Genomic DNA, 143,375 nt, shown 5'->3' on the forward strand with positions numbered 1-143,375 from the left:
GCCGCTTCCCAACCCGTACTCTCTGCCGGCTGCCAAGAGGCATGACAGTTAAACCGTTTCAGACCCTTCCGGCTCTCCGAGATATTTCTCTTCAGAAATCATAAATATGGAAACTTCCTAAAGTTTCTTAGCAGCGTGCTGACTTTAGAATTGAGTTCTCATCTAAAGAGAAACTGAGAAGCACCCCACGATGGTGATTTTTGATCATCATACCAAAATTAGAATAACCAGCCCAGTCCAAAATGAGGTCTATGAAAAATGAAACAGACACACTTTTTTCAGCCATCTAAATGGTTTAAGTTGTATTTTAAGAACAGCGGTGAAACCAGGTGTGAGTTAGGATGTGTCTAGTTGTAACCACACCTTTTGTATCTTAACTTCATGACACATTGTGTCGACTCACGTCTTGCCTTGGAAGTCTGATTTTTATCTCCGAGTCAACTTGGTCAAAGAAACACTCATGCTGTGGTCATTCATTACTCATCTTAGCCATAAGTCACATGACTAGAATTTAAGTGTGAATATATAAACTGTAACCATGAAATAGAACAGCCCAGGGTAGTTTAAAACAACTTTAAAAAAAAACAGTTCTTCAACTATTGATCACTACTTTTTAAAAAATGGCGTGTGTGTGTGTGTGTGTGTGTGTGTGTGTGTGTGTGTGTGTGTACTCATGTTTGGGTATCTGTGGAGGACAAAAGAGGACATTGGATCCCCTGGAACTGGGTTACAAGTGATTATGGACTGGGGGTGTTTTTGGTTTATGAGACAGGCTTTCTCTGTGTAACAGCCCTGGCTGTCCTGGAGCTCATACTGTAGACCAGGCTGGCCTTGAACTCATAGAGATCTGCCTGCTTCTGCTGGAATTAAAGGCATGCACCACCACCACCAGGCCAGCAGCAAGAGATCTCAACAGCTGTGTCCTCTCTTAGCCCCTGATCTTTACTTAAGTCTTACTCTCACTGAGGATGGAGCTCTGTGTAGTGTGTTTGCTATCATCTACATAGCCCTGGGTTTAATCCCTAACACCACAAAACCAATATACTAAAAGGAAGAGACACTTCCAATTTTGATTCCTTTTCAATAAGTGTTCAAGGTCAAAGCTTGCTGTGATGGTCTGTGTTCAGATTTCAAAGCAAAGCCTGCTGTCCTACACAGATAAAGACTTTTATGGTCCTAGGAACTCAACCTAAGCTCTAGTACCGGCCAAGCAGCTGTTCCACCCCTCGGCTATACCCTCAGCCTCTTTTGCACTTTTGATTTTGAGACAGAGTCTCACTTAAGTTGCCCCTGCTGGCTTTGAACTCATTCTGTATACAGGCCTTGAACTCTCCAGCCTCAACTGCCAAATAGCTAGGATGATGGGCTTGGTACAATTCTGTCTGTCTGTCTGTCTTCCTTCCTTCCTTCCTTTCTTTTACAAACAGCTGTTGGTTTGTTACTATGTCTTAGCAGAGCCTGCACCCTTAGTCAGGGACCACATGCACACTGAGATGCACACAAGACATTGTGAGCTGGTGTCAGCTCTTATGTTCGAAACACCTGTCAAAGTCAACTCAAGGAAGGGGGCGCGTTTGGACTCATGGTTTAGGGTCCAGCCCACCGTAACCACACCCCTTTTCTACTTGACACTCAAACATGTCATAGCACCCCACTCATGCCCCCAGAACTCTCACTTTCTTCTCATAAGTCAAAGTGCGTTTAGTCCGTCTCTAACAGTCCCCACAGTCTTTAACATTTCCACCACTATTCCAATGTCTCTTCTGAAACACAAGCCAGAAATCTCTTAACTGTGAGCCTCTAACAAAAAAAACCAAGGTACATCCTCACAATGTACAATGGCACAGAGTGAACGTTCCCATTCCAAGAGAGGGAGCCGAGCAAGGAAAGCTCAGACAAACAAGACCCAAAGCATCATGGGAAACACCAAATCCTGCAACTCCATGTCCAGTGTCAGGGACTCATGACAGAATCATCTAGGCTCCAGAGGGCTTCAGTGACCTGGACATCTGTTATTTGCAGCACTCATACAGCCCCACCCCCTACCCCACCCACCCGATCCCAGGCAGCTCCATTCAGTACCTACAGCTTTCCTAGACGGACATCTGATGGCCTTGACATCCCCAACATCCTGGGGTCTCCACTGCAATATAGCTTCACTCATTGGCCTCTCAGGTCCTGATGGGGAACCTGACCCTGCCACACACTGCTTCTCTTCAGTTGCTCTCTGAAACCTTGGCACAAGCTTCCATTGCTCCTGCATCTCTCGTGCCAAGGTCTGCTGCCAGCTGGAGATGCGGCATGGGACCCCTTGGACCACAGCTACAGTGACTTCTGTGTGCTGACCCTAGGGAAAGGTTGCAATTCCTTGGGTGGTTATTTCTGGGCCAGGAACCCCTTTATCCCCATTCATAATTCAGTCTCTTTCCTTTCAGATAAACTTGCATTTTCATAAGTTGCGGCTTTCGGTGAGCGGTCTCTGGCCCTGTTGTCCCAGTACAAGGTACCAGGTTTCTTTTTCATAGTGCTAATCTCTTTAACAATTACAGCCGTCTGCAAACCTGCCTTGTCTACAACCTCAAACAGCTTTCTTAGGCAAACAGCACATTTTCATACCTTCCTGTCCCATATGTTTCCCTGTCTCACCACAGAAGGGTAGTGAACAGAAACAGGTAGACAGACTGGCGCTATCCTGTCCTGAGATCCCGCACTAAGCAAATTACTTTTTAGTTCTCAGAACACAGGCAGAAGCAGCCTGGGACCACCAGGGTTTCCCTTAGCATCCTGGTTTTGCAAACTCTCCCCAAAACAGCCCACAAAGTGCTGCCTCCAGTATTCGAGGGCTTTTCTAGGTCGAAGTTCCAAACTCTTCCATATTCTGCAAACCAGCTATGAAGACCTATGACCACATGGTTGGGTTTGTCTCAACAACAGTGTCCCTCTCACTACCGGCTTCCTGTATTTGTTATTTATGGCTGTGACGAAACACTCACCAAAGCAACCTAAGAAAGGGCACATTTGGCCTCACAATTTGAGAGTACGGTCTACCACGCTTGGGAAGAACTGCCCTCCGGAGCTTGAGGCCGGTGGGTACCCCATGTCCACAGCGAGGAAGCAGAGACAGCTCGACTAGCTTTCTCCTCTGAACGCAGCCCAAGACCCAATCCCGTGGGATAGTATTCCCCGGTTCAAAGCAGGTCTTCCCGCCTCAGTCAAGCCTTTCTAGAAACATTCTCCTAGGCACACCCAGAAGTGTATTTCCATGGTGATTTTTAAATCTAGTCGACTTGACGATGGAAAGTTTAGCCACACACTTGTCTCACCCTCTAGGTAGTACTGTCAGCTGTGGGCGGCAGCCACATTCCATTGTCAAGACGTACACAGAAGGCCCTGGAGGCACCAATAAGTTGCGTGAAGAGCCAAGACGTGGCCACGGCCCCTCCTCCAGTAAATCACCTCCTCTTTCACAACCTGCACCAACAGCCTTATCGTCAGATGACCAAGACAGAGAAGACTTAGAACAACTGGCTCTGTGTAATATGCTGGCCTTACCCAAACGTGGACAACAACAGCTTTGCAAATGTCTCTAAGACATTCCTGATGGTCACTTGTGATTGAAATGCCCCCCATGGACAGAATTACAGGCAAAGGACCTGCTGTTCATTTTGGTTTGGAAAAGAGTAATGACCAGAAATATCGAGCCACACTGATTCATGGGCTGTGGCCAAATACCTGACTGAATAGACTTAGAAGGGACATGAGTAGAAAAAAAATGGTGACAAAAAGTCCTGAGAAGGAGACAGATATGGAAGAAGAATGTGACGATGTTTTTGTCCCATGTGAATGCTCACTAAAAGGTGCCCTCAGAAGTATGTAAATAGCCAAGAAAGTAGGGCAACCCATTTGTGAGCCCAGACAGCTTCCTCGACTACCCATCTCTGGTGTTGACTGATGAGCTCCTAACCAAAGTAGCCAAAGTGTCAGGAGCTCAGAAGCATGGTCCTGTATGACTACCCTGGCCAGAGCCATTGCCGGGTACCCACTCAGCTTCAGCAAAAGCCAACACTCAGTCCCTAACGGACACCGTCCTGCAGGCTGCCCAGCCCATCACCTAAGGAAGACTAATTATGTCGAATCACTTCCATCACAGAAGAGGCAACAGCATCTTGTTCTTACTTGAATACATAGACTTACTCTGGATGTGGATTTGCCCTCTCTGCATGCAGTGCTCTGACCAAACTCCCATCCATCCTTGTCCTCTCTCATGGTGTCCCCACAGCACTGCTTCAAACCAAGGTGCTCACTTCACTGCCGTTGATGTGTGACGATGTGTGGCAGTGGGCTCATGGTCAGGAATTAATTCATCTTGTCATACTCCCTATAATCCTGAAGCAGCTGGCCTGACAGAAGAAAACAAATTCCTTTGAAAATTTGTTACTGTGCCAAGCAGAGGTAGTACCTTTCAGAACTGGGGTTGCGTCCTCCAGGAAACTATACATGCTCTGGATCCAGTGCCATTCCTCCAAAAGGTCTCACAGAACCACAAGTCAAAGATGAAAATGGAATAGGCACCACTATTACTCCTAGTGATTCATTATCAAAATGTTTACTTCCTGTCTAGGACCTCATGCTCTGCTCATCCAGAGGTCTTGATTCTAAAAGAAAGAGTGATTCCAACAGAACTAGGAGCATAGTCCAGTGACCCGCCACTTTCCTGGCATCTGTGAGGCCCTAGGTTCCATCCCCCAAAATGCAAGTAACAATAAAAAGAAAAAAAAAAAGCCGAAAAGGAAGAGGATGCTTCTACTAGGAGACAATGATCCCATTGAACTAGAAGTCAAGACAGCCGCCAGGCTTTTAGGGATCCTCAAACTTCTGCATCGAAATATGAATAAAGGACTAGTTCTAACCATCATCCTTGATCCTGATCACCAAGGAGAAATCAGGCTGCTACTGTACAGTGGAAGTTAAGGGGAAATAAGCTTGAAAAACACCTTTAAGCCATGCATGGTTGCACACACCTGTAATTGTACCACCTGGAAGGCTAGGGCGGGAAGAGTGCCATGAGTTCCCAGAGAGCCTGGGAAGTGAAACATTGTCTCAGAAAATGGAAGGGAGGGAGGAAAAGGGGGCGGGGAGAAAGGAGGGAGGGAGGCAGGAAGGGAGGGCGAGGGAGGGAGGGAGGGAGGGAGGAAGGAAGGGAGGGCGAGGGAGGGAGGGAGGGAGGGAGGAAGGAAGGGAGGGAGGGAGGAAGAGAGGGAGGGAGGGAGGAAGGAAGGGAGGGAGGGAGGAAGAGAGGGAGGGAGGGAAGATCTTAGGGCTTCTCTCTTAGTACTACCATGTCCTGTGATTAACGTCCTGTGATTAACGTCCATAGACACCCACAACAAACTTCAAGTGAAAGCTTGGGTCACTCCGCCAGTCTAAGAACCACAACTAGATGAAATGCTTCCTGGCGGAAAGGAAATACAGGATTGGTAAGGAAGACAGCAGCTATAAATACTAGCGGCAGCCATGTGACCCCTGGTCTACGTTCTCCCCTTGTGTCTTCAGTTGACTTGAGATTTACTAATAATTTGTAGTAACGACTAACCTAAGCTACAGGATATGAGAGTGAATACAAGCCAGGCATGGTGACACATCTGTAACTCTAGCACTCAAGAATCAGAGGCAGATGATCACGAGTTCAAGGCCAACCCAGGTTAATTAATGAGTTAAAGACCAGCCTGAGTCACATAGCAAGACCCTGTTGCAAAAAAAAAAAAAAAAACAAAGGAAATGTATGTGATGGCACCTAAATTCCATTCTAAGGCTCGGGAGATTGAGACAAGATCACCCTAAGTTTGAGGCTAGTTTAGGCTGTGTACAGAATGAGACAGTCTCCAAAACAAAAGCAAACACAGAAACGAAAGCAAGGTCAGAATTAATACAACCAAAACTGTGTATCTTCCTCTGGGAAGTTTCTGTTTGTGAGCAAACTACTTCTTTGTTAGGCAGAAAGGCTAGTCTTCATCTGCAGACAAAACACGCTTTGGCGATCTGTGACAAGATGGAGTACACCTCCTAAGAGTGGGAGTGGGGCTTTCTGACTCTTTCACCTGTGCTTGGGACCCTTTTCTTCCTACTGGGTTGCCTTCCCCAACCCTGACAGAAGGGTGTGTGCTTAGTCTTATTCTATCTTATTATGCCATGTTGGCTGACATCCCTGGGAGGCCTGCTCTTTTCTGAAGGGAAACGGAGGAGGGGCTGAGGGAGAGAGGGAGGGGCTGGGGGGGGTGTGGAGGAGTGGGAAACTGCAGTTGGGATATATTGAAAAAAAGAGAAAAGAAAAAATAAGTGTTTTTTTTAAAATAGTTTTCAGTTACTCCAACACTAAGCTGGTATGCTTCGTGTTGCATGGAGCAATCTGTAGACACAATTGAAAATTGTCCCAGGTCATCTAAGTCTTAAAGGGCAGACCTGATGTTGCTCATGGAAGTTCATCTAAGGACAGCAGTGTCCAGCCTACCCTTTCTGGGCAGTCCCAGAATCACAGTCAAGGTGGTGGGAGTTCAGGAATGCATTTGATGTGTGGAAGCAGAGTCATCCGTAGACCCCAGGCAGATGAGGAAAAGCGGTGCTGACTCAGAATCTGCTCTTCATCCCATTAGATGTGCCCCCACAACCATCTGTCATTCAGACATCAGTTCCAGTGTTCAAGGCCATCGTGGTTTCTCAACCCATGGTCCCTGCCTGAGCCAGGGGTCTCAACCCACGGTCTGCTGATGTCCTCAGAGTGACAACACACAGCTTGCCGTCATCATTACACACCTTCTCACCTCAAAGGCATGCTCTCCAGCCATGCTCATCAGCGATGGGTACCTTGGCACACAGCTGGCACTCAAACAGTTGTTGATTAAGTAGGTGTGCCACATTAATTAAAGATGTCAACTTGGGGCCGGGCGATGGTGGCACATGCCTTTAATCCCAGCACTCAGAAGGCAGTCAGGTGGATCTTTGTGAGTTCGAGGCCAGCCTGGTCTACAGAGCGAGATCCAGGAAAGGTGCAAAGCTACACAGAGAAACTCTGTCTCTAAAAACAAAACAAAACAAAAAAAAAAAAAAAAAAAAAAAAAAAAGTCAACTTGGAGCCAGGTGTGGTGCACACACCTTTATTCTCTGCACTTGGGAGGTAGAGGCAGGTGGATTTCTGTGAGCTCAGGGCCTTGCAGGCCAAGGAGTGGGGCAGGAGTGAAGGGGGTAGGTAGATACACAGTGAGAACCTGTCTCTCAAAAATAAAAATTAAGTCAACTTTGGTATGAAATTCTGTGGCCAAACCTGCTGCTAGCTGAGCTTTCAAACATGTAATGTTCCAGTTAGAAGATAACATCAAGGGGTTGGGGATTTAGCTCAGTGGTAGAGCGTTTGCCTAGCAAGCAGAAGGCCCTGGATTCGATCCTCAGCTCAAAAAAAAAAAAAAAAAGAATAACATCAAAATAGATCCTCAATGGCTTATAACAGCCATGATCACCCATGATTATTGTACAAAAAAAAAAAACACTTAAAATTTCAACAGACACAGCCGGGCAGTAGTGGTGCACGACTTTAATCCCAGCACTCGGGAGGCAGAGCCAGGTGGATCTCTGTGAGTTTGAGGCCAGCCTGGTTAACAAATCGAGTTCCAGGACAGCCAGGACTGTTACACAGAAAAACCCTGTCTCAAAAAAACAAAACAGAAAAAAAAATCAACAGACTGCTCTTCCAGCCATTTGTTTCCTTTATTTACAGTTTGTGTTCAATGCAAATCAATTCCATAACATGAGAAGTTACTATGAATCAAAGCATAAATACACAAACACAATATACAGTCAAATGGATGTCCAGCATTCAGGTACGAGGCAAGAGGGAGTGTTCATTCACACACACAGTAGCTCCGGGTCTGTGAGGTCTCCTTGTTCCCAGGTAGGCTTCTAAAGGTGGAGAAAATGACTCTGGTTGTCAAGACTACTGTGGCCATATGAGATCCCAGAATGTGTAAGCATCAGTGTGTGACCATGCGAACAAAAGATTTTTTTTCAAGGAATGTCTATGTTTTAAAAGGTATGAGAGTGTATCAAGGCATTGGAAAAACTTACTGCAGAACCAAGCCCCCTTTCAGGCACAGGACCAATGTCAAACTATCTAAAAATATGAACTGATAACCAAAGTATTCCAAATGTGGCTATTCTGATCCATTGTCTTGTTTTTCTCTTTTAAAAAAAGTATTTACAGAAATTGTATAAAAGACTTTGTGAATTCGATGCAAGTCGTCTTCCGTCTTCACATCCCAACTGCTAGGTTTATGGTTTTGGCTCCTTTGCATATTTGCATATTTGCCTTTAGAATTTCAAGATTCATAATTTCGCCTTCCTAACAGACCACACCTTAAATTATGAAAACCTCTCAAATTTGCAGAAATAAAAAGCAGCATTTTGACATTGGCGGAGGTCAACGTAATTGTGCTCTCTGGAACCAGTTTACTTAAGGGGATCTGGCACTCTGGTTGAGTGAGAAAAGATGATGGGAAACACCTACTATTTGACTTTTGAAGTACAATTTATTTCAGTGATGGCTGGATTTGGGGGTGGGTTCCAATCCATCCTTGCCTGGCACATGTCAATTACTAATAAAGGTCAAATATTATGTCAAGCCTAAAGCCACAGGAGGGGGTATAATGCTCAGTTCCAAAGAGAACAGCTCGACAATGTGGAACTTAACTAGAGTTTAGCATATTAAATTAGTAGTAATGAAACAATACACTGAGGATTTAAAGTAACACCTGGTAGTTCCTTCCAACATATACATAAATAGCATCAGAGAAGCCTTTTAATATCACCTAACTGTGTTATGGCCTTATAGGTTGAATGAGCCAATGAAAACAATCTCTACCCTACATCCCATCCTTATCGCTACATAAAACCTATGCTTGATTTCAAGTTACAGTTTTAAGTGTCCACATTTCTTAAGTCACATTCAAGGAAATCACGCCACCTTCAGATGTTATCACTCTTCATCTTGAACATAAAACTCTAGCAGATTCAATATTGGCATTCACCGTCTGTCACATCCTTCACATGAATTCTCAAGGTTTTCTGTTGAGGGGTGGTAATAGCAGATTTGATGTGGACCTGTTTCTTCGGGGTCACACTGGACTTGTGGTTACCATTGGGGTGGCTCTAGAAGATGGGGAAGTAGAGACGTTTCTTGGCCCGAGTCTCTAACAGTAGAGATGTAGAAGAGAAAGTGAGACCACAAGGAGACCCGCCGTTGACTGCAGGGCACTGCCACCTGCTTTGGTGGTGGCATTAGTTGGATTTGGGGCAGTAGAGATAGTCTGGTTACTTGAAAACGGTGCAACAGATGTTTGGTTGCAATAGATCTAAAATACATGAAAAAAGAAAATCACAGATAAGTTTTCAGAATCATCTACCGCTAGGTCCATTTGCACTCTATAGCAGTCTCTGTGGCTACAGTAGAAGAAATCAAACACAGGGTCTTAGGGATGCTAAGCGCTAGCTCCATCACTGAACTGCACCTCCAGTCCCTCACCCACCCCAAGATTGCTTTTCCCATTGTTCTCTGAGCTACATCATTAAATTCTGAATTCACTTGGCCCCACCAAATGAGTCTCTTTAGTTCTAAAACTACCTATCTAGATTAGATACCTAGAGAATACAGAGAACCAGGAGACCAAGGCCAGCCTTGGCTGCAGGAGACCCTGTCTCAAAAAACAAAGAGTTCTCCAGACTACATCAGTGCCAAGAGCAGGACTCTTTCTAACTCTGCATAGTGTAATCAAGGATGGGCTTAACCTGGTTTCTGACATCATATGGATTTGCTAGCTTTGCAAGCAAGAGTCACTGTTCCCCTAGACAAGAAGACATTTTAAAGTTGAGCCAGATTGGTGGCTCAGACCTGTAACCTTAGCACCAGAGAATTTAAAACAGATCTAGAACTTAAGGTCAGCCTGGATTTTATGGCTAGACTCTGTCTCAAGAAAGCAAAACCTGTGTGTGGCCTAGAGTCACAGCACACACCTGGAACCCCAGCTCTCAGAAGGAGGCAGAGGCAGGGGGGTCTCTCTGAGTTCGAGGGCTGCCTGGCCTAAAAATCAAATTCCAGACCACTCAGGGCTACTCAGTGGGACTTGTCTCAAAAACAGACAAACAAAAAAACCTTGTATGTAATATGGGGGACCTGGGGAATGTGTGTGTGTGTGTGTGTGTGTGTGTGTGTGTGTGTGTACACTTGTGGGATGATTGAGATCTGTGGTACTAGAGATTGTTATGTCACAGTCCACCCTGGTGTGCCGGGTCTTTCTGGTTTCACATAGCCTGGGAAACATTACCTTAAGGAAGTATCTTAACATTTGAAACTTAAAAGCACATTGGGTATCCTATCTGCTCCTTTGAAATCTTGAAATTATAACCCTTCTCAAAACTGGCCACAATATTTATCTTAAATTGAAAAATGGGAGCTAACCACCTAGGGACGTATAGCATTAGTAGAACATGATAGCATGTGCAGGCCCTTGGGTTTGACCACAAGCACCTGAGGTTAGTAATAGCCACGATTGCTTTCATCTAAATCTCAAAAATACTGAAGAATCCTTGCTCTAAGGCAAAAGGACCTCAGTTAAAACATCCTACCTTCACAAAAGGCAGGGGAGTGTGGAGTTAAATTTCACTAGCTCACTGCCTGGTCACTGGCTTGGCGCTGTGGCCAAGAACCAAGGCTTCCCCTACTGTCCCGGCATCCCAGTGGCATAGTCACCGCTGGTTTTGCGAGCCACGAAATGCACAGTCCAGCGAGGCACGTGATACTCTCCTTTGTCATGGAACAAAGGCTGATCCGAGTTTTCAGCCCTCACTGAAAGGGAGGGTTTGCCAGGGCTTGCGAGAGCTTCCGATTACAGGCGGGAGGGAGGCCGACGTGGCACCAAGTAACGAGCCTAGCCACATGTACATTCGGCCCCTTGATCCGGAGATAAACCCTCCTACATCAGCACAGGCTCCTTTTGTTCTGCACTCCTAAGGCCATTAAGCAAATATTGACTAAAGAAATGTACAAATTGTATCCAAAGTAGATTGCCCACAACAAAATCCTCATCCAGTCAATTATACTTACTGGGCGCCTACTGTGTGTAAGACAGAGCCTGTCCTGTCAGGAAGTGGCTTTCCCACGAAAAGGAAAACATTAATATGCTAAATTGTTTACAACAGGGAGCCGGTCTGGGGCACCCGAAAGTAACTGTTCTTTATTTATACAAAGAGCTTTTAGCACAGCAGGTGAAAAAAAACCACAAAGAAAAAAGAGCCTAGTGCACCAATCTGAAAGTCTACGGGTCCTCTCCAACACTATCAGACATTCTTAGATGCTAATTATTAAATTGGCATTAAACAATTTTCTCCAACAAGCTCCCTTGATTTGCTTAACCAAAACCTCCCTGTTAACATTTCGATAGGGAGGCGGACTGGGGAGAAGGGAATCTGGGTGAGTGAGACCAGCGGGTTTCTTGAGGCCGAATCCCTCCTCCATGGGGGCGAGGGGGGGGGGGGCGAGAAAGGCCCACGGGCACAGCCAACCCACAACAAGAAGACAATGGGGTACAGTTACCCTGCCCACCGTGGGGAAGACGAAGCGCGCTCCAAGCTCTTGGGCTGCTCTCCCAGGTGAGCCCGGAGCCTGGATGTCTAGGGACCAATGACCCGCGCGCCCAACTTTTCAGGGGCGAAGCCCAAGAGACACTCCTGAGCGCACCGAAGGCAGTGGAAAGCCACCGGCTGCGTCTCCGAGTCCCGCGCCGGTCTCCCAGGCTCAGCTCCAGGTCTTGTTCTGGGCGCGGCGCCTTCACCCTCTCGCCGACGCAGCCAGAGCAGCGCCACCCTCGGTGTTGGGGGTGAGATCTGTACCGGGACAGATCTAAAAGGAAGCAGCGGTGGACTAGGACAAAGCCTGACGGAGACTCGGGACACTAAAGTACTGCCGCTCCGCCTCCCTGGTGGATCTAGGCTGAGAGGGGACCCCTAAGGTGGCCAGGGATAAAGGTGTGAGGTCTCACTGCGGGAGTTCGTGGCGTTGGGAGGTCCCTAACTAAGCTTCAGGACTGAGGACTACGGTGGGAGGTAGAGCCACAGCCGGGGCTTCCTGGGCGATCCCCAAACCAGTTTGGACGGTGGAGGATGGGCGTGCGCCACGCTCCCCGAAAGGGACCGTCCCCTCTCTCCTCTCTTTGTGTGGTTCGCTGGGAGAGCGAAGACCCTCCGTGGGAGGGGAAGGGGGGCGCTCTCTCGAGGGAGTCCACATCGTAGGTTCCCTCAAGTCAGTTACACAAAATTCTCTCCCTACCCCAGTGCGTGGCGAGAGGTAGGGACTTCATCCCTCCTACACACGCACACGCCCCCAGGGCGCGGCCCCAGTGCCACACCAAGCGCAGGGCCTCACCTGCGTGGGTAGGAGCAGTGCCAGAAGCAGCAACCCCAGCCCCAGTCTGGCCACCATCGCTCTGCCCATGTCCGCTCCGTCGGCGCGCGGCGCGACTCTCTGGATGCTCGGTGCGTGGAGATCTGCTCGGCTCGCGCGGGCGCAGGCAAAGGTGGGGAGCGCGGCGGGCCGGCGGGACCTTATATACCAGGACAGCCACAATAGCCGTGACGTGCGGCGCCCGCCCACCCGCGCTCTCCTCCTCCCCTGCCGCCTCCCCGCCCTCCCACCCCCTGCGCAGCTCTGGCGCCCCCTCCCCCGCCGGCTGCACCCCGCCCCGGGCGACTTGGGATGTCCCGGGGCGGCCAGCGCGGCAGGTGGGCGGGCGCCGCGGGTTCTGGCTGAGCTAGGGTTCCCCGAGGCGGGCTGCGAGCAAGGGCGCGGACGACTCCCACACGGGACCCGGGGCAAGCACGCGAGCCACACACGCCGCCCGGGCCAAGTTTCCTTTGTTTCCCGGGCTCTGCCATCTTACCCCCTAACACGAAAAGTCGGAGCCGCGGGCGCCGCGCGGGCTGCGCGGAGCTCCGGGCTGGGTGTTTCTCAAGTGCCCGTTGCAAAGGGGAACTGGGCAGATTGGCAGGTCCCCCTGGGCCGTGGCGCACCGGGTTGGCGAGGAGACCCGGCGCCGCCTCGCGCTGGCCCTAGGCGGCTGCACGGCAGGGATCGCAGGGACCCCGGGCCCCAGCCGTGAGTATGCTCCGCTGGGCGGCCGCCCCTCGCCCGGCTGCTTGCTTTGTGTTTTGAGCTCCTCTAGCCCTGCATCCAGCGGAGCGCACCCGGGCCACCCCGGCGGCATCCACCCCCCGACCTGGGGAGCAGCCGGCTGCGCACGGCCACGGGGCGGGACACCGTGAGGGACTGGGTTTTGGTCCCAATGCTCTCCAACCTGCCCCGGCTTAGGGGCCAGGACTGGACGCGACCTTCCACCCTGAGTCCACCCCTCCCCCAACCGCCGCGGCAGCGCGGTCCCACCAGAACTCGGAATTCCTGGGGACGGGCTTGTCGGGCTCTGTAGGTCAGCACTTGTTTGGGATTTGTTTAAAGAGCAAACGCTTTCAGGATCAAGCCATTTCTTTTCCATACTTGCCATTTAGTAATAAGATAAACCGGTGGAAAATACTTATTCATCCGTCTGCACATTTTAATGGAATCTTTCTTTCAGCCCTTCTATTGTGAAAACTTCAAAGCAAATTTTGAAATAATTTAGTGGTAGAATATTTTTAATTTTTAATCACAAGGCTTAGACCTTTCTATTTAAAGTTTAGCCCACGTGTTTTACAGCCCTTAAAGCAAAACAGACCAAACCTAGCAACGATGGAAATTTGTTTAAATTTCAATTTTTGCAGAACAGCCTCATAAAAACAAGGTTAGTTTTATGGGAGCAAACTAAACAATGGAATCCACAGTCGTTGGTTTGTGACTGCGTTTGCCTGAGCCTTCCCGGCCAGCCACAGCCGCTCAGTAACTTTCCACGTGTGAGATGTGCTTGGGAACACAGGAATTTTTGTCTAGCACCAGTGAACTTTCCTGTTTAACAGTTACCACACTGCAGAAATGTCGCTCCGTGCACGGCCTCGGCACTCCTCTTCCAGGGTGTCAAAGGACAACTGACTCAGTAGCACCTAATCCCAAGGGCCCTCCCTGTCTTCGGAGGTTCCCGGGACAGGCCTGTGGAAGGGCTGGTGCTACCCATGGCGTCCATTTATTTTATTTATTATTTATTTTCTGCTACTCTCCTCACCTCTCCTTTCTTCCCCTCCCTCCTCTTCCTCTTCCTCCTTCCTTGGTATTAACTTAAGGAAATGTGCTGGGGCCGTGGTTAACAAAACAACCTCTGGAGCCAGGCTATCTGAGCTGGAACGCTGCGAGACATTTGTACTTGGGGCTAAAAGCTGCAGCTTCTGCCTCTGTAAAACGGAGACGATAATAGTATAATTGATGAATTACTAAGCAGTTATTGTGCACCAAGTATGGAAGAGCATGCCTGGATCTGAGCTCTCAGAAGACAGAGGCAGGAAGATCACCGCAAGGCCAGCCTGGTCTACATAAGTTCCAGGCTACCTGGGGCTGCATAGCAAGACCCCTGTCTCATAAACAAACAAGAAAGGACGGTTGTGAGTCTGTTAGAAAGTGCTCACCTTGCTGGGCGGTGGTGGCGCATGCCTTTAATCCCAGCACTCGGGAGGCAGAGCCAGGCGGATCTCTGTGAGTTCGAGGCTAGCCTGGACTACCAAGTGAGTTCCAGGAAAGGCGCAAAGCTACACAGAGAAACCCTGTCTCGGAAAATTTAAAAAAAAAAAAAAAAAAAAAAAAAAAAGTGCTCACCTCCTAGCTCTCTCACTTGATGTTTGCTCCCTGCCTGGAGGCAGCAGGAAACAGAATGTGTTTATCTTCCCTGTATCTCTGATTCAAAAGAAGCATGAAGCTGAGCCAATGCCCACGCTTGTGAGGTGCACAGGACCTCCACCCGGACCCCTCTCCTTCACGGCTGAAGACATGCAGAATTCTGAGCAGGCCCCTTTGCCCATCCCCCCAGAAGCTCTCCTGGAACTTTACTGTGCCCAGAAGCTTAGCCCAGAAGGGAAGTCCATTTTGCCCCTCCTGACCTACCACCCCTAAAGCTAGCAGCGTAAGACACCGTCTAGAAGCTCTGCTCTGAGCTTCTTGTCTGTGAGTCTGAACTGCTCTTCCGGTGTTCCACAGTTTGATTTTCTTAGCCAACAGCAGTCATGCCACTGCACTAAAGAGAATCTGACCGTTATTTCAGAGTTTTCTTAAGACACGTGTCCAATTTATAGAGAAAATATTGCATGGAGTGATTTTAAAACTGATTAATGTATGTATTGATATGTGTGTGGAAATATCACATAACTAAGGTCAGTTTTCATGAAATTGTCTATGACCTACTTTCTTGTTGCTGTTTGCCAGTCGCTGTGTAGCTCAGGCTGGCCTCAAACTCTGAATCCTTCTGCCTCAGCCTCCGGAAGGCTGGGGACCTCGGCTCTGTAACCTGACATTCTGAGGAAAATTGTAAAGGCGAGACATACAATTCCTCCACGCCCCACTGGAAGGAACGCTGTCGAGCTAGACAGCTGTAGCCCTTAGGAGAGTCCAGCCGGATTTAAATCCTGCTCCACCAGTTCCTAGGAGCCTGCCTGCCTGCCTGCCTTCCACCGCCTCCCAGTACAGCCCGGTGAAGTGTGCCTCTGTGTAAGGGATGCAGCTCTAATTCAGCTAAATCTGACCTTTAGCGGGGTGCTTGCTCACCCAAGAGCACACCAAGCTGCCTCTGTTTCTGCATTGGGCATTAGTCTGTAGCTTTTTGAGTCTCCCGCTGCTTTCCTCCAAAGTATCTTTGTATACAGTGTTTCTTTTCTTTTTTCTCCCTGCCCTGTTTATTTTGTGTTGGGGAGGGGGGCGGGGGCTACACGTGCCACAGCACGGGTGTGGAGGTCGGAGGAGAACTTGCAGAAGTCAGTTCGTTTCAGGATTCGAACTCAAGCACCTTTTCCCACCAAGCCATCTGGCCAGCCCTCGTGTGGCGTTTCATCTGTGTATCAGTGAGGTCAGTAGCACAGATGGCAGCGCTATCATTTTTATTCTGAGGCACGGAGATGTTAAGATGTGACGTCACACAGGCACCCAGCCAGTTGTGACGTCATCTCTAAAGTTACAAAGTTTCCTGACCCAGCTTCCAAATCACTTCTGCTTTGCTGAAAGGAACAGGGACCCGGGCAGATGATACCCCTCAGTGGTACTACTCGCCCAGAATGTACAAGGCCCTGGGTTCGACCCCCAGTATTGTCAATTAAAGAAAGAGAGAGAGAGAGAGAGAGAGAGAGAGAGAGAGAGAGAGAGAGAGAGAAGAAAGAAAGAAAGAAAGAAAGAAAGAAAGAAAGAAAGAAAGAAAGAAAGAAAGAGGAGGGGGAGGGTTATGGCAGGGGGACTGTGAGGGCAACGCTAGCCTGGAAGCTTGGCAAGACCCTGTCTCAGAACAGGAATGCAAGGGCTGGGGATAGAGCTCAGTGCAGACCATTAGTTGAGCATGGACCTGGGAGTGGGGGTGGGTACAGAGACTTATGTTGTGTCCACCCCATGTCCTCTACATCTAGCTAGCATTCAATACTGGATAAATGGACTAATAGATTTTTGATTTAAAACAATAACTTTTATTTTTTAGGGAAATACAAGATTAAATATAGGGCTAATATTTGATGTTTTGTCAGTTTTTAGCAAAATGGGTGTGAAATAAAGTATTGATCAATAAGCTATGTTTTCTGTGCTTTATTGTACAAACAGTACCTGGAATTTAATTAAAATCCCCTTCCATTTAATGATGTTTGCGTTCATAATACTCTTTTTTTTTTTTTTCTTAATTCTATGCTGCCCTGCACTTAGCTGGCATGCGATTCTTCATTTATCTTGGTTTTTCAGGCAAGCTTTGTGCCTCGCTCCCACCTGTCCTAAGGCCAGACAGGGGAAGTGGGTTAGCATTCTGGCTAATGTGGTCCCTGCTGAAGCATATTCAATCAGCTGCTGGCGTCTCCCAGACACTCCGTGGGGGTGTGCTGCCCTCTGCTGGCCACAGGGGTTGTCAGCGCTCATTGTCAGTAAGTAAATAAATGAAAAATCTCCCTTTGTGCTGCTAACAAGCGCTGAATTTTTGATGCTCAGGAAACGAACAACCGCAGTGAGTGTCTTTTGCAGCTAGGTCATTCTTTTTTTCTTCTACAGATTTTTTTCAAATTCTCCAAGATCTTCAGCTTCACCCAACAAAAGAACTGTAAAAAGAAACAGTCCCGGCTTTTACATGCAAATTAAGTAAAATGACCCATGCTGAAGCACCCTAGTGTATTATTATTGCTATTGTTTAAGGGAATTAAATAAAAAGAAGGAACTCTTAATGTCTTTGGCTAAAATTTAAGGTCAAAGTTTTATGAATTATTGTGTTGGCAAGGATGTGAGAGAAATTCGTAGGTCTGGTAGGAAAGTATACATCTGTTGGTGTTAATATTACATGTTCCCCTCTGGCAATTTAGTCTACAATGTAATAATAATGTTAAATTTAATCTAAAGATAAACTTGTACAGCCAGGTGGTGGTGGCGCACATCTTTAATCCCAGCAATCAGGAGGCAGAAGCAGGTGGATCTCTGTGAGTTCAAGGCCAGCCTGGTCTACAGAGAGAGTTCCAGGACATCCAGGGCTACACAGAGAAATCCTGTCTCGGGGGGAAAAGAACTTGTACAAAGATGAATTTTTAATGTGCAATAATTAGTTGCCACATGGTAACAGACTGAAAAATCACTTAATTATCCAGAAATTGAGGCCTGGCTAAAGGAATTATAACTTATTTATACTATACAATATTATGAAGTCATTAAAGAGTGCAAAAGAACATTATTTTCTTTTATATAGTATATGTACATATGATAGATATATGTATGTATATGTATTACATGAAGAAATCCCTATGGTAAATTCTTTTTGTTTTATTTTTTATTTTTTTATTTGTTTGTTTTTGTTTTTCGAGACAGGGTTTCTCTGTGTAGCTTTGGAGCCTACTCACTGTGTAGCCCAGGCTGGCCTCGAACTCAAAGAGATTCGCCTGCCTCTGCCTCCCGAGTGCTGGGATTAAAGGTGTAAGCCACCACCGCCCGGCTTGTTTTTCGTTTTTTTAAGACAGGGTTTCTAGCTGTCCCAGAACTTGATTTGTAAACCAGGATGGCCTTGAACTCACAGAGATCCACCTGCCTCTACCTCCTGAATGTTGGGACTAAAGGTGTGCACCACCACCACCCTGCAATGGTAAATTCTTAACCTATTGTTTTTACATTTATGTTTTATTGGGAGAGGGAACATGGGAGGTCAAAGAACAATTCACAGGAATTGCACCAGATGTAACACGAATTCAAAACAGTCTCATAAAAAAAAAAAAAGAAAAAAAAAAGAAAAAGAAAAACACGGAGCCTGATATTGGGGTGAATGCTGAAAGATCAGAGAGACAAAGGAACAAGCCACAGCCACGTCTCACCTTTAGGACTCCTCAGCTTGAAAAGCCTCAGTTCCTGCCTCCTCACAGCTTATATACCTTTCTCCACTCAGCCATCACTTCCTGTCTCAACCTTCCTAATGCTGGGATTAAAGGCGTGTGACTCCAAAGTACTGGGAGCAAAGGTGTGAGCCACCACTGCCTGGCTCTGTTTCCCTCCTAAACTGAATCAATCTCATGTAGTCAAGCGTGGCTTTGAACTCACAGACATCCAGACGGATCTGTGTTAGGATTAAAGGTGTATGCCACCACTGCCTGGCCTCTATGTTTAATCTAGTGGCTTGTTCTGTCCTCTGATCTTCAGGCAAATTTTATTAGGGTGCACAATACATCACCACAGTTCTCTCTCTCTCTCTCCCCCCCCCCCGCCTCTTTTTTGTTGTTGTTGTTGTTGTTGGAGCTGAGGATCGAACCCAGGGCCTTGCACTTGCTAGGCAAGCGCTCTACCACTGAGCTAAATCCCCAGCTCCCACAGTTCTCTTTTCCCGGGGATCAAACTCAGGTCATGAGGTCTAGCAGCAGGCACCCTAACCTGATGAACTCTCAATGACCCTCCATAATTTTTGTTTTCCTGTGGAGTTTGTCTTTGTGTTGGCCAATTATTCCTGGGCATGGGGCCTGCCGTGGAGTGTGGATTTTATTATTTTATGTATGGGTGTTTTATGTGCATGATGTCTGTGCCTACGCGGGTGTACTGTACAAGGAGTCCAGAGGAGGGTATCTGATTCCCTGGAAGTGGAGATGGATATGAGCTACCATGTGGGAACCAGACCTGGGTCCTGTAGAAGAGCAGCCAGTGCTCTTAACCGCTTATCTCTCCAGCCCCAAACAGCATTGTTTTGTTTTGTTTTTTCTTTCTCCTTCTTGTTCTTTTTTTTTACAGGGTCTTATGCATCCTAGCTGGCTTTGACATATAGCTCAGACTGACCTTAGATGGTTTTGTTTGTTTGTTTGTTGAGAGAGGGTCTCTCTATGTAGCCCTGACTGTCCTTGAACTCAATATGTGGACCAGGCTGGCCTTGAACTCACACAAATCCACTTGTCTCAGCCTTCCAAGTACTAGGATTAAAGGCATGCCCCACCATGCTCAGATTATGATAAATTATTAAGTTAAAAAAAGTAAGATCTGGGGTTGGAGAGATGGCTCAGTGGTTAAGCGCACTGACTACTCTTCCAGAGGACCCAGGTCCAATTCCTAGCACCTATATGGTAGCTCAGACCTTCTGTTACTCCAGGTCCTGGGGCTCTGACACCCTCTTCCCATCTCCGTGAGCACCAGGCACACATGGTGTGCAGACATACAGGCAGATGTAACATCCATACACATTAAAAAATAGTTTTTAGATATTAAAGTAAAATACAAACTGGATGTGATGATATACCTGTTACTCAAGCACTTGCAAGACAGAGGAGAACCATGAGGTGAAGGCCAGAATGGGGTACACAGTGAGACTCTACCTCAAAACAAAGAAAAAGTGCTGGGCATGGCCAACAGACACTCTAAGCCCAGTGTCTGGGTGGGTCAGGCAGAGTCCGGGACTCACTAGCCAGCCAACCAAGCTGAAATGGCAAGATTGGGGGTCAGCGAGAGACCCCATCTCAAAGGAAATAAGATAAAGATCAATACAGGAAAATACCTGGCATCCTGAACTGGAATTTTGTTGTTTTTAAATAGAAAACACGCTGGCGATGTAGTTCCATTGGTAGAGTGCTTGCCTGGCACACACGAAGCCCTAGGTTCAGTTCCCCTTGTCACTTAGACCAGATGTGGTAGTGAATGCCTGTAATCCCAGCATTCTAGGGGTGGAAATAGGAGGATCAGAAGTTCAAGGCCACCCTCAGCTGCATAATGAGTTTGACACTAACCTGACCTACATGAAATTTTGTCTGGAGGGAAAATAATGATGAGCCACAGAAAGAGATCTATTAGGTTGGTTGCAAACCTTTAATCCCAGCAGGGAGGCAGAGGCAGGAGGATCTCTGAGTTCAAGGCCAGCATGGTCTACATAGCAGGTTCCAGGCCAGCCAGGGTGACATAGTGAGACTCTGTTAAAAGGAGGGTGAGGTGGGGCTGATGAGATGCCTCAGAGGTTCTTCCAGAGGTCCTAAGTTCAATTCCCAGCACCCACATGGTGGCTTACAACCATCTACAATGAGATCTGATTGGTGCCCTTTTCTGAACTGCAGGTATACAAACAGGCAGAATGCTGTATACATAATAACTAAATCCTTAAAAAAAAAAAAGGAGGGGCCATAAATACCAAGACTCAATACAATGAGTATACTACAGTGTGTTGTTTTGTTTTGTTCTACAGTTAAAGAAAAACTCTTTCCAAAGAGACATCCATGACACTGGTAATCCTTGCCACTGAGGAGGAGAGTTGGCGGCCAGGGCAAAGGAGTGACATTTCATTGTAAACCAGCTGGACCATTACTTATTCACAAAACACAAAATAATTTCAACAAATTAGCAAGCAGAGCATTCTGTGGCCTTGGCCTCCCCAGCTCACACATAGCACATCTACAGGAAGCCGACTTTCTCTACCCTGGCCTCAGAATTTCTTTCCCAGCCTGCCTTGGGAGCTCTCGGTCCATCACTCATGGGTTCTGGGACAGAAATTCTAGCTTTTCCTCATTCCGTCCACCTGTCCTGTAACAACTATGAGACTACATTCTTTCAAGTCCAGATGCGCGCGCGCGCGCGCGCACACACACACACACACACACACACACAAACACACACACACACACTCGAGGTTTATAGCAAAAATGAAGAAAAACCAGGGAACTGAGCTGCAGAGAAAGAGCTCGCCCGGCAAAGGTCAGTTACCTGTTATCCTCCCCCGGTTCCTGGAATTATGGAGACTGTGGAGGGAAAGGAGCATCAGGGAACAGGCTCAGCCTCCAGGGAAGGCCTGAGCTGGGTGGGCTCATTCTGATAAAAAGGCTCCCGCCCACCCGGGGGTAGGAGGCAGAGCCCAGGCCCAATGAGGATAACTAAGTTCTAGAAGAACTGAAATTCCACTCTGCCCTCACAAATAAGTCCGCGGACCACTAGGGTGTGCACCATGTGCCACTGGCAGGCTGAGTCCCGTGATCCTCTACTCAGGAACAGTGAAATTGGAAGAGTTCGACATTCTATGTCCCTCTGTTTTCTTGAGATTGGAGGCTTTTGTTTCACGGGTAGGTGCTGGGCGCACTTAACCTATGTGCCTTGCGACTGAGCTATACCCCAAGCTCTTTCTCAGATTTAATATTCTGTTAAGACTAAAGCTACAGGGACTCTTACGCTGTGAGAGATTAGTGAGGTTTTAAGTAGGCTGGAAAGTTGAATTAAAATATTTTTATAGCCGGGCAGTGGTGGCGCACGCCTTTAATCCCAGCACTCGGGAAGCAGAGGCAGGCGGATCTTTGTAAGTTTGAGGCCAACCTGGTCTACAGAGCGAGATCTAGGAAAGGCACAAAGCTACACAGACAAACCCTGTCTTGAAAAACCAGTATATATATTTATAACCCAAAAGAACAATGGCATGTTGAGGGAAATGTTACATGACCCCAAAACAGGAGCACACTGCCCGCCTTTGTAAAATCCTCTCCAAATCTGTTAACAGGGCTGTTCCAGGATCACACTCAGCAGATGGAAAGCAGATGTGGACTTACATCTTGTTCAATACAATGTTAAGATGTCGCTCTAAGGAAAAAGCATTTTGTTCTTCTCATCCATTAAAATAGGACCAGAGGGTTTAACTGTCTCTGCCGAAGAAGGGTGCCTGGGTTAAGGGTACCTGGGTTAAAGTCATCTAGAGCTCTGGTTTAAAAACAAAGACTCTTCTCAGCATTCATTTAAACATTGCTTTGCAAGTAAAAGTAATGCAGACACTGGAGAGATGGCTCAGTGGTTAGCAGCACTGGCTGCTCTCCCAGAGGACCTGGGTTCAATTCCCAGTGGCTCACAACCTTCTATACCTCCAGTTCTGAGGATTCAATGCCCTCTTCTGGCTGGCTTCCTCCTGCACCAGGCATGCAAGTGGAGCACAGATATTCAGGCAGGCAAAACATCCATTCACATAATCCTTTTAATTAAAAAAAAATTAAAGAGTAATTCATGTTAAATATAGAACAATTTGGAAACTATACAAAGCTATAAGAATACTATGGAGGCCAAGCATGGTGACTCATGCCTTTAATCTCATCACTCAGGAGGCAGAGGCAGGTAGATATTGAGTTCAAGGTCAGCCTGGTCTACATAGTGAGTACCAGGCCAGCCAAGGCTACACAGTGAGACTCTTTTTCAAAACAAGCAGACAGACAGACAGACAAAAGAGATTATTATGGGCTGGGATACAGCTCACAGTAGAAGCAGAACACTTGCTTGGCATGCACATGGGCCTAGGTTTAACTCCCAGCATTGCCCGCTGCCCTCCCCACCCCCACTTAGCTAGCCCATTACTAGAGGTAACCAGTAATTTTCTTTTTAGACAGGGTCTTCCTGTGTAACCCAGGCTGGCCTTGAGCTTAATATTTTTGTTCCTCAGCCTCCTGAATGCTGGGATTAATCACACCTGTCCTATGATTTTTTTTAATTTATTGCTTTTATTTATTTGTATATGTGGAGGAGGGACATGTTGGGGATGCCTTTCTGTACACTGTGAATGTGTTGCTCTGATTGATTAATAAATAAAATGCTGGCTGGCCAGTAGCCAGGCAGGAAATATAGTACAGGCGGGATAAGCAGAGAGGAGAATTCTGAGGAGTGAAAGGCTGAGTCAGGAGACGCTGCCACCAATGCCATGAGAAGCAAGATGTAAAGTGCCAGTAAGCCACAAGCCATGTGGCAACTTATAGATTAATAGAAATGGGTTAATTTAAGATATAAGAACTAGATAGCAAGAAGCCTGCCACAGCCATACAGTTTATAAGTAATATAAGTCTCTGTGTGTTTACTTGGGTCCAAGTGGCTGTGGACCTGAGCAGGACTGGAGAAAACTCCAGCTACAAGGGCATGCATATGCCATGCCACACAGGTGGAGGCCAAAGGGCAACTTTTGGTGGTCAGCTCTCTTCTTCCACTAGTTGGGTTCCAGAGACTGAACTAAGGTCATCAAGCTTAGTGACAAATGCCCTTACCCACTGAGCTATCTACTGGCCTCTATCTCTATATTTTTTTTCAAAATATTTCCTGCAGCAAGGGTTGGAGAGATGGCTCAGCAGTTAAGCTCACTTGTTGCTCTTGAAGAAGATCTGAGTTTGAGTCCCAGCACCCACATGACCCTCACAACCGTCTGTAACTCCAGTCCCAGAGGATTCAATACCCTCTTCTGACATCCTTGGGCACTAGACACACAAGTGGTATACAAACAGACATGCAGACAAACCAATTATATACATAAAATAAAATAAAATAAAAATAAATGCCAGGCATATATATTTAGGGGCCAGTGAGATGGCTCAATGTTAAAGGGGCTTGCTGCCCAGCCTCATGACCTGAGTTCATTGCCAATGCATGCCACCATGCCTGGCTTCCAGTGCATATCATTGTCCTCCACCTGTACAGTGTGGCACAAGGTTGTGCGTGTCCCCCACACATAAATAAATAAATGTGATAAAGAACACTGAAATCCTGTGTGTGTGTGTGGAAAGAGCCTAAGAATTGAGAGTGAGGTTACATGTTTCAGGCTTGGGAGCCAATGTGCACAGGACTTCTGCCTGACTGCTTTTCAAACAATTTGAAAACAATCAAAAAGTTCTAGTCACAAACGTGTAGTCATACTTCTGGGAGGTTAAGGAAATAACTAGGGTAACCTGTGCAGTTGACCAGCCACAAATACCTCACAATCCAAACACAACCAGGCCCTTTCTCCAGCTGGGTACCAGGCCACTGGCATCAGTGAGGCTGATCCTAGGCTGAGAACAGCATGACCTCAGGGCAGCAGCAGCAATTCCTGGAATCTCCCGGAGTCAAAGAACATGAAGCAAACTCTTTGTTCCCTTCTTCCAAGAAAAGATATCTGTTTTTCCTTCCATGTCTTGTTCTTTCTACATGTCCCCACCCAGAAGATATGCACTGGAAGCCAGGCATGGTGGCATGCATTGGCAATACCGGCACTTGAGAGGCTGAGGCAGGAGAATCATATGTTTGATTGAGACCAGGCTGGGCTACATAGTAAGACCTCGTCTCAAGGAAAAACAAAGGAAACACGTGAGGACTCCGGCACACCTGAGGAGTGAGGACAGTGTTACCCTTGGGTTTGCTTTCAGGAGGAGCTCTTCTCACAATTTACTGTATTGTTGTCATTGAGCATTGATTTGAAAAACATTGTAATGACTATACAGTAATCTTTCCAGTTGAGCATTTGCTCATAGTATAAATACCCTCATCTTTTTTTTTTTTTTTTTTTTTTTTTTTTTTTGGTTTTTCGAGACAGGGTTTCTCTGTGTAGCTTTTTTTTTTTTTTTTTTTTTTTGGTTTTTCGAGACAGGGTTTCTCTGTGTAGCTTTGCGCCTCCCTGGAACTCACTTGGTAGCCCAGGCTGGCCTCGAACTCACAGAGATCCGCCTGGCTCTGCCTCCCGAGTGCTGGGATTAAAGGCGTGCGCCACCACCGCCCGGCCAAATACCCTCATCTTTAAAACCCTTCTAAAACACCAGGTGTGGCGGCACAGGCCTCTTATCCCTGTCTTCGGTAGCTGAAGCGTGAGGAGTGTAGTGGGTTCAGAACCAACCTGGGCTACATTGAGACATTGTCTCAGAAACAAAACAAAAACAGAGCTGATGAGGTGGCTCAACCAGCCACGGCGCTGGCTGCCGGGCCTGACACCCTGAGTTCACTCCCAGGGACCCAAGATGGAGGACTGCTTATGTGAACGTGGTCGGGGTTATTTATGAGGAATGTGGGCATCTTTTTTCTTTCTTTCTTTTTTTGGTTTTTTGAGACAGAGTTTCTCTTTGTAACAGCTCTGGCTGTCCTGAAACTCTGTAGACCAGGCTGGCCTCGAACTCACAGAGATCTGCCTGCCTCTGCCTCCTGAGTGCTGGGATTAAAGGAGTGTGCCATCATGCCCAGTGAACATGGGCATTTTACCAGTGGTTGAACCACTAAAGAAAATCTCTCCCCTCCCCCAACAACCATCAACCGTCAATAGCTCCTCCCCCATCCATGACGTAATGTTGATTGGCACTCTCATGTGCATCAGATCTTGTGCGGGTAATCACAACCGCAGTGAGCTCCAGAGTGCAGCGGCCACTCCACAACACTCCACCCCTCCCCCTGCTCTTATAGTCTCCCCTCCCCCACCCTCTGCGTGTTCCCTGAGCCTCGGTCCACTTAAAACTGAGCGCTCACAAGTCACTGATTTTCAGCGCTTTGACCAGCTAGCTGTGAGGCTCTGCAGCAACCACTACTATCCTCTGTAAAAAGAATCTTCTCTGGCCAAAGATGAGAGCCGCTAGCCAGTGTGCATCAACATAAACATTTAGGAGGCAGCTGGGGTACAACGCGTCTATTTAGTAAAACATGTTCTACTTCTGCACTGGGCCTGAACTCCCTCCTGTAAAGCAGACATCGAATCCAACCAGGGAGCAATTGGCTGGTGGCTCCTCATAATAGTCACGCCACTCCTGCACCTGTGGGCATATCTTGCCAGTGATTCAGTAGTATAGCGCTCAGGGTCCACAGCAGAGCAAGACTCTCCATGCTGCCCCAACCCCCACTGGCTAGCACAGCACCTTCCAGCACTGTGAGAGCATCACCAGGGAGAAAGCGTGCCCTCACTCCCACCTAGTTTCCCCGGGGCCTGCAATGAAAGCATGTGGTGTTGTACTGGTTGGTTTTTGTCAGTCGGACCCAAACCCAGATGTATCTAGGAAGAGACACTCTTTTTTTGTCTTTTTTATTTTATTTTATTTTATTTTTTGCTGAAATCCGTTTATTGAAGGAGGGAGGAGGTCTTAAATACAGGCTTACAGCACAATGGGAGAACCCCAGAGGGCAGAAGTTCGCTACCAATGTTTTACAATCTTGCATCTAAACTGTTAACGCCCATTTTGCAGGATACACAAACAAGGAACTTCCCTTAAGCATTCTGGAGGGTGGAACCTGGGAGGGAATTAGCATAGGGAGGATATCAAGGTCAAGGTCAGCAAGCAAGGCAACAGTTACCCAAAACAGGGGCCAGGTCCCCCTTTTACTAGAAAATGAGCTTCTGACTTAGGTTGCGTGGGTTGTCAGCAGGTCACCTTACCCGGGAGAGACACTCTTAACTGAGGAATTACCTCTATCAGATGGGCCTGGAGGCAAGTCGGTGGGGCGGTTTCTTAATTAGTGAGCGATGTGGGAGGGCTCAGCTCACCGTGTGTGGAGCTGCCCCTGGGCTGGTGGTCCTGGGTTCTATGAAAAAGTAGACTGAGGCTGGCCAGTGGTGGTGCATGCCTTTAGCCCAGCACTCCGGAGACAGAGGCAGGCAGATCTCTATAAATTCAAGGCCAGCCAGGTCTACAGAGCATGTTCCAGGACAGCCAGAGCTGTTATACAGAGAAACCCTGTCTTTGGGGGAAAAAAGACAAGAAAACAGACTGAGCAAGCCATGCTGAGGAAGCCAGTAAGCAGCTCCTCTCCATGGCCTCTGCATCAGCTCCTGCCTCCAGGATCCCACCCTCTAGGAGTTCCTGTCCTGACTTCTTTCAGTAACGAATTACAATGTGAAAGTGTAATCAAAACGAACCCTCTCCTCCCTAAGCCACTTTTGGCCATGGTCTTTATCAAAGCAGAAAGCAAACTAGCTGGGTTAAGTGCCATCAGCAGCCCCCTTACTGTTTGGTTCTGACAGAGCAGCAGAAGAGTTGGAATTGCTTTGGAGGCCTCAGGGCTCCTCAATGAACAGCTAGCTCATAGGGAGGTAGCCCACGCCTGACACTGGGATTTCTTGTTTGTTTGTTTGTTTGTTTGTTTGTTTGTTTGTTTGTTTTTCGAGACAGGGTTTCTCTGTGTAGTTTTTGTGCCTGTCCTGGATCTCGCTCTGTAGACCAGGCTGGCCTCGAACTCACAGAGATCCACCTGCCTCTGCCTCCCGAGTGCTGGGATTAAAGGCGTGTGCCACCACCGTCCGGCTCTTTTTCTTTTTAAAAATGATTATACTTATTTTTAATTGTGTCTATGTTTGTATGTCTGTGTGTGGGTATGTGCACTTGAGTGCAGGGTCTGTGGAGGCGAGAAGAGGGTGCTGGATCCCCTGAAGCTAGAGTTACAGGTGGTTGTGAACTACCTAACATGTGTGTTAGGAACAAAACTCAGATCCTATGCAGTGAATGCTCTGAATTGCTGAGTCATTTCTCCAGCCCCATGGATGTAAAGTCCTCAGCTCCACCGCCATGTCCCACCATGATGATAACGGACTCACCCTCTGAAACTGTAAGCCAGCCCCCAATTAAATGCTTTCTTCTATGACTTGCCTTAGTCTTGGTGTCTTTTCACAGCAATAGAACAGTGATTAAGACAAGCACCATCTATTTCCCTATGATTTCATTTTTCATTACAACTGAATAAGATTTTGTTGTGCATATGCACCACATTTTCACTGTCCATTCATTAGTTTATGGATATCTGGGTGTTTAGCTTGTTAACTTTCCTAACATTTGTGAATAGTGGTACTAAACCTGGGTGTGCAAACATCTCTGGGGCAGGATGCCCAGGAGTGTATAGCTGGGTCTTATGTGAGGGAAAGCACCCAGAAAGAAGACACACCTTCAAACTGGAAGCTCTGCAAGGCTGATTAGCTGGATAGAGCAGCAGCAATTGTCCAGAGTCTGGACCATGGCAGCTCTGGAGCCATTTTATCTTAGGCTGTCTTTAGCTCCTTAGTAGCTGCTCCTTGCCCAGCTCTGTGTCAGACCTAAAACCCTGTGATGAAACAGATAAAAACCTTTTGAAAAGTACTAATCCAGAAAAACAACAAGAACAACAAACAAAGGAATCATCAGAGCGCACCTGAGGCTGCCTACTTAATGTTTCCGCAAGTGTTCTCAACAAGTGCCTTGATTTATGGCTTTCTTTGTTCTGTCTATACAAAGGTCATGCCTGGTGTGGTGGCTCGCACCTTTAGTCCCAGCACTTGGAAGGCGGAGGCAGGTGGACCTCTGTGAGTTTAAGGCCAACCTGGTCTACATAACAAATTCCAGGACAGCCAGAGCTGACATAATAAAGAAACCCTGTCTCAGACAAACAAAAAACAAAAAACTTCATAAAATTGCATCCATGGTGGATCATGGTATTGGGAGTAACCTAAACCTGTGTTCCCTAGCCATGGCCACTTATATTTGGCTCCAGAATAAGCTGTCTCTTCTCCCCTTTGTGGTGACAGCTGTCTGTGAATGGGCATATGGAAGTTCTATTTAGATTCTTCAAGAATCCCAACACCTATTTCCACAGTGGCTGCACCAGTTCATTCTCCTTCCAGCTGTGAATAAGGGTTTGTTCCGTTCTCCACATCCTCATAACATCTGTTGTCATTTATTTCTTGATGATAGCCGTTCTGACTAGGGAGAGATAGAATCTCAAGGTAGTTTTAATTTCCATTTTCTGCTGGCTAAGGGTGTTGAGCACTTTTAAAACACTTATTGACCATGCACGTGACTTCTGAGACCTCTGTTCAGTCCTTATCCATTATTTCAATTGGTTTATCTGCTTTCTTGTTTACCTTTTTTATTCTCTGTATATGTTGGATGTTAATTCTCTGCCAGATATACAGTAAGCAAAGATTTTCTCCCATTCTAGAAACTGTGTCTTCACTCAGTCGCCTGTTTCCTTTGCAGAAGCTTTCCACTTTCATGGGTCCCATTTGTCAATTGTTGGCCTCATTTCTCAACCAACTGGAGTCCTATTCAGGAAGTATTTTTTTTTCTTTTCTTTCCTTTTCTTTTTTCATTTTTTAAGACATGGTTTCTCCGTGTAACCTAGGCTGGCCTCGAACTCACAGAACTTCTCCTGCCTCTGCCTCCCAAATGCTAGCCTTGATTTTAGGAATTTTTTATTCTTTTTTCTAATTTCTTCAATGAAGTATTTATCATCCAATAGTGTATATGGGTTTTTGTTTGGTTGTTTTTTACTTTCTTAGATTTATTTATTTATTTATTATTTTAGGTATGTGGTTTGCTTGCATGATGTCTGTGCACGATGTGCATGCAGTACTCACAGAGGCCAGAAGAGGGCAAAGGATCCCCAGGACTGAACAACATAGGCGTCCCAACAATCCAACCAGCTCCTTTGGAGGAGCAACCAGTGCTCTCTCTCTCTTTTTTTTTTTTTTTTTTTTTTTTTTTTTTTTTTTTTTGTCAGAGCTGAGGACACTACCCAGGGCCTTGTGATTGCTAGGCAAGTGCTCTACCACTGAGCTAAATCCGCAACCCTGCAACCAGTGCTCTTAACCACTGAGCCATCCATCTTTCCAGCCCCAAGGACGATTACCTTAATCTGTAGGAGACCTTTATCTTTTCTTTAATCCTAGCACTCATAATCTCTGTGAGTTCAAGGCCAGTCTGGTCTACAGAGAGAGTTCCAGGACAAAACCAAAAGGAAAAAAAAAGACAGGGTCTCATAGATCCCAAGCTGGCCATGTACTCCCTCTGTTACTAAGGATGACCTTGAACTCTCAATCCTCCTGCTTCTGCATCCCAAGGGCTGAGATTACAGGAGTATAACCACCATGCCTGGTTTATGCAGAGCTGGGGTTCAGAGCTAGGACTTCACGCACCATAGGCACACGCTCTGCCAACCTCTTGAGCCCCATCTCCAGCCACTGACTATGTTTTATAAAGCAGAAGACTATCTACAGCACATAAACATCTTTGAGTATTCGGACAGTTCTCTGGATACTGTTTTGTCCTTTTTTGCTTGGTTGGTTTTGTTTTTGTTGTGGATCTTTCTTATTTTATTGTTAAAAACAACAACAAGCTGGGCGGTGGTGGCACACGCCTTTAATCCCAGCACTGGGGAGGCAGAGCCAGGTAGATCTCTGAGTTCAAGGCCATCCTGGGCTACCAAGTGAGTTCCAGGAAAGGCGCAAAGCTACACAGAGAAACTCTGTCTCAACATGAAAGACCCTAGCCTTTCAGGCTTACACCCCCAAGCCTCAGAAAGAGAAACTTCAAGCAGTAAGAAATGAGAAACTAAAAATCTAGTTCCAAGGGCCACCTGACTCAGCCACTACTCACTCAATCACCCCTGAAACAATATAACAATGTAAAAAGATTTCTGTTAAGAGATGTGCTCAACTGTGACTGGGATAGTTGCAGGTGTTCCAAGAAGGACCACTGTGACCTTTGTGTAAACTCCACTCCCGCCCTGATACCCCCCTTGAGGTTTCAGGAAGAATGTACATGCGGATGTGACTGTACCCACTCTGTGATCAGATCATGATCTTGTGAAACGAAATTGTATGGGAATTGTAATCTTACGGCTTTTGTGGGTTTTTCCTTTAAAAGCACCTATGTGACTACAGTAAGATGCGACTCTTGCTCTTGGGAGCAGAGGAGCCCTTCTATATAGAAGCTTAATAAATTCCTCGTGCTGTTGCATCAACTGGACTGGAGTCTGGGTTCTTGGGGCGCCCACTTGAGACCCTAAACTTTGGGGTCCAGCATAAAAACGAAACAAAACAAAAAAACTCTACATTAAAAAACTAGCCGGGCGGTGGTGGCGCACACCTTTAATCCCAGCACTCGGGAGGCAGAGCCGGGCGGATCTCTGTGAGTTCAAGGCCAGCCTGGGCTACCAAGTGAGTTCCAGGAAAGGCGCAAAGCTACACAGAGAAACCCTGTCTCGAAAAACCAAAAAAAAAAAAAAAAAAAACTGACTCATTAGAGACTGATGGAACAAGGTTCTCTCTTGCACATGTGACTGGCCAGTATCAAGTTAACAGTGAGCGTCGCCAGACATTGCCCAGTATACTAACCTGCAAGGGACCCTAGAGCATCACTAGAAATATTATAGGACGAAGTAAATGTTGTCTTTAAATCCCATCTGTCCATGTATGGACAATCTACAAAGTGGTGGGAAAAAAAAACATTTGCCAGAATATGTAATATACTAAAAAGCATAACAACAACAACAACAATCATCTCATTTAAAAATGGGCAACTGCTGGAGAGACGATGATTCGGCAGTTCCCAGCACTGGCTGCTCCTCCGGAGGACCCAGGATCAAGTTCCAGCACCTACATGGCAGCTCACAACTGTCAGTAACTCCAGTCCCAGAGAATCTGATGCCTTTTTCTGGCCTTCAAGGGCACTAGGCATGAATGTGATGATGTACAGCAGACATGCATGCAAAGTATTCTTACACATATTTTTAAAATAAATAAAAACAAGAATGGGCAAACTGACTTGAAGAGACATTCCTCAAATAAATAAATAAATAAATAAATAAATAAATAAATAAATAAATAAATAAGTGGGGCTGGGGGAGACATTAACATGGCTCTGGGCACTCTACCACCCTCTTCTGGCCTTCATGGGCATGCAAACACATGTGGCTTACACACACAAATATATAAATAAAAATAAATCCTTCTAAATTGTTAAAATAAATAATTAAATGTTAAAAAATTAAAGAAAGAAAAGAAGGTTTAAAGGTTTTTGTTGTTTTTTTTAAGATTTTTTATACCAGTGCTCTATCTGCATGCATATCTTTATGCCAGAAAACAGCATCAGGTCTCACTACTGATGGTTGCGAGCCACCATGTGGCTGCTGGGAATTGAACTCAGGACCTCTGGAAAAGCAGCCATCTCTCCAGCCCTAGAGGTTCCAAGTCTGCTGCTGCTACTACTGGCTGTTATGCCCAGATCTCGGGACCCTTAGTAGACCACCAGAGACTGAATCCTGCAATAAAATAAAAGCAAAGAGCCTTTATTTCCAGCTCTGAGCTTGGTCCCTCTGTCTGTCCCACACAGCGGTGAGAGCAGAGAGCCCTGAGCTCAGGTGGGGTAGGGTTTTTATCATAGCAGAGGTTGGGGTGAGGGAATTTTCAGGGTCCAGGACCCTGGTTGGCTGACAATTGTCTAGGGGTATCTGTAAAACAAAACAGGTGTGTGCTAGACTCAGGGACATCTGGCCACCTTATCTAATGGTTGGAATGTTTGGGATGTCAGGTACTTCCTCATCCCTGGGTGGTATCAGCTTATGGCTTTTCCTGGATCTGGGTGTTGCCTGCCAGTAAGCTGACAGAAGCTGTGTCTGGGCCTGTCATGGCAGCTGTGTGGTCAAGCTGCTTTGGGGACCCCTCCACACTGGCAATGGTGTCATTTGTTTGTTGTTGTTGTTGAGCAGGGTCTTATTTGACCCAGGCCAGCCTAGAAATTGCTATGTGCCCGAGGACAACCTTTGAACTCCTCACCCAGCCTCCATATCCCAAGCACTGAGATCATAGGGTTATATCCTGAGTTGTCGTTGGGGTGTTGTTGCTGTAGTTCTTGAGATGGTATATCGCTATGTAACCAAGGCTAGCCCCAAACTCTTGATCCTCCTGCCTCAGTCTCACAGGTATGGTTCACTATACCCAGCACAATTTTGCTCTGTGGCTCTGTTGGGCCTGGAACTTGCTATATAAATCAAGCTGGCCTTGAACTTATAGTGATTCTCCTCTTTCTCTCTTCTGAGTGCTATAATTGCAAGTATGCACCACCATGGCTGCTAAATTTTTGCTTCCATGGCTGCTAAATTTTTGCTTCTCGTACAGACACATGCATGCCTGTTTGCACTTAGGCTGGGGGTTGAACCAGAGCCTCATACATGCCAAGCATGCAGTCTACCAGTGACATATCTATCATCTATCTGTCTATCTATCTATCTATTTATTTTTGTTTTGTTTTGTTTTTTGAGACAGGGTTTCTCTACGTAGCTTTGTGCCTTTCCTGGATCTCGCTCTGTAGACCAGGCTGGCCTCAAACTCACAAAGATACACCTGCCTTTGCCTCCCAAGTGCTGGGATTAAAGGCGTGCACCACCACCGCCCAGCCTCTATTTATTTTTTATTGGAGAAAGGTAGATAGGCTTACTACGTATCCCTGGCTAGCTTGGAGCTAGCATTTTACATTTTCAGCTTTGGGACATTGGGAGGTTTCTGGTCTCTCCTCAGCTGGCTTTAACAGGTGTCTCTCCTTCATTTGACACTGGCCCCAGATCAGAACCACACCTGCCTCATTAGCCGGCATTGGGGCTGGCATTTCTGATAGCAACTTTCCTTGGGGCTTGTGCTTGCCTTAGCCAGTCAGTGAAAAACATTTACAACAGAGCTTTTCCATAGCTCCTTCAGAGATTTTCTCCCATTGATCTCATTTTGCTTGTTCCTTCCCCCACAGATGCAGAGCTTCAGGTATCTGTCTGCAGCTCTGTACCTCTGCTAGCTGCCTTTGGAGGTAAGGGTTTTTTTTCTCCCCCCACCAATCTGCCTCAAATTCTAGCAGCTTTTTCAGGTCATATATTTTCTGGGGAGGATTATGTCCTTTCTCTGTTTCTTCAGAGTCTTTTTCCCAGACAGTTCCCAGTTTGGTCACAATTTATCCCCTCTACCCCAGAAAGAGTTTCCCACACTACAGTGGCGGCTTTTCCTGCTACTGAAGGTAGGGCTTTTTGTCCGTTTGTTTTCGGGTTCTATGTGGTTTGCATACAGACTGAAAAATCTAACAAGAGATTTTTGCCATTTCTAAACTCCCATTAGGACAGGTTTTTTGCCTCATCAGACCTTCACCTGACCCAGTCCCCCTGTGGGTTGCATTTGTTTGTCTGGGTGCTCAAGGACAGAGCTTATGCCAGAGGCAATTACCCCTCAGGGCTACACTCCAGTAATCTCAGGGAGTCAGTTGAAACAAAGCTTTTCTCAAAGAGGTGCTTTCTCTGACAGAAAAGAAAGCTTTACTCCTGGATAGTTCTATTCTGCCCTGGCTGGGCTCTTTCCCCAGACAGAGTTCTGACTCAGGAGCACAACTGCTTCAGACACAGTTCAGCTTTACTGTTTTCCCAGAAAGGTCCTTTCTCTGATAGGAAAGCTTTTTCTCAGATTTCTTTTTGCAGCTGTGGACCTATCAACCCGGGACTTGTAGGAAAGTGGACAACTGTGCCCTTCCCACTGGCTTTAGTTTTGTTTGTTCATTAGAAATTTTCCCCTGGGTCCTGCACCTTCCTGCCTCAGCTCTGTGCTCCAGGAAGTTTGCAACTGCAGGAACCCTAGAATCCCCAAAATGCACCCCAACTCAGAGACGCTGACCAGTCACCTCTGGATTTTTGGTCAGAAGCGAGGATACAATGCTAACAGTTTGCATTGCTTCAGGGGATCTTTGCAGTAGGATGATTAGGAGCACCTTTTCATTCTGAAATGCTCACTCAAACAAAACCCTTGATGCCTCAGCTCAGCTGTAACTGAAAAGCTTGGCTTTTTTGTTTTTCCCAGTAAAGTTTCCCACCCTTTTTGGCTCTCTGTAGCTCTTTACCCACACTCTCCCAAGCGTTTTCCTCAGGGTACTCTGACCCACTGTCTTTTACTAGTTTGAAGAGATAGAGCTTAGAAGAGGTTTTTAGGAACTTGTCCCTGCCTCCTGCATTGCAGGGATGATTTTTAAAGCTTGAAAGACAGAACTTAGGTTTTGCTGTCTTAAGAGGTTCGTTGTTTTCCTTTAGAGCTAATCACAGGTGGTCCCCATACTAATATCTTCAGGTGATTCTAATTTTTGTCCTGCGAGAGTGAGTTCTGAAAGGCTTTAGTTTTTAAGTTTGAGAGCTTTTGAGAAAGATTAAAGCTTTTTAGAGAGATTTTCCCCCCAAATTTTCTAAGAAAAGCTTTTAGTTGAAGAGAAAGATTTTTTTCCCCAAGAGAGAAAGACCAACTTTTCCCAAAACTTCCCAACTTTAAACTTTGACTTCTTACACCCCCATTTTTGCCTTAGGGAGAAATTATTTTCTCCTGCCGCTTGCACTTAGCATTTCAGCTGTCCCCAGGTCAAAAGCTTCCACAGGAAACTTTCTTCCCCATAAGCTCAAAGAAGAGCTTTTTCACTACCTGTAAAGCCCAAAGAAAAATTTTTTTCCCCAGTTTGCGTTCATAGCCCCCAAAGTTAGAAAATTGGAGAGTTTTTCTGTCTAGTTGCCTTACTTATTTTTTCCTACACAATCTTACACTTCTAAGTTTTTCCTACACTATATTACTACCCTATGCCTTATACTTATTTTTCACAGATAGAAATTGAGAAAGGGATAGAAGATAGAAAATTTTGACAGAAGAGAATTTCGCTGCAGCATCGGACATCCTTCCAGTCCGCTTTCCTTTTCTCTCGAGGATAAAACCCCTGCCTCTCAAATATATATATATATATATATATATATATATATATATATATATATATATATATATATATATATTTTTTTTTTTTTTTCCATAACACTGGCATGCCTTTCCACTGGCAGGGCTGACTCACACTTTCGCCAAAAACTCTGTAATAAAACTATTATTTTCCTTCATCTTTAGTCCCTATTACTTTGTCTTTAGTCTCCTCTTTTTTTCTTTAGTCCCTTTTTTCTTTTTTCTTTAGTCCCTGTTCATGGCGCCATTCTGTGGGACGTTTACCCACCACCCCCACAGTTCCCCAGAGTTTTCTTGAGTGCAAGCACCAGAAAATATTAGAAGGATTTCTCTCGGAGAATCTTGCGGAGATAAACAGATAGAAAATAAAGGATAGCCTCAAGAGGGCCTGGAAACTTTTCCAACGGGCCCCGACTGTCTCTGCCCCAGGGTTTTTATAGAGATGCCAAGTGGTGGAGCAAAAGACCTCCTCCCAGCACAGCCAAGTGCAGACCATCTCAGACACCTGCACTCAGGCCCGTGGTCCTAATCATCCTGTATGCGGACCTGCTGGGTAAAGCCACGAGGAACCAGAGAACAGGCTCCCACAGTCACTGATCATGGAGCCATGCCTTTATTAATTAGCACAAAGAATGTAGTCTATTAATCAGTGAAAGGCAAACAGACACAGCATATAAGCAAGATGTAGTGGTTTGAATAAGATTGGCCCTCTTAGGCTCATATATTTGAATGTTTAGTGAGTGGCCTTATTGGAGGAAGTGTGTCATTGGGGGTGGGCTTTGGGGTTTCAGAAACTCAAGCCAGGCCCAATGGCTCTCTCTATATATATATTCCTGCTACCTGTCAATCCAAATGTAGAACTTTTGGCTCCTTCTCCAGCACCATGTCTTCCTGCTTCCTGCCATGATGACAATGGACTAAACCTCTGAACTGTAAGCCAACCCCAATTAAATGCTGTCATTTATAAGAGTTGCTGTGGTTGTGGTGTCCCTTCACAGCAATAGAACCATAACGAAGACACAAGAAATTCAAATTCACTAAATTTATTCCCAGGAATGTGTAGCCACCATGGCAAAGAAGGTCAAAATACCCGCTAAATTCATGGTTGGTTTTTCCTTTTTCCGTGCATCTGCCACCTGCTGATAATCTGAAGACTTGAAGGCAGCAGCCAAAAGTAAAAACCAACAGCAGATTTTGTCTTCTGGCAAAAATCATGTAGCAGTTTCAGCTTGAAACGGGTAAAACACCTCTGTGGTAATTTGAATGAGAACGGCCCCCACAGACTTATATATTTGAATGCTTAGTCACCAGGGAGTGAAACTGTTGGAAGGCTTATAAGGATTAGGAGGTGTGGACTTAATGGAGAAGGTGTGTCATTGGGATTGGGCTTTGAGGTTTCAAAAGTCCATGTCAGACCCAGTCTCCCAGTCTCCCAGTCTCTCTGTCTCCCTCTGTCTCTGTCTCTCTGTCTCTGTCTCTCTCTGTCTCTCTGTCTCTCTGTCTCTGTCTCTGTCTCTGTCTCTCTCTCTCTCTCTCCCTCCCTCCCTCCCTCTGCCTGCTGCATATAGAGCAGGGTGTAAAGCTCTCAGCTACTGCTCCAGGCCATGTGTGCCACCATACTCCCCGCCATGATGATCATGGACTAAGCCTCTGAAGCTGTAAGCCAAGCCCTGATTAAATGCTTTCTTTTATAAGAATTGCCTTGGTCCTTGGTCCTGGTGTCTCTTCACAGCAATAGAACCCTGACTAAGACAATCCCTTTTCAGAAATGACAGACTATCTTCTCTGTTAGTAACAAGCCTCAGCAAACACCCCTCAAGGAATGAGCTCTGTGTTTGGGCTCATGTTTGAGGATGTGATCCATCATGATGGGCAAGGTGTAGCAAGAACAGCTGAACTGTGGTTGCTGGAGCAGCAGGAGTCTGAGGTAGCTGTCACGTGGCAGTCCAGAGCCTCAGCCTATCAGTGGCCTCACATTTAGGATGGATTGTAGGTGGAGTTTTCCTGACCCAACTGCCTGCTCCCTAATAATCACTCAGAGGCTTACTGTGAATTATAAATGCTTGGCCAATAGCTCAGGCTTGTTACTAACTAGCTCTTCCATTTTAAGTTAACCCATATTTCTTATTTATGTTCTACCATGTGGCAGTACCATTATTAGCATGGCATGTTCGTCTCCTGCTCTCTCTGCGTCTGGCTGGTGACTCTTCTGACTCCACCCTTTCTCATCCCATCACTCTCAGTTTGGTTCTCCTGCCTAACTTTATCCTGTTCAGCTATTGGCCAGTCAGCTTCTTTATTAAACCCATCATGATGACATATATTCACATAGCGTACAGAAGGATTATTCCACAGCAATGTATCTTCCCTCCCTGGTCACACCTCTCTGGAAACACTCTAGAAGACTGGCCTGAGGTGCAACTGCTAGAGGGTTCTAAATCCTGTCAAACTAACAATGAAACCTCAGTGAGAGATGGTTCATCTGGTAAAAGCACTTGCCTAGAATCCTCCCACCTGACTTAATCCCCAGCACCCATGTAAAAAGCAGGCTAACCTGGAGTATGTAGCATGAATAAAGCAAGAAAGACCCTGCCAGGGGTGGAGGAGAAAATGTTAGAACCAACTCCTGAACACTGTCTTCTGACTTCAGAACAGATACTGTGGAATGTGTGCATACATACACTCATACACTCTCCAGCACACAGGCTAATTCTTTTAAGTCAATGATCTCAGCAGTAAGTGTGGCACTAAGGGTACGGTGTCCAGCTGTGTACACTGGACAACATAAGCTACATGAAATGCTTAGAGATGAGTGCTGCCTAACAGCAATATAACGTAAACCATTAGTTTTTTATTTAAAATTTTCTATTAGGCACATAGGTAAAAATAATTGTGATAGCTGTCTGATTTTAACCTAGTGACATGGTTTGGATACAGTTTGTCCCTCAAAGATTCACATGCTGGGAATGTGGTTCCAGTGTAGTGTCACTGAAGTGGTAAAATTTTTAAAAGATGGGGCCTCATAGAGAGTGACTAAGTCTCACTGAATGGGTTAAGATTTTTTTTTTCTGTTTGAGACAAGTCCCATGTAACCCAGGCTGGCCTCAAACTCGTTATGTAGCCAGGAGTGGCTGGAACTCTTGATCCTCCTGCCTTCGGTCTCAAGTGCTGGAATTACAAGTGTGTGGTGTCATGCACACTTTTATATGGTGCTTCGGATCAAACCTGGGGCTTCCTGTATGCCGGACAAGCACTGCACCAAATGAGCTGTATCCCCAGCTCCCGCGCATCCGAAAGTCCTCCTACGTGGCCTAGATTGTCTTCAAACTCAAGGTCCTCCTGCACCTGTCTCCTGAGGGATTACAAACGTGGACCGCCACCACAAATAGCAAATGGGGTGTTAGGGTTAAGCTCAGTAGCATCCTTGAGGCCCTGGCTTCAATCTCTAGCACCACAACACAGAGGGGAAACCAACTGTTTAGCTTTCTCAGCCTAATCTCTTGCCTCCTTTCTCACCATATAAACCTCTCATTATCTACCTTTCGTGAGGTTTCTCAAAGCGCTGAATAAAAGCTGGCCAGAACTGTGAGTTATACAAACCCTCTTCTGCTAGTAAAGTACCCAACCACAAACATTTGTTGTAGCGACAGAAAATAACTGATGTAGCCAAAATATTATTATTTGATCATGTTATCAGTATTCAAGCATTACTTATGAGACATCTGACATTCTTCTTTGGTATTCGCTATGGTTATCATATTAGTGTGTTCCCTACATGTCATTTGTTGAAATAATTATCTCTTCATGAGGTTTTAAGAGGGTAGAATCCTAATCTGACTGAGGTGTTTAGAGTTGGGGGCCTAGACTCAACAGTTATGAGCATACTGCTCTTGCAGAGGACCCAAGTTCTGTTCCCAGCACCCATATCAGGCAGCCCACAACTGCCTATAATTCTAGCTTTGGGATCCAATGTCTTCTTCTGCACTCTGAGGGCACTTGCATAAGCATTTGCACATACCATTACACAGATACACACATAATTTAAAAATGGCAAATTAGAGGCTGGAGAGATGGCTCAGTGGTTGAGTACTTGCTCTAGTAGATGACAGGGATTCAGTTCCCAGCACCCACATGGTGGCTGACAAGCATCTGAAACTCCAGTTCCAGGGGATCTGATGCCCTCTTCCAGCCTCTGAGGGCACCAGGCATACACATGGTGCACAGACATGCATGCAGGCACAACACTCATACACGGAAAACTTAAAAAATAATCAATCACCTTACTAGTTTGTAGTAATTTATGGCAGTTCAATTAATGACTAAGGAGGTCCCATACTGCTCTCATTTCCTGCTTGACAAGGGAGGAATTTGCTCCTAAGTTCAGATGGTTGTGGCAGGATTCATCTTTGTGGACCAGCAGACCGTAGGCTTTTCCTCACTGCTGGTGTCATCTGGAAGCCTCTCTGAAGTCCTTGGTCATGTGGGCTTTCCAGATGTTGGGGTAGCCCATGAAAGCAAGCAAGAGGGTCAATATAAAATCAAGTGGCAGCTTTATGTGATGCAATCATGGAAGGGACGATTTTGTTATAGTCTCTGCCCAGAAGCAAGACAGAGGCCCCACCCACTCTCAAAGGGGAGGAGAGTGCCACAGGCGGGAACTGTTGGGAGGCATCTTTGAGTCTGTCAACCGCATATCTGTTTGTGAGATCTATTGTGTGTTTTCCACTCACAGCTATCTCCTCAGACCAGCCACATTCAAGTATTCAACGGCTTCTAGCTAGTAGCTATAATATAGGGCTACACGATCCCATAACACCAAGCCTAGAGCTCTGGGAATGACAAGATACCCAAACACTGGTATAAACAAGCCTGTGTTTGGATAGAGAATTCAATCTCAAGAGAATTTCAAGTATGAAGACATAAAAGGTTAAAAGCATGTTGTTGGCCAGGTGTGCTGGCACATGCCTGTGGAGGAAGAGGTCGGAGGACCGCAAGTCCAGGCTAGCCTGGAACTCATAGCCATCCCTTCCTCAGCCTGTTGAGTTCTGGGGTGCTGGGGGTCAAGCCTAGGATCTTGCACACCCAGACAAGTACTTAGCCACTGAAGTATGCCTCCAAGCTGGCCAGGACTGTTCTTACAAAGATCATTGGTTACTCTCCCCAATCATATGACAAACACTTGACCTACAATTTAAGGAAGGAAGGGTTTATTTTTGTCTCATGATTCCAGGGTACAGTTCCTCTCGGCAGGGAAGGCATGATGGCAGTTGGTCACAGAGAGAGAGAGAGTGCCAGGCTCACTTTCTATTTCTTATTCATTTGGGGATCATAGTCCATGGAATAGTGCCACCACATTCACAGTGTGTCTTCCCACTTCAGTTAACCTAATCTAGAAACGCCTTTATGCCAAAAAAAAAAAAAAAAAAAAAAGAAAAAAGAAAAAAGAAAAAAGAAACGCCTTCCAGGCATGCCCAGAGATGTGTCTCCTAGGTGACTCTGGACCCTGTCACCTTGACAACCATCCGGCATAGCCAGCACATCTATTAACTGTTTTTTCAACCTCTGGTTTTGCCTCTGTTTGATAAGTGGTTCTGAAATGCAAATCTAATCTTTGCATTAAAATGACACTTAAAATCTTGAGAAGGAGTGGAAATGTAGCTTGGTGGTAAGTGCATGCTTAGCACACACAAGATCATGTGTTTAATCTCCAACATGCTGGCACAGGCCTATGTAGTCCAATTTCTAAAAAAAGGGGTGGGGGGGGGGAGTTTCTAAGCTACACGCTGCTCAGATAGAAGCATAGACCCACTGCCTCCAAGAGTCAGCAGACAGCATGGCTCTCAGGCTGGCACTGAATTATCTCCACCATGTTGAAAAGCTAAATTTGGGCGGAGCTAGCAGCCAAGGCTTCTGCTTCAGTACTAGCTGCTGCAGTTTAAAGCAATAGGTTCACAATAAGACAGATTCAGATAAAATAGTTTACAATGTGTGTAAAAATGTACATAGGCTTAAAAGAGAGAAAAAGCCAGGCAGTGGTGGCACATGCCTTTAATCCCAGCACTTGGGAGGCAGAGCCAGGTGGATCTCTGTGAGTTGGAGGCCATCCTGGGCTACAGAATGAGTTCCAGAAAAGGCACAAAGCTACACAGAGAAACCCTGTCTTGAAAAAAAAAAAAAGAAAGAAAGAAAAGAAAAAAGAAAAAAAGAGAAAAAAAAGGAATATAGACAGTTAAAATAGAAAGGAGTATAGACAGTTATATTAAAGAAATAGAAAGTTTTAAAAAATAAAGACTTTAAAGAGAAAGTAAAAGTAATATAAAAAATAAGCCACATAAATATGGATATTACACATAGAATCTGGATTGTGTTGTCTTTGATTTTTTTTTTTTTTTTGGTTTTTTGAGACAGGGTTTCTCTGTAGCTTTGGAGCCTGTCCTGGACTAGCTCTGTAGACCAGGCTGGCCTCAAACTCACAGAGATACACCTGCCTCTGTCTCCCGAGTGCTGGGATTACAGGTGTGCGCCACCACCGCCCGGCATTTTTGATATTTTTAACTGCAGAGAGACATTTGATTGTAAAGGCTGCTGAGTTAAACCAATATGTATATGTTAAATGTATCTTGACTTCAAAATTTGGATGTAAGGATCTGTTGCTTTTGTTCACACAGAAAGCCAGAGGCTATGGATTTATTTCAGATTAAGATACATCAAATTTGACCAGCCAAGACCCCCTGAAAGGTCTCTGATGACACCATGGCCCAGATGATCCAACATCCAAAACAATTTCAAGGCAAGTGACTCAGAAAATGCAGCCTCACAGACTATTCCAGTCAGGACTTGACCATAATTCTTAATTTTCTCAGGATCCCCATAAGATTGCCAGCGCATCCAGCAGGAAGTAGTATGAGAAGCTGCACCCAAATTCCCAAAATATTGTTTACGAATGTTTATTTTTATTTAAAACAGGTTGATTATAAATGCAATCTCTTTCTAAAGAAGAAAAGGGGAAAGTATAGGTAATGATAGGGTAAAAGGGTAGATTAATGAACCTACTTTTAAAAAGCACCAACTTGTTTAAAAATGTTTTACATTGATATAGATTTTAGTTTATAGATACAAATTTAAAGTTAACTTTGACAGATTAATAATTAGTCTTCTATGACAGTAAAACTTATAGTCATGTTAGTTAAGTTTTCTAGGTACACATAGATATATTTCAATTAGGTAATTTTCAAACACTTCAAAGAACTACAGAATATGGCATTTTAAATGTTTTAAAAATTTAGACTTTCTGGACAGTGAGACATGTCTGCTCCTGGCAGCACCAATACCAATTTACTTCAGAGAGGAGGATGGGTATCGAAGACACTCTACATGGAGTTTATCTTCTCTTTTTTTTTTTTTTTTTTGGAGCTGAGGATTGAACCCAGGGCCTTGCGCTTGCTAGGCAAGCACTCTACCACTGAGCTAAATCCCCAACCCCAGAGTTTATCTTCTTCTTGGCAAAAATAGCCATTTGGGCAAGAAACCGTTCTTGCCTGGACTGCTTGATAGACTGGACATACAGGACCCATAGGAAGATAACCACTGAACTTTGCTTGGCAAATGGTCCTTCAGGTTTCTGCTTCATAGAGGAAACTCCCAGACATTCTACAGGACACAGAGAGAAATGCCTGAGAGACTCTAGGCCTGTGGGCTGAAGACAGATGCCCCAACTTTACAGAAGAACTTTGGATAACTGTCCAGGCTGCCAGCTGTCTCTGTGTACTCTTGCAAGACTCCTGAAAGTTGCTTGCATCCTTCTCCCATTTCTCAGTTAATATTATATCCTTCTGGGGTCTTTGATGTACTTGAAGACTAGATAGTTATAATTTCCTTAGTTATGATAAAAGATAAGTTTGATATAAAAACTTAGACTCACAAATATAGGATAGATAGGATATCTCCTTTAATTTTGCCAAATAAAAATAGACTAGGTATTATAAATAGACTAGATATTATAACTGTAATTCTTGCTTGATAATTGTTTTGCTATATGTAATTTTACTATGTTAAAGTTAAAAACCTTCCTTTTTGAAAAAAAGAAAAGGGGGCACGTTGGGGATGTCTTTCTGTTTGTTGTGAATGTGTTGCTCTGATTGATTGATAAATAAAATGCTGATTGACCAGTAGCCAGGCAGGAAGTATAGTATGGGGGGGGGGGATAAGCACAGAGGAGAATTCTAGGAAGTGGAAGGTTGAGTCAAGAGATGCTGCCAGCCACTGCCACCATGAGAAGTAAGATGTAAAGTACTGGTAAGCCACAAGTCACATGGCAACTTATAGATTAATAGAAATGGGTTAATTTAAGATATAAGAACTAGAAAACAAGAAGCCTGCCACGGCCATACAGTTTATAAGTAATGTAAGTCTCTGTGTGTTTACTTGGGTCTGATAAGCTATGGGAACTGGGTGGACACAGGAAATCTTCAGCAACAGGCCTATAATCCTATCACTTGAGAGGCAGAAGCAGGAGAATTGACAAATATTTGAGCCCAGCTTGGATTACACAGTATTAGACTAAACAAAACCTAGGCTAGATGGTCCACATCTGTAGTCCAGCACTTGGAAAGTGGAGAAAGTTAGATTCAGAATTCAAAGCCATTCTCAGCTACCTGAGACCCTGTCTCAAAATATAACATTAATTAATTAAAATATTCCAGGAAACTAGGCAGCGGTGGTACACATCTTTAATCCTAGCACTTGTGGGGCAGAGGCAGGCAGATCTCTGTGAATTTGAGGCTAGCCTAGTCTACAAAGCAAGTTCTAGGACAGCCAGGGCTACACAGAGAAACCCTGACTCAAGGGGGAAAAAAACAACTCAAGCCAAGATTCTTCTCTGCTTGTGTTGTAGGTCGAAGGCTCTGAAACAAGCCGAGCAAACACAAGCAGTTATACAAAGTGAGATACGTCACTGGGCAGCACGGCAGGGACAATGGTACGAACTCGGGAGGTGACTGCATCCCTGAACATTCATTTCAGCAAGAATTTAAGCAGAAAAACCATAAACATCTGGGCCAAGTTATAGTTCCATTTTCCACCAATCAGGATTCAGGGATTAGGGACTTTCCTAAGAACAATGTTCCGTGGTACACTTATCTTGTTCTCGTTGGTTAGTTCACTTAACTGTGGCGGGGCGACTTGCCTGGCAGTCACATCTCAACTTGCCAACCAGGATGTCATTTACCCAGGGAGGTCTGGGGAACTCAAACTTTTTGTTACACCTAGCACATTATTCAACACCAGGAAGAGACAACACTATGCATTGCAAATATTTTAATAAATCACCACATAAGCAGGTCACTGAACCATAAAGGCTGCAGGACAAGGACTCAGGAGCCTTGTTTCTCTTGACAGCCCTGAGCAGTGGCAGAAGTATGGTAAATCACAAACATCTGTTGCCAAGTTACAGTTACAATTTTTACCAATCAGGATTTAGATATTAGGGGCTTCCTTGAGTGTTCCATTATTGTCAATCGATACACAATGCAAGCCTTTCAGTCCAACCAATCAGATTCATTTGTTCTTTCTGTTGTTGGGAACAGCCACAATGTTGCTAAAGAATTAAAGATGCATAACAACTATTTCTATGGTTTAGGGAGGAGGTTGGTCAGCCATTGGAAAGTTCTCAGCTCCCCTAAGGCTTGGGAACCTGAACTTTATTTCACCCTACAAGCAAAATAGTCTGAAGTCAAAATGGCAGTCTTCAGGCCAAGGTACTTTTGCCGGCTCCCTTCAATTTGACCCCTATTCAAGATGGAAGTTTTATTCAAAATGGCTTCAGTTTGGCTCCCTCTTACACTTGCATGATTCCTACACAGTTTTTTTTTCTTTTCTTTTTTGAGACAGAGTCTCTCTGTGTAACCCTGGCTGTCCTGGGACTAAGTTCAGGATAGGCTTCAACTCACAAAGATCCACCTGCCTTTGCCTCCCTAGTGTTGGGATAAGAGGTATTCTCGGCCAGGCGATAGTGGCACACGCCTTTAATCCCAGCACTTGGGAGGCAGAGCCAGGTGGATCTTTGTGAGTTCGAGGCCAGCCTGGTCTACAGAGTGAGATCCAGGAAAGGTGCAAAGCTACACAGAGAAACCCTGTCTCGAAAAACCAACAACAACAACAACAACAACAACAAAAAGGTGTTCTCCACCATAGCCAGCTTCCTATGCATCCTTTAGAGCCCAGGTTTGGCGTAGTATATTTTTGGAAGCCTTGCCTGATGCTCTAGTCTCTACTAGGAACATTCTAAGATGCTCCCTCATAAGCTCCAAATTCTGTGCTTTTCTCTGTAATCCTGTAACCTGGACTGCTTTCTTCTCACTACCTGGAAGGAAATGTGTTTTCTTAATTTTTGTATCCCCAGGGCCTCATAAACTAACTAGAACACAGAAAGGCCTCAGTAAATTAATTAACTCAAGAAACTGCCAGAATCCAGTTATGTGAAGTCCGTCTCTTTTTCTAATTCTGACTATTCACTTTGTGTAGAATGTATTAGCCTACCGACAAAAGTAGAAGCAGCTGTATGTTACAATGTAAACAGCAATCTTGGAAATGTTTTCAAGTAACTTTTTTTAAAAGATTTATTTATTTATTATACAACATGTATTCTGCAGGCCAGAAGAGGGCACCAGATCTCATTACAGATGGTTGTGAGCCACCATGTGGTTGCTGGGAATTGAACTCAGAACCTCTGGAAGAGCAGTCAGTGCTCTTAACCTCTAAGCCATCTCTCCAGCCCCTCAAGTAACTCTTAAACTAGGATATGACTAAGCCTCCCGGATACTCTCAGGTAGGTCTTTATTTATCCAGAATATACAAAGAACTCAAAAAACAAAGAGTCAAAAAGACAAACAATTGCTGGGCAATGTAGTGCACAGCATTAATCCCAGCATTTGGGAGGCAGAGGCAGGTGTATCTCAGTGAGTTCGAGGTCAGCCTGGACTACAGAGTGAGATCCAGGACAGCCAGGACTGTTACACAGAAAAACCCTGTCGTGAGAAACCAAAAGGAAAGAAAAAGAAAAAAAAAAAAGACAAACAATTTAAAACAAAACGGGTTATGGCAGCCACCACTGCTACTGTTTCTGGGATTACCATTTCATAATTGCTTACTACAGCTAGCACAGTGGAGACCCTGGCAGCAAAAGTAGCTACCACAGTTAGTTAATCTTTCATTCTATTGGGCATGATAAATTTAATTCAATAGTTATATACATTTCGATTGGCTTTGAAAATTATAAATTTATAAACTCAAGTTCCATTTGCTTTTGGGATACCATCTTACAAGGACTCCAATTTGCAGTAAGGCTCGTTAAGGAAGGGAATGGCTCAGTTGCCTTTAGCCTACTGGCTATGGGTGGGATTGGACCTCTGTTGGTCTTTTCTATGTCAAACACACAGATTGCAAGCCCAGCGCCATTTTGAGATCTTTGGCAGCAGTTAACTCTGCAGCTCACACACGATTGAGCCTGTATGATGAGTATTCAGAGACAGGTAATACCTGGGGGGCACTCACCAACCTTAGACTGAGCACCTGTGTGGCCTGGGCAGGCGTCTCCATGACGGGTAAGGTGACCTGCTGACGTCCCACGCAACCTAAGTCAGAAGCTCATTTTTTAGTAAAAGGGGGACCTGTAGGGTCCTGGCCCCTGTTTTGGGTAACTGTTGCCTTGCTTGCTGACCTTGACCTTGATATCCTCCCTATGCTAATTCCCTGCCGGGTTCCACCCTCCTGAATGCTTAAGGGAAGTTTCTTGTCTGTGTATCCTGCATAATGGGCGTTAACAGCTTAGATGCAAGATTGTAAAACATCAGTATCGAACTTCTGCCCTCTGGGGTTCTCCCATTGTGCTCTAAGCCTGTATTTAAGACCTCTTCCCTCCTTCAATAAACGGCATTTGGCATTAAATAAAAAAATAAAATAAAATAAAAAAACGGGTTATGAATCTGATGAATCTGAACTCAGAGTTCTCAAAAGAAGAAATAAAAATAACTAAGAAATATCTTTAAACGTATTCAACATCTACCCAGTCACAGTGGCACACATCTTTAATCCCAGCACTGGAGAGGCAGAGGCAGGCAGAATTCTGTGAGTTTGAGGCCAGTCTTGTTTACAGAGAAAGTTCCAGGACACACTCAAAAGGTATACAGAGAAAACTTGTCTCAAAAAACCTAAAAAAAAAAAAAAAAAAGAAAAAAAAAGAAAAGAAAGAAAAAAAGAAAAGAAAAGAAAAGAAAAGAAAAACCAGGAACAGTTGTGGCTGCACAAGAGTTTAGGTCATGTTTTACTGTAGATGGGGTTTCTGGTGAATGCAAAAAATAAGTCACAGGAGGAAACAAAATATTAGTCTCATTTTGAACTCAAAAAGGTGAGAGAGAGAGAGAGAGAGAGAGAGAGAGAGAGAGAGAGAGAGAGAGAACATTTTATTGGTCTGAGATGTTGGTGCCCCAACCCTGTGGCTCAGTATCTGAGACTACAGGAGAACGCACCATGCAGGGTCTGAGAAACGTTTTTTTTTATAGTGAAAAAGGCTAGGTTCAACAGCCCCAGAAACTGCTTTATTTATTTATTTTTTCCTTTTGAATAAACTGCAGGGTCAGAGACACTTCAGATGTTGTTGTTGTTGTTATTATTGTTGTTTTCCCAGCCTCCTGTCTCCAGGGCATGTGATGGGATTGCCTGCTTCCCAGAAGTCCATGGGTGGCAGGTTTCTTGAAGGTTTTATGGCCCTGGTTTTAGGATGGGGATTTCCGTTAGTGAGAGTCCTAGGAAAATGTAAGTTTACAGCTGGGAAAGGAGGGAGGCATGGAGCAAATGTTAATTGTGTTGAGATTCCTGATTCTCAGCTGGTGAAGGACCCAGAGGGAGGGGCTCCTTTCCCTTCCTCCATCACCATAGTTTTCTTGTCTTTTTACTCTGCCTTAATTTCAGATCTTGTCCAATTGACAATATTAGCCATCCCTAATTAATCTCAACTGTCAACTTGATGAGATCTAAAATCACTTGAGAATTGGGCATCTGGGCATGGGTAGGGGACTATCTTGATTAGGTAATTGAGGTGGCAAGATCTGCCAACATGAGTGGCACCATTCCCTAGAGAGGGACCCTAGACTATACAGAGCGGAGAAAACGAGCCGAACAGAAGCATTCGTTATTCCTGACTATGGGCACAGTGTGACCAGCTGTCTCAACTTCCCCACAGTGGTAGTTTGGGTAAGAGTGGCCCTCATAGGCTTAAATATATGAATGCTTGGTCCCTAGTTGATGGAACTCTTTAGGAAGGATTAGGAGATGTGGCCTTGTTGGAGAGGGTGGGCTTTTGAGGTTTCAAAAGCCCATACCAAGCCCAGTATCTCAGACTCCAACTTTTTATAAGTGGCAAACTCTCACTCGGCAGTGGTGGCAATCCCAGCACTCAGGAAGCAGAGGCAGGCAGATCTCGGAGTTCGAGGACAGTCAGGGCTACACAGAGAAACTCTGTCTCGAAAAAACAAAAACCAACCAACCAACCAAAAGAAGAAAAAATCATGTAAGCTCTCAGCTACTTCTCCTGCCTGCCTGCTGCCATGCTCCCCACCATGATGATCATGGATTCACCCTCTGAAACTATTAACAAATCCCCAATTAAATGCCTTCGTTTACAAGTCGCCTTGGTCATAGTGTCTCTTCACAGCAACAGAACAGTGACTGAGACACCAACCGTGATGGACAGTGTGATGGCTGATCTTGATTTTCATCTTGACACACATGGGAAGAGGGAACCTCAGTTAAGGATTATCTCCATCAGAGTGGCCTGTGGATGTGTCTGTGGGGCATTTTCTTACTAACTGATATAGGAGGTTCCAGCCCACTGTGGATAGTTCCAATTCCATCACTAGGTAGGCAGGCCTGGGATGTATAAGGAAGGTATCTGGAGACCTGGAGATATGGCTCAGCAGTTAAGAGCATGCACTATACTTCCAAAGTACTAGCGTGTCAATTCTGAAAATCACGAGAGAAAGACCAGCGTGGTGGTTTGAATAGGGAAGGCCCCCTTAGACTCACGTATTTAGGGAGTGCACTATTACGTGGTGTGGCCTTGTGGGAAGAAGTGTGTCACTGTGAGGTATCATATATGCTCAAGCTACACTCAGCACACAGACTCCTTCTGCTGCCTTCAGATCAAGGTGTAGACAGAACTTTCAGCTACCTCTCCAGCACCATGTCTGCCTGCATGCCGCCATGTCCTGCCATGATAATGGACTGAACCTCTGAAACTGTAAGTCTCGCAATTAAATGTTTTCCTTTATAAAAGTTGCTGTGGTCATGGTGTCTCTTCACAGTGATAGAAACCCTAAGACAACCAGCTCCACAATTTTTTGAGTCAAATTTGAAGCAAATTTAATTAACTACTCGCCAGGATGATGGACTCTGGCCAGGTCCATTCTGGGGTTCCCAGAAAAATGGCACAAATCACATTTTGCAGAAGCTTACAAAGGCAAACCCATAAGGCTATGCATTTCCCACCAGGTCCAAACAGGGGCAAGCATGTATCCTGATATACTTCCTACCTTCATGCCTCCTGCCTACAACCAATCAGGGGCAAGCATACATCCTGATGTACTTCCTGCCTATGTGCCTCCTGCCTACACGTGATCAAGCATATCCAGTGTACTTGGGTCAAACACTTGTTTAGGGAAGCTAAAACATGTGGCTTCCATAAACAACAGCCTCCAGCACTGTCCTTGGGCAAGGGGCTTACAGGTTAGAGGCATTTATCACTTAGGCACCGTCTTAGCTAGGGTTTCCATTGTTCTGATGAAACACCATGACAGAAAAGCAAGTTCGGGAGGAAAGGGTTTATTGGGCTTACACTTCAGCATTGCTGGTCATCACTGAACGAAGTCAGGACAGGATCCTGGAGGCTGGAGCTGACATAGAGACCATGGAGAGGTGTTGCTTACTGGCTTACTTCTCATGGCTTGCTCAGCCCACCTTCTTATAGAACCCAGAACCAGCAGCCCAGGGATGGTACCATCCACCATGGGCTGGGCCCTCCCTCACTGATCACTAAATGAGAAAATGCCTTACAGCTGGATCTCATCAAGGCATTTCCTCAACTGAGGCTCCTTCCTCTCTGATGACTCCAGCTTATGTCTAGTTGGCACACAAAACCAGTCAATACAGGCACAGTAATTAAAACCTTAAAACATAACTGTGGAACTCACACAGAGCTCAATTCACAGCATCCACATTGGATGGCTCACTCTAACTCCAGCTTCAGGGGATATGAGACCTTTGACCTCTGAAGAAATTTGCACTCAAGTGCACATACCCACCCACTCATATACACACAATTAAAAATAAAAGTTTTAAAGGTCTCTGAGTAAGGCAGAGAGAGCAAGTGAGTAATCAGTGCTCTTTCATGGTCACTGCTTCATTTCCTGCCTCCAGGTTCCTGCCTCTGCTTCCCTTGGTGATGGACTGGATTGGAGCTGAAATAAAAAAAAAAAAAAAGCTAGTGCATGCCTGTAAAGCCCAGCACTTTGGAGGAAGAAACAGGAAGTTTGTGAGTTCAAAACCAGCCTTGGCTAGATAGCAAGACCCAAAATCCCAATAAATAAATATAATATTAATTAACTTACAATGTGTCAGTGTACTTGTCAGTTTTCTTTTGCTATAATAAAATGTCTGTGACAAGCAACTCAAAGAGAGAAATGGGTTATTTTTGTCGTGAAGTTTTGGCTGCTTTGGGGCCTGTGGTAAAGCAGCACTATGTGGGAGGGGTGTGTGTGACAGAATATTCACTTCATGGCCAGGAAACAAGAGTGTGAGGAGGCAGCTGAGGTCCCAACATTCCCTTTGCAGCCCCTTCAAGGGCATGGCCTCAGTGGCCTAAAGATTACTCATGAACCTCGTTTTCACCTATTAAAAATGTGTGTGCACATGCATGTACACAGGGCTTTGTACAGACTGAGTATGTTTTACCACTGAGATATGCCTATGGCCTTTGGCTTTAACTTCTAAAGGTTCCTCAGACTTCCAACACGACCAAGTCTTTAATTCATGGGCCTTTGAGACACATTACAAATCTAAACTGGTGTTTAAGAGCATTGGCTGCTCTTCCAGAGGACCCGGGTTCAATTTCTAGCACTGGCTCGGTGGCTCACAACCATCCATAACTGCAGTTCCAGGGGATTTGACACCCTCTTCTGACCTCCATGTGCACCTACACATACACACATACACACACACAAACACACACACAACTACACACACATGCACACACACACACCACTCACACACACATACAACCCCCACACACCTACACACACACTTGCACACACACCTACACACACATACACCTACATAACACACACACACACACACACACACACACACACACACACATTGCACCCCAAGGATTAAACTCAGGGCCTCCCACAAATACAAAAAGTGCTTAGTCACTGGGCTACATCCCACCTGTATTTTTAGTTTAATAGATTTTTCATTTATTTTTTAGACAGGGTCTTGCTCTGGAACTCTCTATAGAGACTGGTGTTGACTCACAGAGATCCACTGTCTCTTGTCCCCAGTCCTAGAATTAAAGGCAAGTACCACCACCACTGGCTTTCTGGGGGAGAGAGACCCTAGGGTGTGAACTCAGGACGTCTCGCACACTAAGCAAGCACTCTACTATGGCCCCAATCCTTGGTAATAATTTTGAACTTTGAAATTTTTAGAAGAAAAATAACTTTTTGAAAAGACATATATTAAGTAATTTCAATTTGTATTTATTTTTATGCTTATTTACTTTTCTTTTTAAGTGAAAGCTCATGATTTTGTTGTCTTCCTAACAAAAGCAGCTTAGAATGCTCCTGTGTCTTACTAGGCAGCGTTTTCTCAGACCTGCAGCTGGGCTCCACACGCTCAAGTCTCCGCACGGCCTTCATTGTGATTTTAGCCTTTTCGGGAAAACAGGCTTAGTCTGCCTAGCATATGACTATTTCCTGTCAGAATGCCACTTTCCCTGGACATACAAAGAATCCCTGTCCTTGTACTGTGTCACTTTGTGGGGCTGGGGCTTGCCACATTTCTTGAGAAAAGTCTGGTGTATGGTGGTATTTTATTTGTACTGAAATGTGATTTTATTTGTATGTTAATAAATAAAGTTGCCTGGGGGTCAGAGCTAATAGCAAGCCATAGCAGAGCTGGGCATTTGTGGTGCACGCCTTTAATCCCAGCACGTGGTAGGCAGAGCTAGGTAGATCTCTGTGTGTTCAAGGATACAGCCAACAGACAGTGACGAGGCAGTCATGTGGTTGGTTTTACAACCAATGAGAAGGCAGAACAGAAAGTCTATATAAAGACAAACAGACAGGAAGTAGCTCTCTTTTGGAGAGGTCTCTTGGCTGAAGAGGCTAGCTGCAGCAGGCAGGTAAGGCTCTTAGCTCTGATCTCTTGGCTTTCTTCTTTGCATTGGTTCTGTGTTTCTTATTTGATAAGACGGTTGGTTACATCTACACTGGTGGGTCTTAGGAACATTCACTACGTTCAAGGGAGTCACATTGGCACAGAGAGGTTTTGTGTTTTTTTTAAGTCTTTTTTCTTAAAGACTTTTTTTTTTTTTTTTTGGTTTTTTTGAGACAGGGTTTCTCTGTGTAGCTTTGCACCTTTCCTGGAACTCGCTTGATAGCCCAAGCTGGCCTTGAACTCACAGAGATCCGCCTGGCTCTACCTCCCAAGTGCTGGGACTAAAGGTGTGCGCCACCACCGCTCAGCCAGAAAGTATTCTTTTGTTTGTTTGTTTGTTTGTTTGTTTGAGATAGGGTTTCTCTGTGCAGTTTTGTTGCCCTTCCTGGATCTCACTCTGTAGACCAGGCTGGCCTCGAACTCACAGAGATCCACCTGGCTCTTCCTCCCGAGTGCTGGGATTAAAGGCGTGAGCCACCACCACCCAAAACTTTTGTTTTGTTTTGTTTTTTCGAGACAGGGTTTCTCTGTGTAGTTTTGGTGCCTGTTCTGGATCTCGCTCTGTAGACCAGGCTGGCCTTGAACTCAGAGATCCACCTGGCTCTGCCTCCTGAGTGCTGGGATTAAAGGTGTGGGCCGCCGCCGCCGCCATCACCACCACCACCACCGCTGCCGCCGCCACCACCACCTGGCCATAGCTTTATGTTCTACTTATTTGTTATTTATTTTTGCAGTACCCCAGGACCACACATATGCTATGCGAGTACTCTACTACTGAGCTACACCTCTAGGCTTTAATGTACATTTTAAATGAATGCCTACTGGCCAGGAGTAGTGGAACAGGCCTATAATTGCAGAACTCAGGAGCTGGAGGCAGGAGGATCAGCAGTTCAAGAGCATCCTTGGTTACTCAGCAAGTTCAAGGGCAGCCTGGGATATATGAGATAATATTTGAATACACAAAAAAAAATAAATATTTTTAAAAGTGATAGATATAAGTGCTTTTGTAATTTACTATTTTTCCCTTTCTGCAAAATTACTAGCTATTATGATCAAATGTTTTGGCAATACCGAAAGAATAAAGCTGGGTAGTGGTGGCACATGCCTTTAATCCCAGCACTAGGGAAGCAGAAGCAGGCAGATCTTTAAGTTCAAGGCCAGCCTGGTCTACAGAGTGAGTTCCAGCCACTATAGGGGTGCTGGGAATCAAACCCATGTCCTCGGGAATAGTAACCAGTGCTCTTAACCGCTAAGCCATCTCTCAGTCCCTCTACCATATATCATTTCAGAAGAAGATTTCACCCTGGTGAGATGGTTCAGTGGGTAAAGGTGTTTGCTAGAAAGCCGGACAACACAAGTTTGATCCCCAGGACCCACGTAGTGGAGAGAACGGACTCCTGCAAGTTGTCCTCTGACACACACACACACACACACACACACACACACACACACACACAAATATATATTTATAATTTTTACATTTCACCCAAGAGTTGGTGAACTGGCTCAGAGGGTGAAGGCCTCTGCTGAAACACATGAGTTCAATCCCAGGTTCAACATTAAGGCGGGGCGTTAACCAAGTAAATGCAACTGTGTATCCCTCGCAATGTCAACAGTGTAAATGTATCATTACTGCACTTGAAACAATTTGTAATTGCTGTTTCCTCTTACACAAACACAACCATAAGCCACTGTGTAATCAGAGGAGGAGAGGAAGAGTCGCTAATTTGTTGAGACAGGATTTTCATGTAACCCCGACTGACCTCATGCTTGCTACTTAGCCAAGGCAAGCCTAGCAGCAAGATCTTCCGCCTCCACTTCCGCAATGATGAGCTGATGCCGAGTGCCAGGTGTTTTATTTCTATTTCTATTTATGTCTTTGTAGCTCAGTCTGGCCTCAAACTTTCTAGTCTTGTACCGAAGGAAAACCTTGACCCACCCACCCCGTTCCTACCTTCGTCTCCCGAGTGCTGGGATTACAGGGGTGCACCCCCACACTGTGTTGAGACTTGATGTTTTCAACTCCGACACAGTTTTCTGGAGACAACGTCTATAATTCACAAAGGCGTCCTAGGCTTTGGCTACTCCAGAGAAAGAACCTCGGCTTTCAAACCAAGTTCTTCTGGAACTAGCTGCCAAGCTCAGCAGGCCTGGGATGGGACTCCCACGCCCCCACTCCTCACCCGACATCCCCACACCTCTATCTCCACAGGGCGGTCATCCAAGGCGGCCGCGTCCAGCAGGGGTCGCTGTGACGGCGCCACCATACTCGCACGCGCCTGGGGGTCCGCGCTTGCGGCGTGGGCTTGGGCGGAAGGGGCGGGGCAGGGACCGAGGTGGCTCCGGGCCTGCGGTCGGCGCGGTCCGGGGAGGGACCAGCGGACTGCGCAGGTGAGTGCGCCCCTACTGGCCCGCCCGCCGGCCCAGCCCCTGGCGGGGTGACTCGCCGGCCACCGGCCTCGGCCCTGCCGCGCTCCTGCCGAGTCTACGAGGGCGTCCGGTTCCGCAGGGTCGGGGCCTGCTCGGGACGCCTCTCGAACCCCGGCACCGCGGGAATGGAGCTGGCCCAAGCTGTGCGTCCCCGGGGCCTGGCCGCAGCTGGCTGCAGACACTGCCCGGGGCTGGCGGCGTGGGTGTCCAGTTTCCTTTGACCTTGGCGGACCTGGGGAGGTGCGGGGTGGGAGGGCCCCAGGGGAAGCCGTCCCTGTCTGGAAGTCAGCCCCCCGACGTCGGCAGAAGGGAAGGTGTTCGTAGCTGCAGTAGACCTCGCCGCCCGCCGACTGGAGGCCAGGCTCCCCGGGCTTACCGAGCAGTGACGAGCTGGGGAACGCGGATCCGTTCTCGTCATCGTGCAGTCAAGGGCAGCGTTGCCTTTGTATCCTATACACTCCACTTCCGGCAGTCTTAGCCTTCGTTAGCACATTCTATAGCTTTATAAAAGTCGAAACAAACCCAGGGTTTTCTCCCCGAGTCACATCCAGTGCAAACCGCTGCCAAGGAGATCTTGTAATACGGACTCCTGCCGGGTCACTTTCCTATTAAAACTAGCTCTCATGCTGCCCGGGTCACTTCCAAACTTAAGTACCAAAGGCTTTTGGAAATCTAGTGTCAGTCCAGATACACTGTGTTTTTTTCTGAGCTCATTCTAATGCAGCAGCCCTCTGGTCATACTGTTAGCCATGGTTTTGTTTTGTTTTAAACCGGTCTGGTGTAGCCCAGGCTGGCATCATACTCACTTTGTAACGAAGATGTCCTTGAACTCCCGAACCTCTCACCTCTTTCCCAGATGGCTTGAAATACATGCTTGTACCACCGTTCCCAGCTTCCACAAGTTTTTAACTGCCAGACACTATTTTGTGCACTTGAGATAAAGTGAAGGAAAATAAAATAGGGATGAAGAGGAATTCTACTCTTGTGGCGTGTAAAACACATGCAGACAAATAACATCCAGTAAATTATGTGGCAGCATGTGATAAGAGCTCGGGGTGGGGTAGCTGGGAATAGAGTTAGAATGAATAGACCTGGCTGAGGAGATGCTTGAGTTTAGACTTGAAGGTGAGTTCCCCTTGCAGATAGATACCTAGGCAAGAGTGTTCTAGGCCTGCATGGAACAAGGACCCCTAGTTTGGCTGGAACGTGTCCCCTAAGTTTCATGTGTTGGGAATTTGATGCACTGCCATTAGGAAGAGCGGGGTTCTCCCGATGAATGGACAAGTCTGTTCATGGACTAGTGGGTCATTAAGAGAGTACATGGCTTATGAAAACAAGCTGTATCTGGCATGCTTACACCTTCTCACCACTCTGTCTTCTACCTCCTGATGCATCAAGGCCTTTCACCAGGTGTCCACATCTAAAGTGTGTAGAAGGGAAAGGTGGTTTGCCGGGTGGGGAGTAGATACAGTTGACCTTGAATTTCCCAGACTCTAGAGCCATGAGGTAAATAAACCTCTATTCTTTGTAAATGGCTCTGGCTTTGTAATTCGTTTGTAGCCGTGGAAAGCACACTGAGAATAGTCCCATGTATGTGAGGAGCGTGAAGACGACAGTGTAAGTGTGGCAGAAACTGAAGCTGAGTAAGACAGGTTATTTTTGTGGGTGGTTTTGTTTTTTTTCAAGACAGGGTCTCACTGTGTAGCCCTAGCTGTCCTGGATCTCGCTCACAGAGTTCTGCCTGCCTCTGCCTCCCGACTTCTGGGATTAAAGGTGTGCGCCACCACGACTGTCAGAAGACCGGGGATGTTTATCATTGGCGTGTGATATAAATGTCGCATTCAGGGCTGAGCAGTTAAAAGGCACTTAGTCTCAACACTGATTAGTTAGTTTCTACCTTGACTGATGGCCACTGCAAAAAGCTTTCCTGACTCATTTCTGGGTGTAAATGTAAGTAGAAGGCAGTTTGACACCATATGAGCACAGCAAAACAGCAGTAGGTTTCTCCCAGGACCTTCCCAGCCATGGGCTTTTTGGCCAGGTTTATAGTAACACCTTTCTTAATTCTCTTAATTTTGCGACAGGTTCTCATTAAGTTACCCAGACTGGCCATGAACATACTCTGGTCTAGGCAAGTGGTGAACTTCAGGTCTTCCTGCCCTCCCAGGTTCAGAAAAGTCTTTTCTTTATTTTTGAGGAGTTTAGTCTTGCTCTGTAGTTCATGCTGGCCTCAACTTTCACTGTGCCAGGCCTGAAAACCTGTATGCACTTCCTGAACCCATGCAGACAGGCCAGATGTGGTGTGTGTGTCTGTAGTCCCAATACTCTGTTGCCAGGACGAAAGACAGAGACAAGAGACTTAGCTTGGAGTACACAATATGGCAGAAACGAGAGACCCTGCCTCAGAAGTAGGATGGAAAGAGTCCTGACTACTGGAAGATGTCCTCTGGCCTCCACATGCATGCCGTGCTGCCCACCCGCCTTGTGCACATCATATACACACATTGACATCAGTAAACAGAACTGTCCAACCATCATCCCCGCCCGACACTCGGGAATTGGAAACAGATGTGTTGAAGGCCAGTCTGAGCTACCTGAGACCCTGTCTCAAAGCTAGGAGGGGGAAAATCACTAGAAGCTGGACCTGGCAGGACAAACTTGTCATCCCAGCATGTGGGAGCCTCAGGCAGGAGGGCTGTGAATTGAAAAATAACTAGGCTACACAACAAGACCCTGCCTTGAAAATAAAGAAAACCCACTAGCCTGCAGAAGGGTGATGTCGCATGAAGTGAGATGAGAAGGCTCTGGACTACCTGTGAGGTGCCTTTAGTCACCCATTGGTCCTGTCACATTCAGTTGGACATTGTGTGTGTTGATCACAGAGAAGATACCCGTGGCTGTGATTTATTACAGTATGGGTGGATGAAGCAAGTTAAGGAAAGGGGAGAGGCACGGGGCGGAGAGAAGGAAAGCGGGCATGATGTCACCTACAAGTCTGCAGTGGCCTCCTGCAGGAAGCATGTGATTCCTCCAACAACTTGGGGCAGGCTTCCAGGAGAAAAGTTAGGGGTTCAGCATGAATCAAATTACAGTTTGAGTACAGTGAGCCACTCCAAGTTAAGGGGGGATTCAGGGAACTCTGCAGATACTGCAGCAGCCAGCTTGGCAGTAGGCCTTCCTACAAACAGCAGTCAGGTCTTTTACACTAACTCCGTCAGGTATACAAGTCTGGAATTTGGAAAGATTTAAAGCCACAGGAGCCAGGTATAGTAATCCGTGCCTGTAATTTCAGTACTCTAGAGGCTGAGGCAGGAGGATCAAAAGTTCAAGGGTAGCCTTTGCTACATGGTGAATTTGAAGCAGCCTAAAGTACATGAAATCTTATCAAAGGTTTTTGGGGATGTCAAAGGGACAAATGGCAGGGGATGGCGCAGAGGAGTTGGGACAGTCAGGGGCCATACCAAAGGAAAAGAGAATCCTTTTTTAGGAGTGTGTGTGTAAAAGTGACGTGAAAACTATGTGCGGTCATCAGATGTCTTCCTCATTGCCTTGAGACTGGGTCTCTCACTGAACTGGAAGCTAGCCATTATGACTGGACTGACTGGCTGATTAGTGAGCTCTTGAAATGTGTTTGCTTCCCAGAGCTTGGGGATTGCAGGCACTCACAGCTGTACCCGGCCTTCGACATGGGTGAGGGGATTCGAACTCAGATTCTTGTTTTTTTTTGAGACAGGATTTCTCTGTGTAGCTTTGGAGCCTGTCCTGGAACTCACTCTGTAGACCAGGCTGGCCTCGAACTCACAGAGATCCACCTGGCTCTGCCTCCCGAGTGCTGGGATTAAGGTGTGCACCACCACCGCCCGGCTTGAACTCAGATTCTTATGTTTGTCTACAAGCCATACATGGAGTCATCTGCAGCCCCTAGAATCCTTTCCTGTTTTTTGTTTGTTTGTTTAAAATAGATTCTCCTATGTAGACCTAGCTGGCCTGGAACTTCCTGTGGAGACCAGCCTGGCCCCAAACTCACAGCAGCCCTCCTGTCTCTTTCTCCTAAGTGCTGGGATTACTGGCATGTGCCATCTGCCCATGTATTTTTTGTTTGTTTTTCTTGTTTTTGTATCCCTGGCTGACCTTGAACTCCTGATCCTCTGTTTCCAAAGTGCTGAATTATGTACATGTTCCATCTCACCTAGCATCCTTTATCTGTAAATGGAATGTAAGAAGCCAACATTCACTGCTTTGATTTAAGAGGAGCTCCAGAACCTGGCCGGTCATCTTTTCAGATACTGCACTCCTTACTCAGGGCTCTCCTGATTAGTTTTGGATTTTCAGGTTCCTCCCTTGGGTCCTGTTCACTGTTAACATCTACAAATGATCACCACCTTTAGCAAAAACTAGGATAATGCCTCCCCTCAATTTTACGGTTTTTCTACGTTTCTATCTAGATTTCCATCGTTTGGGATGTTTGCCTGCTGGGAAGTGAAGGAGATCACAGAGAGAGAGTGAGTAGCTAATAAAGGTAACATTTGGCTTAACGCTTTGAAACTTTTGTTATATTTACAAATGAACATGATTCAAGTTGATATCTTCAGCTAGAAGCTTTCCTAGTGTAGGTAAATATGCTGCCTGTGGGGCTGGGGAGATGGCTCAGCAGATAAGAACACTGGCTGCTTCTCCAGAGGACCTGGGTTCAATTCCCAGCACCCATATGGTGGTCACAATCATTTGTAATTCCAGCAGCAACCTCTTATGGCCTCTGTGGGCACTGCATGTACATGGGGCAGACATACACATGCAGGCAACACCCATACTAATAAACTCAAAGTAAATAAATCTCTAACAATGCTGCCAGTGATGGGTACAGAAAGAAACACATCCAGATGCCCTGAAAGGGTATAGGAGCATGTGGTGAAGCAAGGGCTTTTTTTTCTATCATCAGCTTGATGCAGTACAAATTGTTACCTTAATAGTGAAATGTTTCATTGAAGCTTGCCCAGTGATTGAGTAAAACCCAAAACTTATAAGCCACAGTCATCCTAGGGTCCCCTCTGCTATATAACCTCCCTGGTTCTGTGGGTTGCAGTCTGATTGTTCTTTGCTTTACATCTAGTATCCACTTATGAGTGAGTACATACCATGTTTGTCCTTCTGGGTTTGGGTTACCTCACTCAGGATGATATTTTCTAGTTCCATCCATTTACCTGCAAATTTCATACTGTCATTGGTTTTCTCTGCTGAGTAGTACTCCATTGTGCATATACACCACATTTTCTTTATCCATTCTTCAGTTGATGGGCATCTAGGTTGTTTCCAGGTTCTGACTATTACGAATAGTGCTGCTATGAACATAGTTGAGTATGTGTCCTTATGGTATGATTGAGCATTCCTTGGTATATGCCCAAGAGTGGTATGGCTGGGTCTTGAGGTAGATCGATTTTCTGAGAAACTGCCATACTGATTTCCACAGTGGTTGTACAAGTTTGCACTCCCACCAACAGTGGAGGAGTGTTCCCTTTGCTCTGCATCCTCTCCAACATAGACTGTCATTAGTGTTTTTGATCATAGCCATTCTGACAGGTGTAAGGTGGTATCTCAGAGCTGTTTTGATTTGCATTTCTCTGATGACTAAGGATATTGAGCATTTCCTTAAATGTCTTTCAGCCATTTGTGATTCTTTTGAGAATTCTCTGTTTAGGTTTGTAGCCCATTTTTTAATTGGATTGTTCAGCATTTTGGTTTCTAGTTTCTTGAGTTCTTTATATACTTTGGAGATCAGTCCTCTGTCAGATGTGGGGTTGGTGAAGGTCTTTTCCCATTCTGTAGGCTGTCATTTTGTCTTATTGACCGTGTCTTTTGCCCTACAAAAGAAGCAAGGGCTTTGTAATGTGTATTCCTTTTCTTAGTATTTCTGCTCACGGGTGTGTGGAGGCCAGAGGACAGTGTGCAGGAGTCAGTTCTCTCCTTCACCACGTGGTCCCTGGAGCTTGAACTCAGGCTGAGTTGGTGGTGGCAAGTACTCTTAACTCCTGAGCCATCTCACTTGGCCCTAAGCTAGGATTTATGACGGAGAATGTGAACACCAAGGAACTGACCCCAAGCCTCCTTCTCCCGGCCCAGGTGCCGTTGGGGAGCTCTTGTAAGTTGGAGTGGCGTTCCTCCCACTTCCAGGCCCCTTTTGCTTTCTGTTCCTGTTGGAGTGACCATGGGCTACAGATTCTAGAGCTCCTGAAAGAAGCGTTTTCTTTTCCTGTATTCTGCAGGGCTGGGATCCAATAGAGCCTTGCGCGTGGTAGGCAAACAGCCTGTAGCTGGACTACATCCCCAGCGTAGAAATGTGCTGTTGTCTTTCTTTATCCCGGTTCTGTAAAATTCAGAGTCCTTCTTCGGGTAGGCCTCTGTTAAATTGGAGTACACTGAAATATGGTTTCCTGCCAGACATGGTGGCCATGCCTGTAATCTCAGCACTTTGGAGCTGAGGCAAGAGGGTCACTCATCACTTGGAGGTAAATCTGGGCTACATAGTGAGTTCCAGATCAGCCGGGCTCATAAAAACAAGTTAAGAGTGGATAGTGTTTCAGTGGTTGAGAACACTTGTTGATCTTACAGAGCCTGGGTTCGATTCCCACACCCGCAGGATTGGCTCATTATCATCTCAGTTCCAATTCCTGGTAGCTAACACTCTCTTTTGACCTCCATAGGCACCAGGCATGCAGCTGGTGCACAGATACACGTGCAGGCGAAACAGTCATCAGTCGGCCATACATTAAATATATATGTTTAAATGGGGCTGGAGCAGTGGCTCAGTGGTAGAGAACACTTTGATCTTGCAGAGGACCGGGATTGGGTTCCCAGCATGCACATGGTGGTGCACAACCATCTGTAACTCCAGATCCAACACCCTTTTCTGACCACTGTGGGCACCAGGCGCACATAAGGACATGCAGGCAAAACACTCATATACATGAAACAGATCTAAAAAGGACATCTAAAAAACAAAACCTGACCAGTTCTGCTAGCAGTTCCTTCAGCAGCACAGCAGAAAACAGAAGCCCCACAAGCTCTGAAACTTCACCTGCTTCTTGTCATTTAGGGTTTAGATTGGGACTCCAAGAATGGTAGAGTAAGAGTTGAGTCTGTGCTGTTTGCTTATTCTTCCTACAGACAGTTGTTGTTATCTGCTTTGTAATTAATGGAAATTAGGAAGGGAAATCATGAGGCTTATTATCAAAGAAATCAGTCCCAAAGTATAACCTTGAATTAAGGAGTCGGTCTCGGACTTGAAATGTGAGACTTCCTAAGAGTTCATCAAGTTTATATACGTATGCATTTAAGCATGTGAAGAAACGCTTTTTCTTACTAACAAAGCATGGTCTTTAAAACCATTTTGGCCTGTCTACATAGTGAGTTCCAGGACAGCCAGGGCTATGTAGAGAGCCCCTGTCTCCAAAAGGAAAGAGAGACAGAGACAGGAAAAGAAGAGAAGCCCTAATTTTGATGAGCTGTTCCGAGGTCCGCCACCACTGTCTGGTTTCTGTTGTCTTTATGGTAACTAGATTTGATTGCTCTCTGGCATGTCCAGAAATGACTACCTAGTTTGTGGGCTCCAGTCCCTCCTCTCTCTCCTCGTGCTCTGGTAAACAGTAGGAAGGAGATGTGAAAGGGGGAAATGCAGATCAATCTGTTTGGCTCATTCCTGGCTCTGATTTGCTAGGGTCTAGGTTGAGACGTCACTCGGGATTCTATGAACTCATTTGTTTGTTTGTTTTATAGACAGGGTTTCTCTGGGAACCTCTGGCTGTCCTGGAATTTGCTCTGTAGACCAGGCTGGCCCGCTGGTTTAAAGGTGTACACTACCACATTTTTCTTTTTTCTTTAGTCTTTATTTTAGCAAGTCATTAACAACTGCTTTTAATATTTTTTCAGTTGTAGTCAGTACCCGAGCTACTTAGGGAGAGGAAGAATAATGGAGTCAGGGTTTTTCAGTTTTTGTGTCTCACTGGATCCCTGAGACAGTCCCACGAGCAAGCATGTTGATTGCAGCTAGAAAGCTCACCATAGTGTGCTTGGCCCTCGGCCTGAGTGGACGGACGTCCTTGCACAGGGCAGTGAAATGTAGCACTAGATGAGCAGTGCGTATGTGCTCGTGTGTGTGTGTGTGTGTGTGTGTGTGTGTGTGTGTGTGTGTGTGTCTCTGCGCACGCGCGCGTGTATCTGTGCGCGCGTGTGCTGAGCACAGTGAGCACTGCAGCCGTGAAGTAATGCTCAGCTGGTTTCCATTGCAGGGCGTGTGCAGCATGGCTGTAACTGGTGTCAGACTGCTCTCCGGTGCTCTAAGAAAGCCGGATGCCTGGACCAGACTCTGGGGTGCGCTTCAAGGGACATCTTCACACAAACTCTGTGCTTCCTGGAATCGATACTTACATTTTTCTAGTACCAAGCTAAACACATCAAATTATAAAACACTTTTCCGTACCATTTTCCCTCTGCGGCTCCCATGGCTTTCAGTATCTCCAAAATGTATTTGTCCATTTTCTGTACGACTCAAAAGCAATATAAGCTCCAAAAAGTCTACTAAAAAGACTCTGCAAAAAGATGCAGATGAAGAGGACTCTGACGAGGAGATCCATCACCCTGAGAGGAGTGAGCAGGAAGAAGAACTCGAGGATTACCCCGGTGTGGTCAAGGACTACAAAGACCTGGAGAAAGTGGTACAGTCTTTCCGGTACGATGTTGTCCTGAAGACGGGCCTTGATATTGGGAGAAAGTGAGTATGATGGACCACCTGTCTGGTTAGTGTAATACCGAATTACAAGTCACTCGGCCTCTATTATGGGGAACAATAACTGTAGATGTGAAAGGTAATCTGTTCCAGTTACGTCACTTTGCAAATGAGAGACCTGACCCCCAAGGACGTCACTTGACTACCCTTAAGTCCTATGTGCCATGTTTCCTTAATCCTAACACACAGTTGGTGTGCTCCAGTCCTTGACTTAACAACATAGTTCTCTTTTTTTCTCCTCTATAGTACTGGGGATCAAACCCAGAGCCTTGTACATGGCAGGCAAGTGCCCTACTACTGACCCATGCCTTTGCCCCTAAAAGAGAAGGGAATCATTTTATTAGTGCTACAAAAGCCCATTGATTTCCCATAGACTACAGTATGAGAAAGTACCTCCCAGAATTGATGGAACCAGTGATGGTTAAGAACACAGGTTTTAGCCGGGTGGTGGTGGTGGTGGTGGCGGCGGCGGCGGCGGCGGCGGCGGCGGCGGCGGCGGCGGCGCACGCCTTTAATCCCAGCACTCGGGAGGCAGAGCCAGGCGGATCTCTGTGAGTTCGAGGCCAGCCTGGGGTACAGAGTGGGTTCCAGGACAGGCTCCAAAGCTACACAGAGAAACCCTGTCTCAAAAAAAAAAAAAAAAAAACCCACAGGTTTGGGGGCTAGCATATTAGCTCAGTGGGTACGTGAGTTCAATTCCTGGGACCCACAGAATGTAAGGAAAGAACTGACTCCCATAGGTTGTCCACAAACCTCTACACATGTGCCATGGTACACATGTGCCCATAGTCATTCAGTCATACACACACACACACACACACACACACACACACACACACACACATACACTAATTAAAAAAAAAGTGGTTTCTGGCCATTGAGGTGGCCCAGTGGGTAGAGGTGCTTGCATATAGACTGCCCACCTTACCCTAGTCCCTGATCCCAGAAGGGACAGGAGAGAACTGGTTCCTGAGTGTCCTTTGACCTTCACAGACTCACTGTGGCATGCATTCACACACACACACACACACACACACACACACACACGGATGCAGCTTCTTGAGCTAGAGTGCTGGGTCATGCCTGCTCTCCGAGCACCCAAGGCTACGTCAGGACACTAGGTTAGAAGCCAGCCTAATCTACATGTTTAAAAAAAAAAGTGCAGCCTGGTCTGCAGAACGAGTTCCAGGACAGCCACAGCTACTCAGAAACCATGACCTGAAACAACAAAACCCAAAAAGTGGATCTTGGGCCAAACTACTAGTACATGACCTTATGCACATGACTGAAATGCGCTGCACCTGTTTCCCCTCCTGTAAAACGGGACTAATAGAAGCTACTTTCGAGGTGGGTTTTTTTGTTTCCTTTTTAAAGACTATTTATGAAATGTCTGTATGACAGGCAGTGGTGTGCACACCATGTCCCATGTGGTCAGCAGACTCCTCGTGGGGCTGCTTCTGTCCTTACAGCTTTGGGAGTCCAGCTCGTGAGTTTTGTCTCACAGGCCCCCTTTCACCTTTTAAAGACCCATTATCACTCTATAGCTCATGCTGGCCTACAGTTTACAATTTAGTTCCTAACGGCCTCAAACTCACTGAAATCCTCCTGCTTCAGCCTCCCACGTGCTGGGACTGCAGGTGTGAGCCCCAAGGATTAAGATCTGTGTAAGTAAGGTGCTGTCCCTGGACCTGGTGTGTAGTAGGCACTCCGCGTATTTGAGCTGTTTTAAATGCTGAGTCACGTGCAGCAGTGTGAAGTTTGAGAGTTCTTTAGCGTGGTCATTCTCTCTGCAGATGTTATATTCCACAGTGACCTCACTGCTTGGTCATTCTGTTAGCAGTCACTGATGGTGTGTATACAAGGTAAGAATTGTGATACCAGCAAATTCAAGACTTCACACGCCTTTAATCCCAGCGCTTGGGAGGCAGAGACAAGCGGTCCAGAGGGCGAGCTCCAGGACAGCCAGCTACCTGTCTCAGCAAAAAAAAAAAAAAAAAAAAAAAAAAAACCCTTCTGTGATTTGTGCCTATGGAGTAATTGTGTGTTTTACTTTGTTTAAATCCATGGAACACCAAAGAGAGCAGTGGCTGTTCTTTGTGTCTGTCTTTTCTGGGCTGGTCACCAGTGGTTCAGACTGAGGGCAATGGCTGTCAGTGCTCACGGGTGGTTCCTTAATGGCATCTCCGTATGTGGTGCCTGGGTTTCCTGTCCCAGTGCAGAGCAGGCAGCTGGGGCAGGAAGGAGCCACTCGTTCTGACCACGATAACTCACTGACCTACTGCCACGCAGTCACTGCGAAACCCACCCGTAAAGCACCATGCAGCAGTCACGGCCTGAGCAGCCGCACCGTTATGGAATCAGAAACGCCTTGGTCTCCCTGTTGTAGATGATGCCCACTTTCACTTTGCATCTCAAATTTGTCACTCAAAATACAGGGGTTTGTGGGGACCCACTGTCTGCGTAGACACGAACGGCTGGTGTTTTCCTCAAAGCTGTGTAGTTGTTGAATGTATTGACATTTCCAGTCTTTTTCTTCTTAACAGCAAAGTAGAAGACGCTTTCTACAAAGGCGAGCTGAGACTGAACGGAGACAAACTGTGGAAGAAGAGCAGGACGGTGAGCCATTCGGCTGTAGTGACAGCCACAGGGTCTGTCTATCCCTCTGCTAGCCAGTGCTGTCCCGTCCCCAACTCCTGCTTGGGCCCTGGTGCCTTCTCCGAGGTCTTTGGTCCTGGTCATGGCTGGTGGGAATCATCTACGCGGGCCACTGTCTCTCCTCAGGCTTCATGACCTTATAAGGCTACCCTCAGGACTGGCAGCCATCTTTCCTCAGACTTCTGCGACATTAATATGAGCCCCATGGAGTCATGGCAGGTTGATTACAAAGAAAGATCTGACTGAAGAGGTGCCACCTGAGTGGGTGTATAATTCTGTTCACTTCAGCAGTTCTTGCTGGAACTCTGCTCTCTGAAGGGCAGCTGGCAAAATGATGTTCTGTACTTTCTGACAAGTCCATATTGATACTGTTAAGTGAAAGAAGTCAAGCCAGGGTGATGATGCGCCCATGTCAGCCAGGGTTACACAGTGAGACCTTATCTCAAAAAAAAAAAAAAAAAAAAACCAAAACCAAAAATTATTCATAAGAAAATGTACTTCCAATGTCTGCTTTCTAACAACAGAGCGCTCTCTCTCTCTCTCTCTCTCTCTCTCTCTCTCTCTCTCTCTCTCTCTCTCTGACACATACATAAAAGTAAATTCTATTAAAAACTATTCTTTGCATACATACATGTATACCAATCAGCATGTGGGAACTGGAGAGAGGAGGGTCAGGAGTTCTAGGCCAGATTGGGCTACATGAGACTCTGTCTCCAAAATATATTCATACATGCACACACACACACACACACACACACACACACACACACACACACCCGTGATAATACACACCATGGAAGCCAGAGTCAGGAAGACTGCCACAGATTCAGCCAGCCACGTCTACTTGCCTAGTTCCAGGCTGGCCAAGACTATATCCCGACAAAACAAACAGTGTATGTAGATGTTACATATATTTTTAATTAACTATTACTAGTACTTAAATCTCTTATTCTATGTGTATTTTGCGTATGTGCATATGCATGCAGTTCCTGTGGGGGTCAGAAGATCCCGGTACTGGAGTTGCAGATGCCTGTGAGCCACCCTGAGAGCCCTGGGAACCAAACCAGGGTCCCTTGGGATAGTAACAAATGCTCTTAACTGCTGAGCCCTCTCCAGCCCTGTATCCATTTTCTTCATGCCTCTTATAGTTTGAAATTCAATGTTTTTAGATTTATTTGATGGATGTTTTGTCTTTTGTCTGCATATACTGATGTGCACAGTGTGTGTGCCTGGTGCCCACAGAGGCCAGACAAGGGTATCAGGTCTCCTAGAACTGGAGTTAAGGATGGTTGTGAGCCACTATGTGAGTAGTGGGAACCAAACCCACAGTTCTGCAGGAGCAACAAGTGCTCCTAGCTGCTGAGCCAACTCTCTAGCTCCCCTGCATTCATTTTCTTCATGCCTCTTATTTTCCGGCTTTTTAAAAACGTGTTTAATTGGGCAGGATGGGGACTGTGGAGACACGTGTGTCACGGTATGGATGTGGAGGTTAGAGGACACTCGGAGTGCCTTCTTTCTTCCTCCGTGCTGATTTCAGGGATCAAACTCGGGTCGTCGGGCCTTGCTGCAAGTGCTGAGCCATCCTTCCCTCCCTCTGAGAGATATAAGTAATGAGGGTTTGCTTGTTTGAGACAGGCTCTCACTTGTGTAACCCTGGCTGGCCTGAACTCACAGAGATCTGCCTGCCTCTGCCTCCTGAGTGTTGACATTAAAGAATGGTTGACCATGGTTTTTATTTTTTGTTTTTTGTTTTTTGGGGGGTGGTGGTGTTCGAGACAGGGTTTTTCTGTGTAGTTTTGGTGCCTGTCCTGGAGCTCGATCTGTAGCCCAGGCTGGCCTCAAACTCACAGAGATCTGCTTGGCTCTGCCTCCTGAGTGCTGGGATTAAAGGTGTGTGCCACCACCACCCGGCAATCATGCTTTTGTTGTTGTTGTTTTAAATATTTTATGTGCATTGGTGTTTTGCCATGGGTGTCGGGGTCCCCGGAACTGGAGTTACAGACAGTCATAAGCTGCCATGTGGGTGCTGGGAATGGAATCCAGGTCCTCCAGAAGAGCAGTCAGTGTTCTTAACTGATGAGCCTTCCTCCAGCTCTTTAACCATACTTTTTAACCATGAGATTGTATCACTTAACAAAACTAAATAAAGAGGACATACAAAATCTTTAATTAAAAGCCTGAACACAGCAGCAGGGCTCTAGCTCAGCTGATAAGAGTGTTTGCCTTGCCCTGGGTTCAGCCCCTCAGCGTCACATAAACTTTAACCCCAGCAGGAGGAGGGTCAGAAGTTCAAGGTCAGCCCCTCTACAGAGTGGGTTTGAGGCCAGCCTGGAATGTATGATACCTGTCTCTTGGGGAGGAGAAGGCTTCAGACCTAAGGCATGCTTAGAGACCTATTAGCAGTTAGCAGTGGGGCGATGAAGGCAGAGACAGTGTTGAAGCTGGGTTCTATTTTTCTTTCTTTCACGATCCAAAAGCCTGCTGCTGGGCAGGATCTGGCTGCCTCGTGTTTCCTGGGGTGTGGAACACTGAGTGTGTCACGTGTGCACGAGGGAACGCTGAGTGTGTCGCGTGTGCACGGGGAACACAGAGTGTGTCGCGTGTGCACGGGGGAACACAGAGTGTGTCGCGTGTGCACGGGGGACACTGAGGCTCCCTCAGGCCCTCTCCCTGGGCATGCAGTCCGTCGCTGCTGCCTCCATGCACAGAAAGGGGAATCGTCCTCCATCCTCGTCTCAACCTCAATCAAGGCCAAAGAGCTCTGATCCCTTTGGGCTAGCAGGTGCAGAGTGACCTGTCAGCCATTGTGTGTGACCTCACAAAAGCCAGTGCTCCCCGTGGGCCCTTCTCTCCATGCTGCTTTCCTAACCGTGCCCAAGCTGCCATTTCTACTGCGTTACCTTCTGAACCCCCTCCCTGCTGGAGCGCCATGTGCAAACCCCGTAAGCTGTCCTCCTGCTTTGAGGTATTGTTACCACAGCCTAATTGCTGTGCTTCATTCTGTCGTGTTCTGTCGGCTCGGCTGCTTTCCAGCTTTCTCCTGAGGGTCAGCAAAGGCAGAGGCCAGTATTAACACTGCCTTGTTACCAGGAGGCCTGGTAGCCATAGAAACTGCAGCTGAGGGGAGATTTGAAATGTAGATATTTGAAGCAGCCACTAATCCCAGCCCGTTTTGCTTTGTGTCTGAGAGGACCAGGCCTTGGATGGGGCTAAATAAAACATGCCTGCGTCCCCAGCCTGCTCCGTGGAGCCAGGACCCGGCTACAGGCCCTGAGGGTCCAGCTTGTCAATTCCCCCAACTCCCACCTGCCTCCGAGAAAGCTTTTCTGTGTTCTGCAGACTAGGTGGGTCCAGAGTGCGCCATGCTGTGCAGCCCTGCTCTGACGGGCTTGAGATTCCCAAGCATGGAGAAGGATGCTGTCCTATACTTACCTCCCAGGCTGGGGCGGACCGAGAGGAAACATCTGAGCCCTAGAAGGCAGAAATGCTATCTTTCCTTTCCTTTTTTGAAGATGCTTTGATTAGTCATATTAATTAGTCATAACATCTCATGGCATTTTCATACATGCATATGATGGGTTTTGATTGTGTTCACCTCCCCATTAGCCTCGTCCCCCACCCCCTTCCTTTTCCCAACTCCTCACTTGGATTTTCATGGAACTTTTCTTTCTTCTTCTTCTTCTTCTTCTTCTTCTTCTTCTTCTTCTTCTTCTTCTTCTTCTTCTTCTTCTTCTTCTTCTTCCTCTCCTCCTCCTCCTCCTGTCTTCCTTTCCTCCTCCTTTTCGTCCTCTCATCTTCCTCTTCCTCCTCCTCCCTTTCCTCCTCGTCTTCCTCCTCCTCCAACCTCCACACAGGCCTTGGCATACACATGTGCCACACCCCCAAAATAATTAAACTGTTTCAAAAAACTTAAGTTGGGGGTTCAAGAGATGGCTTAGCAACTAAAAGCACATGCTGCTCTTCCAGAGGACCTGGGTTCAATTCCTGACACCCACATGGTGTCTCACAGCCACCTGACTCCAGTTCCAAGGGGATCCATTCCATCTCGGACTTCCAAGGACACCAGGCATGTTCATGGCACACAGATATATGCAGGCAAAATAACCATACATAAAATAAATCTAGAAAACTCTTAAATTTTAAGTGAATTTGAATGAAATGGGCCAGTTTGTAAGCTGTGTATTTCTTTCGTTGTGGGAGGGAGGCTTGGTCTCTTGTTTGCTTTGTTATACTTCTTTTTAAGATTTTTTAAAATCAGTTTTTATTTGATGTGAATGGGTGTTTTGCCCACATGTCTGTCTGTACACTCTGTTTGCCTGGTGCCCACGGAGGCCAGACGAGGGTGTCAGATCCCCTGGAAGTACAGTTGCAGGCGGCAGGAGCAGTGATGACTGTTAACCACTGACGCAGCTCTGCAGCCCTTCAGTAGAGCCTGTGGCCCCTTCAGAGTTGCTTTAAGCCAACAGAAGCAGTTGTTGGTCCTGGCTCACACTTTGGCAGAAACAGCAGTGGGTGGCCGGGTGTGTTCAGCCCCTCTGGAGTTCCTGGCCAGATTCTCTAATGCGCTGAGCTGCTTGGACCAGGTGTCTGCCAGGTGTTTCTATGTGCCCAACCCAGGCTGAGGCCTGGAGATAACATGGCTGCTCCAGAGTGTGGGTTGACAAGCTCTAGCCACAAGTCCTCTGGTGAGATTATTTGGACCTCAACCCCTCTAGCCACCCTTGCCCTCTCCTGTGCTGTCCTCCTCTGTGGGCCAGGGCTGCCCTCCCTCCCGGAGACACGCTCGAGGGGCAGCCAACCATTGTTCCACGGTGACAGAGGTTTAACACACCGTCCCATCCCCATTTTAGGTAGGTCACCTGGGTGAAAATCAGTGCCAGTTTTCTTCCTAGTGCATCTAGTACTTTCTTTGCACAGTCGTGCTAAGACTGTGCCCCACTCTTCGGTGTTTTACCTGTGTTCGCAGACAGACAGGTCCGTTCAGTACTCCTTCAGTTCTCTGACTGACTTTCCCAACCTCGGCCATCCATCTGCCAGTCATGTCTGTCAGGGAAGGTACTGGCTGGGTCCAGCCCTGTGCGTGAGGCCCCCTATGTGGCCACCCACAATGCAATTCGGACCTAGGGTGACAGTGTCAGGAGGCAGGGCTCTTCTTACTTGTCCCCTGTGTGGGCTGTGTGGACTGGCCTCGCTTTCCCAGACTGCAGTAAAGGTTCTTCTCTTCTGCCTCAGGTGAAGGTGGGAGATACCTTGGATCTCCTCGTTGGAGAGAACAAAGAGACAGGGACTGAGGTGGTGATGCGGGTTCTCCTGAAAAGCGTCTCTGAGGAGAAGACCGAAAACGACAAGCACCGAGTGCTGTTGCGACGGTGGAAGAACTTAAAGCTGCCGAAGAAGACAACGACGTCGTCTAAATAACCATGGCTTCTCCCACGGCTGCGCCCCATTGTCAGGGGGCTGCCTAAGGAGAGGACGTTTGTACTGAAATAAAGTTCTCCTGTCACTGTGGAAGCCTTGGAGCATTTTGTGGAAGCTGGGATCTGGGTTTCCTCCTGCACTGTGCTCCTTAGACCTGGCGTTCTGAGAGCTCCCTTGTCCTGAGCAGAGACCAGTGCTGGAGGAGCCCGGGCCAGCGAGGACGCTAGCACCTGCCTGCCATTTTCCACATTAACTACCTCAGGAGTCATTGTAAAATAAATTGGCCTTGTTTCTTTGTGGGTTTTGTTTTATTTTTGGTATTTTATTTTGTTAGACAGGGTCTCGCTGTATAACCCTGAGTGGCCTCAAAATCACCAAGCTCCACCTGCCTCTGCCTCCTGAGTACTAGGAGTAAAGAAAGACAGGTACACCACACTTGCTTGTTTCTTTTTTCAGACTGTCTCTGATAGCCCAGGCAGGCCTTTAATTCCTGATCCTCCTACCTTTAACTCCGAGAGCAAGGGTTATAGAATAGACATGTAATACCATGCCTGGCTTCTTAGCGTTTATTTAGATATTTGCCACCTAGGGACCGAGATCCCCAGATACAGGCTTCCTGTGGCTAAAGCCAGCAGAGTCAAGATCACCCTTCAGATTATGACAGGACAAGCTTTGGAGGGACCTGTTACCACTTAGCTCTAAACACTAGTCTGTTCTCTTCAGTTGGTCTGTGCAGTCCAGAGGACTGAAGTTGCCCCCCCAGTTCCAGCTGGTCCACTTAGAATCCATTTGGAATGGTTTATTTAGGGCTCGTAGATAAGCCAAGGTAGCCAGAGGCTGGCTTAGTAATGGCCCTCAAGCTAAGAATGGCTTCAACATTTTAATGTTTGGTGCTTAAGAGCTCTGCCCTTCCAGATGACTCGGGTTCAGTTCCCAGCACCCCATGGCAATCAACCATCTGTAACTCCAGTCCTAGGGGATTCGATGTCCTCTTCTAGCCTTTGTGGGTACCAAGCACGCATGTGGTTCACAGACATACATGCAAATACAACACCCATACATGTAAAATATCATTTTTAGTTTAAGAAATTCTTTAGTGTTCTTTTATAAGTTTGTATGTATGTATATATGCGCGCGCGCGCGCGCGCGCGCGCGCACACACACACACACACACACACACACACACACACACGACAGTTCCTATGACCTGCAAAGCCTAAAATGTTTACTCTCTGACCCTTTTACAGGAAAGATTTAACTCCTAGCTCAAGAAAAGAATCAGTTTAGTTTCAGCAGAAATGGGAACCACACAGGCTTTATCAAAACAATAGACTAGTTCTAACTCACAAGAACATGCCACAAAGGACTAAACCGACATAAAGAAGAGCAGAACTGAGCACATGTGCACACTCCATGGCGTTCATGGTGTGTACACTCGGGTTGGTCTGTGACTTCCTAGCAGTCAAGTCTTAGCACTCGAAGGAGCAGTTCCAAGATGCACTGCCCATCCTCTGTGAGACCACTCATGATGGCTCCTTTGTCCCCAACTTCCTGAGAGTGGAGGGAGCTTCCAGAGAGCCCAAAGCAGTTAAGTGGGGGCCATGACTCAAGTTTTCTACCTTGTTTTGGAGAACCCAGGAAAATTTATCTTAATTTGAAAATTTAAACTCTGAAGGACCAGTGAGGTGCCTAGAGGGTTAAAGGTGTTGCCACCCAATGACGTAAGCCTAGTAACTGAATTCATTCCCTCAGACCCACATGGTGGAAGAAGAGAACCAACTCCCAAAATTTGTTCTCTGGCCATCACACACATGCTCAGGACACCCTCCAATTCTTTAAAAAAAAAAAAAAGTTTTAGAACTGGGTGTAGTGTTGCATACATTTAATCCCAGCCCTTGGGAGGCACAGGCAGGTGGATCTCTGTAAGTTCAAGGTCAGCCTGGTCTATACAGTAAATTCTAGGCCAGCCAGGACCACCTAAAAAAGACCTTGTCTCAAAAAATTTTTTTTTATTTTTAATCAAAATGTTTCAAAAACTTTAAACTCTTAGGAAGAAATAATAAATACTGTGTAAAAGTACAACATGGAATTTCTGTTTCCATCCTTGGTTATTTTGGCTTTTCTGCGTCATCAGTAAAAACATAGTGTGTTTAGTTTCCATGTGAGGTAGTAACAGAGTTATAATTAATTATATAGCCATACTTCATCTCATGTCCTCCTCTCCCTCTCTCCCCTCCCTCTTCCTCAGCTTCTCTTTGCAAAGTGCACAGAAAACTCGAGAAGCCTTGGATGGTGGGGGCACGTAATCCAGCAGCAGGTTTCCTAAAACAGCCCATTCTGTAGGCAGGTGAGCAATGATCAAAACTTTCCCTACCTCTCTGCATCTCACAGTCCTTCCTGGACAAACAAGGAGCAGGACAGAAAGCCAGAGCACGAAAGGCCTTTAGTTTTGTTTGTTTAAGGCTTCAGTACGTAGCTGAGCCGGCCTTCAGTGCAAGATCTTTTGGCCTCAGCAGACTAGCTGCTGGGTTCTAGGTGTGTACCACCATAGCTGGCATGAAGACAGCCACTTGAAAGGCCATTGATGGTTTGTACCCAGCTTAACTGCTTAGCAGGTCGAACTCATTCCCAACTACAGGGTTTTTTGTTTTTTGTTTTGTTTTTTCGAGACAGGGTTTCTCTGTGTAGTTTTGGTGCCTGTCCTGGATCTGGCTCTGCCTCCCAAGTGCTGGGATTAAAGGCGTGCACCACCACCTCCCGGCTTCCAACTAGTTTTTAAAAATCAAACTATGGGCCAGGCATAGTGACACACACCTTTAATCCCAGCACTCAGGAGGCAGAAGCAGGTGGATTTTTGTGAAGCCAGCCTGGTCTAAATAGAGAGTTCCAGGATGGCCAGAGCTACATAATGAAACCTTGTCTCGGGAGAAGAAAAAAAAAAAAAGAAAAAAAAAGCAAAGCAAAACAAAATAATCGAACTGTAAGGGCCAGAGAGGCAGCTCGGGTCAGGAGCCTGCACTGCTCCTGTGGAGGACCCGAGTTCAGTTCCCAGCACCCCTATCAGGTGGTCAAAATCACCTGTAACTCCAGCTCCAAAGGATACGATATCTCTGTGGCACCCAAACTCCACATACACAAAGACATGTAATTAAAAATAAAATAACTCTTAAGATCTTTTAAAAATTAAGACATCTGATCACAAATTATGTTTGGTCATAGCATGTGGCAAAAGATTGATCTCAAGAGTTGCCTCCAATGTGAGGGACGAGGGACATATTTATGAAAACTAGCCGACAATCTTAAGAGCAATTCATGATGGTTCGTGGCACTCTTACAACTCACTCATTACTGAAGCTGAACGGCAGCTGCCTTTTAATGTGGTCCTGGCAGGGCATCCCCAGTAAAAATGTGACCAGCATAATGACTTGATCAAAGACAACCCTGGACACACGCCAGCGCAGTGGTTCTCAACTGGGGGCAACTTGCCCACTTTCCTTGGGGGCATTTGGCAATCATTATATTTTTAGTTGTCATGATGGACAGGATACGAGGGACACCAAGAAAGGAGAGCCTGAAGATGATGCTGAACATCCCATAATGTCCAACAGAGCAGCATGTCAGCAGTGCTGAGGTTGGAAAATCCTGTTCTAATAAGATGACAGAGGGGGGAAATTATTTTAAATATATTGTTTGGCTGGATATGTTGGTGCATGTCTGTAACCTCAGCTCTTGATTAGTATAAGCAGGAGGATCAAATGTCTCGGGCTATCACAGGTGACATGGAAAAAAACCCCAAACCAGAAAAACAAAAACAACCCTAAATAGTTAAAGAAAATACATCCTGCTTTCTCAGGACAGTTATGAACATAGTTATGCTACATTCAAGGCATGAGTGCTATAAGGTTATAACTGGTTCATCTGGCCCTTTTACCAAAATGACAATCCTCCTTAGTGAAGTTTCTAGGAAAGAGGTTGTCAACTGAAATCTCTGCCATCTATGCTCTATACAGATGGGGAGGCGATTAGATTTCACTGTAAAGTCCTGAGCTCTAAACCACTGGAGCTTGCTGCTGTGGAATAATCCTTCTGTACACTGTGTGAATATATGTCACCATGATGGGTTTAATAAAGAAGCTGACTGGCCAAGAGCTGAACAGGATAAAGTTAGGCAGGAGATGAACATGCCATGCTAATGAAGGTACTGCCACATGGCAGAGCATAAATAAGGAATATGAGTTAACTTAAAATGTAAGAGCCAGTTAGTAACAAGCCTGAGCTATTGGCCGAGCATTTGTAATTAATATGAGCCTCAGTGTGTTTATTTGAGAGCAGCTGCAGGACAGGAAAGCTCCACCTACAGCTTGCTATGTAGGCCAAGCCTGCCTTGAACTCAGAGACCCACCTGCCTCTGCCTCCCAATGCTGGGATTAAAGTTGTGCATCACTATGCTTGGAAACCTATTTTTCAAGACATTAAAAAAACCTTTCAGAGCCGGGCGGTGGAGGTGCATCCCTTTAATCCCAGCACTCAGGAGGCAGAGGCAGGTAATCTCTGAGTTTCAGGGCAGTCTGGTCTACAGAGCGAGTTCCAGGACAGCCAAGGCTGTTACACAGAGAAACTGTATCTCAGAAAAACAAACAAAAAATAACTCAGTTGAGATGTTCATGAACCTACCTCAAGGGAAAAGGACGTTATCTCAAGATGGAGAAGAAAGGAATATAGAGCAATGATTTCGTATGTACAGAGTTTCTGTTTTGTGTGATGGAAAAACCCCACAAACAGATAGTAGTATCAGGATATAATATCATGAATGTAATAAATCATATCATATAGTTATTGAATGAATACTGTAAATGTAATCAATAAATACCACAAATGTAATTAATATGAGTGTATTAATATGAGTGTAATTAATATCTTGAATGTAATTCATGCCACTGAATTGTGAACTTAAAAATAGTTACAATTGCAAATATTATGTTCATTTAAAAAAATAAGGTAGAATGTAATCACCATACATTATATGTGTATATGAAATTGAAGACAGCAATGTTCTAAAATAGAAAGTGGTGATGGTGTCATGGGCCTATGAGGATGCTGGACTAAAGTCTATCAAATTGTACAAACAGGCGAATTGTATACTATGTGAATTACTTGTCAATAAAGATTTTATAAAACGTAAAAAAAGAAAAAAATCTTTATAGTTAGCAAAAGAAGAAGAAGAAGAAGAAGAAGAAGAAGAAGAAGAAGAAGAAGAAGAAGAAGAAGAGAGGAGGAGAAAACGAAAACCAAAAACCAACCAAACAAAAGCTCTGGGATTCTAGCTCTTGATTCTGAAGCAGAGACATCAAAGGCTAAAATGTAGAGGCCAACTTTGAGTAATGCAATCAGTATTAACCACCTGAAGAGACAGCATCAATGGTCAGAGGCCTTATGCATACTGAAGTGTTTCTCTCTCCACACACTTAAGAGTTCAGCTTGTCAAAACCAAGGATGGAAACTCCTCATGCCTTGCAGCAGAAATCACACAAGCTGAATCCCTGTCAGCTCTCATAACATGCTTACCAACATCATTCCAGCCTGTGAGAAACTGGAGGGTCAGGAGAGCATGTAGTCCCCCAGTTGTGCCTCAGGCCAGTGAACAGCTTCATTACATCTGCAATGGCCTGGCTGTCTTCTGCAGAGCAGCAAGGCCCAGTCTGCTCATACCCACCGGTCTGCTCATACCCACTGGTCTGTTCATACCCACCAGTCTGTTCCTTCCCACCGGTCTGTTCATACCTGTTCATACCCACTGGTCTGCTCATTCCCACCGGTCTGCTCATACCCACCAGTCCGTTCACTCCCACCAGTCTGTTCATACCCACCGGTCTGTTCACACCCACCGGTTTATACCCACTGGTTTGTTCGTACCCACCGGTCTGTTCATTCCCACCCGTCTGTTCATACTCACCCGTCTGTTCATTCCCACCGGTCTGTTCATACCCACCAGTTTATACCCACCAGTCTTTTCATACCCACCGGTCTTTTCATACCCACCGGTCTGTTCATTCCCACCAGTCTGTTCATACCCACCGGTCTGTTCACACCCACCAGTCTGCTCATACCCACCAGTCTGCTCATACCCACCGGTCTGTTTATACCCATGCACACCTTGCAAATCAGCCTCAGACAAGACCCGTCAGGTTCTGTGCTCTTAACTTCCTGACAGGTTGAAATGGGCTGCTTAACTAGCCACTCATAGGGCCAGGGCTAGTCAGTTAAGGAGCAGGCCCAGGAGCTGGCCGGCCCTCCCACGGCATTTGCTGAGCCTTCTCTCGAGGCAGCAAGGCCTTACTGCATTTCTTTCTCTTTCGAGGCCTTAGACCCCCAGCAGCACCCCAACCTTCACTTCCAAGGCCACATCAACCTCTTGTTCAGCGTGTGCTCAATCTTCCCTGACAATAAAACCCACTTCCTCTGTTCAACTCCTCAGAATATTTATCCTACCGTTTGGAACAAAATCTCCAAATCTAGAAATAAAAATTAAGCCAATTAAGATTTTTAAATTGAGCTGGGCGGTGGTGGCACATGCCTTTAATCCCAAGATGCAGGAGGCTGAGGCAAGCGGATCTCTGTGAGTTCGAGGCCAGCCTGGTCTACAGAGGGAATTCCAGGACAGGCTCCAAAGCTGCACAGAGGAAACCCTGCCTCGAAAAACAACAAAGATTTTTAAATTGAGCCAGGCATGGTGGCATAGGCCTGTAATCTTGGCACTCTGGAGGTGGAGGAAGGAAGGTCAGGTCAGTGAAAGAGATACCTGACCCCATATCAATAAAAGCAACAGGATGTGGTGGTGCACATCTTAATCCCAGTACTTGGGCATGAGAATCGGAGCTTGAGCCAGCCTGGTCTAGTGAATTCCAGGCCAGTTGATCTCTGCCTCAAAAAAAAAAAAAAAAAAAAAAAAAAAAAGCCAAAAAAGCCAAAGTCATCATAACATTGATGTATATGGAAATATGGAAACCTGCCTCTTCCCTCCTACATAAGCTTTCTAAGTAAGATTGTTACAGAGCGATTTAACATGCATGCAGTGGGAGACCACTTAATTGAACTCTTTTCCCAGGCATGTGTATGAGTGTTTTGCCTGGATGTATGTCTGTGGTCCATGTGCGTGCCTAGTAGCCAAGGAGGTCAGAAAAAGACGCTGGATCCCCTGGAACTGGAATTACAGATGGTTGGGAATTGTCATGCGGGTGTCAGGGATTGAACCTGGGTCCTCTGGAAATACATCCAGTGCTCTTAACCGCTGAGCCATCTCTCCAGCCTGACACATGCTCATTTTTAATCAGTCAAAGAGGAAGAACACACATCCTTTGTTATCAGGCTAGCTTTGAGGAACTACATCCCACATGCGGCACAGTGGACGAACTGGGGTCCAAGGGAAGCTCTGTTGGGCTAGGCAGGGCTGGCACCAGGCCAGAAAGGTGGAAAAGTTCAGATGAGTGTCTCATCTTGTGGTGTGCGGTCAAGTGGGACTGGTGGTCTCCTGGTGAGTTCTGTCACTCCCTGGTGGCCAATGGAGACCATGTGAGCTATAGCTGTTACCCAGGCACTAAAATCCTCACTCACGTTCTTCCTTGTGACTGGGAGGAAGGTGCACAGACAGGCAGACAGACAGATCCAGACACACTCTAAGTGGCGAGGGACCTAAAGAAATGAAGTGTTAAGAGACCACAGTTTTTCTATTTTTATATTTTATATAATTAATAAAACAGTGCTTGTATAAAAATTCACACAAAGTTGCTAGAGAGCATACAATTTCCAAAAATGTCCTGGTTTGTGTTACATTCAGTTTTCTAAGGGTGCACTCCAATCAATGGTAACAGGCAGACAGGATGTGGTATCTCGTTCTCTTTGGTAAAACTATCCTCACAGTTATTTCCTCCTCACAGTAGTAACTCTGATATCCACTTTGTGCAGGGTCTGCTCGTGCTGGGATGTCAGACATTAAGGCTGGATCTACGAGAGGCAAGGACTTCCCACAGCAGTACCAGCCCCCGGGCCCTCACCCCCACTTCAGAATGACCCAGGGACCTCCAACCAGGAGTCTCCAGGTCCCTCTCAGTCAGGCAAAAAGCAATCTCTGGGGGAATGGTAGAAACTGAGGCTATTTCTACAAGGACCCAAGCAGCCACACTGTGGTGTGATCAGGCCAAATCCAGTCACCACCAAGTAGATCCCATTGGTCGGTTGATGATTGCTGCTGATATAAACCCGTCACCCCCTAACTTAAAAGGAAAGGCAGGCTTGGGGCTCAACACTGAAGGGGAAGGGCACTGAGCACTAACAACACTAGACACTTTACTCCCTGACGAACATCTGTCATCTTACAGACACGGCCACGTGAACTAAGAGCAGGATTCGAACACTGTACATTCATACATTCGTTAACAACTTCCTAACAGAGAAAAGCAAGACCTCCACCACCCACTGTGACATACTACCTCAGTCAATGTCAGAATGTCTGTGCTAACCTTTAATCCTCTGCGTACAAGGCAAAAATAACCCACAACACAAATGAAGAATTTAGACGGGGAACAAGGAAAGCAGTCGTCAACAGATCTCATGAAACCCATTAAATTCTGAAAAAATAAGTATTTTATATTTATATTGCTTCATGAAAAAAAAATGCCCCCTGGAGCCACCTGTATGGATGGGAAGTGAGGATACCATACAGTCCAGGGGGTAGGAATCAGCTCCCAGAGTGTCCGCCTCTTTTCACTGAAAGGAACAGTGAGATTCGGGGTGGGGGGTGGGTGGGGTGGGTGAAGCCCTACATAGTTAAAGTGTTAAGGAAACTAAAATACAGTTTCCCAGAATTTAACAAAAAGTCACGCTTACTTCCTAGAACCTGCCGTCTCTCTGCTGTGAGTAGACAGGACTTGTAAAAACTCAGTAACTGATTGTGCTTCTGCCGCAGCAGGGCCACACTCCACTCCAGAAAGCAGGACAATTTCCACATGGCTTGGAATCCTCTTGGTTATATCCTCAAGACCAGAACAAATCCATGGAATTCTCTCTGACTAGCGGAAGGGTGAGAGCGTGCCACAGCCATCTTTGGGGTAGTGTGTGTGTGTGTGTGTGCATGCATGCATGCATGCGAGCGTGCGTGTGTGTGAGAGAAAGAGAGAGAGAGAGAGAGAGAGAGAGAGAGGGAGAGAGAGAGAGGGAGAGAGAGAGAGAGAGACTAAGGCATTGGAGAGAGGCCCAAGTAAGGGGAAGGGGGAGTCTTTTGGATGCCCCTGTGACCTTCTTTCTGGGCACAAAGAAGGTTGCTTTGTTTGTGGAGCACCCCCCCCCACTTTTTAGTAAGGAGATATGTTTGCAGGTGTGGTCATGTGACAGAGAGCCATGAAGGCCCTGTGTACTTCTCAACATCAATAATTTAGGTTTACAGTTACAGCATAAATAACCTGAAAATGACAGTGAATAGAAGCTTTATAGTATTCAAAATTATGTTATTTTTTAAATGCCCATTGGGTACATGCAAAATTATATCATATTGTCTACTAGAACTAAAGTTCTTATCTGCATGAGAAAATTCATAGATTATTTCTATCATTTCTGCATATTAAGGTAGCAAAATAGTAAGCCATTAAGTTATCACATTTGAAATGTCCCACGAGGCTTTTATGACTACCCAGGCAACTCAATTCATTTTCTAGGTCAATGGTAGATGGATTCAGTTTGGAAACACTGCTTCCTTTCCTTCTTAGGCTCTGGCCCAGTGTGGAGGGTAGAAGAGATGTGTGCCTCCAGGGCAGGGGTGGGCCGGGGTGGGCCGGGGTGGGCCGGGCTGGGCCGGGCCAGGCCAGGACGGCAGAACTTCCTGGAAGGTTTGAGGAGGTCTGAGTGGGGCTGGGAAAGGGCAGGGGTACTCCATTTAAGATGGTCTGGGTCCTTCCGACACCCGCAGAAGAGCCCTAGGCTCTTCGAGGTACAAGGCCATGCTGCTCATGGGAGGAGCTAACACTGAGGTCTGGGGATAGGACTTTGTACAAATACATGGAAAAGTAAACAGTTCTTGGTGAACCAAGAGAAGCCCACCCATAAATCACACAAAAATGTCCCTACACCTTGTGTCCCATCTCTGTGTGCAGAGGGAACAGGGCTGTGGAGGACACAGCTCACGTGGAGTCCTGTGAACTGAGCCTCCACATCTACCTACATTCATATCTTCTTCCAGTGTTCTGTCTACAGTGAGCACCACAGGGCAGGCAGACAGGCTGAGCCCCAGGGAACCTTTCGGGGGGCCACGGCAGAAGGGGACTCACAGAGTATCAAGGGGCTACGCACTACTTCTAGTACTTAGATTCCATCCTGTCTGCTGGATCCAAGGGGCTTCTGGACTCTTCCAAACTCAGATGTCAAACACAGGATTAGTAAAACTAGTCACTGTGCCACCTGAAGCCAGTTACCCATAACGCCTGAATATGGCATTTCTTTAAAGAAAAAAAAAAAGCATAAATCTAAAATCATCTTTAAAAATCCCAGCAATTTAAGTAATCTTACAGTATCTCATTTCAAATATTTTAAGATTTCTTTTCCCCTAAATAAAATGGCTCCCAAAGAGCCCGATGATTTTCTTTAAAAGGATTTAATTTTAATTTAAAAAAAAAAAAAGATAAAAATGGAAGATGTAAAACATGGGAGAGAAACAAGCTGCTGAATTTGTATTTTGCTGTTTTTGAGACAGGGTCTCATTATGTAACCCTGCTGGCCTGGAATTCATTATGTAGACTAGACTGGCCTTGAACTCACAGAGGTCCAATGGCCTCTGCGTAGAGGTGTGGGCTACCACATCTAGTCTAAATTTGTATTTTGAATTGTGAGGGTTAGGGAGGGCGCCCCAGCCCTGAGGAGGGACCTACCCTGTCAATTCTTGGATTTCACAGCTTGGCTACTCCCGGGCTCCGGCTGTGCCACCAGGGATCACAGAATAACGTCGTGAATACAAGAGACCAAATTCAAGGCTGCTTTCTTGTGGCTGGGTAGGTGTTAAGTGTGCAAATGTAGGAAACCACTCCCCACTGACATAAGGTGCCTGTCTGTGGGTACCGTACACGAGCTCCGGAGCAATGCTCGGTCCCCACCCATTGCTCAGCCTGTGGTGACCCAAGTCCCTGGGCGGCCCAGCCCTCTCACTTCTCCACTTTCTTGGCTTTCTTGAGGATGTCGCACTTTTTCCTGTTGGGGCGGCGACACCGCTCATCGATGCTGGGTATACATTCATAGTGCCACACCTCCTCCATCTTCTCCACGGGGTAGACAGCTTCCACGTAATGACGGATGAGCCTCAGCCGCGTGGGGTCCAGCTGCTTCTTGTTGCAAGCCCCGGAGTGGTTGTACTGCAGTCGAAGGTTCTCGGCCGTGAAGAGTTCAGGGAAGAGCCTGACCAGGAGCCGGGCAGCAAAGTTGCCCACGGACAGGCTCTGCTGCACGATCTCACGCACCTCCTTGTCTGACAGCAGGTAGGGGGAAGGCACCGGAAAGTCTGGCGAGGGGACCACCAGCTCGTCCAAGGGGATTTTGCAAAAGTCTTTGCTGCTCCTTTCAGGAGGCAGTGGGGGCCCCTCAAACTCCTCTCGGAACCTCTCGGGGTTGATTGCATAACTTGCTAGGTCCCGGCACTCGGGGCCAGGCACGTGGACCTTGCGCTGCTGCTGGTAGGAGCGCCGCTGCTCCGTGTCCCTGCGCCGACAGCGCTCGTCCAGCTTGCCCACGAACTCCAGAGTCCACACGCGGTCGTTCTTGGCCCGCGGGTAGAGCAGCTGCACATAGTGGCGGATCAGCCTGATGCGGGCCGGGTCCAGCTGCTTCTTGCCCAGGGAACCGCTGCAGTTGTACTGCTTGCGCAGGTTCTCGTGGGTGAAGAGCTCCGGGAAGAGGTGCACCAGCAGGCGGGAGGCAAAGTTGCCAATGGACAGGCTGCTCTCGTAGATGCTCCGCAGCTGCTCCTTGCTCAGCAGGCACTCTGAGCCTGGCATCTCGAAGTCAGGCTGTGGGATCTCCAGCTTGTCAAAATCAATGGGCACCAGCCAGATCTTCTTGGAGCGCCGGCCAGGCCGATCGCCCTCGAAGTTGTCCTCCACCTTGACCACTGAGATGTCATCTGGCAGGCTGGAGGAGTCGTAGCAGTCGTCCCGTGGGGCCTCCCCCTCGCTGCCCCCCTCCAGCCCCAGGCCCTCCAGCTCATCGTTGATACGCTGGGCACACTGCTGCAGCCAGGCCTCCTCCTCCTGCATATCGGGAAAGTAGATCTCCGTGTAGTTGCGGATGATCTGCAGCCTCTGGGGATCCAGCTCCTGCTTGCCACCGTCGCCATAGCAGCTGTACTGCTCACCCAGCTTCCGGTGGTCAAACAGCTCTGGGAAGAGCCGGTGCAGGAGGAACACAGCAAACTCACCTGGGGAGGAGGCCTCATCTAGGAACTCGGTGAGGTCCTGTGTGTCCACCACGTGGTCTGAGGCGATGGTGCTGCTGCGGTCCAGAGACAGAGCTTCTTCTTGGTCCTTGCTGTCCAGGAAGTGGCCGGCATCCACTTGGTCGGCTTCAAAGAAGTTGGTGACCTGGCCGCCTGGCTGGCTGTCTTCCATTTCCCGCTGGGCCCAGAAGCGGCTGAAGAAGTCGTTCAGCTGCGGCAAGCACTCAGCCTGCCACACAGCTGTGTCCTTCACAGAGGGGTAGTAGACCTCCACGTAGTTGCGGATAAGCTGGAGGTGCAGCGACTCCAGCTTCCGCTTGGCGGCAAAGCCGCAGGTACTGCAGCCGGGGGAGAAATCCACATCGCTGAAGAGCTCCGGGAAGAGCTGCACAAGCAGGCGGCAGGCTAGGTCGCCGCAGGACAGGCTCTGCTCCACGATCTGCTTCAGCTCGGCGGGAGTGAGCTGGTACTCGGGCGGAGGCTGGAACTTAGCCACCAGCTCCGAAGGGCTCACCTGCTTCTTGATGCGGCTTACCTCGAGGGAGAGCAGGTCCACCTTGCTGTGAAGCTGGGACATGTTAGATGTGAGCGTGTTGAGCATGTAGAACATCTTCTGGATCAGGAAGTAGATATTGGGGTCCCCATCACTGGCCACCCCAGCACCACATTCCCGCTTCTGAGACTCATTCAGCAGGCGCAGAGGAGAAGGGCTGTTACTGGAGTTTGCCTTTTCAATGAGCTCATAGGGGCTGAGCAGGTCTCCAGAGGGAGGGTTCTTCTTCTCCATGATCTTGTGCGAGATGCCATACAGAGGCTTCTTGTAGGAAGGGGTGGTGGCCTCATTGGAAGGCTCTTCCTCAGCAGGCCACACACAGCTGCCACTCCTGCCCCTGCTGGCTGGCTCTCCGTTTCCCTGGCAGGGCGAGCTGTTCTCACGGTTGCGCATGCCTGCGAGGAGTGCCTAAGAAACAGAAAGCATTTTGCAGAGTTAGGTGTGTCCTGATACACTGCACTAGACTGGGCTGGGACAACACAAAGGACCCAAGGTCAACGCTTCCTTGTCCAAACCACTCTGCTCATCCAGGAATGTACCACAAATATACAGTAGCATCTGAGGGCCAACCTGTTCCATCTCCCTACTCCTTGAGAAAGGGCTCAGGCTAGACCCAGGAAGGGCTCCCACTCTTGTAGAATACTTGTGCCAGACTTCCTGCCTATAGGGCTAACAAAGACCAACTGGTAATGCAGGCCAAAAACGCCTAGAACAGGTGAGAGACCAACTGAACGTGAAGAAATGCCGCGGTTGCCCAGCCATAGCAGGCCACCCCCGGCCTACACCTCACTGTTCTCGGATAGGAACAGCGGTTCCTTGCCATGGTGGCTTCAGCATGCAGCTTCCAGGAGCAGGTTTCTGTTGTAGAGTAGTATTTTAAGGTGGGTTACTTTTGTTTATGTTGCATTTGTTTAACTATGTGAAGCTGTGTTACTGTGCCTGATTAAAACACCTGATGGTCTAATAAAGAACTGAACGGCCAACAGCAAGGCAGGAGAGAGAGAGACAGGCGGGGCTGGCAGGCGGAGAGAAATCTAGAACAGGAGGGAGGACAAGAGATGGAGGAGTGAAAAGAGAAGGAGCCGGAGGAGGAGGAAGAGGAGGAGGAGGAGGAGGAGGAGGAGGAGGAGGACTCCAGGGGCCAGCCACAGAGTAAGAGTAAGATTTACAGAAGTTAGAGAACGAGAAGAGCCCAGAGGCAAAGGGTAGATGGGATAAGATAAGAAAAGCTGGCTGGATGGGTGGTGGTGGTGGTGGTGGTGGTGCACGTGCACGCCTTTAATCCCAGCACTCAGAAGGCAGAGGCAGGCTGATGTCCAGGTTCAAGGCCAGCCTGGTCTACTATAAGTTCCAGGACAGCCAGGACTCACACCGAGAAACCCTGTCTCAAAAAACAAAAAACAAAAAAAAAAAAAAAAAACCAAAAAAAAAAAAAAAAAAAAATCTAGACCTATACCTAAACTTAGCTTTTAGCTGGATGTTGTGATACATATCTATAATCCTTGGAAAAAGGTTGTCAAAAAAAAAAAAAAAAAGAGGGGGCTGGGAATCTAGCTTAGTGGTAAAGTGCTTCCTAATACGCAGAAGATCCAGGGTTTGACCCCAGCACTGCCCCCCACTAAACAAACAACAAACTAATACGTTTTAAAGATGGGCACAGTGGTGCATGTCAGAAGTCCCAGCAGTGGGGAGGCGGCAGCAGTAGGATCAGAAGTTCAAGGCCATCCTGGGCTATATGACACCATATTTAAAAGAGAAAGAAAGAAAAGAGCTGACAGACCACAGAATAGCTGTTGAATGAGGAAAGAAGCCATGTTGTATTACTCAAAAAGCCGATTATTTAAAGTCACCTATGTAAAAAAGTCTAGAAAACACATCTATTGTAGCTCCAGAAAGCAGATCAGTGGCTGCCTGGGGTGGGGGGCAATCCGTGGACAATAAACACAACAGACTGGTGATTGGCGGACTGATGCGCACACACGCTGGAACTTTGACTCTATGGGCCAGTAACCAGATTTCAGTCAGAGACCAATAGTCAGGAACTTGATGGAACATAGACTTGAGAGTTTAATTAATCAGAAGTGCTGATTAGCAAGCCGTGGCAGGTAGCGGAGGAGCACGCGGCTCCAGAGCACCAAGGATGCTCCTTCCACAGCTGGACAAAGAGCCGATACACGCCCAACGGTGCTGCTGAAATTCTTTTTGTTTGTCTGTTTGTTTGTTTTATTTTTGGAGACAGGGTTTCTCTGTATAACAGCCCTAGCTGTCCTGGAACTGGCTCTGTAGACCAGGCTGGCCTCAAACTCACAGAGATCCACCCGCCTCTGCATCCCAATTGCTGGGATTAAAGGCGTGGCGTGTGCCACCACCACCACCGCCTGGTGGTGCTGAAATTCTTTTTTTTTATGTTTAGAATTAGTTTAAGCAAGACAAGTACAGTAGGGACATACCTGGTATTATATCTTATCATCTTTGGTCATGTGAAAAGAGACAAGACTATTCCTCCCAGGCCTTTGCCTTTCCCACAGAGATAATATGCACATACATACCAGGGTATTCTTTTCATGTCCTTGTTTTCAAGCTTATCATAGTTTATGCAACTCTTTCCCTACACCCTGATTTTATGGAGACATTTTCTTAATTACCATTCCTTCCTCTCAGATGACTTTAGCTTGTGTCAAGTTGACATTAAACTATTCAGCGTAGCCACCCTGTGGTAAGAACATTCTGCATGCTGCCCAATACACAGTTCACAGTAAGTTCACAGCTTTCTTACACAGGCTCCCCCCAACATACCATATTAAATTAAATTACACTTGAAAACTTTGGTGTAAGGGCTGGGGACTTAGCTCTTTACAGCTGACTCTCCGGTGTTCTCCAAGTATCTGGAACAAGTTGAAAACTCTCAGACAGTGAGTGGACATTGAAAATGGGGCCTTGGGGACACTGAAAAGGAACAACAGGAAACAAAGAGGCAGGGAAAGGCTGCGGCTGTCTGAGGGAGCATGGGGGCTGCTGTGCACAGTGGGAGCTGGGAAGTGAAGCAGGTGAGTCATGTAGAAGTGTACTGAGTACCAGCTAGATGGAGAGACCTTTATTCAAATTTCAAGAATTGCCTTTATTAAATATCTTCCTTTTTGACAGAATCATTTCATCTGATACAATGATTCTGTCAAATTGTGCTGAAATTCTAATGTCCACACATGGGTTCTGCTAAAATGCAGATCAGGAGCTATGGCTCCGCATTAAGCTCCTGGGTACTAGAGAGTCCTCAGGGTATAGAAGACAGTATCTGACCTCAGTTTACCCCGCCCTGGCAGATCATAACCAGTGCCAGAACAAAACTGAACATGAATTCTTTGTAGGGTAAAAGGACACTCTCAAGGGCTAGGGTTTGCCCAGGTGGCGGGCAGTAAGACACGCAGGAGAGCAGGCCTCGGCAACACTGACTGAACCCCAAACAGGAAGCCCGGAGCCGCCTGTACCTTCCACACACTGACTGGTGAAGTACTTCCTGGACCCCTCAGACAGCTCACAGGAGAGAAACCTGGGCATACAGAGAGTCCTTCTTCTGTGTTGCCGGGGTGCTTATACACGCCAGGCAATCCACCACTGTGAGCTACACGGCATCCTCCACTGGGGATCCTTTCTTCCCTATTTTTTTGGGTGGTGGTTTTTGGTTTTGTGTTTTAAGATGGGGTCTCCCTCTCAGCCTGCCTCCACCTGCTGAGTACTAGGGTCATGGCCACAGAGGGATTTTTGATGATGTTCTGATTCCCATGAAGTGGCCAAGAGCCTGCTTTGTGGTGGGTCTGTAGAGGCTACCATAAGGTCCGTGGCATCTGTCCCCCTAGCGGGTCTAACACACACCTCACCTCTTGAGAGCGGATGGGGGGGAAGGTTGTGGGTGGTCTGCCACCCACTCTCCTGCTCTGCTCCTTCCTCGTGACTCCCTCCCTCTCTTGTCCACTAAACGATGGCACACTCCATTTCTGATCTATGCCACACTGAGCACAGTGGCTGGAACAGAGAAGAGTCGCCGAATGCCTGCCGGCCACACACGTGGTGACTGAAGCAGATGTTTTACCGCTGTCCAACCTCTGCCTAAGAAAAGGCCCCGGGAATGTCTCAGCTTCTACGTCTTGCAGCAAGATCGTTTGAGACCCAGTGAGATAATACACACCAAACACAAGGCCAACCAGTAGTAAGTACGTAACAGATATTTACGACAGCAGGACCGTGCTAAACAAGACTTTTCTTAAGCACAGCAGAAGTCATGGTGTGGGCAAGTTTTCAGTGCAGAGCAGGGCAAGGCTTCTCAGAGGGGTGTGGCAAGGGAGCGCCTTAAAGAGCCCCGGCTGAAGGGGTCGTCAACTCTTCAGAGTTCTGTTTGGCTATTCGCCAGAGAGCGGACGGACTCTTATTTCCGTACTAGGCACTGAACCCAAGGCTTCAAGCTACAGCAATGCTCTACCACAGACTAAAGCCAGCCCTTCTAAATTCTATTTTAAATAAATGTCTTTATTTCTAGGAGATACAGCTCACTGCTTAAGAGGTCAGACTCCTTTTCCAGAAGTCCCAGGTTCGGTTCCCAGCACCCACATGGCTCATGACCATCTGAAACTCCCAATTCCAGGGGATCTGACACCCTCTACTGACCTCCCTGGCCACCAGACAGGCATGTGGTACACATATCTGCATGCAGGAAAAACACTTACACAGAAAATAAATTAATAAATGTTTAACTTATTTTGTAATGCTGTGTGTCTGACTGTGTATGGGTATGAGTGTGTGAATACAGGTGCTTGAGAGCTCAGAGAATCTCTGGAGCTGCGCGCAGGTGTAAGCTGCCTGATATAAGTGCCGAGGATTGAACTCGGGTACTCTAAGCCATCTCTCCAGCCCCATCTCCCCCTTTTTAGACAAGATTTTGTTTCATACTATAGTAAGAACCAAACTCAGGGCCATGAACATGCTTTCAATCCTCATGACCTGGTCTCCCACAGTGCTGAGATTACAGGGGGGTGCTACCACACCCAGTTTAGAAGGTTACTCTTTCTTGATGGAAAATTTTTATGCATTTAATCAGATTTGACACAACTAGAAGCGGGAACAGCTCCTTTTTTAAAAAATGAGAATATAGGAAGGTAGCATGCCACTCTATTTAGAACCGCAAATTAGTCTCTTTTTTAAAAATGGATGAGAGAAGAAGTCATCTGACCACCTGCATTCTGGAGAAATGGAGAGCTGACAACTTGGGATCCGTGCCGTGAGATGCTCAAGCCTGCTGGTCCTGGAGGCCGAGGCCTTCACCTGAGGCTGGCAAGTTTGCAGGCAGGGCAGGAGCAGCTTGTTCCTCTGTGTGCTCTGCCAGCTACTTCCAAAATAAGCTTGCCTGGACTCCAATCTGCTCAGGAGGCCAAAGGAGGAGGATCCCTTGAGCCCAGCGCCTCTAGACTAACCCAGGCAACAAATAAAACATAAAGTTTCATATTCATTGACCTAGACACACACACACACACAGAGAAAGAGAATGAGAATGAGAATGAGAGAGACACAGAGAGGCAGGGAGTATGAGAGTGCACATGCAACTCTTTCATTTTATTTTGCAACAGGATGACTCTTCTACTTGCACAGTCATGTGTGGTCGTGCACACCTTTGATTCCAGCACTCGGGAGGCAGAGGCAGACAGATCTCTGGGAGTTCAAGGCCAGTCTGGTCTACAGAGCGAGTTCCAGAACAGCCAGGACTACACAGAGAAACCCTGTCTCAAAAAGCAAACAAACAAGTGAGAGGATTGGAGCGTGGCTCAGTTGGTCAAGTGCCCGCCGGTTACACAGAGCCTAGGGTGGGGCCGCCAGCACCACGGACAACTATCAGTACTAGGGGGGCTGAAGCAGGAGGATCAGAAATAAGTCATCCATATAGAGAGTTCTAGGCCACCCTGGGCTACATGAGACCCTATCTTAAACAACAAAAAGACACAGAAGGTAGGGGGAGAGGATGGAAGAGAGGCAGGGAGAGAGGAAAAGTAGAATGGGGAAGAGGGGAGGTAAGACAGAACCACACCTCCAAGCAGAGAGACAAGGGTAGACAGAGCTAAGAATCTTCACTCCTGCTCTTCCAGGGCTTTCCCAGAGCAGTCTCTTAACAAAACTAGGCTGTCTTGAAGGCCTGGCAATAGGATTGTTTACCTTTACACCAAGACGGTTGGGAAAGCACCAAAATCTGAGAGTGGCCTGTGTGGTGGTTTGAGAGAAAACGGCCCCCAAAGGGAGTGGCACTATTAGGGGTTGTGGCCTTGTCGGAGTGGGCATGGCCTTGTTGGAGGAAGTGTGTCACTGTGGGGGCGGGCTCTGAGGTCTCATACACGCTCAAGCTTCACTCAGTGAGACACAGTTCACTTCCTGTTACTTGAGGATCAAGGTATAGAACTCTCTGCTCTTTCTCCAGCACCAAGTCTGTCTGCATGCCACCATGTGCCACACCATGACGACAATGGATTAAACCTCTGAAACTGTAAATTAAATTAAATTAAACCACCCAAATTAAATGTTTTCCTTTAGAGAAGTTGCTGTGGTCACGGTGTCTTTCCCAGCAGTAGAAACCCTGACTAACGCTGTGGGACTAGGCAGACATCAAGGGGCTCATGCTGTGAGACCTAAAGTCCTCATGAGACTGCAGGAACAACCAGCTGAGCAGGGCCTATGGTGGTTCCCTGCGTACCTGGAGTGTCTGGGACAGGATCATGCAGGCTTTCCTTATGGAGGAGCAGAAATGCGGTGTGAAAACACTGAAGGCACAAGCAGAGTCCAAAAGCTAAACAAGTATGGAGCTTTTAAAACTAAGACTAAGAATCTTTACTTCCAAAAGGCTTTTGGGGCTAGTAGATGAGGAAACTCATCCAGTGTGTCAGAACCAAGTTAAAGGAAAATGGGAAAAGAGGAAGTAAAAAACTTCAAAGAAGCAAAACACTGTTAGAGTAGAAAACTGATTGCACTGCACCGATAAGAATCAAGTTTTCGTTTCTATGTGCACACCTGTGTATGCACATTGAGCACACTCCTGAGCAGACTTCTCTGAAGGAGCCTGCAGCTGTCGGTCACTGAGGGAAGCACTGCCCTGGCAAACTCTTGTGTCTTACTTGCCAGTTTCTGCAGACCAAATTAGATTTTTAGCAATTTTATGTATTGCATCAAAATGATTTTGGTGGTCAGGGGTGTGCCTGGAGCAATTAAGAACAGCAGTTAAGAACACACCTGCAGAGGACCCTGTTTAGTTCCCAACACCAACTTCAGGAAGCACACAACCACTCCAGCTCTACGGGGATCAGACACCTCTGGCCTCCTTGGACACCAGCACTTATGTGCACATACCCACAAAGGCACATATTCGCACATAATTAAAAACAGTAAGAATAAATCTTTAAAATAGTAAGTTTCACAGACCATGGGATTACTATGAGGTTTTGACAACACGGAGAACTTTGAGTTTGTAATCACAATAATTAACTCTAAGTAATGCAGAACAACTTTTGTTTTGTTTGTTTTTGCTTTCCTGAGACAGGGCTTCTCTGTATAGCCCTGGCTGTTGTGAAACTCAGCCTCCTGAGTGCTAGGTTAAAGACGGGCACCTCCTGGCCTACAGAATAGCTTTGAAAGCAGTGTCTGCTTCCTGACACGCAGCCCCAGTAGCACATGTGGAACAGGATTCTGGGCACCGAGGTCGTCAGAGCGGCACTTACTGGACAGTGCGTGTTCTGGAGGAAGACCTGTCCTAGTGACAGTCTGGAAGAGAACTACGGGGTAAGACTCCTAGAAGACTGACTCACCACCAACCTTGAACTACATCTCTGGATTCTTCCACGTTCCTACGCAAGCAGGACGTGAGAGAACACCTGACTGGAAACCCCTCCATGATTCTCTTAGTCTTATAAACACAAACACTGCCATCCCCACCTGGCATGATGGAAACACTTTCATCAATGGAAACACTTTTGACTAAGTTGCCTGATAAAAAAGCGAAGAGTCCCAGTCGAGGGCAGCGTTTTTCACCCTGGTGCACAGCTCAACACAAAACACCAGCTCCGAGGGGAAGGAAGGGTTAGATCGTCCTACACCGCTGTCCTGTCAACTCGGCGCTCGATGAATTCCTCAAGCGCTGCCAAGGCAACGATGTGCTGGCTGCATTTACTGCCGATGATAAAATCTCTGCTGAGCTGTCTAGGAATATCAAGAAATCTTTAAATCTGTGCTACTTGGCACAGGGTGTCTGGCTGACAGTTCCCAATTCTCCAAGGTGCATCTTCCAACCATACGGGAACTCTGCGGCACGCTCGGGCTCTGATGCAAGCATCTAGCCTAGATCTTGATGGGCATTCCGCTCGCAAGCACCTGCACTCACGAGGGAATGCCTCAAGAGCTCAGTTGGACAATGGGACTAAATGAGAGTGAGGCCACCAGGGAGTGACAGGCAGCAGATAGCCCGGGGAGATAGGAGGGTATGGCCGCCGGTGCTCTAAGTACTGACCATCGCCATCACACCCCAGATCCTACAGCAGTAACTGAATTCAGTTCAGTGAGTGACAGGTGGCTAAGCAGCGTCCAGGGAGTCAGCCCAGTGGAAACCAAGAAAGCAGCGTGCCTGTGGGAAGCAGGAGTGGAGAAGGGATGTGACATCAAGCGTCGGCCACGCCACGTGGCAGAAGGGGGTAGCACCACTATTCTGGAATCATGGCAGTGATGGCGATACTTATCTTACATTTTCAACAGAACTCCAACAAGTGCCAAGACTCACTTAGGGATAGGTCTCTTGGGGTTCACTCTACCTACTGCTGATAGAAAAATGCCGCTGCCGCCGCCGAGGGCCTGAGAGCTGAGCAAGACCCTGGGCACACCATGGTCACACCCAGTGCTTTCTCTTCAGGCCTTCCTGATGCTGCTGCAGACCCTGGAAGGAGTCTGCATCTCACACTCATCCCGACGTTCTCTCAGCTCCGGGTTAAACGCACAGTTCCTGACAGAGCAGACCCGGTAGCACCAGTTCTCAGTCTTTCTGGTTTTAATGGGGAAAACTGCAATACCTATCCGCCTCAGTTTCTGTGAGGCATCTTAGGAATCCCAGCTTGTTCAACAGTCAGACACCTAGAGGACACCGAGTGTAGCCAGAATGAGACAGCTACAAGGACTGTTTTCTATTGTCCAACCGAAAACCAACCACAGTGAAGAGTTTTTATTTTTTTGGTTTTTCCAGACAGGGTTTCTCTCTGCGTAGTCCTGACTGTCCTAGAACTCGCTCTGTAGCCCAGGCTGGCCTCGAACTCAGAGATCCGCCTGCCTCTGCTCTGAGTGCTGGATTAAAGGTGTGCACCACCATGGCCGGCAACAGCAGAAGATCCACACAGACAGAAAGCCCTGGGAAAACAGAGTTCACTGCCTGACACAGCTCTTGACTATCACCCTACTTCTGTGAACAAAAAGATGACCACCCAGATGACAAGGTGGCTCAGCAGGACTGCCGCCAGGCCTGACCACCCAAGTCCAGTCCCTGGGACCCACTCCTGTAAACTGAACCTCACATGCCACGGTACACACACGTTCAGAGAGAGAGAGACAGAGACACAGAGAGAGAGAAAGAGAGAATAAATAAATGAAAAAAAATGGCATAAGAAAAACTTAAACTGCCAAGAGAAATTCTGGCCGTGTGTGCCATGTCTACGTCAGCTCCAGGGAGGGCCAGAGCCAGTCTTCCCGGTCCTTGTCAGACTCTTCCAAGAACGCTGTTTTTCTTCTAAGTTTCATACTAACTGTCAGTCATAAAACAAAAAGTCAGGGAGCTGGAGAGATGGTCTGGTGGTTAAGAACACTGGCTGCTCTTCCACTGGACCTGGGTTCAATTCCCAGCACCTACATGGCAGCTTGAAACTGTTCATAACTCCAGTTCCAGGGGATTCCAGTTCCATCTTCTGACCTCCACGGGCCAGACATGCACATGATGAACATACATTCAGGCTAAATATCCATCTATACAAAATTTAAAAAAAAAAATTTTTTTAAAGATTTATTTATTTATTATGTATACAGTATTCTGTCTGCATGTGTCCCTGCAGGCCAGAAGAAGGAACCAGATCTCGTTATAGATGGTTGTGAGCATCATGTGGTTGCTTGCTGGGAACTGAACTCAGGACCTATGGAAGAGCAGTGCTCTTAACCACTGAGCCATCTCTCCAGCCTTAAATATATATATATAATAACTAGGCTGGGCAGTGGTGGTGTACACCTTTAATTCAAGCACTCAGAGGCAGAGGCAGGTAGATCTCTGAGTTTGGGGCCAGCCTGGTTTACAGAGCAAGTTCCAGGACAGCCAGAGCTGCACAGAGAAACCCTGTCTTGAAAAAAACAAAACAAAAACCAAAAAGGGGAGGGGGAATTTATTTTTTAAAAGATTCTTTTTATATACCTTTTGTTTTATGTGTATGAGTATTTTGCCCGCATGTACATATGTGCACTGTGTGCTTGCCTGGTTTTCCTGAAAGCCCACAGAGGGTGTGGATCCCTTGGAACTGGAGTTACGGAGAGGCGTGAGCCAGCACTTGGGTGCGGGGAGCTGCTCTTACTCACTGAACCAACCACCTCTCCCCAGTGGTGTTTTATGCTTCTTTTTGAGCGTGTATATAAACAGCTCTGGTACCCGCAGAAGTTTTCATTTCTTCCTTCCAAAACACTGTAACCTATCCTATTTTATTTATGTATTCTTCTCATTGTGTTGTTATTAGGCCCAGAACTGTACAACACTAGGATAAACCCTCTACCAATGAGCTACTCTCCAGCTTCCTTTAAAAGAATGTTATTGTGTTCATTTTGTGTATGCTGCACATACGCAAGTCACAGCATACATGTGAAAGCCAGAGAGAGACCCTCCCACCCTGTGAGCTCCAGAGACCAACCTCTGGTCTGCAGGCTTGCTTTCCGTACCTTTACACAATGAGCATCTGCCCCACTCCCAAACAAGGGCTGGCTTTGCAGCTCAGGCTGGCCTTGAACTCACTACACAGTCCAGACTACCTCAAACTCTTCCTCTGCTTTCTTAGTGTGGAATTATAAACCATGAACAACACACTGGGCTTGTTAATTCTTGTGAAACAGAACTGAACGCAGAGCTGTGAGCACATTAGGCATGCTGTATCTTAGCTCTGAAAACTGCTGGCGGGCCCCCTCCACTCTTTTTAATGCACCTGCTACCTCCAGGTCCCCACTCACTGGATGGTGAAGTGCTGAGAGATCCTAGGCTCCTGCCTCGCCCCACCATCACATCCAGAAGGCTCAGAAACTCCAGAGAAGGGGCAAGCACCAACCCTATCTGAACCAGAGTGGTGTTATTTTGGAAACTCAACCCACATTCTAGTCTTGAAAATTTCTAGTTGTTCTCAGATCTTTAGGGTTCTGAGAATACTGATTTACTGACACATAAACTTGCACAAGCTTCCAAGAAAGCAACACCACATAAACCAATGTGGCATGACACACCTATAATTCCAGCACTGGAATAGAATCAGGAGGACCAGGAGTTCAAGGTCATCCTCAGCTACATAAGGAGTTTGAAGACAGCCTGGGCTGCATAAGACAGGTCAGGGACAGCTCAGTAGTTGAACCCCGGCACAAAAAGAAGAAAAGGCAAACGGTAGTGTGTCGGGGGCCTTGGGTTCAAGCCCTAGCACCGACCCTGTGCACAGACAGAAAGTAAAAGTTGAAGAAGAAAGCCAGTGGTAAGCTTCAGATTCTAATCTGTGTCTTCATTCCTCCTGCTCAAATACTGTCGTGTCTTAGCCACAATGTCTGATGTGCTCTGGAGCAGCCAGGGACACTCTGTGACACGTTGGGGACAGAGAACTAATGGTTCGCTGCTTTTCACACAAGCTGTTCCACTGAGCACTCTGTGGATTTTACTCGCCTCAACACATACCAGTGGTAGTCAGGGAGTCACGACCAGCTACGCACGAAGCCCTTCCCCCATCACACAGTACGAAGCAAGGGCAGGGTTAGGGTGAAGGGTGGCCATTTCTAAGTATTCCTTCATAAGTATGCTTAAGGTGTGAAAAAAATTCAATTTTGTTCATGGGCATTATAGATTTTTTTTTTTAAATATGTCGCTCAGGCTGGGGAGACAGTTCAGTGCCCCAGTGCTAAGACCTGAGCTGGAATCCCCAGAACCCATAAGAGCTAACCATAGTAGCTGACATCTAAAATATCATCACTCACTCCTAAGGCAAGATGGGAGGTACAGACAGCAATCAGGTCTCAGGCTGGTATATGGAGGTGAACAAAGAGCTTGTCTCAATCAAGGAGAAAGGAGAGGATGAATACAACACCAGGTTATCCACTGACTTCCAGCACAGAAACCCTGTACTCACACACAGATCTCTAAAAACTGCTTTACTTTACTTAAATACTACTCAGGACAGTTACAAAGTGGGAACCACCCAAGTGTCCATCCGTTGATGAGTGAGTACACAAAATGCGATCCAGCCACACAATGGACTATTTATTATTTGGTCATAAAAAGGAACAGTGCTTTGGGGACCTTGGTTCCCCATGCAAACAACTTGGAAGTCTCTGACCCATTTTAACAAGTAAACAGCTTCAACAAACTACAAAGCAAACAACTTCCCTAGGATCCAGACAGCAGAGGGCACGGACCAACAGACACCCCTGAAACTGGAGTGAACACAGAGGATCGCAGACACCCGGAGGACAGCCAAGAGCGAGATCTCCAGGGCAAACGTCTATGATGAGTCAGGCGGAGAGGCCTCAGAGTTAACTCCAACAGGTCAGGGGGCACTCGAATTTTTGTGGGTTTTACCTTCAAAAGTTCTAGGTCTTCAGTAAATGTCAGAGAAAAATTCCTTCCAGATCATGGCAGAGGAATTAAAAACAGAACTACTTGGGAATGTTCTGGGGCCCTGTGTATTCCTCTGCACAGGTTTATCAGAGCCTGAGGGAGGAAGGGAGACTCCAGCCGTGCAGGGAGGGGGTAGGAAGGGAGGGGAAGACACAAAACAGGACCCCATGCTGAGGACAGGGACGCGGCACAGGTCTGCTAATAACAGAGCAGAGCAGGACGCTGGCCTGGCAGTCCAGTGACTAAGAACACACAGGACGGACGGACAGACCGATTCCTGCAAGTTGTCCTCTGACCTCCAAAATAATACAGCCCGCTGAGCACGCTCACACACAAATAAATGTAAAAATAAAACAAAATTTATTCTTATCCACTTAACAGATAGCAGTCTCAGGATACACGTATGTGTGTTTGTCCTATATGCACTAATATTCCTGTTGCTGAAACTGAATAATATATATATATATATATATATATTTTTTTTTTTTTAGTTTTTCGAGACAGGGTTTCTCTGTGTAGCTTTGCACCTTTCCTGGAACTCACTTTGTAGCCCAGGCTGGCCTTGAACTCACAGAGAGAGATCCGCCTGCCTCTGCCTCCCGAGTGCTGGGATTAAAGGCGTGCGCCACCACCTCCCGGCCTGAATAATATTATTTAAGTTTTAATTGCAAGGCTCTTCCAGAGGACCAGGGTTCAATTCCCAGCACCCACATGGCAGCTCACAACTGTCCATAACTCCAAGATCTGACACCCTCACATAGACATATCTGGAGGCAAAACACCAATGCAAATAAAATAAAAATAAATAAATTATTTTTTTTTAAAGTTTTAAGTGTATACTACACTCTAGTGTACCATGTGTGGGTGGGGGGCGGCGGCGGCGGGGGTGTTAAAAAAAAGATGTGATATGATAAAAGAGAGAAAATGGAATCATACAAATGCTCAATTAAAACCTAAAAAGAAAGCCGGGATGGTGGTGACTGCCTTTGCCCCATCAGAGGCAAGCAGATCTCTGAGTTTGAGTCCAGCCTAGTCTACATAATGAGTTACAGGATGGCTAGGGCTATGTAGAGAGACCCTGCTTAAAAACAGAACAAAAAACAAACTAAAAAGAGCCAGGTATGTTGGCCCATACCTGTGATCTCACCAGAGGCAGCTGATCACTGTGACTTTTAAGCCAGCCTGAGCTATAGATGCCAGCAGGGCTACATGGTGAGACCATGCTTCAAAAAAACAGTAACAACCACCGCCCCCCACAAAACCTAAAAAGAGCCAGTACTGACAAATGCCATTATTCCCACCGAAGGCTGAAGCAGGAACACTGTAAATATTAGCTGCTCTGTACAGAACAAGTTCAAAGCCATCTGGGCCATACTGTAAGGCCTTGTACGGGCCAAAGTTACATTTTAAATTTTAACTAGTATGCGTAAGAGAGCCATGAAATACAAATGCAAGCCCCTTGCCCAAGGACAGAGTTCCTGAAATGCTGGAGGCCACTGTTTATGGGAGATAACAAGTCACATGTTTTCACTCCCCTAAACAAGTTTGTCTGACCCATCTGCACTGACGTGCTTGATCACATGTGGGCAGGAGGTACATAGGCAGGAAAGATGTCAGGATGTGTGCTCGCCCCTGATTGGACCTGACGGGAAATGCAATGAATTATGGGTTTCCTTCTTAAGCCCTTGCCATACTTAATTCTGGGCTATTTCCTGGGAACCTGGGTATGGACCTGGCCAGTATTTAATTAAAGCTTGCTTCAGATTTGGCTTTAAACTGCGGTAGTGATCTTATTCTCTATCAGTGGGATTAACACCTGTTCCGGAAAAAAAAACATTAAACCAGACAACAACCACAAAACCACACAACAAACAACAGGAAGACAAAACAACAACTAGGAAACGATTTCAGGGCCAGGGCACGCTCAGCGGGTGAAGCCTGGCCACACTGAGGTCCATCACAAGCACCCCCATCCCAAGCTGGTCGGGCAGTCTGCATTCCTACAGCGGAACGGGAGGCAGGATTGCCTAGAAGCTCCCAGATCAGCTAGCCCAGAGTGAGCTGTCCCAACAGCGGTAACATACTACCTAATGTAACAAAAAGATAAGAGACTGCCAAAGTAACCCTTCGCAATTTAGGGCAAAGATTCTTTGTGTTTTAAGCTCATAGTTCCAGGCTGTAGTGAACATAACACAGAACTCAAGAACCCGAGGAGGCTGTGTGCTTGGTTTGTGCCTGGAGACCAGAGGGCAGAGCCAGCCACCGGTTAACCATAGAGGCCAGGCAGTGGTGGCACACACCTTCAATCCCAGCGCTTGGGATCTCAGGCCTGTGATCCCAGTAGTTCCGACGCACAGGTCTTTAATCCCAGCACTAGGGAGGTGGAGACTGAAGTGATATGGCTGGGCGGAGAGAAGAATATAGGCAGGAGGAGACAGGAGCTCACCTTTTCAGTCTGAGGAAAAGTAGAGGTAAGAAATCTCTCTAGTGGCTGGCTGTACTGCTTCTCTGATCTTTCAGCATTTACCCTTGAGACCTGACTCCAGGTTTTTATTATTAAGACCAATTAGAATTTGAGGTACAAAGCTGGCCATATCAGATCCATCATCAGGAACGGAGGACAGCAATGAACACATGTCTTCTGTCTTAGCTCAGCTCATTTTTCTCCACTCCTGCAGATAAGTATCACTGCCTAGAGAATGGTGCCACTCACAGTGGGCAGTTCTTCCCACTCCAATTAACATAATCAAGATAAATCCCCACAGACATGCCCACAGGCCAACTTACTCCAGAAGATCTCTCACTGAGACTCCCTGCCCAGGTGAGTTGATAATTAATATAATATAGCCCATCAAGTTGATAATTAAAACCACTTGGGAGCAGAGGCAGGTGGAGCTCTCTGAGTTTGAGGCCAGCCTGGTCTATAGAGCGTTCCAGGACAGCCAGGGCTGTTATACATACAGAGAAACCCTGTGTGTGTGTGTGTGTGTGTGTGTGTGTGTGTGTGTGTGCGCGCGCGCGCGCGCGCGCGGCGGGGGAAGGGGTGGAGATAGGACGTCAGGGACAAACAAAGACAACTAACCACCATGTGAACCCAATAACCAGACTTAGGCTGGGGATGCACATCAGCGGTAGAGTGCTTACTTAACATGCACAGGAAGCTATGTCCAATCCTCAATGCTGGAAACAAAATATTAAAAATTAATAAATAACACATGGGTCAAAGAAGAAATCACAACGGAAAATTAAAAATGATTTGAGCTAAATGACAAAACCACAGCTGATGAATCTGAGGTTAAGTATGGAGACAAGCACCAAGTATACGTCACAAAAGACAGGTCTAAGGCTGGGCACGTCGACACAGCACAGGTCTATGATCCAGCGCTCGGGAGGAAACAACAGGCGAATCTGGAGTTCAACGTCAACCTTGGTGCATAGTGAGCTAGAGGCCAGCTCACTATGACAGACCAAAACTCAGAAGGAAAAACAGGGGGCCACCACTAAAGATCACAAGGCCATCAAATCGATAATAAAATGAATACTGACCGCTCTACAGCTGAAATTTTGGAGGAGACAATGTGATAACTCAGATTAAATAGACCAATTCCTTAAGACACAATCTGTTAAAATCTATACAGGAAACAGACAATCTGAATATAGCTGAACATACTAGAAAAATGAATCAGTAAATAGTCTTCCACAACTGAAGCCAATCGGCCCAGACGATTTGAAAGGTATATCCCATAACCACTTAAGGAAGAGATGGTATCACACACTGTGGTGGAGACTCATGCAGGAGGACCGCCATGAATTCAAGGTCAGCCTGGGCTGTGCAGTAAGTTCCAGAACAGCCTAAGGTACATAGCAGAGCCAGTCTTTGTCTGAGGATGGAGCTCGTTGGTGAAGTGTTGACCTAGTGTTCACGCTCAAGGGCTTGAGTTTGAGCTCCAGCACTGCACCAACCAGGCTTGCTGGCTCAGGCCTCTAATCCTATCAATCTGGGAGCAGAGGCAGGAGGATAGCCTGGGTTACACAGGGCCATGTCTTTAAAAAATAAATACATCGCCGGGCGGTGGTGGCGCACGTCTGTAATCCCAGCACTCAGGAGGCAGAGGCAGGGGGATCTCTGTGAGTTCGAGACCAGCCAGGTCTACAGAGTGAGTTCCAGGACAGGCTCCAAAGCTACAGAGAAACCCTGTCTTGAAAAAAACTAAATAAATAAATAAATACATCAAATAAATCCAAATAAATTCTAAGACACACACACACCAGGACTGCATGTGCTCCAGGCTGACTCAATAGCACTGTGTAGCCACATAGCTGAGGACCACCCTGACCACAGGCATGTACCACTGTACTCACACCCTGACCTACAAGTTCTGATAGTCCTGCCTGTCCTCCAGAATGCTGGACCACAGGCATGTACCACTGTACTCACACCCTGACCTACAAGTTCTGATGGTCCTGCCTGTCCTCCAGAAGGCTGGACCACAGGCGTGTACCCCTGCACTCACTCGTGTGCTACTAGAAGCTGAACCAGAATTTCTGCACCCAGGCAAGCACCTTACCAGGCAGTCACATCTCCAACCCAATAGCTCTACAATATCTTTGGAAGATAAACATTCTATGTCGACTCTCAATGAGGCCAGGATGCTTTCATATTAAAACCAGACAACACAACAAGAAAATACCACAACGGTATCTCCCATTAATACAGACACAGAAATGCTCACGATAATATTGTCAGACTTAATCTAACAATGAATAAAAAAATGGCTGGGTGTGGTGACACACACCTCGGGAGGCAGAGGTTGGCGGATTCTTGAGTTTGAGGCCAACCAAGGCTACACAGAGAAACCCTGTCTCAAAAAACCAAAAGCAAACAGGGAAAAAAAAATGTGTGTGTGTGTGTGTGTCTGTGTGTGTGTGTGTGTGTGTGTGTGTGTGTATATACACACACTGTGATCCAGGTCAGATCTTAGCTAGTTCAACATTTGGAAAACCAGTTAATATAATCTACCACAACAGCAAAGTAAAGGAGAAACAGTCACGTGATCGTATCAACAGATGCCCAAATCCAACATCATTCATAATAAAAATCCTCAGTGAACTGGGGCTCAACTTGGAAAGAAGTATCTGGGAATGGGGTGACGGGGCTCAGCGGGTGAAGGCGCTTGCCAGTAAGCTGAGGACCTGAGTTCAAACCCCGGGGCCCAAATATTGGTAGGAGAGAACCAATTACCAGCACAAGCCTTTGATGCCAGAACTCCAGAGACAGAGGCCTCTGGGAGTTGAGGCCAGCCTGTTTTATATAGTGAGTTCAAGGACAGCCAGGGCTATGTAAAAAGACCCAGAACTCCAGAGACAGAGGCCTCTGGGAGTTGAGGCCAGCCTGTTTTATATAGTGAGTTCAAGGACAGCCAGGGCTATGTAAAAAGACCCTGTCTCAAAAAAAAAAAAAAAAAAAAGGTACCACAGGTTGACCTCTGACCCCCACACAGGCACACCCTGCACAGGATTAGATTAGAAAAAATTTTAAAAGGAGTATCTTCCATAATCCTACTCTAACATGATAGTTCCTGGTGAGAAACTAGGAACCTTCTCACAAACATCATCTGGAACAAAACCCCGAGTCTGCTCATCACTTCCGCTCAACTGTACTAAAGCTAATAAAATAAGGAAAGAAAACTGAAGTCACAGTGCTTTGGAAGGAAGAGGCTGAAAACTTTCATGTCCTAAAGAGACGGCTCAATGGTGAAGAGCAATTCACTGGCTGCTCCTCCAGAGGACTAAGGTTTGGTTTCCAGCTCCCAACCATCTCTAATTCCAGTTCCAGGAGATCCAATGTCCTCTTCTGGTCTCTGAGAGCAGAAGGCAACCACGTGGTACGCAGACATACATGCTGATACACATAAAATATAAAAAAAAATCTAAGCCGGGCGGTGGTGGCACACGCCTTTAATCCCAGCACTCGGGAGGCAGAGCCAGGCGGATCTCTGTGAGTTCGAGGCCAGCCTGGGCTACCAAGTGAGTTCCAGGAAAGGCGCAAAGCTACACAGAGAAACCCTGTCTCGAAAAACCAAAAAAAAAAAAAAAAAATCTAAAAGTGCCTGCCTTCAAGACCGCTGGCCTGAGCTCCATTTCCAGAACACAGTGAAAGAAAGAACCAACTCCTACAAGTTGTCCTCTGACCTCCACAGGTACATCAGGACACACGGACACACACACACACACACACACACACACACACACACACACACACACAGAGTGAGAGAGAGAGAGGACTAAATGTAAAAGAAAGAAAGGCTTAGGTATAAATCTAATAGGAAACATCTACATAAAGAATACTACAAAGTTACTAAGGGCGGTGTGGTGGTCTGAATAAGAATGGATCCCAAAGGCTCATAAACAGCCACCAAGGAATGGCATTATTTGAAGACAGGAGGTGTGGCCTTGTTGAAGAAGTGTGTCACTAGGGTGGGCTTTGAGGTTTCAAATACCCATGCCAGGACCAAGCGTTTCTGGCTATGGGTCCACTACTGCTTCAGCACCCGCCTGCATAGAACCATGTTCCAACATGATGATAATGGACTAACCCTCTGAAACTGAAAGCCAGCCCACAATTAAATGCTTTCTTTTATAAGTGTTGGCTTGGAAGCCGGGCAGTGGTGGTGCACGCCTTTAATCCCAGCACTCGGGAGGCAGAGCCAGGCGGATCTCTGAGTTCGAGGCCAGACTGGTCTACAGAGCAAGATCCAGGACAGGCACCAAAACTACACAGAGAAACACTGTCACGGAAAAACAAACAAACAAACAAACAAACAAACAAACAAACAAAGCGTTGGCTTGGTTGGCCAAGCATGCCTTTAATCCCAGCAGTCAGGAGGCAGAGGCAGGTGGATTCTCTGTGAGTTTGAAGCCAGCCTGGTCTACAAAGCGAGTTCCAAGATAGCCAGGGCTACACAGAGAAACCCTGTCTCAAAAAACAAAACAAAAAGAGTTGTCTTGGTCATGATGTCTCTTCGAAGCAACAGAATAGTGACTAAGACAGCTGGGATCATACTCAGTTGATACACTGTTTGTCCAGCATGCACAGAGTCCTGGGTCCCATCCCCAGCATCATATAAACCAGGCATGGCGGTGCACACCTGTAAACCCAGTGCTCCAGAGGTAGAAGCCGGGGGATCAAAACTTCAAGGTCATCAAGGTCATCCGCTGTTGCACAGTGTTCAGGGCTAACCTGCGCTAACCCTGTCTCTGGGAGGAAAGTTAAGTGGAGAGAGCCGAATCCCTGGTGCTCTGAGCACTTAAAGTTCCAGGCTGTGTGCACATGCAGGTCAGAATGTACACCTGGCTCTCCCAAATGGCAAGCAGGACGTGGAGGTGGAGCTACAGGCAGAAGATTTGGAGCTAGGTTTGGGAGTCTGGTGAAACGCTTTTCTAGGAACTAAAGTGGTATCTGCAGAACCACAGAAGGCTCCAGCCTAGGCTAGACACTCACCTTGAGCCTCACTCCTCAGGCCCGACTGCTCTCTGTGGTTCATTTTACTTCCCACCTGAACTGCGGCTGCGAGAGGCAAACGCAGCCTTTCCCCATTCTCTATCATCAGTCCTTAACGTGAGGTTAATACAACAAGCAAACAGTAACAAAATGTAGCATCTGGGTGTGCGGTGTACACCCCAGCACAGCAGGCAGAGGCAGAGGAGCTGTGCAGGTCTGAAGCCAGCCTGGTCTACACAGGGAGGATCCAGGCCGGCTAAAGCAGTGAGACTCTGTTAAGAAGGAAATGTAGCGAATTCACCCTAGTGGCACGGAGCTGTAATGCCAGCCACTCAGGAGGCTGAGGCAGGAGAATGGCAAATTCAAGGCCTGATGGATTTACAAAGCAAGTTAAAGCTCAGGAGGCAACTTGATAAGGTGCAGTCTCAAGTAAAGTAAAAAGTCAAAACGATCTGGGGTGTAGCTCAGAGGTAAGCAATTGCCCAGCACAAGGCTGGGCTCAATTTCTAGTACTAAAAAAAAGAAAAAAGCCTTGAATCCCAGAACTCCTAAAGCACAGGTAAGAGGATCTCTGTAAGTTTGAGGCGAATCAGGGCTATGTAGTGACCTGGTCTCAAGAGAGAGAGAGAGAGAAAGAGAGAGAGAATGAGAATATGAACTGTCTTAGAGAAGAATATTCACTTGAGAGTTCCTTAGGGAGCAATCCCCCTTGTAGATATAAATGATGGGCTTAATTTGGGAAAAGACCTGCCACTGGAACTCCCCAGGATCAGCCTTCCACACAAAGCCACGGAAGCACCTGTGTACAGTTTCTGCCATTAACCACACTTGCCCCCAAATCCCTAAAGGCAGTGAAAACCAAGAGCTCAAAAGCGGTCGTACTATGAAGACCCCACTCTCCCCATAAGGACGGACATACAGTGTTTCCGCTGAAGGTGTCTTCTAATAGCTGAGCTACAAGTGAGACAGCTCAAATGAAACACTTCTCATGCCCAGGAATTCAACAGTTGGCCAGACGCCCATGAGTGCAGAGATTCATCTGGGACCACAGGGAGGCAGGCCCTCACCTCGGGTATCAACCGTCTCCTCTTCACACTGGGGACGGAGTCTGGTTGGCCGTCGCTGCCCAGCTGCTTCCGCTTGCTGGACTCCTGGAGGGCAGTGAGGACGCTGTCCAAGGGGTGCTTCTCGGAGGCCCTGGAGTTCCGGGAGCAGTCCAGCGCAGCATCGTCGCCCTCTACCTTCACAGCGTTATTTTTTACAACTAGGGCAGAAAAGAAATGGGGTTCAGTAGGAAAGACCAAGGCTGCTGAGCGCGTGCACGCGCAGCAGGGCTCTCTAGGTGACGGGTGTTTGCGGGCCACCCTCTAGCTCCGTGGCCATCCTCACTCAAGGATGCTGACTAGCACTTCCAGCACACGTCCTTACCCTGTGCTTGCCAATGCTGTACAGTAGCTCACGGTTCAACACGTGTTGAAAAGTCTTTTGCAGGGAGGAGGTAAACGAGGAAAAAGTAAATCTTATGTGTGTGGTGGTGCTAGACAGATCTAACTAACCCAGAGCCAAGGACTCCAAACCTGAACTACATCCACTCCTGGACATTATCTTTCTATGCTTTTAAAAAGCAATTCAAAATAGGCATAGATAGAGGGGTTGCCAACAATGGGTGGGAAGGCTTCGCATTAAATACTTTTTAAAACTTGAGACTATATGATTGTATAACCTATGCAAAAATGTTCAATTAAAAGATTATTTTACCTTCTTCTACATCTTCACCGAATTCAGTTGAGTTCATCTTCTATTCCACTAAATGAAAAGATAAAGACAAGGTCTTCATTTATCGACTGATTGACTTCTTAGTGTTCCTCACCCACAGAGAGACCCCCCTCACCCCCCAGCCCAGTTTTGGACCAATAATTACCAATAATTAAAAGCTTGTATGCCCCTCTTTCTTTCTTTCTTTCTTTCTTTCTTTCTTTCTTTCTTTCTTTCTTTCTTTCTCTCTCTCTCTCTCTCTCTCCCCCCTCCCTCCCCCTCCCCCCTCTCTCTGTCTCTTTCTCTCTCTCTCTTTTAAGAGATCTGGGGTCTCACTATGTAGACCAGGCTTCCTCAGCCTCCCGGGCTGGGATTAAAGGCGTGCACCACCATCTGCCACTCAAGCAAGCTCTCTGCTTGCCTGCAGAGGCAGCCAGGCCTTTCACCTGCTTGACCCACTACCAGACCATATGAACAGAGTGCTGACTGATCCCTTTTCATGCCTGCTTACAAATCTTGCCTAGGAAATAAAAAGCTGATGGAGAGAGGCAGAGTTTCAATAAACAGAGCTGAGGGGCTAGCACTCCAGGTAGTCGAAAATGATATAGCCACTCATGGTAACTACTAGGATGCAGTCAGTCCAAATGGTGATGTGCCAGAGTGTCAATGCATATGGGTTCATACAGCCTAATAAAAACACCATACAACATCTCATTAACCATTGTATTTACTGGGGCTGGAGACATGGCTCAGCAGGTAAGGGCACTTGCTGTTCTTTCAGAGGGCCCAAGTTCAGTTCCCAGCACCCACGTTGGGTGACTCACTATCTCCTAAAACTCCAACAGATCCAATGACACCCTCTTCTGGTCTGAGGATTCATGCACCTGTGCATAAGCACACACATACACATAAATAAAAAACAAAGCCGGGCGGTGGTGGCGCACGCCTTTAATCCCAGCACTTGGGAGGCAGAGCCAGGCGGATCTCTGTGAGTTCGAGGCCAGCCTGGGCTACCAAGTGAGTTCCAGGAAAGGCACAAAGCTACACAGAGAAACCCTGTCTCAAAAAACAAAAAAACAAAACAAAACAAAACAAAAAAAAAAAAACAAATAAAAAATTTGTATTTATCAGCTGGGCAGTGGAGGTGAACACCTTTAATCCCAGCACTCAGGAGATAGGCAGGTGGATCTGTGAGTTGAGGCCAGCCTGGTCTACATAGTGAGTTCCAGGACAGCCAGGGCTACACAGTGAAACTCTGTCTCAAAACAAAACAAAAAAACAAACAAAAAGTACAAGAGTACTTATCACATTTTGAAATATTTTTTTAGACTTGCTGAGCTAAAGAAAGTAGTTTATTAATTTCACTTTTTGTTTTGTTTTGTTTGAGACAGGGTTTCTCTGAGTTCCTGGAACTCACTCTGCAGACCGCCTGCCTCTGCCTCCCGAGTGCTGGAATTAAAGGCGTGTGCCTCCACCGCCCAGCTCACTTGCTTTTTAATTGCACTTACTTATGCGTATGGGTGTTCTGCTTGCATATATCTGTGCACCACATGTATGTCTGGTACCTACAGAGGCCAGAAGGGGGCACTGGATCCCTGGGACTAGAGTTACAGACGGTTATGAGCCACTCTGCAGGTGTTAGGAACTGCGCCCAGCTCCCTGCGAGGGCAGCCAGAGCTCTTAGCCACTGAGCCGTCTCTCTCAACCTTTTGTTTTTAATTTTGTTTTGTTTTGGTTTTTCGAGACAGGGTTTCTCTGTGTGGCTTTGAGCCTTTCCTGGAACTCACTCTGTAGCCCAGGCTGGCCTCAAACTCACAGAGTGCTGGGATTACAGGCGTGCGCCACCACCGCCCGGCAATCTCTCTCCATTTTTAAAGAAAGCTATTAGACAATTTCAAACCACCCATGAGGTCATCCCACTGCACAGCACTTGTCTAGCCCTCCATGGAGAGGCCAAGAGGGGCTGGTACTCAGTACTGACGGAGCCACGCCTCTCCAATGGCAGCTATGGTGGCATTGACACCATCACTGAAACCACCAGGGAGTCTCTGTATCCCCAAATTCTGCAAACACATACAAATGCAAGGGACATTTGAAAACAACATGTACACATCCTTTAATGTTGTGAATCCTACAATTAATCCAGGTCATTACAAACACATTTTGTGTTTTGGTTAAGGATCAGAGGAAGTGGGAGCAGGGGGTATCTTGAGGCGACACCACAGCATCCTGTACATGGGGTGGCCACAGCCTGGCATGTGTCCCACACACTGTCCTGATTTAGAGGGGCACATGGAAAGGAGAGGACAAGGGAGATGGCTGATCTAGTCACATAATAACGACTTCAAAATTGATTAACAGGCTGGGCAGGGTTGTGCAAGCCTATCATCCCAGCACTCTGAAGGCAGGGGCAGGCAAGCTCTCTGTGAATTCATGGCTGCCAGCCTCATCTACACATCAAGTTCCGGGATTGTCAAGGATACATAGAGACCGTCTTTAAAAAAAAAAAAAAAAAAAAAAAGCCAGCCAAATAAACTGGCTAACGAGAGCCAACAACCCTTGCACAGAACCAGTGTTCTAAAGCAGCGCTCTGAGCCGGGCTCAGTCTCACCCTCACTCCGGGTGCAGAGGACTAAAATAAGATTTACTTGAGGTTAAAATAATTCCCACTCACAAAGCTATCTCATACGTGAACAAAAACCCAAAGTGATACAGAAAACAAAACATCCATTTTCACGATCTGTACACTATTTTTTTTTTTAACCAGAGATGACTTTTAGTGCCAACTTCCATCTATCTCAACAAGTAAACCTTGCATGTCAGTGTAAGCCAGGAGTCCCTCAGTAGTCAGGAAGGTTGGCAGTGCCAACCTGCAGCTCAGATAGTATTCCAGCCCGGCGGGGATTGATCAGAAAACACACTTCAGGTCACTGGAGCGCCCAAGCCTGCCGACTGTCCTTGGAAACACTGCCACAGTCAGTCACACAACCCAAGCGGAAGAGATCGGGAGAAACAAGCGACAGGCTGTCAGAAGCAAGGACCTTCCACAAACCAGGAAGCTGGCCCAAGCTGGCGCCGAACTTTAGGTAGGCTAGCCTGGCCTTGAACTCCATCCTGTCTATCCCCGGGTGATGGGATTACCAGCCTGCACTACTCTGCCAATCACACGTATATTCCTGGGAGGAAAAGGAGGGATGGAAGGAGACAGGCGGTTTGAGTGACTGAAAAGCGATGACGTAAACACCACGCAAAGACTCTAGCTAAGTGAAAGTGTTAAGGGATGGACAAACACAGGGAAGGTGAGAGGTGTTCATTCCTCGCTGTACCTGTCTACCTACTGTGCGCTAGTCACACAGGCAGCACCACGGAGCCAGCCGACAGGCAGCGGCCGGCAAGGCAAGGGAACCGTAGTCCCAGCTGCTGGTGGAATCTGTTGCAAAGGGACTTGGTGAGCCAGATGTTCTGAACCTTGTGAAACCATACCAGAACATTTAGCACATAATTGTGAGGCCCAGAAACTGACAATGGAGGAGCAGCATGTGAGAAACTGGAAAGACCCAAGAAGGCTTTAGCAAGAGGTGAAGGGGCTGTCCAGCTTCCTGGGTATTCAGGACACCACAGTGCCTCTGCTCTAGAACGCATCTCTGTTCCTATGTGGACTAATCTCAGAGGCTAGGCTAGTGCAGGAGGAAGTCAGTGAAAAGCTGAACAATCTCCCACTTGTAAGGCCTGGAAGCCCAAAGCTACCTCTGGTTTATGGGAAGGCAGTGAGTTGAGGTCCTGGTCACTGCCTTGGCCTGCGGCAACTTTAATCCCAAATCTATCAACACAGACATCCTGAGGCGGGGCGCCTGCTCAGCATCCCACAGTGAATGAGAGGTAGAACCAGGCCTGAAGCTAAGTGAGTCTGTACCTCCCACCCAGGTAGAGCAGGAAGCAGAGTCACCAGTTAGTTGTCCTCTAGGAAGTGCTTTTGAGGAACACAATCCCAGCTCCAGACTTAGGTCTTGGTCCCGCAGCAATTGAGGAACCCAAATTTCCTTTTGCTGTAAGAAAGCTACCTGGAAAGCCAGGAGGATACAGGCTTGAAAAAAGACACCTCCCTACCCCCACAGCACAGGAAACTTCCAAGAAGAGGTTGGGCAGGTCACTCCCTGCATCCCCAGGCAGTAGTAGAAAGATGTGTATCACACTGCTACCTCCACTTCCCGGTCATCTGCTCGGCAAGGGCCACATGCTCTCTGTGGGTGGACACAGAAGACCCAGATGCCTAGCATGCCACACACATTCCTTCCAGTTGCAAAACTGAAGGTTCCGGAGGAGCCAGAAGCTCCCACCACACTCTTCTGGGGCCTTACTGGAGGAGCGTCTCACTCCAGCACACTCCTTTCAAAATCTTAGCACACACACAGACATAAATGCACACACCCAAATCAACTTTCTCCCAATGGGGCAGCCATTCCATGCACTTCAGAAATGTCTGAACAAGGTAAGGGAAAAATTACCAGAGATGCTTGTCTCCAGTTAAAATGTCAAGTTGAACATGGTGGTACATACCTGTAATCCCAGGATCCTGAGTTCATGGGCAGCCTGACTAGAAACCCAGAAAAACAGCGGAGGGGAGGGAGTGTTAGTCAGTATAGAGCTTGCCTGGGTGGCAGCACTAAGTTCTGAGCTGGGAGTCCAGCACCACATGAAGCTAGCATGGTGAGCAAGACACGGTGACTCATGCCTGAAATCCCATAAGATGCCGGAGGAACAGAAATCCAAGACCATGTACACACACACACACACACACACACACACACACACACACACACACGACCAGGCATGGTGGAACTTGCCTGAAATCCCAGCACAGAATCAGTGGAAGCAGGTGGAAGACAGGCTTGGTCATCTACACACAGTGACTTTGAGACCATCCTAGGTTACTATGTGTACTACATGTATTCAGACACATCATATAGAGCTACATTGTGAAAATGATTTTGTATTACCTTGTAGTGGCTTTATCTATCATTATGGTTACTATGTGTACTACATGTATACAGACACATCATATAGAGCTACATTGTGAAAATGTGTTTCATATTACCTTGTAGTGGCTTTCTCTACCATTATGGTTACTATGTGTACTACATGTATACAGACACATCATATAGAGCTACATTGTGAAATGATTTTATATGACCTTGTAGTGGCTTTATCTACCATTATGGTTACTATGTGTACTACATGTATACAGACACATCATATAGAGCTACATTGTGAAAATGATTTTATATGACCTTGTAGTGGCTTTATCTATCATTATGGTTATTTTAAAACATCAATAAAAATTGAAATGTCTTCCCAGCTTTAGTGTTTGTCCTATCATTTCCGATATACTGGGGTGGGGATGTGGCTTCAACTTTCAAAGTCCTCCTGTTTCCATGTGCTGGTTAGTTTTATGTCAACTTGACACACACTAGAATTATCTGAAAGGAGGGAACCTCAGCTGAGAAAATCCTCCATAATATCCAGCTGTAGGGTATTTTTTTAAATTAGTAACCGCTGTGGGAGGGCCCAGCCCATTGTGGGTGGGGCCATCCCTGGGCTGGCAAGGGCGCCAGCAAGCAACACTCCTCTGTGGCCTCTGCATCAGCTCCAGCTCCGGGCTCCTGTCCTGACTTCCTTCAGTGGACTACAGTGTGGAAGTACAAGCCAAATAACTCCCTTCCACCCCAGCTTGCTTTTCCTCACAGCAGGAGTCACCCTAACTAGGATAATCAGCTCCCCAAATGCTGGGACTTTGGGTTTGGGTCAACACATGCAACCCCCCACCCCCAGCCACTTTTTTTCTAAACAAGGTCTTACTCTGTAGCCTAAGCTGACCTAAAGTCTGCTATGTAGCCAAGCCTGGCCTTGACTTGGGGCTAATCCTTCTGCCTTGGCCTCTTCATGACCATGACCTCTTCACCACCATGACCAAATATTTTGTTTATTTGAGACTGGGTTTAACTCTATCTCCCAAATGCTGAGACAAAGATTACAGGTATGGCCGACACACGCAGCTGCAAATGTTTTTATTAATATTTATTTATATTCATGTGTATATGTGGGGGTCAGAGGTCAACTTATAGGAACTGGTTCTCTCCTTCCACCACGTGGGTCCCAGAAATAGAACTCAGATGGTCAAGGTTGATAGCAAAACTACCTTGAAGCACTAAGCCAGCAGCAAATTCTTTTGTTTGTTTGTTGTTTTTCGAGACAGGGTTTCTTAGCGTAGCCCTGACTGTCCTGGAACTCACTCTGTAGAGCAGGCTGACCTTGAACTCACAGAGATCCACCTGCCTCTCCCTCCCAGTGCTGGGATTAAAGGCGTGTGCCACCACCACCTAGGCATCAGCAAATTCTTAACACAGACCCATGAGATTTTTTTTTCTTTCAGAGAGAGAGAGAGAGAGAGAGAGAGAGAGAGAGAGAGAGAGAGAGCGAGCGAGCGCGTGAGCGAGCACGAGAGTTAACCAAAGCTACTACTACTAGGAGGGGGGAAATGCAACTAGGAAGTAACTTTATCAGTGTCCATTCAGATTAACATAACAATCTTTCCTACCACACTCATGTTCTAAAGACCTGGGACTAGACCTTTCCATCACCCACAGGACTCAAACACTTGAAACTTCTGAGCCCTAAACAGGTCAACAAAGCAAAGGTCAAAACAGAGAACCGGCAGGAGGAGGCAGACATGCAAGGATGCACACGGGCGGGCACGCACGCACACACGCACGCACGCACACACGCACGCACGCACGCACGCACACCTGCTTGTCTGCTCTCACTTCAGTCCATCCTCTGTTGAGTAGCCAAAGAGCTCTGGCCATGAAGATGCTGGTGTGGAGAGCCCCAGGAGCCTGTTAATCACAAACTATACAAAAAGCTGAGCAGAACACACAGGAGAGCAAACCAAACGTGCCCAGACTCAGTGGCCTTTGATCGCTGTTGTTTTGTCCCCCATACAAAGCTAGGAAGTCAAGGTCTCCACATTCCCTAAACAGAAGACTTCCAGCCTTAAATTGGCAGGAAGAGATGGGTATTAAATTATGTGTAGAATTCAAAATAGTTGTTCACTATAAGGTTACCCAATTAATAGAAACACACCTCAAAGTTCACTGGGGATATCTCAACTATGGAATTTTAAAAGGCCATAAAGCAGATGGAGGGAAATATGCCAAAATGCTAATTACCTCCAATTAACAGGGTTATGGATGATTCTTCAGATTTTTCCTCTACTTTCCAAATATCCTACAGTAAGTATGAAACTCTTTGATACAGAAAATTAATGTTTGGGGGTTGTTTTGTTTTTTGTTTTGGAGACAGGCTCTCACTACATAGTCCCGGCTGGCCTGGAACTATGATGACCAGGTTGACTCGAACTCACAGATCTGCCTCCCTCTGCCTCCCCAGTGCTGGATCAAAGGTAAGCGTCACTCGTCCTCGCTACATTTTTCAAAATGAGCTAAATTTCTGAGGAGGAACAAGTCTGTGGATGCAGAGTAGGGCAGGGCTCAGCTAGTCATTCACAGGGCTAGCCGCTAAATAAGGGAATTAACAGTCTAGCAGAGACATCAGCCTGTGGCCCATGGGTTATTGAATGCAGCTCAATAAAAGCAAGTCTGCAAACTTGAGACATTGGAATTTTTTTTCTTTTTCTAACTTGACTGTGCCTATCTTCATCATGAACTTCATAAATGTTAGTATCATGTCACAATATCAAAAGGCTGGACATGCCCGGATGAAGTCAGCAGTTCACTGGGGTGAAAACATCCTATTCCTGGGTGTCTTGGGAGAGTGATAGACTGTGAGATGTGGTCTCTTCTTTGGAGTTCCCAGGGAGCTGAGGAAGGTGGATGGGAGCTAAGCAGAAAAGGAGCCGAGTAAGGCTGGCCAGGTGGAGGTGAGCAAGGAGGGAGCTATGCAGGAATCTGACCAGGGACACGGTCTGAAGAAGCAGGATGGACGACGACAAGCAGGGACACCTCGTGTAGCAATTCCTCCACCCTCACAGTCCCAGGTTCCAGAAGAACCGTGTTCCAGAGCTTCCAGGGGGTGGACGGAGCGGCACAGTACCCACACTTTGAGTTCTCTGAAGTCTGCCAGAAAAGGACAAATGAGACCCTGTCTGCCCGCCCGTCACACAGGACAAGCGGCAGGCCCAGAAGTGGGAAGAACTTGGGGCTTTGTGAAACTTAAAAAGTTCAATCCCAGCCAGCTACTCTGGATTCTGCACCATTAAATCAGAAACCACCATGAGGGGTTGCCAGCAGGCTACAGTGCAGGTCAGGGGCTGACCCACGCTGTCCTTACCTCAGGCCAACCAGACACAAATCCTCCTCACCTCAAGGTCTGTTTCCACATGTCAAGCTCTACACTCACTACCAGATGAATTACCCTGAGAGCAGGAAGTCACTGGAACCCAGTTTCTTGTGAATGAGGCTTGATAGTCCCTCTCACACACACAAGGCAAAGCAGTGAAACTCTGCCCCAACCATGCTAAAGATGACATTACTAAAACAAACTCAAGGATTTGGAAGGCTTAATGAAAACTAAAAGCTGCCACAGTGTGAGACCTGGCTTCATGACAGCTTTCTGCTTCTAGTCAGACCACTTTTAAAGGACAGCTAGATCAGTGTTTGTGGAGCTGGCTCCACATTCCAAGGGGCTTGTTTACACACGACCCTCACACCAATCTCCACTGAGACAAAGGGTCACCCTCTGGACCTCACTTGGGAGGATGTGACAGGGACTAGGAATTAAGAAGGGTTGGGTGGACTCCCAGGTTGGCACTCACTCCAGTCTTCCGAGGAGACTGAACTGAAGCCTGGTGGTCACCTTCCCCAATCGCATAGGTTCAGATGCCTCCACCTGTCAACCAGCCAGAGGAGCCCTCAGATGACCGAAGGAGGGACTGGCCTAGTGAGCCTGCCCTTAAGAAAACGAAATCTGGCCACATGTGGTGGTACATGCCTTTAGTCCTAGCAGCTGGGAGGCAGAGGCAGGGGGATCTCTTTGAGTTCAAGGCCAGCCAGAGCTACACAGTCAAGACTCTGACTCAAAAAAGAAATTCGGGCTGGCAGCACAGCTCAACAGTTAAAGGTCCGAGAGGTCTCAAATTCCACGGAACTGGTTATAGACAGTCGTGCAATGCGACATGGGTACTAAGAGCCAAACCTGGGTCCTCCATGAGGGCCATTGTCACTCTTAGCCGCCGGGCCATCTCTTCAGCCCTTTAGAACACCTACCATTTAATACCCAGACAGCTGCTAGCCTGCCGAAGACTTAATTCCTTCTGTGAAAGTGAACACACCCACCTCACCTCCGAACTGTGCAAAGTATAACCAGTGTAAAGGGCATGGAGCGTATGCCTAAGAGAGCTTCGTGGAGTTCGAGGATAGTCCAGTCTATAGTCAGTCAGAGGCCAGCCAGGAATACATTAGCGAGGCCCCGTGTCAACACACAAACAAATGAGGAACTAAGTGCCTGCCCTACAGCACTCAATACGATGTCTTCAACAGTTCAAGGCCGGGGAGATGGTTCAGTGGGTAAAGATGCTTAGAATCCAAAGTGAGTTCAATCCAAAGGGCCCTCATGATGAAGAGAGGACCAATTCCTTGAAAGCTGCCCTGACCTCCACACATGCACCATCGCACCCAGGCACCTGCAGTCACACAGACAGACAGACACACACACACACACACACACACACACACACACACACACACACACACACGAAATTTTAAAGTAATCTTAATGTTTTTTTGAGACAATCTCACGAGCCCAGTTGTCCTTAAATTCATGATTCTCTTGCTTCCAATTCCATAGCACTGATTTAAAAAGCATGTGCCATACTTTACAGCCTTTAGTGATAATTTTTTGAGTTTTTTTATTTTTTGGTCATTTTCTTTTTTCTTAAAAGAACTGCAAAGTTAAAACAAACGTCTTTTCTTTCTACAATAAATACAAACTTTATTTTCTTTCAACTGAAAGAAACCAGCGGAGGGAAAGAAATGAAGTCAGATGTCTTCCCCGCGGACTGGAAGCCTGTTCCCATGCCATCTGCCCTCCTGGGGTTTGTCTCTGGGTTCACAGGTCGGCTGAGCCTCCCGCTCTCAGAGCCGGCACTCTTGGCAGTGGTGTCCTACCCATGGGATCTGCAGGACATGTTTGCAGTTTGTTTCTATTTTTAGACACATCTGCAAATGCACTTTGAGAAACACCAGTCCTCAGAAAACCAGAGCAGTGGCCCCTGTGTTCTCCTAAAGCTCGAAGTGCTGCCTGCCTTCTGTAGTCAGCACACAATCTCATCTTCCAGCAGACACCCAGCTCAGCCACACACCCCTGCTCACCGGCCCACACGCCTGAGGGCCACCATCTAACTAGATGGTCCCTGAGCTTTCTGAATGCGCCTGAATGTCTTATCTTCCTCTCTAACAGGTTCTACTTAGGGCCTCGTTAGCCTCGGGAGAACTCTCCCGCAGATGTGGCATCCAGAAACAGGCTCATGGAGGGAGGGAGGGAGGGAGGGAGGGAGGGAGGGAGGGAGGGCGGACGGCATGCTCCCGCATCCACTTTCGAGCTGGACAAAGGGGCCTCCCTTTCCTAAGGGACAGAAGTGGAGTCTTCTTTGTGTCGCCCACTTTCTCAAGTGTCCTGTCTTGGGAGCACATGAGCTAATTAGTGTTCTGGGCACAGCCTGCTGCTCCAGGCAAGCTTTGGTCCGGCGCTTTGCTAGCGCCATGCTCAAACCAACAGCCCTTGCACACCAGCACCTTATGCAGCTGTCTTCACGATCCCTGACAAACGAAAATCGGATGGGCAAAGGAGAAAGGTCCATTAGCGAAAAACAAAAAACCCAAGAGTGTGGCCAGATCGGGTATCTGGGTCAGGAGTTCAAGACCAGCCTGGCTACACAGTGAAACTGTCTCACCAACCTTCCCCTCAAATTTTAGAGCACTGACTTTAAATGCATTTCAAGAAAAGCCTCGGCTGGTGGCATGGGATGGTTGGCGGTACACTGACTATAATCCCAGCACCGAGTAAGTAGAGGCAGGAGAATCACGGGTTCTAGTACAGCCTGGCCTACATAGAAAGACCCTGAAAAAGAGGACCTGGACTCTGGAGCACAACATCTGTGCTACATGACAAGAATCTGTCTCAACTCTATCCCCCAAATAAAAACAAACTTTAGTTTTAAAACAAGTTTGTAGAAGTCTGCCTTTCAGAGAGAGTTCTACCTAACATGCCATGCACAAAGCATCACTCCAGAAAAAAACAGTATCCTGCTTAACATACTAGAAACGGAATGCTAAAATGCAGGGCTCTCGGCTGGGCCTGTGTACACCTTGCTCCAGAACTCACAAGTTTTGGGCAGATGATGTTCAGAGATATTATACTGGAGTCTCGAGTAGGGGAGGAAGGCACTTGTCAACTCTGGAAAGGAAAAGGGCTGAAAGCAAGGTTGTGTTCACAAAATAAAAAATATTCATTTCTAGCCAGACGGTGGTGGTGGTGGTGGCGGCGGCGGCGGCGCATGCCTTTAATCCCAGCACTCAAGAGGCACAGGCAACCGGATCTCTGTGAGTTCAGGGCCAGCCTGGTCTGCCAGGCAAGTTCTAAGACAGCCAGGGTTACACAAAGAAACACTGTCTCCAAAAAAAAAAAAAAAAACTTCTCTGCACACTTGGGGTGGGGGTGCGGGGGAATTATCATCTAGGATAGGAGAAATGGCTGAGTAAGTAAAGGTGCTTGCCACCAAGCCTGATGACCTCAGTTCACTGTCCAGAACGCACATGCATGTGTGCACATACATGTGTATTACATTTTTTTTTAATGATCCAGAAGTGAAGGTGGCTCACTCCTATAATCCCAATATTTGGAGGGCTGAGGCAGGTCATGAGTTCAAGGTCATATTTGGCTGTATAGTGAGTTCAAGGCCAGCTTGGACTACCTGAAACCCTGTCTCAAAAAACAAAAACAAAGAACTCAAACAGGTGTGTTAGCATGCTTCCATACCCCAGCACTCAGGAAGCAGTGCTAGGAGAACTGCCCCAAGTTCTGGGCAGCTGGTTTATACAGCAAGTTCCAGGCCAGCCGAGGGCTAGAAAAGACAGCGCGAATACATCTCATTAAACACGACAGAAAAGTTCAACGACTCCAAAAATTACATTTTTTGACAACTCCAATTATGGTGGTCAGTAATACGTATGTATAGTTTGATTAGCGTGGCATTCATCGGCTCCCTTATCAAAAAGAGCCACACTAATAATAAATAAATAAATAAATAAACAAACAAGCAAGCAAGCAAACCAATCACTATTCCCCATACAAATTATTGCTGGCTGGCTGCCAACCTTGACATATTTGGAATGTTGGTGCCAATATAATTCACGAAAGCATGTTGTTCCCTCCCTGTCACTCCAGAGAGTTTCCAGGCAATTCTAAAAATCAATCGACGGGACACTCCTACAAGATCTTAAATTTTCACCCAATCAACCTTCTGTCAGGGTTGAGTCCAATTTTCCTCTTCCTAAATAACACTCTGCCTAGCACCCTTCCTTCAGTGCCAAAAGGTTCTCAGGTCGATAACGTGCCCATCTCTAACAGACTGGTGGAATCTACTATTCTGTTTAGGGTCCTAACTGCTTTTCTTCTTCTTGTGTGTGCAGAGAAAAGAACATTAAGCTTTCCTGTTAAGTAACTTCCATAAGACGGCATCTCTGACGTGGGCGTGGTAGTGCACCATGAGAATGGAACCCCAGCACTAGGAAGGCAGGGGTACACTGGGCATGGTGGCCCACACCTTTAATCCCAGTAAGGGGGTGTAGAGGTGATACCTACCTACCAAACAGGTGGATCCCTGAGTTCGAGGCCAGCCTGGGCTACAGAGAAACCTTGTCTCCAAAGACAGACAAAACAAAACAAAAAGGCAGAACGGGTACCCCAGTCTAGGATACATAGTGGGACCCAGTCTCAGAAAATAACAAAAGCCGGGCAGTGGTGCTGCATGCTTTTAATGGACCACTTGGGAAGAGGCAGGTAGATCTGAGTTGAGGCCAGCCTGGTCTACAGAGCAGTTCAAGAACAATCAGAGCTCCAAGACACTGTTTCAAAAACACCAAGCCGGGCGGCGGCGGCGGCGGCGGCGGCGGCGGCGGCGGCGGCGGCGGCGGCGGCGGCGGCGGCGGCGGCGGCGGCGGCGGCGGCGGCGGCGGCGCACGCCTTTAATCCCAGCACTCGGGAGGCAGAGCCAGGCGGATCTCTGTGAGTTCGAGGCCAGCCTGGACTACCAAGTGAGTTCCCGGAAAGGCGCAAAGCTACAGAGAAACCCTGTCTCAAAAAACCGAGGAAAAAAAAAAAAAAAAAAAACACCAAACAACAAAAAGGTGGAATATACCTTTAATCCTAGCATTTGGGAGTTCTAGGCAGGTGAATCTCCATCAGTTCAAGGCCAGCCTGGTTAAATATCAAAGTTTCAGGCCTGTCAAAGCTACATAGTGAGACCCTGTCTTTAAAATACTAACAGCTGAAACACACACACACACACACACACACACACACACACACACACACACAAACCATCTCTGGTAAAGCCCATACGGTTGACAGGTACTTTGATATAAGATTTTTCTTTCTTTTTTTTTTTTTTTTAGGTTTGTTGACAAGAACCTTTACTTGCTGAGCCATTTAACTGGCCTGTAACAGATTTTTTTAAAGCTCTGCAGCTATTTGTTGATTTCAATGCTCAGGAACACATCAGCTTCCCAACTAGCAGGAACTCGGAGCTCTGACCCCATCTTTTCCCCACCCCCATTTCAAGAGAAGTCCTCCGTTCATTTCCACATTTAATGATCGTCCACCAAGTCCTACTAAGTCCTGAGTTGGTCTGATATAAATGGGAATATAAAGGTTTGAATTCTCCTCCCGCCCATACGGGATTTTTCTGTTTAACAGTACTGGCTGCCCTGAAACTCGATTTGTAGACTAGGCTAGCTTCAAACTCACAGAGATCCATGCACCCGCCTCTGCCTCCTGAATGCCGGGTAGTAGTTAGATTTTTTTTAATTTGTAATATAATGATTTGGGGGTTGGGGATGTAACTTAGTTGGTAGGGTGTTTGCCTAGCATAACTGAAGCCCTAGTTCCCCCATCGAGCACCACAAAAATTGGGTGCTGTAGTGTATACTTGTAATCCCAATTTGACTAGTGAAGGAAAATCAGGAGTGCAAGATCACCCAGGCCTACATAACAAGTTTGAGGCAGCACAGGCTGTCTCAAAAAGGAAAAAATTCCTGCCCAAATCCTAGTTATTCAGGGAAGCTGAGGTCCTGTGAGTGATACGAAACTGTAAACGAGGGGCTTGGAGGGATGGCTCAGCGTTTAAGAGCACTTGCTCTTCTTGCAGAGGACATGGATTGGGTTCCCAGCACACACGTGGCGGCTCACCACCATCTGTAACTCCAGTTCCAAGGGATAAAACGCACCTCTGACCTCCGGGAATATGAGGTATGAATGTGGTGCGCATACATATACATACAAGCAACTATAAATTAAAGGTAGATAGATGGTCACAAAAGGAAAAAAAACAAAACAAAACTGCAGGTATGTAAGTGGAACAGGACAACCAAGATCCTGTCTTACCATCTTGGCCATACCAAGCTTGCCTCAAATACTCCACTCGCCTCCGTTTCCTGAAGCTTTTAGCTTTCTGGCACGCTACCCCCTAACCCGTGACGTGTTTTGTAGGAAAACATTCAAAAGTTACTTTTAAAAGTTTTAAGTTTTCTGACTCCCAAACACTTAAGCCTAACTCAGAGCATCTTAGGTTGGCCTCCGCCTCCAAGATTCTCCCAAGTGGACCACCTGAGTGATCAAAATTCTACTGCAGTGAAAACTAAAAACAGAAAAAAAACAAAAACCAAAACCCCACAGGACTCCGATGCGCCCGCCCCGGCACACAAGGCCCTCACGACTCGTCCCCGCACAGCCCCGGCTCCAGACAGAGCCAAGTCTGCGTGGGAAATCTCGTCGACCGTAGCGGGGAGCAGTCGCGGGGAGCCCCGGGCACCCCGGGCCGGCTCCACCGCCCTCCAGGAAGGCCTCGCGCCAGCCGGGGTGCACACCCAGGGCGCCGCGCTGGGCCCGCCTCCAGCCGGCCAGCGGGAACCACGGAGCGCCGTGGAACGGCCCGGGAGGGCGCCGCGCCCCCTAGCGGCGGGGCTCGCCCCACCCCGCGCCCGGCCGCCGGCGGCCTCGCTCCCTCCGCAGCCTCCCCGGACAGCGAGCGTCCTTCCGAGCGCCGGCTCTCGGGCCTCCCGCTCCCCGCCCCCTGCTCCCTCTGACACGCCGCCCGGTTCCCCCCGCCAAGGACCGGCCGAGCGCGAGCGCCCCGGCGTCGCGCCGCTTCCCCGGCGGCCCTGGCCGCTCCATCGCGGGGCCCCGGCGGGGGTGGAGAGCCGGCGCGCGGCGCGAGTGGGGCCGGCCTGGCGGCGGCGGCGCGGACCGTTCCACCGCGCCTTTCCCCCCTCGCGCCCTCCCTCTCTTCCCTCCCTCCCTCCCCGGCCGCGGCGCGCGTGCTCCCGGAACGCCATGGAGTCGCGGCGTTCCGAGCGGGCACAAAGGGGCGCGCGGCACAATGGGCGCGGCGAGCCCGTGGGCGCCCCGCTCCCCCCCCCCTCTCCCACGGCCGCCCGGAGGGAGCCGGCCAGCCGCTCGCCCGCCCGCCGGCCGCCCGCCCGCGCCGGCCCGCACTCACCTGGGACGAGAGTTGTTACTTTGCGGAGCGGGCCCGCGCCGAGTTCGGGCGCCACGTGCGGGGGGCGGGCGCGCGGGCCGCAGTGGGGGCCGAGCGCGCAGGGCCTGGCCGGGACGGCCCCGCCGACTGGCTGGGGGCGGCGGGCGGGCGGGCGCCGTGTATTTTCCCCCTCTCTTTGTGTGTGTCCGTGCGCTGCGCTCTCGCGTGACGTGACGGGACTCCGTGTGTCATTTCCGCACAAGGACACAGGAGCCCCCGCTGCAGTGGAACCTCAAGCCCTCCGCCCCCACCGCGCCGCCCCTCCCCCTCAGCGGGGCACACGCGGGACCGGCGGCGGCGGCGGCGGCGCTCGGGCGTGAGCGGCCGCGGCGGGGAGCTGGGGCGCGCTGCGGGGCGGGCGCGCTCGGCCTGCACCGTGCGGCTCCACGTGGGCCCGCGCCGGCTTGCCGAGCGAGCACGGCGGCCCGCACCCACGAGAAAGCGCCCCGCGGCATTCTCGGCTACGTGCTTTCCCGGCCCGAGCGTGGCCCCGATGCTTCTTTCTCTACTTTTTCTCCCTCCTCCCCGGGAGGGGAGGGGAGGGGGGGGAGAGGACGGCACGGCGCCGCGTGTCTTCTCCGCCCGCGCCTCCCGCATTTGGGGCGCTCGGCGGCCGCGCTGCACTCTTCGCGCGGACCTTCCCGCGCCGCGCGGGGCACAAAGACTTCGGGGCGCGCTGCCCCCCCTATCCCAGATCCGCATGGACTTGGAGTGGGGGGACGCTGGAAAGCGACCCCGGCTCTGGGGCTCGCTCGCCCTGGCCACTCCCCCGGCAGGGTGGCCGCCCTCTCCGGTAAAGCCCAAGTTGTGCGGCTTGAGGCTGCGGAGGGAGCGAAGCACGCGCTCGCGGACCCTCACGCCCCAAACTTAGCCCCACGGGGGACACAGGAAAACTCGGGCGCCAGCTCGGTGCACACCGACTGTCTACTCGCTTCCCCGGCTGTAGATTCCAAGTTGATAAACACGAAACCGACCCCTCGCATGTTCCCAACTTTGGGATGGAAGTGGGGGGGGGGGGCAAGAAAGAAGCCCACGTTAACATTTAAACCGTGTGCATAGTTTAGGTAAACAACGAGGACGTAGAAAATATTTTTTTCATCCTTTCATTTGCCGATGGAAAAAAAAATGTATAAAAAGAAAAATGCAAATGATCCCATCTGCTGCCCACAGCTGACTGGCTGCGAGAGAGGACCATGTGGCCCGGGCCGGCACGGTCAGTGAATAGGTAGAATAGATTTTAAAAGGACGCACATGCTGCCTCCCAGCTACCCAGCCGCCGCGAGGGTTGGGATTAACGTGTAGTCAGGGATTGCCGTGTCTTCCAGACCACACCAAGTGGGAATTTAGTCATTACGCAAGTTCCTCCCGGTCTGGTTTGAAATCTAATGGCACAGAGTTCAGTTATCGAAGACCTTTGAGGAACTGTGGAAGGTTCTGGAGCCGTGTTTGGGTTGCAGACGTGGAGAAGTCAGTACTAATTGCTATGCAAAATTAGCAAGCAGCCGGGAGAAAGGAGCCCAGCATCCTAGGGGTGCTTTTATAAGAGAACCTATACGTGCTCAGTGTCATTCAAAACAGGATGATGAAAAGAATGGGGCCGAGATAGCAGCTCTTCAAATTCAAAAGGCATGGGTCGCCCTATCTACATTTAAAACGGGGCGGAGGGAGGAGGGGAGGGGGAATGGTTAATTTATACATTCCCAGGAGACAAAGTGGAAGCACTTGGATTTCCGTAGGGAACTTGACTTTTGCACTTGCGCATTAAATAACACGTATGATACAGCACTTCACTGCGTTCACAGACGCAGCGGTTTTACTCTCAATTTAATGTGACAGTTATAATTGGGATTGTAAAAGGAGATGTTGCATTTCATTAGTTCGGTTTTCTAGGATTTCCCAGCAGTCAGGAGCAGTTAAAGTAGCGTTTAAGCTCTCTTTGCATTTAAACCACTTGGTTGTGTTGCTTTAAGAATGTAAAAGGACCATACTTAGTTTTTTAGAAAGAAACACAGGATATATCTTTGGCAAATCATTCACAGTGCGAACTTGGAACTAAGGAAAATTCAATAGAAACCATTCCTTCTTTGTTCACGGGGTAAGAAAGCCAAGCTTTTGTCAAATACAACTTGTTGTAGTTGTTAGTAAATAGCATTCAAGGTAAATGGCCACCCTTAACTGGCAAATCGAAGCTCAAAATGCATTGACAATGACTGCAGTATTATTTTGGCAGCGTACTCTTACGGTAAGTTGTTTGTCCCAGATAAATTTCTAGAACTGTCAGAGTGATGCCTACACCTGTAATCCTAGCACTTTGGAGATGGAGGTGGTAGGGTTTTTCTTTAGAAAGTGCCAGGCTAGACTTCCTATGTGGTGAGATCTTGTCTCCAAAAACAAACAAAAAGGAATATCTTAAAAGAAGAAGGTGTGAAAAAATTGACAGAAATGGAATTCATTACTGTCTAGGATCAAATTTAGTTTCATGTTTTGTTTTTATAATTTTATTTTATTCCATATAGTGAACAAAAAGTTAATCAACTCTTTGATGGATTAGTTTCATGTTTTTATGAGCGGTTTGCATTTGGGATTTTTTTTTTTTACTCGTGTGTGTGTGTGTGTGTGTGTGTGTGTGTGTGTGTGTGTGTTTGTGGGTGTGGTGTGCCTGAGGGGGCCAGAAGAGCTTGAATTACATGCAGTTTTAAGTCCTTGTTTTATGAGCACTTTGTGTGTTTGGGATTTTTTTTATTACTGTTATTCATGTGTATGGATTTGTATGCCGTGTGTGTGTGTGTGTGTGTGTGTGTGTGTGTGTGTGTGTGTGTGCCTGAGGAGGCCGGAAGAGCTGGAGATTTAAACTATTGAATGTGGGTGCTAGAAATGAACTCTAGTCCTCTGGAGGAACAGGAAGTGCCCATAAGCAGCACCAAGACATTTTTCCAGCCCTGTGGGGTGTGTGTGTGTGTATGAAAGAAAAATGATACAGATAGATAAAAATGCATTGAACTAGTTGTAACAAAGGTAAATATTTGAAAAATAAATTTGGATCTCTGTGAGTTCAAGGCCAGCCGGGTCTACAGAGTTCCGGGACAGCCAGGGGCTACACAGGGTGGGGTTGGAGGGGGTGGGAGAGGTGGATTCAGAATAAACCGGGTGTGGTGATGCACACCCTTTAGTCAGTACACTAGGGAGGCAGAGACCTATGAGTTCAAGGCCAGCCTGGTCTACAGAGCCAGCTCCAGCTACGCAAAGAAATCTTGTTTGGAAAAACAAGGCAAAACAAAACATTTAGAATACAAAACAAAAACAAAAACCTCCAGTCTTGCAATTAATCCCAGCATTCAAAAGTGGGAAAAGTAAGACCATGGTTTAAGGCCAGCCTGGGCTACATTCATAGAGAATACCAGACCATCCTGGCTATGAGAGCTTGGGGGGGGGGGGGGGGAACCGGACACCTATAAGTAAAAAAATTACCTAATTTCTGGGGGATCTGCTTGATTTGGGGGAGGGGGAAAAAAGGAAAGGACTTGATTTTTTTTCCAGAGCTGAGGACCAAACCCAGGGCCTTGCTCAACCCCAAGACTTTATTTTATATGTAAGCATTTGACTGTATCAAAGTGCCAAGTGTATGCAGTCCCTGCAGACACCAGAAGAGGGGATTAGATCCCCTGGAACTGGAGTCACACAACGTTGTGAGCTGCCATGCAAGTGCTAAGCGACCCTCCCCCGCTTTTTTGAGACATGGCCTCATTGTGTAGCTCTGGCTGGACTGGAACTGTAGACCAGGCTACCTCCAACTCAGATTCACCTGCCTCCATCTCAAGAATGCTGGAATTAAAGTTGTAGACCGCCACACCTGGGAATTTGAAAAGTTTTATCTAGAAAGCTTTTTGTTGTTAGGTTTTTGAGAGAGAGTCTCACTATCCACTTGCTAGCAGAGCGTGACCTTGATCTTCCAAATCCTCCTGCCTCTACTCCCAAATCCTGAGATTACAAGCCTGTGTCATCACACCTGGTTTAGGAAAAAAATTATCTTTTTTCCCATCCTTGGTACTGGGGCTCGAACCCAGGGCCCTGAGTACATGCTAAGGAGGTTCTACCACTGATCTGTGTTCCCAGTGGCTCATTTACCGAAGTACAGCAAGAGGCAAATTGTTTCCTTGGCCATGTAAAACATTACATAACATCAGATAGAAAACGAAAATGGGAAATTACACAGCATTTAATGAAGAGCAGAATATTTATACATGACATATATATAATTAAGAATAATAGCATGCATACATTAGCTTTCCGATAGCGCTAACATTTATTCTAGGTTTCTTAATCATTGCTAAAATGTATTTTTATTTTCCAAGACCATATTTAGTGGGACTTTTTTTTCTTTTTGTAGTTAAGTCTTTTTTTTCTTTCTTTTTTTTTTTTTAGATTTTATATATATATACAGAATTCTGCCTGCATGCCAGCAGAGGGTGCCAGTTCTCATTACAGGTGGTTGTGAGCCACCATGTGGATGCTGGGAATTGAACTCAGGACCTCTGTAAGAACAGCCAGTGTTCTTAACCACTGAGCCATCTCTCCAGCCCCTGTAGTTAAGTCTTAATGAACCAGATTTTCCTGTTCCTTGGGGACGTTTCCACCTTATTTCTTGCCTGCTGGATATATAATTTTACCAAGTCTTCAACTTCAAACCAAAGATCTGGGGACGGGACTGTATTAATTTAATTAAAAAGACACACCTTGAGACTTAGCTGCACTGTGGTAAGGGGTGAGGAGAATTTTAATGGAATGGCCAGATGTCTGACACATCACTACTTAATTAGGAAAACATAAGGTGGGCTCTGGGGTTCAATGCTAGGGATAGAACCCAGTGATACCTGAGATATCAGGGTCCCCTCTTGGGTGCTTAGTATCATTAATAAAATAATTTAAGAACAGACTCAGCTGGGTATGGTGGCCCACAACTTTAATCCCAGAGGCAGAGGCAGGTGGATCTCGGTGAGTCTGAGGGCAGCCTGGTCTACATGGTGAGTTCTATAACAGTCGGGGCTACGTGGTGTTGGACCCCAAAGTTTAGGGTCTCAAGTGGGCGCCCCAAGAACCCAGACTCCAGTCCAGTTGATGCAACAGCCCGAGGATTTATTAAGCTTCTACATAGAAGGGCAAACTCTGCTCCTAAGAGCAAGAGCCGCATCTTACTGCAGCCCCATAAGGGCTTTTAAAGGAAAAACCCACAAAACCCACAAGGTTACAATTCCCATAGAATTTCATGGCCTGATAACAGGGTGATCACAGAGAGGGTACAGTTACGTAAACCTCAAGGGGGGTATCAGGGCGGGAGTGGAGCTTACACACAGGTCACGGTGGTCCTTCCTGGAACACCTGCAACTATCCCAGTCACAGTTGAGCACATCTCTTAACAGAAATCTTTTTACATTGTTATATTGTTACAGGGGTGATTGACTAGTGGCTGAGTCAGGTTGCCCTGGGAACTAGATTTCTAGTTTCTCATTTCCTGGTGTTTGAAGTTTCTCTCTTTCTGAGGCTTGGGGGTGTAAGCCTGAAGGGCTAGGGTCTTTCTTTCTTTCTTTTTTTTTTTTTAAAGATTTTATTTATTTATTATGTATACAGTGTTCTGCCTACATGCATGCTTGCAGGTCAGAAGAGGGCACCAGATCTCATTACAGATGGTTGTGAGCCACCATGTGGTTGCTGGGAATTGAACTCAGGACCTCTGGAAGAACAGCCAGTGCTCTTAACCCCTGAGCCATCTCTCCAGCCACGGGCTAGGGTCTTTCATTGGGAGAGATCCTGTCTCATAACAGACCCAAATGAAAGTTCAAGGACAATCTCATTAAAGTTTAAGAGAAAAACAGCGCGGCAGGCAAGTTGTCGATTGAGATACCTAGAGAGGAGAAAAGGGGGGAATCTATGTCATTCAAGCTGGCACAGAGGTCAGCCACATGGCAGACACACAGCCATGCACCGGAAGGGGAATTTTAGAGAAAGTACAGGAGCCAGAGTGTCAGCGACAGGAAACTTGGTTGACAGGAGGAGGAAAAGTTATAGCTTTCCCAGTCAGGAACAGAAAATGGACAGAACCAGTGGACCTCAAGGCAACCTCAGGGAAGATTGTGGGGTCTGCAAGAGGGGGCAGAAATTCTGGGAAGGAAAATACAGTCTCTCATTAAGGAATAATTATTCCACCTACTTTGGCATGGCTTAGGGTGAGCCTGTCTACCTGGGGGCACTCCTTCTGAGGTTTGGTCCCTTGACCAGGTGATTGACCCACCCACCTGGAATGTTGGATCTCCACCCAGGCCAGAAATTCTAGTCTCTTGACCAGGAGTGTTCCCTTAATAGCCTTGACCGATAAGCAGACACCGGGACTTTGTACATGTTAAGCACATGCTCTACAAAGCTTCACCTGGGCACTTTCTGAGTAGAAGTACTTGATCTATAAGGGTCTGAGATTTTAAGCACCCAGCCCAACTACTGGGCTCTGATTTAATGGATTCCTCGTTAGCACACTGGGATTCTCCAAGGGTAAACACTGTGAGAAATAAACACTGTTGTGGTTTCCAGTCCTCGAGAAAACAAGTGCCAATCTAACCGGAACTCATTCTGAGCCCAGAGTGCTGCCTGGGGCACTCTAGCCACCGAGGCCCCTGTGCCCAGGGGGATGCCCAAGGACCTGTAGGCAGGCTCCCCTGCACTGATCGCGTAGCAGCAAGGACAGGCATGAAGCAAGAGTCAGAGGAGGAGGCCTTCCTTGTCAATCAAACGCACTTAAAAGGGGGAAAAGGTGAAGGAGACATGTGCAGTTTGATTGGTAGGATTTTGGGTTGTTTGCTTGTTGAGACATTCTTGCTATATAGCCCTGGTACCCTGGAATTTGCCATGCACTCCAAGCTGCCCTGAAATTAGAAGCGAGGCAGTCCTCCTGAAGGCTGAGAGTACAGGTGTGTGTCAGCATGCCTGACTCAGGGGACGAATTGTTTTCTTTGACTGGTTGATTTTTTTTTTTTTTTTAGACAAGGACTCACACAGCCATAATTGCCCTCAAACTTGTGATATATCCAAGGCTACTGTCCTCTTCCCGCACTACCCAAGTGCTAGGATTTTTTGTGTACTACCAATGCTGGCCATGCCAACCGTTTTTACAAATTACTTAAACAGGCTGTGATGACACATGCCTAAACTCCTAGCTACTTAGAAGGCTGAGGCAGGAGGATCAAGCTGGGGAACATTGTGAGTGCATTAATGGATAAATGGATGATAGATAGATAGGTAGGTAGGTAAGTAGGCAGATAGATAAATAGATGATTTTTATGTTGTGAATCAAAAGACTAAATGAAAGCTAGAAATGACTCATGGGTGACCTGAGTTGCCCCCAGGCCTATAAAGAAGGAAAGAATTGACTACTGCAGGTTGCCCTGACTTCCACATGATCACTGCAGCACGTGTACACAAGCATGTGCACACATACATACACACAAACACTCTAAACATAATGCAATTTTTAAAAAATATTTTTGTGAAGCCAGGTGGTGGTGGCGCACGCCTTTAATCTCAGCACTCTGGAGGCAGAGGCAGGCGGATCTCTGTGAGTTCGAGGTCAGAGTGAGATCCAGGACAGGCACCAAAACTACACAGAGAAACCCTGTCTTAAAATATATGTACGTTTTGTGTGTTTGCACACACGTGCAGCAGCTCTGTGTGTAGAGGACAAGGGAAAACACTGGACATCTGTCCTCTCCTGCCATGTGTCCTGCAGCTCAGACTCAGGCTTGGCAGCAAGTGCCTTTCCCTGCTGAGCCATCTTATTTTTTCTCCCTAACAGGACCCATGAGGGGGCTCAGCAGGGAAAGGCACATGTCGCCAAGACTGGTAACCTGCATTTGATCCTTGCGACCCATAGGGCAGAAAGAGAGACTCAAGTCCTCTGGCCCCCACATTCACGCAATACAAATAAAAAAGTATAATTTGAAGACGAAAGCAGAGCTGGAGAGATAGCTCCCCAGTTAAGGACAGGCATGACTCTTGGGGAGGACCTGGACTCAGCTCCAAGCACCCATGTGGGAGGCTCACAACCACTCACAACTCCAGCTGTAGGGGATCCAACGCCGTCTTTTGAACTCTGCAGGCACCCACACTCATGTTCATTTGACACACACACACACACACACACACACACACACACACACACGCACAACTAAAAATAATAAAAGTAAATCTTTTAAGATTATATGCAGCCAGGCATGGTGGCACACCCCTTTAATCCCAGAACTCAGGAAGTAGAGGTAGGTGGATTTCTGTGCATTTAAGGCCAGCCTGGTCTACAGAGTGAGTTTCATGACAGCCAGGGCTACACAGAGAAACTCTGTCTCAAAACGCCTCTCCCCCAAAAAAAATGTATCTATGCATACAGACATATTAAACAACACACCCGACAGAAATGAAGTCAAGGGCTGGGTTTCACAACTGTGATCCCAGGACCCAGGAGGCTGAGGCAGGAGGATGGCTGTGACTTTGAGGCCAGCCTGGCTACACTGAGTTATAAGCCACCTGAGCTATAATGAGACACTGTCTCAAAAAAATAATAAAAATTAAAAAAGAAAAAGTTAGTGTGTGGTGGCACACAGCTTAAGTTCAGGGTCAGCCTGGTTTACAGTACAGGACAGCTAGGACTAAACAGAGAGACACTGTCTCAGAAACCAAAACAGAAAGAAAAAAACTGAACTCAAGACGTAGTACCTCTAGCATCAAGTCTGGAGAAACACTCAGGCGGCATGCACAAGGAGGCTCAGATCACTTAATCTGGAAGCTACTGGAAATTAGTTAGGTAACCGCAGGTGGAAAAAACAAAAAGCAAACAACAGGAAATTAGTTAAGTGATACATACTAAGGTGTACTGTGGAGGCTTTTTATAGATATGCAATAGTTGTGGCATCTTGATGAATGAAAGGAACCGATAGATTATATGCAGTGTAACCCAATTTAAAACAAACAAACAAAAAAAAAAAATCAAGCCAAGCCAAGAGGCAGGTGTGGTGGCAGGGGTCATCATCCTTACTCCCTGCAAAGTTGAGGCAGGAAGTTTGCTGTAAATTGGAGGCTAGCCTGGATTACAGGAAAAACTATGAAATGCAGAGCTAGGAACTGACAGTGGAAAGGAGAGGAAAGAAAGGGGAGGGGAGAGGAGGGGAGGGAAGGAGGGAGGGGAGAGGAGGGGAGGGGAGGAATCTTGCTGCTTCTTGTTGTACATTTGTGAAGCATTTGATTTTATAATTCTCCCACAATAAGTATCTATTGTGTGTGAAATTTTTTTCCCCTTCCACAGACTAAAGTCAGAGTTACTATCATGGCTTGGAAACCAAAAGCCCACACCATGCCCAGCTTACAAGAGGGACTGACTGTTCTCAACATGCCAGTCCCCTCTTTCTCCAGATATTGTCATGACTCACTAACGCTCATGGTACTAATTAATGTCCCTAAGTAAACACGACATTTGGCTGCAGAAACCACGGCCCCCATTCTCCAAGCTTCTGAAGTATCCACACAACGTTTAAGAGATAAGAGAACATATGGAATTGGCCTAAGGCTCACTGGCATTTGGAAAATGTTTAAGGTTCTAGATTATTCCCTTTAAGGCCAAAAACTTCAACAAACAAGGGCTGGAGAGATGGCTCAACACTTAAGAGCACTTGATACTCTTGCAGAGGACCTGAGTTCAATTCCCAGCGCTTAAGTTGGAGGCTCACAACCACCTGTAACTCAAGCTCTGACACCCTCTTCTGGCCTTCACACACATGTGGCATACATACACACAGGCACATATATACGTATAAATATAAATAATTTCATAGACAACACAAAAACAAGCAACAGCTAAAACTATGTGTGCTGCCGGGCGGTGGTGGCGCACGCCTTTAATCCCAGCACTCGGGAGGCAGAACCAGGCGGATCTCTGTGAGTTCCAGGCCAGCCTGGTCTACAGAGCGAGATCCAGGAAAGGTGCAAAGCTACAGAGAGAAACCCTGTCTCCAAAAAACAAAAACGAAACTGTGTGTGCTCTTCATAGACTGTTGTGAGATGTTTGTACATTGTGTGAAGATGTATTGCTGTGATTGGTGTAGTAAAAAGCTGAACAGCCAATAGGAAGGAGGTATAGGCGGGACTTCCAGGAGAGAAAACTGGGAAGAAGAAAGGTGGAGTCCTCGGAGAGAGACAGAGAGGAAACAGGAGGTTCAGTATGGAAAAAAGATAACACCATGTAGCAGAACGTAGATTAATATAAATGGGTTAAAAGTTATAAGAGCTCGGGTGGTGGTGGCGCACGCCTTTAATCCCAGCACTCGGGAGGCAGAGGCAGGCGGATCTCTGTGAGTTCGAGGCCAGCCTGGGCTACCAAGTGAGTCCCCAGAAAGGCGCAAAGCTACACAGAGAAACTCTGTCTCGAAAAAACCAAAAAAAAAAAAAAAAAAAAAAAAAAAAAAAAAAAAAAAAAAAAAAGTTATAACAGCTATTGGGATAAGCCTAAGCTAAAACCAATCTTTCATAATTAATAATAAGTCTCTATGTCATTATTTGTTAGCTGGCACCCCAAAGAAGAATCCAACTACGATAAACAGAGCAGCAGGCTAGACAGAAAGACAGGATCAGGTGGTAGGTGACCCTTTCAGAGGACGCATGGCCGACCTTAGCTTGCACATGTTAGACATTAGCTGACGAGTCTAGGTATAGAGGATGCTTGAAATCCTAGCATTCAGGAAGCTGAGGTGGTGGATTGCTAAGAGATAGAGCAGTGATTCTCAACCTTCCAAATGCTGCAACCATTTCATTCCCCACATTGTCGTGACATCCAAGCATAAAATTATTTCATTGCTACTCCATAACTGTAAATTTGCTACGGTTATGGATCATAATGTAAATATCTGATATGCAAGATGTCTGATATGCGACCCCTGTGAAAGGGTCACTGGGCCCCACAGGGGTCCTGACCCACAGGTTGAGGACCACTGAGTTAGAGGATGGGCTGGTGTTACCCGAAATTCTGATGAGTCCTGCCAGAGTTACAACATGTTACCAAGGAAACCAGTGTCCCCTCCCTGGGGTTCTTAGGTTCCTTAATAAAATTTAAATAATAAAAATTTAAGAATGAGGGGCTGGAGAGATGGCTCAGAGGTTAAGAGCACTGGCTGTTCTTCCAGAGGTCCTGAGTTCAATTCCCAGCAACCACATGGTGGCTCCCAACCATCTGTAATGAGATCTGGTGCCCTCTTCTGGCCTGAAGGGATACATGCAGACAGAAAACTGTACACAATAATTTTTTTGGTTTTTCAAGACAGGGTTTCTCTGTGTAGTTTTGAGTCTTTCCTGGAACTCGCTTTGTAGACCAGGCTGGCCTCAAACTCACAGAGATCCGCCTGGCTCTGCCTCCCGAGTGCTGGGATTAAAGGCGTGCGCCACCACCGCCCGGCATAAATAAATAAATCTTTAAAAAAACAAAAATTTAAGAATGAACTCTGAAGGAAGCTCAGGGACAGCTTTATCAGAGTTTACAAAGAGAACCAGAACAGGCAAGCTGTGAATGTCAGCAGCTGCCTGGAGAAGAGAGAGAAAGCCACACTGCCTGGAAGCTTGGAGGAAGAAGTGGGACTCGTCAGAGAAGAGAGAGAGAAAGCCCAAAGTACTAGAGAAAGCATACTTAGGCTGTGGCCAGCGTCTGAAAGAAAGAGACAGGAAGGAAGAGAAAGTCCTGTGTAACATGCTCAACAAATAACACCAAATAGTGACACAGAGACTTGTTATTAATTATAAAAGCTTGGCCATTAGCTCAAGCTGGTCCTGCTAGCTCTTATAACTCAAATTAACCTGTTTATATCAATCTCCACTCTGCAGCCACATGGCTCACTTACCTTTGCCTATACGGTATGTCCTTCGGTCTCCCCAGCATTCCTCCGGCGTAATCCGAGCAGATAGATTCCTCTCCTCTCTCCCCCCGGACATCCCGCCTATCTCTCCTGCCTTGCTTTTGGTCATTCAGCTCTTTATTAAATCAACCACAGTGACACACCTTCACACAGTGTAAACAAATATTCTGCAGCAGTCCTGACTCAGAAAGACAGGTAGGCCCAAAAGAACCTCAGCACAGCTCTGCATCAACTGTGAAAGGTGGGGCTTCGGGGAGGAGATGTGCGTTATCTCATTAAAGGGATAATTATTCTTCCCAGCTCTTTATCATGGATTAATGTGAGCCTGCCTTCCTGAAGGGTGGTCCCATAGCTAGGTGACTGCCTGCCCAACTGGAGTGCTAGGTCTCCACCCAGGCCGGAGATTCATTCTCTTAACCAAAAGGAAATCCGTTTTCTCTTCATGGGTCTTTACTGCTACTGTAACACTGGCTACTGAGTGAGAGCCGTCTCAAACACAACAGAGCAGTTGTTGAGATGACCCAGTGAGCGAAGGCACGTCCATCAAACACGAGAACGAAAATCATTCATCAGGAAGGTGAGAGATGTAAGGTCCCTGCTTCACAAAACGGGGTTCATCAATGATCACTGTCTCCAGCCCCATCTATTAGCTGGAGTTAAGTTTCTTCAAGGGGCCTCGGGTGTCTTATGCTCGGCCTTCCTGAAGACTAACGGGCTGAGTGGTGTCTCCCAGAATTCCCCAGTGCACCTCAGATTGTGACAATATTTGGAGGAAGATGATGGGAATTGAATAAGGCTGTAAGGACAGAGCCCTAATCCGATAGGACTGGAGTCCTCATAAAAGCAGCAGTATGAAGCGGAACAGACGGCTCAGCCGGGCATCAGGACCCATGCATTTAATCTCAGTGCTCGGGAAGCAGAGGCAGGCGGATCTCTGTGAGTTCCAGGTCAGCCGAGCTACATGGTGAGGCTGCAGAAGTCAGGAGTTCGGTTTCCAGCACCCTCATCAAGTGACTTAAAGCCGCCTGAAACGCAGCTCTTCCTGTACGCATGTGAACATACATCCCACATAGACAGATGACACACACATAAAATTATTTAAAAAAAAAAAAAGAGGAAGCCATGGAGGGGTGTGAGGTTGTGCCATGTGAAGACGCCATGATGAGGTGGCCGTCAGTATGTGCAGGGAGAGGCTTCAGCAGATACAAGCCCAGCACTAGGACTTCCGGTTCCCAGAACTTCGGAAAGTTGGTTCCTACTGTTAGAACTTCGGAAAGTTGGTTCCTACTGTTTAGGCCCCCGGGATGTGGCGTTAGTCCAGGATGGCTACTGATGTGGGGTTAGCCCAGGCTGGCTACGGATGTGACGTTAGCCTAGGCTGGCTACGGCAGACTCAGCTGCAGCTGCCCTGTTTCTCTCCCTCCGAGAGTATAAATCCACAGAAGCCAAGGTCATCCTTGACTGCTGCATGTCCAGGTGAAGGTGTACCTGCAACACAGCCGACTCTCAGCATATTTCTGAAAAAAATCAAATGAATTATTAGATACCAGAGTTTCATTTCCCTTTCCCTTTGCAGAGATGAAGGAACAACGGGCCATAGGGTTCCCAGTCATGACAGTTCACACCTGTCATTCCAGACTGCAGAGACTGGGGCAGGAGGGTCATGCACTGGAAGCCATGGAGACCTGAAAAGTGAGGTAGATCCTGTCTCAAAACAAAAACAACAAACAAACAAAACACACACAAACAAAACAGACAAACAACACACATACAAACAAACAAAAACCGAAGGGGGCTGGGGAGACACCTCAGGGTTTAAGAGGGCTGACTGCTCTTTTTTTTTTTCTCTCGAGACAGGGTTTCTCTGTGTAGCTTTGGAGCCTGTCCTGGAACTGACTCTGTAGCCCAGGCTGGCCTCGAACTCACAGAGATCTGTCTGCCTCTGCCACCACTACCTGGCCTTCTCCTTCTCCTCCTCCTCCTCCTCCCCCTTCTTTCTTTTTTTTTTTTTTTTAAGATTTATTTATTTATTATGTATACAGTGTTCTGTCTGCACGTATCCCTGCAGGCCAGAAGAGGGCACCAGATCTCATTATAGATAGTTGTGAACCACCATGTGGTTGCTGGGAATTGAACTCAGGACCTTTGGAAGAGCAAGCCATCTCTCCAGCCCCTCCTCCTTCTTTTTAAATAATTTACTTAACTTTATTTCATGTGCATTGGTGTGAGGGTGTCAGATTCCCTGGAACTTGAGCTACAGACAGTGGTGAGCTGCCATGTGGGTGCAGGGAATTGAACCCAGGTCCTCTGGAAGAGCAGCCAGTGCTTGTAAGCACGGAGCCATCTCTCCAGCCCCAGCACTGGCTGCTCTTGCAGAGGACCTGGACACAGTTCCCTGCACTCACATCTGCCTGAAACTCCAGTTCCAGGGGATCAGACACCCTCTTCTAACCTCTCCATAGGCTCCTGCACACAAGTGGTACACATACAAGCACCCAGCCTGCCCCCTAAACAAATAAATAAATAATTTGAAAAATAAAAACAAATCCAAGACAGTCCATTCCTAGTCTATATAAAAAGAACTTTCTAGAATTGTCATGCTATAAAGAGTGACTGAATGGCAGATTATTAATTCACGGCAGGCCCATACTCTACCAGATCTATGGTAATAATTCTACAGCTATAACTTCAGTCTTCTTCTAATGGTTGTATTGTTACGCTAGGGCTGTGGTAGCACAGTAACTGTGTGCTGTGGATTAAATCATGGCAGTTGGTCCCCACTGTTCAGGGTGCTAGCATGGTTTGCTCCTGGTAAGGGCTCCCTGTCAAGCTTGCAGATGTCCCCTTTTTCCTCATGTCCTCACATGGGGGTGGGGGAAGGAGCCAGAACAAGCTGTCTGTGGTCTTTTCTTATAAGGGCACTATCCCCATCATGACAGCTCCACCTTCTGACTTCATTTAATCCCAGTTGCCTCTGAAAGGTTCCATCTTCAAATATCAGGACCCTGGAACGGCAGGTAGGGTTTCAGTACAGGAACACAGGACAGCGGGCACAGACTCAGTCCTCGGCAGTAGTTTTTGTTTTGTTTTAGCTGGGTGTAGTGGGTTTTTAACACAGGAGGATGGTGTACACCTGTTGTTTCTGCTCTTCTGTGCCTAAGACCGTTCATGGTCATTCTCCATAATGAGCTTTAGAAGAGCCACAGCAGCACAAGAAAAGGAAGAAGGTGGTGAGGGTGTGGCTCAGCTGGTGGAATGCATGCTTAGCATGCATGAAGTCCCAGGTTCGATCCCCAGCATGGCAGAAACAGAGCGAAGTGGTACAAGCCTATAATCCCAGCATTTGGGAGGTGGATGCAAGATCGTTAGTTCAAAGTTGTTTTGGCTCACATGGAGGGTCTGCAGCCTAGCCTGGCAGACAAGAGACTTTGTCTCAAAATATAAAACCAAATCCCAAACACAACCAGACAAAACCACCTCAAGTAACAGTGTTTCCTTGTCATCCTGCTTGACCTACCTGTCACAGAGCTGAGAGAGGCTGGGTAGGTGTTACCCCATGTCCATTATTAAAACAATGTCCGCAGGGATGATGTGGATTTAATTTATTTCTTAATTTAACAATTACTGCAGCCTAGTATGGACCAGCACTGCAGGAATTTATACCCACCCCCAAATGCATGTGACTGTGATGGCCATTCTTGGTTGTCAACTTGACTACATCTGGAATTAACTAAAACCCAGGCAGTTGGACACCCCTTTGAGGGATTTTTTTTTTTTTTTTTTTTTTCTTGAGACATGATTTCTATATGTAGCTCTGGCTGTCCTGGAACTTGCTCTGTAGACAAGGCTGGTCTCGAACTCAGAGATTTGCCTTCCTTTGCCTCGGGGGTGATGGCATTAAAGGCGTGTGCAACCATTGCCCCTCTAACTCAGATCTTTTAAGGTAGAAAGTTTCACTTTGGACTTGGATCGCACCCTCTGCTGACAGCCTAAATAATGACAAGGAAGAAGGAGCTCTCTCTCTCTCTCTCTTGCTCTGGCCCTCACAAGCAAGTCCTTCACTGGCATCAGAGCCTGCTTCTTCGGGATTCTGGTGTATACGGAAGACCAGCTGAGATACCCAGCCTCATGGACTAACCAGCTACTGGATTCTTGGACCTTCCATTCCTATATGTTGGATTAGCTGACCACAGTCTGAGTCATTCTGATAAATCCCCTTTCTTTGTGGAGAGGCATTCATTCTGAAAGTTCTGCGACTCGAGCACTCTAACGCGGGGACTAACGCTCTTGTCATCCCCGCTACTCAGGAAACTGAGGCAGGAGCATCACAAATCAGAGGCCAGTGTGGGCTGTATATAGACCTTGTCTCCTTGGGAAAACAAAGAAAAAAGAGATAAAGCAGGAAGGGCTGAGAGTGTCGCTCAGAAGTAGACGCTTGCCTAGCACACCCAGAGCCTGGCTCTGCACCTGGTTCTGTGCCTGTTTCTCTCTAGTACAGTGATAAATAAGTGACTAATTTAACTAACTGTGCTGTCCTGGTGACGCGGCCACTCACAGTCATATGTCTGTGCCCTGGGCCATAGCCCCAGTGTCTGTAGAGAGCAGACGTGGTAAATACCGTCCTGCTTGCTAGCTCCACGGGGCGGGGTTGTGAAGTCCACAGCCCAGGGTTGGGATCCTGGCTCCAGCAGCAGCTGTGTGACCTTAGGAAGCAGCCACGTGAACACTTGAGTCTCCATTTCCTCATTCAGAGCCTGGCGTGGCCCCACCCTCTGGGCCGGGCTAACGGTTGGGACCAGTTATCTGCAGCCCTGGTATGTTGGCGGGCACAGGTTAGCTCCATCGAGGGCAGCTGTTTTTATGGACTGTAAATGAAATGAGGACGTGCTGAAATAACTAATTCACATATGCAGCGGTTGGGGGACGGGGCAGTGATCTCCTACTCCATACAGACAAAAGAACAGGAAACTCACTTTGGAAAGCTGGAGAGATGGCTTGCAGAGGACCTGAGTTCGATTCTCAGTACCTTACAACTCTCTGGAATTCCAATTTTGGGGGATCTGATGCCCTCCTCTGACCTCTGTGGGCACTGTACATATGTGGTGTGTGTGTGTGTGTGTGTGTGTGTGTGTGTGTGTGTGTGTGTACATAGAGACAGAGGCAAAATACTCATACACATAAAATGAAAATAAATAATCTTGCTGGGTGGTGGTGGCGCACACCTTTAAACCCAGCACTCAAGAGGCAGAGGCAGGTGGATCTCTGTGAGTTCCAAGGCCAGCCTGGTCTCCAGAGTGAGTTCCAGGACAGCCAGGGCTACACAGAGAGATCTGTCTCAAAAAAAAAAAACAAAAAACAAAAAACAAAAAAACCAAAAAAAAACCCTAATGAATAAATAAGTAAATAAATAAATCCTTTATTTAAAAGGGAGAAAGAAATCCACTTTAACAGTGAAAATACAAAAATTTACATGCCTAGCTTCATTCAGTGCTGCTTGGGAGATATCCATAGTACATCACTCATTATATTTCTTTTATTATTTATTTATTTATTTATTTATTTATTTATTTATTTATTTATTTATTTATTTATTTTGGGGTGGGGGAGCAGGAGAGGCGTCTCACTCTGTAATTTGAGCTTGTCTGACACTCACATAGTAGCCCAGGATGGCCCCTATCCTCATTCCTCAGCCTTCTGAGGGCTGGGATTGCAATTAACCAGGAAACCACTTAATCAAATTCTCACTCCACCCACTGTACGACTCTCAAATATGTCAATAAGGCAATGGTCCCCAAACCACATTCTAACGTCCATTCCTCTCACCCGGCCAGTAAGGGAATGAGCAGTGGATCCTGCATCCCTCTCCAGGACAGGTGCTAGGAACCCCCGCTACCGTGAGAAAGCGTAGTTAATGGGGGCTGGAGACAGGCTGGAGACAGCTCTGGGATCAAGAGGACCCGCTGCTCTTCCAGGGACCTGGGTTTGGTTCTCAGCACCAAGGCAGATTATCAGGCAGCTCACAACAGTCCGCATCTCCAGCTTCAGGGGATCCTCTGACCTCTGCAGACACCTGCACTCACTTGCACGTACCCCGACTAAGATACACACGGATACACACAATTTGAAAAACATAACCTCTTTTAAAAAGGAAGTCTATATCGCGCACATCTTTAATCTCAGCACTCCCGAGGCAGAGGCAGGCCACCTTTTTGAGGCTACCCTGGTCTACAAAGTGAGTTCCAGGACAGCCAGGCCTACACAAAGAAACCCTTGGCTCCTGGGTTTGTGACTATTTGAGACAACTGTGTTTGTGAGTTCCTTCCGGCTCCATCCTTTCATCCTGGAGACTTCCGGGAGGGAACCCCTTAGGGCTCTACCCACGCTTTCTGCAGCGCGGTCTGCCCTTCCGCCCTGTAGGCCGCAGCTCTGCCGTGCCAGACAAGGGACACTGTCACCTCTCTGCAAGACCGCCTAACACAGGGCAAGTGATGTAGACATCTACAGGGAGCAGCGAACGGTCGTGTGAACTAGGATTTTTTGTCTCCGCAACCCAAAAGAACAAGCTTCAATTTAAAACAAAGCACACTGGCCCCCATGGTTCCTACGGTGTGAGCTTTCTTCAGTCTTTATTTGTTTGTTTGTTTGTTTATTTAACTTATTCTTCAGCTTCAGCTTCTTTGTCTATTTTGTTTTTCTTTTCTTTTTTAAGTGTTAAAATTCATTGGTCTTCTTTCTTTCTTTTCTTTTCTTTTTTTTTTCGTTTTTCAAGACAGGGTTTCTCTGCGTAGCTTTGGCGTCTTTCCTGGAACTCACTCTGTAGCTCAGGCTGGCCTTGAACTCACGGAGATCCCCCTGCCTCTGCCTCCCGAGTGCTGGGATTAAAGGCCTGCACCACCACCGCCCGGATTGGTCTTCTTTTTAGAATTCTGCACCACTGGGCTGATGAAGCTTCTCAGCAAGTAAGGGCTCTTACCCGGCAAGCCGGGAGACCCAAGTTTGATCCCTGGGACTCACACAAAGGTGTAAGGAGCAAACCAACTCCAAAAAATCCTAACTTCCACGTGGGTGCCATGGCATACTCACAGTCTCACAGTCTTTCTCTCTCTCTCTCTCTCTCTCTCTCTCTCTCTCTCTCTCTCTCTCTCTCTCTCTCACACACACACACACACACACACACACACACACTAAAGAAAGAATGAGAAGTGTACCGTCAGAGGTGATCAAGAGATGGCAGCGTTTTTCTTCTCTTTTTTGTTACCCGGTCTCCAGACGGTTTTTTGCCAGTGGCAGCGGAGACCCCGGCGGTGCTGGCCCTTCTTCATCCGCTCCCGCACTCCTTTCTCTGCCTCCTTGAGGTCTTCTACAAGCTGTGTCTTGCACATCTGTATTTGGACTCATTTTTCTTTACATAATTCAAGGAATCATAAATCACAGTGAAGCCAGTTCTGGATCCAAATTCAAAGTGACATCTAGTGGAGTCACTTGGCTGTTTTTTTCCTAAATTTCCTTCGTGGGCACCGTTGCCTTCCTTGGATGGTGGTTTCTGTCCTCTAAGGTTGGCCATGAACTTCCTGGTCCAGATAGGTACCGTGTCAGTCATGATGACGGTGATGCTCAAGCAGCCAGGGAGGACACTCTCTTTCTCCTCCTTTCCACCGCTGCCCGCCTGGTGCTAGGGATGGAACCCAGGGCTCTCGGGGTGCCCAGCAAGCACTCTGTCACTGGGTTACACATGCAGCCCTTCCAGACTCTTTTGCTTCTCCGTATATAGATAAAA

General features: G+C 47.0%; 3 protein-coding genes across 4 annotated transcripts; 1 reads left to right on the forward strand and 2 right to left on the reverse strand.

Moving 5' to 3' along the window:
- Nucleotides 1-7,739: 7,739 nt before the first annotated feature.
- Cd24 (CD24 molecule) lies at nucleotides 7,740-12,628 on the reverse strand. The gene is made up of 2 exons (XM_059272940.1): nucleotides 12,464-12,628; nucleotides 7,740-9,398 (listed from the first exon to the last, which is right to left on the reverse strand). The coding sequence occupies exons 1-2, from the start codon at nucleotides 12,530-12,532 to the stop codon at nucleotides 9,237-9,239; spliced, it is 231 nt and encodes a 76-aa protein (XP_059128923.1). The 5' UTR covers nucleotides 12,533-12,628; the 3' UTR covers nucleotides 7,740-9,236.
- Nucleotides 12,629-55,673: 43,045 nt separating this feature from the next.
- Nucleotides 55,674-72,759, forward strand: Mtres1 (mitochondrial transcription rescue factor 1). Of its 2 annotated transcripts, none has more exons than XM_059272455.1 (5): nucleotides 55,674-55,775; nucleotides 60,260-60,333; nucleotides 64,097-64,578; nucleotides 67,137-67,209; nucleotides 72,481-72,759. In XM_059272455.1, exons 3-5 carry the CDS (start codon nucleotides 64,109-64,111, stop codon nucleotides 72,664-72,666), a joined length of 729 nt encoding a protein of 242 aa, XP_059128438.1. In that variant the 5' UTR covers nucleotides 55,674-55,775; nucleotides 60,260-60,333; nucleotides 64,097-64,108; the 3' UTR covers nucleotides 72,667-72,759. The 2 variants fall into 2 exon arrangements, with proteins under 2 accessions (XP_059128438.1, XP_059128437.1); XM_059272454.1 differs by having other exon boundaries at nucleotides 55,680-55,775; nucleotides 60,260-60,316.
- A 9,743-nt stretch (nucleotides 72,760-82,502) lies between these two features.
- Bend3 (BEN domain containing 3) lies at nucleotides 82,503-107,950 on the reverse strand. Its single transcript, XM_059272941.1, has 3 exons — nucleotides 107,843-107,950; nucleotides 107,152-107,348; nucleotides 82,503-86,093 (listed from the first exon to the last, which is right to left on the reverse strand). Exons 1-3 carry the CDS (start codon nucleotides 107,877-107,879, stop codon nucleotides 83,850-83,852), a joined length of 2,478 nt encoding a protein of 825 aa, XP_059128924.1. The 5' UTR covers nucleotides 107,880-107,950; the 3' UTR covers nucleotides 82,503-83,849.
- Between the last annotated feature and the right edge of the window lie 35,425 nt (nucleotides 107,951-143,375).

The sequence above is a fragment of the Peromyscus eremicus genome, chromosome 8b (genome assembly GCF_949786415.1).
Source record: "Peromyscus eremicus chromosome 8b, PerEre_H2_v1, whole genome shotgun sequence".
Lineage (NCBI taxonomy): Eukaryota > Metazoa > Chordata > Mammalia > Rodentia > Cricetidae > Peromyscus > Peromyscus eremicus.

What these genes read in the sequence shown, in the direction of transcription:
- Cd24 (XM_059272940.1), bottom strand. Translation starts at nt 12,532, where the DNA reads ATGGGCAGAGCGATGGTGGCCAGACTGGGGCTGGGGTTGCTGCTTCTG. An exon ending in CACTGCTCCTACCCACGCAG is followed by an intron (nt 9,399 to 12,463) that starts GTGAGGCCCTGC and finishes CATGTATTTTAG; the next exon opens with ATCTATTGCAACCAAACATC.
- Mtres1 (XM_059272455.1), top strand. Translation starts at nt 64,109, where the DNA reads ATGGCTGTAACTGGTGTCAGACTGCTCTCCGGTGCTCTAAGAAAGCCG. An exon ending in GGCCTTGATATTGGGAGAAA is followed by an intron (nt 64,579 to 67,136) that starts GTGAGTATGATG and finishes TCTTCTTAACAG; the next exon opens with CAAAGTAGAAGACGCTTTCT. An exon ending in TGTGGAAGAAGAGCAGGACG is followed by an intron (nt 67,210 to 72,480) that starts GTGAGCCATTCG and finishes CTTCTGCCTCAG; the next exon opens with GTGAAGGTGGGAGATACCTT.
- Bend3 (XM_059272941.1), bottom strand. Translation starts at nt 107,879, where the DNA reads ATGAACTCAACTGAATTCGGTGAAGATGTAGAAGAAG. An exon ending in CGGTGAAGATGTAGAAGAAG is followed by an intron (nt 107,349 to 107,842) that starts GTAAAATAATCT and finishes TTTCTGCCCTAG; the next exon opens with TTGTAAAAAATAACGCTGTG. An exon ending in GGAGACGGTTGATACCCGAG is followed by an intron (nt 86,094 to 107,151) that starts GTGAGGGCCTGC and finishes TCTGTTTCTTAG; the next exon opens with GCACTCCTCGCAGGCATGCG.